General features: G+C 43.9%; 5 protein-coding genes across 8 annotated transcripts; 2 read left to right on the plus strand and 3 right to left on the minus strand.

The window, feature by feature from the left end:
• Nucleotides 1–29,226: 29,226 nt before the first annotated feature.
• On the minus strand, nucleotides 29,227–66,735 carry bckdhb (branched chain keto acid dehydrogenase E1 subunit beta). 2 transcript variants are annotated; one of them, XR_004609083.1, is made up of 11 exons: nucleotides 66,511–66,728; nucleotides 65,191–65,268; nucleotides 63,518–64,367; nucleotides 61,805–61,938; nucleotides 59,659–59,814; nucleotides 57,944–58,052; nucleotides 55,483–55,580; nucleotides 53,926–54,036; nucleotides 37,753–37,839; nucleotides 30,725–30,876; nucleotides 29,227–29,668 (listed from the first exon to the last, which is right to left on the minus strand). XR_004609083.1 is itself a non-coding variant. In XM_034528688.1 (11 exons), the coding sequence occupies exons 1-10, from the start codon at nucleotides 66,707–66,709 to the stop codon at nucleotides 30,736–30,738; spliced, it is 1,182 nt and encodes a 393-aa protein (XP_034384579.1). In that variant the 5' UTR covers nucleotides 66,710–66,735; the 3' UTR covers nucleotides 29,227–29,668; nucleotides 30,725–30,735. The 2 variants fall into 2 exon arrangements, 1 of the variants encoding a protein (XP_034384579.1); XM_034528688.1 differs by having other exon boundaries at nucleotides 64,299–64,367; nucleotides 66,511–66,735.
• A 1,433-nt stretch (nucleotides 66,736–68,168) lies between these two features.
• Nucleotides 68,169–76,421, minus strand: ttk (ttk protein kinase). Of its 2 annotated transcripts, none has more exons than XM_034528790.1 (25): nucleotides 76,226–76,421; nucleotides 75,673–75,760; nucleotides 75,354–75,576; nucleotides 75,074–75,180; nucleotides 74,837–74,980; nucleotides 74,598–74,712; nucleotides 74,427–74,508; nucleotides 74,206–74,321; nucleotides 73,573–73,654; nucleotides 73,353–73,452; nucleotides 73,035–73,257; nucleotides 72,616–72,722; nucleotides 72,196–72,339; nucleotides 71,931–72,103; nucleotides 71,546–71,691; nucleotides 71,309–71,402; nucleotides 70,698–70,790; nucleotides 70,442–70,599; nucleotides 70,174–70,325; nucleotides 69,947–70,071; nucleotides 69,545–69,619; nucleotides 69,259–69,435; nucleotides 68,735–68,831; nucleotides 68,531–68,616; nucleotides 68,169–68,446 (listed from the first exon to the last, which is right to left on the minus strand). In XM_034528790.1, exons 1-25 carry the CDS (start codon nucleotides 76,412–76,414, stop codon nucleotides 68,381–68,383), a joined length of 3,162 nt encoding a protein of 1,053 aa, XP_034384681.1. In that variant the 5' UTR covers nucleotides 76,415–76,421; the 3' UTR covers nucleotides 68,169–68,380. The 2 variants fall into 2 exon arrangements, with proteins under 2 accessions (XP_034384681.1, XP_034384680.1); XM_034528789.1 differs by having other exon boundaries at nucleotides 71,276–71,402.
• On the plus strand, nucleotides 76,378–81,907 carry ebag9 (estrogen receptor binding site associated antigen 9). Of its 2 annotated transcripts, none has more exons than XM_034528791.1 (7): nucleotides 76,378–77,297; nucleotides 77,902–77,996; nucleotides 78,404–78,485; nucleotides 78,686–78,841; nucleotides 79,156–79,266; nucleotides 79,750–79,841; nucleotides 80,227–80,391. In XM_034528791.1, exons 1-7 carry the CDS (start codon nucleotides 77,247–77,249, stop codon nucleotides 80,342–80,344), a joined length of 705 nt encoding a protein of 234 aa, XP_034384682.1. In that variant the 5' UTR covers nucleotides 76,378–77,246; the 3' UTR covers nucleotides 80,345–80,391. The 2 variants fall into 2 exon arrangements, with proteins under 2 accessions (XP_034384682.1, XP_034384683.1); XM_034528792.1 differs by having other exon boundaries at nucleotides 76,379–77,317; nucleotides 80,227–81,907.
• Nucleotides 81,908–83,802: 1,895 nt separating this feature from the next.
• Nucleotides 83,803–87,682, minus strand: sybu (syntabulin (syntaxin-interacting)). Its single transcript, XM_034529010.1, has 5 exons — nucleotides 87,595–87,682; nucleotides 86,744–86,843; nucleotides 86,486–86,647; nucleotides 85,262–85,417; nucleotides 83,803–84,988 (listed from the first exon to the last, which is right to left on the minus strand). Exons 1-5 carry the CDS (start codon nucleotides 87,626–87,628, stop codon nucleotides 83,803–83,805), a joined length of 1,638 nt encoding a protein of 545 aa, XP_034384901.1. The 5' UTR covers nucleotides 87,629–87,682.
• Nucleotides 87,683–96,708: 9,026 nt separating this feature from the next.
• On the plus strand, nucleotides 96,709–102,455 carry gdf6a (growth differentiation factor 6a). Its single transcript, XM_034529014.1, has 2 exons — nucleotides 96,709–97,069; nucleotides 101,470–102,455. Exons 1-2 carry the CDS (start codon nucleotides 96,709–96,711, stop codon nucleotides 102,453–102,455), a joined length of 1,347 nt encoding a protein of 448 aa, XP_034384905.1.
• The last annotated feature ends 41,724 nt before the right edge of the window (nucleotides 102,456–144,179 follow it).

Here is a 144,179-nt window from a genome sequence, read left to right on the forward strand (position 1 = left end):
GAAGGAAATGGGAGGTTTTCAGAGCATCTTTCTGCCGGACTTATAAACATGCTTGACAGTAAATCTCTCAACTACTGTCACAGCACTGGATTTATTTTATGTATCTACTTCTGAGTGCAACCTGCAGCCTTAAAAATAGTTAGAATTAGCACTTCTGAAAGCCTTTTAAAAAGTCACAAGTTTCACCAACTTGGTATTTGCTGGAGGGACATTGTCTTAGAGGATTGCAAAGGGGTTTTGTCTCCCCACTGTAGATCATCAACAACAACAAAAAGAGTTGCCACCTTGAATAACTCGACAGAGTCTCCAGTGATGTCATATAAAAGAACGAAGCAACGAGAGAGCAGTTCATCAACGGCACGACACACACATATAACTGACCAAAAACCTGCTGGCTTACACTGCCACCCAGCAAGGCATCAATAATGTAACTGAACAGCAGGAAAGGAAGACCTTTCTCTCCTGATCATCCGCAGGTAAACAAAGCCGTGGTGGTAATTGGACATTTACGAGCACTCCAGCAGAAAGTGTGAAATATGACAGAGTGTGCATGTGCGTGTGTGTGTAGCTTTGCGTCTGTCTATTTCCATCTGCTCATATTAAGGCGTCACTTTAACACCCTACAAGGCCGGTGGCAGCGTGTGTGTGTGTGTGTGTATATATGTGTGTGTGTGTGTGTGTGTGTGTGTTGTATACTCGCTTGGGACGACGGGTCGGCGTGGCCTCGCACACACACACGCAGCAGCGTGTCCCAGATGCATGGGCTGCATCAGCGTACGCCAGAACAGACCCTTCACACAGTAGTAAACACATTAAGACCCAAGGTCAGCTGCTTGACGTCAGCCTCTGCTCCGCTCCACGGCTGCGTGGAAACACAGGTGCACACACACACACACACACATCACCTGGGCATGATGTGTTCACTCTGTACTGTAAATATATACGGTGCTTTTCCCTCGTGCTCTCTCACACAAACATTACACCCCCTTCTACGTATGATAAAAGGCATTTATCTGTATGTTGTCAATGGTTTGATGTGAGCGAGCAGGTTGCCATAGAAATGACAGCGTTCATAGAGTTAGCAGAGTAGCAGGCCATACATAAATCAAAGACATGCATTACTGTCAAACTGCAGCCAGTCAGAAAAAGGAACTTATTCTAGTAAAAAGAAGCAACATTTGCTCTTAACTGCATATGTTATAAGGGGAATGCTACTTTAGACATTAGAGATTTATTGCACACTCCAGATGTTTATTTTCCACACTGAGCAAGCCATTGTGCCTTTTAATCATCTCCATTCCCAGTTACATCCATAACAATTTCAAGATATCAAAGCTCCATTTTTTTTATACCACTGTCATTTTTGCTTCACTATTAACCATCGCTAATTGCTAATTGTTTGTGCATGTTTAGGATTAGTCGGCCTTCCCTGTGAAATCTGATGTTTAAAAGCCAAAGCAAAGATAAAACAGAGCTCCTCCTTTAATCATTATTGCAAAACCTCCCCTCCATGAGTCTGACTTTCCGACTAAGAATAAACGTAGTTTATACGCGAGTTAGCCCGCTATAACGGTGCACAAAAAAATGGCTGCTGCTCGGAACCGTCCCGCTACGTGGAGTTCAGTTGCAATGCCCTGACAGCCACGACGCTGCCATCACAGAAGCTATTATCAGGATGTGCAGCAAGCTTTGATATTAAATAAATGGGTTCATCGTGCACAAACACGACATCTTCAATGAGAGCTGCCTGGAAAACCGTCTTTATAAAGTTACAGTAATAACCAACGCTGGTAAACGCTGGGGCCCATTATGGTGTTTACCCTCGCCATCATCTGCTCACCAGGTCGCATAACAAGCAGCTATTTACACAAGCCGATCAACTTAGTGTACAAACATTTGTATTCACTTTAAAAATGTTGTCAGACTGCAGGAATGAGCCAATCTTCGACACGATGTTTACTTGGTAAATAAACACGAGACGTAAGATTCCAGGTTTGCTCGGCATCTTAATCATCTTCACATTTTGTCAGATGTAAAATGAGCGGAGCAGCACAATCATCCAGCCACTTATCTGCAATACTGAGAGTGTGCGCCTCGTCCTGAGGTCTGTTGTTTGTTGGTCTTACCATTTGGCTGACACAATGTGGAAAAAATGCAAAAGCGGTAAATAAGCAAATATAGAACTTATAGTGACAGAGAATATAATCCAAGTCCAGAGCAGAAATTGGTGGAGGCAGTTCAAAGTAATTGCGCTTGCTCACAAACTTGCTTGTTTACTGGTTCTCCGAGAGACATGGGAACCACATGAGTGGCCGCGCTGCTACCATTTAATCCCAGAATTCATCTGTGTGGCACCCATGCACAGTGATTCACCCCTACCTACTCTATATACACGTAAAAGAAAAAACAGATGACTGCGTACCACACATTGAGATTCTGTCCAGGATATGTATCAGATATGCTTATCATCTCTCTATTACCCTCACAATCCAATGGGTTTGAAATGCGAGCCTTTTGTTGAGCAAGATCGTGATCCCCACGGCTTATTGGTGTTACTTTTAAGTCGTTCTTCAGGGTATTGATGACATCTGGCAGCGTCCAACCCACCAAGACACAAACATTTCTTCTGTTGGGCTTTACCAAATAAAAGCGTTATAAACAAGTCTCCACCACCATTCCAGAATCTCAAAGCAAAACAAGACGCTGAAGCTGCAGAAACACTTCCCAGATGTCGTTGTCATGGCGTGTAAGAGACTGCTCTATATTATGATCACTGTACTGCATAGGACAAGGACCACTAAACCTTGTATGCAAGACTAACTGGGTTCTGATGAGTTATGACTTTAAACGTCCCATGTATGAAACAATATTATTACATCAGACCAGAATGCTAGATGACAAATAATGTCCATGTGAACACAATTTTCACTTAGGCAATACTTTCACTCATTATGGGAACAATAGTTAATATAATGTTTGGCTGCCTTCTTTGACTTTTCATGGCTGCGGAAATCAAAACGAGTATGCAGCAATAACAGATGGATGTTTTTTTTTTCTTCTGCCTTTCCAGTCTCGATCCCTGCAAGCACCTCTAATAATTTATGTCAGGCGGAGAAAATGACGTAGCGCACATCATGTAACGCTGTCCCAGGTGGAGAATGTTCAGACTGTCGTTCTCTCAAGGCCATTTGCTGATGATCAACAGGGTCCTGGACGTCACGGGGTATCTGTGAATCCTTGAGGGGTTTTACTATAGTGGCCTCAGTGCTCTGTACTGGCTGTTCGGGAAGAAACTAAAACCTGTGAGACAAATTAATATTAAAGGCACATTAAGGTGTGTGGACAGCTGTTGGAAAGCGGTTTGAATGTCAGACCTGCCAAAGAAAACAAAGCAATACAATTAATTTATCATGAGAAGCTTTTATGGATATTTTACCAATGCCATGTGGTTGAGGAAAATATAAAACGGCATGTTAATTTCCCCGCTAAAGTGGCTAAGTATTTCAACAATTATTTCAATTTATTTCAACTGTTTAACTACTTTTTTGTCTAATTATTACAAATGTGTAACTCCTCTTCACTACAGATCCAGTAAAACACATCAATACAGCATCATAGCAGAGCGTCTGTATTTATGCAGGTTTCTAAATACCTTGTATAATGTAATATCCACTCACATGAGAGCACATTCACTCACAGTAAATGTATTGCTTTGCACCTTTTGATAATGCAGTAGTTGCTAACATTGTAAATATGTGGCTTGAAGGTGTTAGAATACTCTCAGGTTGGTTGGACCCTTGTTATATATATTATTGTACTATGTGTGCAGATGGACAACAAAATATTACAAATATCTGATAAACTCCCCCTGGCAACTGCATTAACGCTGTCCAAAATGTGGCCATAACTGAAAGCATATTCACTTTGGATCCCGCACAGCATCCCATCCTTTTGAAGCGCAGCTCTGAACCAATTTTTTTTTTTTTTTAAATATGGAGGAGGAAGGCTCGCCCCGAGCCATGAGGTCCATCTTGGGGTTGCACATTTACTGTGCAGGAAACATCCACTGCCAAGGCCCACAGTTTGTTTACCCTATATGCTCAATCCATCATTGTCTTTATGTGGACATACAGAACATTCTGACCACACCATATGCATTCACATAGAAGAGCAGGTGCGCGTAGACTCACAGACACTCATGTACACACATGCTCGCCAATAAACATAACATTTCAGTCTAAGAGAAACAGTTGAGTCTCTGTATTTAGGTGTGGGGCTAATAGATTGCTCCGGCACATCAAACATCCCCCATAAAGGCAGAATTTGGGGAATGCTCCATGGAACACAACACATTTCCAAGTCTGTTTGAGCCTGCCTGCGGTGGGGAGGATGACAGGATGCTGGGCTAAGCAGGGCTGGCTCGGGGCTGAGGTTTATGCGAGAGTGTGTGCAGTTGTGTGTGTGTGTGTGTGAATGTTGCAAAAGTATGGGACAATAATATGTACCTCTGCTGAGTGTAAATGGTGTGGAGGCATCTTGTGAAGCAGGCCGAAAAGCATCTTTGACATAATTACACTGTCCGTCAAAGCTAAAAGAGGAGGTTCCCTATGAAACGAGGACTGGCAGGTCAGCCTGAAAAGTGGAAACCAAAAAATGGGAAGTTGATCACTGAACATCTGTGAGTGTGCGCGTCTGTGTATGTGCTGGCACGTTTGCATGTGTTGGGGAGTATTTTCTACAGTAAGCAAGCCGTGGTTCATCAGGTTGTTTGTAGATGATTGATGACATGATGGAATTTGTTCCAAATGTAAGTTTGAAAGCTTGTTGAGGATCAAATGCATGTACTGCTGCGTTTCAGCTGTCACTGGCCTATGTGCTACTCTAGTTGCCTTAGCATGAAATCTGGAAGAAAAATGGTAATTGTATTGATGGGTCTGGTCCCTTTGGTAAAGGCTCATGCCAAATATTACAACTTCTACTATTACAACCACGACCAAAACTGTCACTAAACTACGGTATCCATAATACATCCTCTCAAACTTATGTAGGTAATGGTGAATTCATAAGTGCCGGGCCGGTACCTGTGGGTGCCATTCTGTTGACCAGCCTTCTCAAAAGCACCATCATACCTTCTTAATATCACCTTTTAGCATTTAGCTGAAGCCCTGCTGTGTTAAAGTCTCATTGTTGTCTATCACATGAAAGTCAGTTTAGCCAATCATATCATTTGGGGTTATTATTTTATACATTATTTTATACTGTCAGAATCGGTGTCAGACTGAGCTCACACCTGCAGTGGAACTGCTTTTGGAGACGGGTAAGTAAATCTTTTCCAATCCCAAATGCTGCTCTGTGAGCTTAGGCAACAGTCCATTAGCCCCGAGGTGACGTTTAATGAAATGTCTGTTGCGTGCAGCAGACGCTGAGAGGATCCTGCGGTTTGACGGTGCAGATCAGGGCACTGGAACTGTGTCGGGGATGCAAAATACATCCATCATATAAAAATACCAATTGCATTTCTGGTGACATTTACAAGTTTTGTTTCCAACTTTGATTTACCTCCTCAAGCATTTGTTAGAACGAACAATTGACTTGACTACTGCTACTTCATCAAGCTGTCGGAGCTTCCATGGAGCCCACACTGTCACTAACTGTCACTGTCTGAATAAATATGATCAACAACTAAAAAGAAATGTCAGAGAGAAGCAAACAGAAAGGTCATATGCATTTGAATGATATATATTCAGGGTGTCAAACTGATACAGCAACACAAACAACAAGTTAAAGAAGATAGAAACAGAAGCTACAGGTCACAGTGTGACAGGTGAACCGTCACATCACCTGGCGATCGAGACAGAAGACGAGCATGAAAAAAGCAAAAGCAGGATGTATAGCTCCAGTAGCTAGCTTAGCATCAAAGTGCTAACGCCAGTTTATGACATACATGTTAGCGCCACAGGTTTTTTCCTAAGTAACGTAATGTTTTACAAACGTATATATCTCCTTCCAACACCGGCTAACGAGAATCGCTGTGACGCAACGTCTGTGTTCGAGGGCGGGGCTTAGCGAAACGGTAACATTTGAAGTGTTCAAATGAAGTTCCCCGACGCGACATGACAATGACGTGTTCAACGACGATGCCAAACCGATGGGGGGGGGGGGGGGGAGGGGGGGGCGACACGATAATCGTTTTCCTTTTTAGTAAAATAACACACCACATTGTTGTGATGTTTAAGACATTTGTGGCTGCGTGATCAGCTGGTGTGCTGTTGTTTGCGCTTCACAGCGCATGAAGGGAAATGTGAAACGGCGTCATAGTTTTGTTTCAACCGCAGGGTTGTGAGCGAGGCCTTGGCGCCGGCCGCCAACAGATTGTGTGTAAACATGTCAAGTGAGAACAATCACTATATGCCCATAGGCTGTTAGGTTTGGCTTTGTATTTAGACACTGGTTTCCTTGTTTTCCTTGTCCCAGAGCAGAGATTTGAAATCTTCTGTGAACTAATGACAAGATTAATAGGAGAGATTTATTTTCTTTTAATCATAGCTCCTCCCTAATTGTCCTTCTGCCCATACACACTGTAGTAAACTCATTCCGATACAATAACACTTTTTGTATAAACCTATTTGCCTCATTCATAATTTTCTGCGACATCCTGGTAATCTTATATTTTGAGAGACTTTCCTGGATGATGAGTTTACACACAAAGCCAGGGAGTTACAATTCAACCTTACACACAGGATTCAAATTGCCCCCAGTGGAATGTAACAACTTTAATTTGATTTCCAAATACTGTGATTTGTGTAGAATTACTTTTTAATGCCCTCTTATTAAGAACTCGTGGTCAAAGTGTGTACAGAAATTGAAATTATATTCAAGAAAACGCTGATTTTCTGCATTCTTGGGATGCAGTCAGCAGCATTGCACATTAGCCCCCTCTTCACTGACCCTGCTTAAGGGGCCTCTTTTCACTTCAAGCACATGTGTTGTTCTGTGGTGTATTTTCAACTCGGTCCTTTTGCATTGGATTTTGGATGTAATGGAACTTATCCCTTCAGAAGCTCTAAGCTTCTGGCTGAAGGACACACCTTTATAGTCTTTCACATCCGGGACCCCTTTCTGGACTCTATTGGAGATGATGGAGCCCAGGCCAATTGGAGAGGTCTCTATAGAGTAGTACGGACTGAGAGCTTGAAATACATTAATATGTAGGCCTTCATATGCCATTATATCACTATTATGCCTAAATACTCTTGTTATAAGTAATTGTATATATTTCTTGTCGTCTTTTTTCTCTCTTTTTTTTACAAATCATTTTATTTTCTGGTTCTCTTGCATGTGTGGGGATGAATGAATTTGTTTACCATTTTTGTTCCATGAAAACAATACTTAATATACAGTATATGGCTATATGTTGACTAATTACTAGTGCACACATTGTTTGCTCCTGATTTGTAAAACATTGCTTCCCCAGAAAAATATTGCGTCTTCAGACATTTGCAATAATAAGGACTATCATGCATTTCAGTGTTCGCTAATGTTCCCGGGTCTTGAGTGGAAAAAAGGAGCAGATTAATGTAAATGCTCCCAAAATCTCACTGGAAATCTGAGAAACAGCCAACAAAACAGCTGGAACAAGGAACAAGGGTTGAGGTTGCTTTCTGTCGACTGTCAAACATCGAAATCAGTCATTTTGTACAGCTTTCAAAGAGTGTGTGTGTGAGTGTGTGTGTGTGTGTGTGTGTGTGTAAAAACTAATTGAAAATGAACATTCTGACTCGAAGGTTGGACTGGGCTGCATTCGCATTATACCCGCGCAAATACACTAACTACATAGTATGTACACATTAAGCATAATTTTGTTCAACATCTACAAAAACATGACGTAATCTCTGCACCGTTTGTTAAATCACTGTTGCGATCAAATGCAATTGACAGTCGCTTCACAGCTGGAATGTTCTCAATTATCTTCCTCACTATTGATCTATTCATCCCATCCAAGGTTTTTAAACTTCTGTTCAAAGACTATATTCATCTTATCAGTATCTTTGCCAAGAAAAACTTGAGCCAACACAGAAGGAGAATTATTTGCTCTCTGGCTATAATTTAAGATAGATTGATGGGGCAAAAAATATGCCAAAAAAAAAAAAAAAGCCTGTCTCTCCCACGGTCCGCTTTCCCTTCTCCTCACAACAGAATTGACTAATAAGTGACAAGTTACATTTACACATTGCCCAAAAATCATCATTCCATGTCTGTATATGACAAAAATACCAAAGGAAAAGAAAAAAGAAAGAAAATATTAATTAAATTTAATATATATAGACTATATATATATATATATATATATATATATATATACATTTTTATAGTTTTTAGCATTAACACGTCATTTTGCTATAGATAACAATCATCCAATCAATAACAATAACCGTTTTATCTGTCATCCGAGCGATCATCAGGTAGGAGAAATGGAACAAAGTAGTCGTCCAGGAAAGTGAGTTTGCATGCATTCGATTGGCCAACGCAGCCTTTGTCCACAAGTCAGTTGGGACCCTTCTGCTGGACGGCAGTGCATGTGTTTGGGCTGCAGCGCTCCATGTGGGCACCCTCCACTCCCTGGTCTCATTCAGATGAAGGAGGAAGCTGCATTTTAGTCTCCCCCGGTGTCAGCGTGGGTTCCCCTCCGGGTTCTCCGGCTTCTTCCCACAGTCCAAAGACATGCAGCGGAGTTGGAGACTCTAAATTGTCCGTAGGTGTGTATGTGAGCGTGAATGGTCGTCTGTCTCTGTATGAGCCCTGCGATGAACTGGCGACCCTGTCCAGGGTGAACCCCCGCCTTCGCCCAATGTCAGCTGGGATCGGCGTGGAGCATCCCACACGTGTGCTGATGTATCTCCACATTATCCCAGCTCTGAGTATGTAAAGCCAAATTTATCTGATAGCGGATTAAAGCTTCAGTATTTTATAAATATGGTACAAATCCCTCACCTCAACTTTCCTCTGCAAAATGTTCCAGTCAACCTGTCCAACAGGTATCCCATAGTATGCCATACTCTCGCTCTGATGACGGCCTCTAACTTAAATAGAATGTTTGGATGTTTCAACTTCACTCTGATGTGGGGTGATTACGAATCCAGGGAGTTGCCGACTGGTAACTATCGCATTGTGAAATCTGGGGATTTATTACTGTTCGAATGCATGCTGGGGTCAACACTGTTATGTCTTTGGGCTTTATGTCTCAAAAGGACGTTGGAGAGAAATAAGGAATAGCATCTTGACTTGTCTCAATGTGTGATCCATATGGTGAACAGTCTGCTCTGCTTTGACTCATTCGTGTGAAAGGTTCGAAACATAAAAGCAGGTGTGCTTGCCTCTGTCCTAAAGTGACCTAAAATACTGATATGATTCTACATAACAAGCTGGTCGTGTCTTTTTCAGCGCGGCCAGCTGTTGTCTGCTTTGTTGTTCGGGCCCCTCCATGCTTTCTATTGCAAACTCTGCAGCTGCTTGCTGCTCTGAACTTTGAGTATCACTTTGGAGACAGAAGACAGAGGGGATGGATAAAGTATTTTATTGTCATTGACCGCCGTCTACTCTTTACGGCTTTGGCTTCAATGGGGGTGGAGGTGGTGGGGGGGGGGGCACGCGTCGGTCAGCATCTAACCAGAACAAGCTGTTTTCCATCGGCTCTGCTCAGGCCAGCACATCATTATTGTGTTTGGATGCAGGCCCTGTCACATGTGTGTCACTGTCTGGATGTTTCATCTGCACTATAGCCGCTGGTACACTTTGTTCGACTGGCTGGAGAGACCCCTTATTTAGGATCGTGTGCTCCCGTGACGTTATGACGTTATGAATAACAGAATATTTAGAAGTTGTTTGTTTTCGGGATTACTTCCATCAAATGTGTATAAATTGGGTTCAGACTTGATCCAGGTGGACATAACCAAAACCATGTGAAAGCGTATGGATCTTATATGTTTTCCTCTGTCAGACTAACATAATGTTTTCATCAAGGAATAATTACGGACTCCTGCTTCAACTGGATTACTATTGTTCGTCGTGAAGAAATGACACAAAACGACAGGAAAAAGATTAAAAGGAATAAGCTCGATGAATCATAAATTATAAATACAATCCTGTTTTTCCTCTTCAGCATAAAACAGAAATAAATGAATGAGCAAAAGGTTAGAAGATCAATTTTGCACAGGCGCACATTTTAAAATCAAAAATCGTTATGTGAATGATGAGTAATCCTCGGTTCTGCCTTCAACACGACAGCGTCTGATAACCTGCATCCAGAGAGTGGGGAGGGAGAGGGGGGGGGGGGGGGGGGGGACTAAATGTCCCTGCTCCTGTGACTCACGTTGTCACAAATTCATGAGCCAGTCGACACCAGACGTCACTCAGGGAGTCAAAGATCAGGTGACGGGAATGAATCAGTGCTGGCTGGTATCAGAGACGTGTAACCCATGGCAGCCAAAGATCAGCCCTCGTGACGTCCGTTTACGGGCATGAATCACAGCACGGTAGCGCTTTCATACACTATGAAGTCTGCCCTCTGGAGAGTCTGAAATCCTGTTGAACTCTGGGAACATGCAGAACATGTCAGTCAGACTTTTAGGATTCTTAGGGCAATTTAAAGAAGGAATGAGCAACTGTGAGGGGATGAGAGAGGGGAAACAATTTGGGAATCTCTCTTTGTCCCAATGTGTTCTTCCATCTTCCGAGAGACATGTTTCCCCTCACAGTGTTTCTCCTCCAGGATGTGTAACACAGGCATGACTAAAGGCCCAAAGGTTGTCATGCATTATATGAGAAAATGTGTTTTTTTGTTGTCACGTCCACGTTCATGCCCCTGTCCCTCACCTATGTTTTCCTGCCTTTCCCCCTCTTCTTGCGTGCTTCGGTGTTTTAGTGGGCGCTTCCCCTCTTTGCCTCTCACCTGGACCACTACACCTGGCTACAATCAGCTCATCAAGCCACACTCGATCAACCCCGGCTGATCGTCGTCGTCCTCGTCTCAGTGGCAGCTAAGCTGAGGAGCATTATCAGTGCTCTTGTTTTCCTAGCTAACGCGTGCTTGTTTCTTTGTCTTTTATCAGAGCTTTTTCTGAAAACAAAATGTGGGCCAGAAAACCCAAAATAATTATCTTTGGGTTAGGCGACCTCTTTAACATCACACATACTAATTTGACTATTGTCTAGATAAACCTTTTGATTAGTGCAGCTTTAAAAAAAATTATAAAAAATACAAAAAGATTCAGAGTGGGGTGAGAGGGAAGCCTGGGTCGGCCTGCTGAACCTGCTGCCACCGCGACCCGACCCCGGATAAGCGGGTGATAATAGATGGATGGATGGACAAAAAGATTCAAAAGTTTACGCAAAGATAAAGGCTGGACAAATGGAAAAGACAATGACGAATTGTGAAAGTAGACCCACAGAAAAGAAATTCTGAATGTTTTTCAAATTGATGGCGTTGATGGATTTGATGTTTGTAACCGAGGCTGTTGACAGGGATGTAGTTTTCCTCAAGTCTGGTACAACGTCGTCAACAATTCAAAGCAATCAGCCTCGTATCCTATAACTGGGACAGGATTTGTCTTTAAAATCCCATTAGGAGTTTGGGTAACATTTGTGGCGATGTCCCTTCCACATACTGTCCATCTATAAAGCCCGCAGGGCAACATTTTGGTCAGAATCCATGGAAAAACATCAATTGTAATTAGGGGTTACATCAGCATGGGGCGGATGTCGTTTTCCCTCTCATGGGAACCCAATTTATGGTCCAATCCTGAGGTTAAAATCACAGAGAAAGCGAAGGCGCAGATGTCAGTCTGGTTCGTAACTGGGAACACACAGGGAGGTACGGCGCTTGAGGTTTCACTGGAGCGTTGTCTGGGGCTGCTCTCTGCATCCTTGATCGCGAGCAGTTCGAGGTCAGCCTGTAAAAGGCAGGTTTACGATGATGAAACGAGGGCTTTCTTTTTGTTTTCGTCCTGCACGCCTCATAACACAAGTACAATATACAGAGGATGTGGCACCGAGTTGTTTCATACTGCACAAAACAGGAAATATAAATGATGGGGTGCACGCGTAGAAGGAGAAGTGTAGATGACACCAAAACCCTCTGGTGAAATAGCGCCGCACACAGTTTTCCACTCCAAAACTCCAGAGCCAAAGACGACACACGGATGTGTCTTTACTACATCTTTTGGAGGAAAACGATATGCCGAATTCCGGGGATGTGGTAAGCTGCGTGCATGGCGGTGTCCACACCAGTGACACTGATTATGATCGACCTGAGTAAATATTTGACATGGCAAAAATGGGAATTAGAGGATGAGAGGAGGATAAAAAAAAATAAAAATAAACCCGACAGATGTGTAATTACATCAATGCCATTGCCCTTTTGAAGCCATATCGCGGCGGCATTGCTGAGGTCGCACAAGGCCGGCACGGCGCGGTGCTATTCAAGGTCTCGTAAACACACACAACCATTTTACAGGGACGAGTCCACAGACAAGTAATGGCTGGCGTTCATCTTCGGAAATCTATGAATTAACAACCAAGGGCTGCAGCGCCACGTTCAGTATGCTTCCAGCGGAATGAAATGCCGTCTTCATTAATATGAATGAATAATACAGAGTGATCTGGGATAAGCTGCAGCTGTATTTGCCTCCTGTTATTCTGTGTTTATACCATAACTTACCGTCAAGGGTTTGGAATAACGGTTGAACTTTAAAAGACACGGCTGTCGTGACATGAGATACTGCAGTGACGGGACACTGATTTTGACCAATTTATGAATGCAATGATGCTAATCTTATAATAATGAATCACTCTGCAACCAGGCCTGTTTGTGGCTAAAAAGCGAGGCGATTTATAAGCTTGGGGATTTGGCATCTGGTTTCATATTCCCCCTCCCCCGTTGCTGTCTTTAATTTGTGACATCCCAGCGTAATCATCTTGCCAAGTTTAATTTGCAATCGCAGTTTTTTTTAAAAAATTTTCCTGGGTGACCCTGTCTTCCGCTGACCCCGAACGCTCCCTCTGCTGCTCCAGCTGGAAGGTTCAGTACACGGATCCACATTCTGTCAAACCGGCAGAGCTGAATTACGTCCTGGATCTTACCTGCACTCCTAATCCGGACGGCCGCTTGGCATGCAGGTCGCTGGAATGCGGTGAGAATCAATTAAAGGAAACTTGGAGGCATAAACAAATCTATGGGACGGTCAATGGAAACAAACTATCAACGAAATCACATTTTAAGCAATGGTTTCACATTATCCTCTCAGTTGGTAGTAAATGTGGGATAAGAGAATGTTTGGAAGCTGTATTTTTCATTGCCTGCTTTAATAAATAAAGTATTTTTAGGATATCGGGTTCTGTGATTGCATATTGCTGCACAAAATCCAAACCATTAATCAGACACCGCACGTAGACATTCATTATGCGTGCGTGTGGTCCGCGCTAATGCCAAAGTGTGCATGTCGGAATGTCAAACGTGTGCCCTCTTGTTTGTTAGCACTTTCACGTGAATCCTTTTTTTTCAAGGATGAGAGGAAGTTAAGAGGAAGTTGGAAGACAAAGTAAAGGACGGAGGAGAGAGAGAGTCGACGGACAGAGCTCGGCTGTATTTAGCCATCTGTCAAACAGGGTAAGAAGAGAAACAGCCTTCAGTGGTGAATGGGCGGAAAAACACGCAAACACAAAGACAAACGTGAATATAGTGAACGTCAGAATGAAGGGAGTCACAAAAAAAGGCATACATCAAATGGGTGCGTATATTTAGAAAGTCGGTTACTGAGAGCCAACACAATGGCACCGCTGTAGAACACACCAATTCATTTACTCTCATATTGTTCATGTTCATCTGCAACGGTTACTTTCATAAATTGCCTCTGGTTGGTGGAGGTTCACTAAAGAAACCCACATCACATAATAACAGATATTCAGGTTGAGAGGGAACATATTTTTTTGCATATTTCTCTGAACCGATATCTGGATCAGAATTCATTTACTGTAAATACATTTTAAATCACCGTCAGATGATGCCCGATGGGCTCCGAGATTCCATCTACAGACGATGGACATCAAACATTTATAGTTTTCAGACTACAAACGGGAAGTCAGAAAGCTTCCAATACCAAAATCATACACAGGTGTCACTCGATGAGTGTTCAAGACTATGGCCGTACTCTATTTATTTGGATTTTCTTTTTCCTTTCCCGTTTCCAACTAAATCGTCCGACTGCGTGTGCTCACACAGCTCAACTTATCACATCAGCCAATCATCTTGCTGCAGCCACACATTTAAAATGGTTCTTTTTCTCTGCTGCTGTCCTGTCAGTTCCCCATCAATCAAACCCACCTCCAGCTCCATCAGAATCCACTGTCCAGTGGGCCCCTTCCAGGGTACCAGATCTTCATCTAGACTGTCCTTCCATCACCAGTGTCTACACTCCACGAGAGTTCACTACTTTATTTATTTTTACACTATATCTTCATCAAAAACAACTTGAAGCACCAAGTCAGGTAGACTGAACCCGACCCAATCTTTGTCAGGTCTAAGAGAGAGCGCTGCAACATTTTAAAGTATTAGACTTAACACACACATTACATGTGTCAGAGGCCCGGGCTAAACCTCGGCCTACCCCAGAATTTAAGCTCGAAGGGCAGTCAGGAGAGCGCAGACCTCTGCCAAGGTCAATGGTTGCGTGTCCAACATTCAGAACATACATTTTGGCACGATTGCAGACCGATGAAGAAGTAGCAGCTGGAGGAATTCCGTGATTTCATTTGCAGTAACAAGAAACTGCATAGCGATGAAGATGATGATCTGACAATGTCGGAGAACGGCCGACGAGTGACGAAGCAGGTCAGGAGGTGAAGACGGGGGAAGAAGGCCAGTTGGAGCTGGTGAGGGAAACGTCAACGCTGTGTCGGTGAGAGGAGATGTCAGGCGAGCAGGAGCTGCCAAGAGAGTCTGAGGCTTGTTATAGGATGGCAGGTCCGGGGAGTGAGAGGAGGGCACGTGACCTCCAGCTGTTCTTTGGCAGGCCGCACATGCATGTCAGCGCACGTAAGCTCCTCCCTTCATGCCTCACCGGCTAGCTAATTGCTGCGCTGTGCTCGTACTGCGCTGACAGCTGATGATGTCTGATTGTTTCCGACTGTTGCTTGGCTCACTCCGGAGGAAACAGTAACAGCTAGTGCTCATAAGGCATTGTGGGTATCATAGGCAGATGTTGTCTATAAACCATGCTGCTTTTGAAAAATGACCCATAAAGAAAATACATTTCTCACATTGATCTTATGATATATTGTAAGAATGTCCACTGATTTGCTGCATGGTGTACTGGTTTCCAGGGACAGTACAGATACATATTAGCTAAGAAAAATAAAATGCAAAAGATGTAAGGCATATAAAGCATCTGGCTAAAAAAAATAATAATATGCAGACCTCATCCCCGGTTAGGCTTTTAAATCCACGTTCACAAATTCTCATCTGCTTCTATTTTCACTTTCGGCACCTTGAGATTTTAAACTGTCCGGTTTTGCTTTTTCCCTGGTTCAGCCATGTTTTTTCATCTTCCATGAAGATGTCCTCATTCAAGTGGAATTAATGCCAAGCGTTGTCTCTCCGGAGACACCGTTGTTAGGGGAAACACCGCAAGGCTTCACTTAATACCGTGAATAATTCCCCACAGTGAGGAGCTGGTCCATGCTCGTACGGACGCTTCTTCTTCTGTCCTCACTTGTAGTATCGTAGCATTTCGGCTATTTCTCCTCCTGCATGGAAAATGAAAAAAATATGCAACAACTGCCTTGAGGTGTGATGCTAATGCTGAGCTGATGCTAAAGATGGTAGGATTCTATCTACCGTGCTTGCTTCAGATTGCACAGTTCAGACCAACAGACAGACCAACATTCCCATCCATAGAGCCCCGCCACTAAATGGCTGAGCTGATAACGACATTATGAAACACAATGCACAGAAATATGGTTTGATTCTCCAAATCAATCTATTTCTCTCTTCTAATTTGCCCCACGCAGTTATAATTCAGAATGAATATGATACAAGGATTGGTCATTTCACTGAGGATCTTAATAATAGGATTTAAGGGATCATGTGGCATTCTGAATCAGTACTCTAGCAGTACTGATGTGTGTGTGTGTGTGTGTGAGTGTTTATAACACAAGGTTCATTGCTATTTTCCCAAATATTTGCCTTGGGTGTAGTGGCTGGGTGTGGGGTCATGGGAGAGAGGGTGTCTGTGGCGAGTCCGTGTCTTTGAAAGGAGATCAGAGCGCGTTCTGGCCTAATTACAAGCGATGTTTACACCTCCACATCTGGGCCGCGCCGCCGTCTGCTGAGTGATGGGGAACAGGGAAGAATATACTGGAAGCGGGTCAATACATACAAGCTCATTCAGTCAGGGATGAAAACACGTGTAGTCCATGAGGTTCAGCGGCAGCAGGAGAGTATATACTTTTTTCAGAATACAATATAATTATATCACATTTAGTCATTAAGGAAATGCCACAGCTTTTGTTTTAAAAAACTGTAAAAATGTCTTAAATGGAAGAGGAATGAAACACACAATGATTTACCCCAAAAGTTCAGGAAGGTTTACTTTCCAAAAAAGAATATTACTAAAGCGAACCCTCTGCTCTCTCTCCCCCTTGTCTTTGGCTGTACTACAATCTATCTACCTAATAATAATAATAATAATAATAATAATAATAATAATAATAATAACTAACGTAGGAACACAAAGTACCCCAAAAAGATCTTTACAAAGATCTTTCATGATTTTTAAAGACGCTGATTCGGTGACGCACAAACAACCTTTTCTGCATTTTTTTCTGGGACTAGAAATCATCTATTTCAGCCATTTAAAAAAAAAAAGAAAAAAAAAAAAAGTATTTTGCCATATCAGTCCACAGACACACACCCAACATATATTTAAGATGATCTCACCTGGGACCTGAATCTGTACCAGGTACAAATTATACTGCTGTCTGTGTGCCTGGATGCTATTTAATTGATCTGTCTGCTACCAGTGACGTGTTCTCTCTCTATTTGGCTCTGTTTGGGGTTGTCGGCAGTTTGGATCAGGTCCTCAGGTCTACTCGGATCAGATCTGGATCAGATCTTATTAGCAATGTTAACAGCAGCCCTAGGAATGGCGACGTCAGTGCAGCGACAACCACTTTCGTGCACATTGAAATATCTTAACAACTGTTAAATGGATTACCATGAAATTTGGTACAGACAGCCACGGACCCCAGAGCATGAATCTTAATGACTTTAGCAGTGCCTTGACTTTTTCCTCCTGCGCCACCATTAGCTTCACCTTTTTTGTTGGTTTTTTTTTTTTCTTCCTGAATATGTCTCAACAACTGTTGGGAGGATTGCCATGAAATGTGGTGACAGATGTTCCTGCGCTCCTAAAGGAATAAAAGGTAAGGTGATTTCTTTTGTTGTTCCCAGAGAATGAAGCCGAACCACTCCGGTGATCCCCTGACTGTGACGATTCATAAGCAGTCATATTGTACTGGCGTAATAAGCTGGCACGTGAAAACTGCTCGATGAAGAATGATGTTGCCATGCAGATATATCTACGACTAGCGTTGTTATTTTGACACCCTTTTATTTCAGCGTGAAATCTAAGTTCTTATTTGAGGTATCATTCACTGTACAGCCGCCGTACAGTTCTGGGCGTAAATATTACCACAAAATTATTTGAAAATTATGCGTACTGTTTACTCATTTGTGAGCCGCGGGCAAGTGAACGTGTCGAGGCTTTGATTCAAGTTTCTCTTTTTAAAGAAGCATGAGCTCACTCCTGCATATGCCCGCCTCCATATGGGACACAAACCCAAAACAGATATTGCAATTAAGACACAGCTTCCTCTTATCCACTCTGCCACAGGGAGCTTGAAACAGTTTGTTCTCAAAATATGGATTATTATGTCTCAAATTGCCCGTGTTACCCATGATTAGGAAGAACAAACACGTGTTAAATACATGCAGTCCCAATATTCATCATTTAAGCTATGATTCATTGTTATTTATGGAAGAAATAAACTAAATTCTTACCAGACATGGTAGCACTGCTATTTATAGTGTGTGTAAAACAATGCGGCACAACAATCTGTCACCGGAGAAACTATCTCAATTTGAATTTGACCGTCATATTGAAAAAAAAAGATGCAAAGACCCATGTCTGCAGCAGGGCCGCCATTGTGTCCTTCATTGTTCTCCCTGGTGACTCAAATAAAAGAGTCACCAAAGCCGCACAGCTCTAAATATGTATTTCTGCTGCGCTAATTAGAGGCTGTCTGTCAGGCAGGCATCGCGCCCGGGACGAAGAATGGCTAAATATACCAAAACAAAAACAAAGCTTCCAAACGGAAAATGATGAAGATTTAGACAAAGTCATGAGAAGAAAAGAAGAAAAAAAACAAGTAAATGTAACTGCTAAAGTGACTTTTTGTGTGTGTTGGTTTTATTGAAGCGATGGCGATGCAGTCGATGAGGAACGTGGAGAAAATAGACACAAGAAACGTCCCTCTTGTTATCCAACAGCTCAATTTGGACGAACAGTTTCAATAACGACAACAACACCAATTCTACACTTTCTTTGTACTCTTTTTAAAAAAAAATTTAGAATATACAATGACTATTCTTTAAGATGTATACGATTTTATACTGCCTTACTTTTTGCTTATTTTTTTGACACTTTTTTGACTTTTTCAAGGTTTATTTCGATTTTAATACACACTACTTTTTAATACCTTCAACATACTATGCTATAACCTTTTTACGACATATAACTCCTTAAACCCTTCTTTTGTTTATGTAGGTTACAACCCGATTCAAATGCTGCAACAAAAATGGGAGACGAGGCAATTTAAAAGTATTAAATAAGCATATTTATTTAAAGGATAAAGTTAACTAAACAAAACCAAAAAGAATAGATATCACTTAAATATGCTTAAAACCCTTCATCAGAGCATACAGGGTTCAGCTGGAATGGCAGGTGTAGAAACAAAGAAATCACATCCCAATCCCTGTGTGCACTTCCTGGTAGTAGAGGCTCCGCCTCCTGTTATCTGCTTTCAAGTGCTGAAAGTACTGAGAGGTTTATAAGGAGCACAGCACAGTGTATACGAACAAATATATATATATATATATATATATATATATATATATATATATATATATATGTGTGTATACACTATACTATGATTTTGTATTGATTTTGCTGTCATACTATTACTTTTTATTAATATTTTAGACATGTTATACAAAGGCTTTTTTAATGATTTTCTTAAAATATACATTATGAATCTTTAATGGTCTTTCGACATACTCTGCTATAACCTTGTATTTGAACTCTTTTCGACATACTACATGACTTATTTGAGACTTCGCTAAACGGATTTATTTCGCCATACTGTACTATGACCTTTTTATGATTTTATCAACACAAAATTACTTTTTTCAACAGTCTATTCTATAACTTTTACATGATTTATCTTTACATAATATACTATGACTTAAAGACGTTGCTTGACATACTAGACTATAACTTTTCAGCATAATTACTTTTGTCACCACACTGTACTATGACTATTTAATAAAAACAAATGTACATACTGTACTGCTCTGGACAACGACGCTGCATCTTCATGCTGCAGGCAGTAGCTGCCATGAATTGCGTTTTGATTTAGTTTTTTTTTGCCGTTTCTTTCTGGGACACTTATGGCAAATGACAGAAAACACTCAATATTGGAAAAGGTCCAGACCTTGTGGACCAAACGCCACCAAACTGCTGCAGAGTGGAGAGGGAGGAGAGAGGAGAGGGAGGAAAGAGGAAAGGGATGAGAGAGGAGAGGGAGGAGAGAGGAGAGGGAGGAAAGAGGAAAGGGATGAGAGAGGAGAGGGAGGAGAGAGGAAAGGGATGAGAGAGGAAAGGGATGAGAGAGGAGAGGGAGGAGAGAGGAGAGGGAGGAAAGAGGAAAGGGATGAGAGAGGAGAGGGAGGAGAGAGGAAAGGGATGAGAGAGGAGAGGGAGGAAAGAGGAAAGGGATGAAAGAGGAGAGGGAGGAGAGAGGAAAGGGATGAGAGAGGAGAGGGAGGAGAGAGGAGAGGGAGGAAAGAGGAAAGGGATGAGAGAGGAGAGGGAGGAGAGAGGAAAGGGATGAGAGAGGAGAGGGAGGAGAGAGGAGAGGGAGGAAAGAGGAAAGGGATGAGAGAGGAGAGGGAGGAGAGAGGAAAGGGATGAGAGAGGAGAGGGAGGAGAGAGGAGAGGGAGGAAAGAGGAAAGGGATGAGAGAGGAGAGGGAGGAGAGAGGAAAGGGATGAGAAAGGAGAGGGAGGAGAGAGGAGAGGGAGGAAAGAGGAGAGGGAGGAGAGAGGAGAGGGAGGAAAGAGGAAAGGGATGAGAAAGGAGAGGGAGGAGAGAGGAGAGGGAGGAAAGAGGAGAGGGAGGAGAGGGAGGAGAGGGAGGAAAAGGGAGGAGAGGAGAGGGAGGAAGCCAGGAAGCTAAGCTAACCCATCTTGGACCTGTAGGCTGCCTGATGTTCAGTCACAGGGAAATAAGATGGATGAAATAAGACTTCAGGCCAACCCAGACAAAGCAGGCCGGTGACTATCGAGCCCACATCTCAACAGCAACCTGGCTCCATCATGGTCTCCAGGATCAAGCTGCACTCGATGGGCAGACTGCAGGACTCCCGCTGGACTCTGTTTTAATATCAATGATGCTCAAACATATTGGAAGTGGATGGACAATGTTTTCCCGATGTTAAGTTTTTAATGTTAAGATGTCAGCCATTATATCTGCCCACAGAAATGTTCTTGTTTCCGCGGTTTACATTCCTCATGATGCAAATTTTATGTTTTTTGTTTGGCAATTTTTTTTACAATTGTGTTGCAGATGGGCTACAACTGCTTTCCAGTGTTGCATTATGACAATACATTATCCCTGAACCTATTTTCCAGAAGCTATACTATGTCTTTGTTCTCACTATACTATACAATGCCTTTTAAAAAAAAAACAGATTACACAATTACTTTTTCTTTTTAACTTTTTTGGATATGCTATCAAGATGGATTTTGTCAATGGTTTATATTATGACTTCTTAAAGTTTTTTTTCCCAACACACATTTATTTTTTCATGACCAAAGTCTTGCAATAATAAGCATGCAAGTATCTGTTTTTACTCCAAAAGGATATTATTCACATGTTGGTCTGTGATTAGTACCAGAAGGGTCCTAATCCAATTTACTCCTCCAGTGTGGTGATCACAGCGGTGCCCTTGTCCAGCCAATTGCCATCACTTAAGCATTTCACCAGCACTTCCCCCCCTCCCCCCACCCCGACCCCACCCCACCCCACCCTCACACACTCCTCCCTCGGTCCCGGCTCAGATAGAAGCGCTCTGACTCAGCCTCGAGGAAGGTGAAATGTTTTACTGTTCACACATTTCCCCCCTCGCTGAACTCAAATGACTCCTCTCTCTCCCCTCCCATGCAAAACAGCGTTCCTTGAGATCCTTCGGCACCGCCGCTCTAAATGCACATCTGAGAGTGGATTAAGTTCTCTGTGTCTATGAGTGTTTCTGAAAACTGAGAGTGTGTGTGTGTGTGTGGGTGTGTGTGTGTGAAGGGCTGAAGAATGGGAGCCGTGCCACAAGCCCATACTGGCATGTTCAAAACGGTGGAAACACGGCACATTTGTGGGGTTTTTCTACCACGGTGTCGTGCGTTGATGGCAATCTGTGTTATGGTCTTGATCAATATTCAAAACAAGCTGTTGGAATACATTCTCTGTCGTGACGAATACTGGGCATTGTTAAAATCTCTCATAAAGATCCTGCGCTGGTGGCGAGAGCTAATGATGTCCGTAAAATAGTTTGATTTCATCCTAACCAAATTACCTCTCCAACTTTTGTAGATCATCACGACACACACTCTCTCCAAATGGATTCACTTACACAGAGGAAGCTCTTTATCTTCTGGAATGCTCCGAGAGAAAAGAAGAAAATATAAATCACGGACATGCATCTGAAATCCAAACTGCATTTTGTGAAGTGATACAAGTGGTTTACACTTGTCCTTCTCAGTGTGAGACTTAGCACATATGGACATCAACGGGGTTGGATGGAGATGAAGCACAGTGGACCCGGTTGATAGAGCACCCACTCTCTCTCGCACCTTTTTAATCTTGAACTTTCTCCAAACCAGCTGCTGAGCAGAGCCTGCACCAGCTGGCCACACACAGCAGATACTGGATGCTGTCTACACACAACAATGTTATATATATACTTCAAACCTGGCAGCACTATATCTACAGACAATACATTTATTCCCAAGCACTGCAACTGTAGACCTAATCTTTACAGATTTCAGTTCATCAAGCCGTTGAAGCTTTTGGTCGTGGTGGAACCATCGTGTGTGTCTAATGAAGAAAAAAGTGGAAGTAGACAGAAAGGAAGGACAATAAAAATGTCTGGGAAAAAAAAAGAAAAAAGGATTGGGACAGTATCACATTTTAAAGCCCCGTTGTGCAGAGAAATTCCAGCTCTGGTTCCGCCCAGTGGAAGTCTCTTAAACGTTAAAAGTCTCTTAAGGGAATCTGCTAAACACACAAAGCCGGGCTCAGACTACAAGACATTTTTAGAATCCTTGAAGTCGGGTTGCATCACACATTGGGTTGCATGCAACGACTCATCACTCTGTTTGTCTTGCTGGACTTCGAAAATACGAGCATTTTTATGTTGTCGTATGGTAATGTTTTTTCCCACAAACTATCTTTGACTGAGGAAAAATCCCCAGCTTGCAGAGATACACTGTGGTGTGTGTGTGTGTGTGTGAGTGTGTGTTACTTTTTGCAAATTAAAGTAGAGATGAAAGGTTCAGATGTCTGAAGGGAATCTGGTTATTTTGCCAACCCAAATGTACTCGTTTCCAACCAATTGAACATGGAAACTCTGTTTACACACCAAAGGGTGTATGATCGTTAAATAAAGTGAATTGTTATTTTCAATGTTTTATCAGACATAATTCAAACTGCCACAGGCAAACAAAAGCTGTGCTTTGCAAAGTGGAAACTCTGACTCGAGCACAACTTTGGGGTGCTTTCACATCTGTAGTCTGGTTGAAGCTTTGCACGTTAGTTCTGGTTTGCTTCCTATTTACACAGAATTATCATAAGCTAACAAGAGTGATACACACAGAGTTGTACAGAAGAAGTAGAACGTTGATTCGACAGTTTTTGGGATATTGACAATCATCTAAATCTGGTGAAGTTTACGCAACGCTTCTGATGTTAATCTTCTGGCGTCACCAAGACCTCACGAAGAAATGTCTCAATAGTGCGAGTCTGCAAATCGAGCAGGTGGTATGAATAATGACTAACAAGTAGAGGCAAGAGGGTATGATCCGGAGCGCATTAGTGTGGGATCAGTGTCACACCCTTTGTCATGGGCTTAAATGAACTGACAGGGCACACAGTCGGATACAAGCACAGACATTTCTGGTTCAAAAATTAATTCAGGAAAAATACCACACTGATTTGTACAAGTAGGTCAAAGCACAAACCTTAAACGGATTCATTGTACAAACACTTTCTGAACAGCGCTCTCTATCGGCAGATGCATTTATTTCGCGGTTAGCCTTTGAAAACCACACTAAACCACGCGTCTGCTCTCATAGAAACCTGTGGTTGGTTGGTTTGCTTGGACCTTTTCAGGAGATTTGGTTTCAGTCGTTTTGGTTCGCACCAAGATTTGATTGACAGCTGTCACACACGCCAAAACAAACTGCACTGACTCTGCAAAACGAGCCCGAGTTTGTTTTAACCGGAAAGCACCCATCGTCATCCATCTTCTCGTTTCACTTTGTTTTGTTTTTTTTACTAATCTACATTTTTAAGTTCTCACAGGAGTGCATTCAAAAAGATGGTCGAAGTGAAATTACTGGGCAGAGGAAATTAAACTAACTATAAAAAGCTTTGCTTGAACAAAGCTGCTTTCAAGAAGCGAGCAGCCAGAGGGCTTTGCATGTTTTCCTTTTGTAGGTAGCCTACAGTACACAGTATTCTGGCAACTCATCTATCACTATTTATATTCTCTCTCTCCCAAAGAACTCCCAGCTCAAAAATAGAACAGAATATGTTTCTCATGCAAACCGACGATGACGTAATCGCACCAATAACTACACCAGAAAGCTTCTTGGGGTCCTCAAAAGTCAAACATCATGCTCCCGATACAATAACAAGTCTTTCCCACCAGGCTGGAGTATGGAAACGCTGCCATCCCTGAATTAGGAATAGACTTCCTGTTTGCCAGCTCTCCTTCTATGAGGGCTGGAAACGACGCCGCTGCCAACACAAATTAGCACCATTTTTACGTCACGCGAGACTGAACTACCGTCCGTGTTGACCAGGCGAAATGACCTCCGTTGGACCGAGAGTGTGTTTGCCTCCCTGCCACCCTCTTTACCTTAGCAACCGTTCGTCTGCCCCGACAGTGAGAATGAAAAAATAGCAACAACCTGCTTGTTCTTTTTTTTTTTGGGGGGGGTCAAGAAATGTAATGCCGATTTAGAAGGGACATCATTTAATAATATCCAGCGAGTTTCTGTGTGAGGGGAAATATCTAATAGTCAGACAGGCAGATGTAGTGTCCATGTGTTTGGTGTTTTTAGAGTGCTGTGTTTGGGCTTAAAGAGGCAGCGGACCACAGCGTGGAACAGTATATGCTGTGCAGCGAGCGCCATCAATCTTATGGCATCAGTGAACTAATGTATAACGCATACTTTGTGTGTGTGTACATGTGTGTGTGTGTGTGTGTGTGTGTGTGTGTGTGTGTGTGTGTGTGTGTGTGTGAGTGTGAAAAGCACACCTCTTGCAGGTAAATATTTGATGGGGTAATGAAGCTTTGGGTAACCGGGACAAAGGCAGCCGGTGTTCTCCATCCGTCCCTTGGGATTCTAGTCGGCAAACACTGGAGTCTGTTGCTTTAAAAAGGAAAATGCACATCATGTAAGAGCAGTAGTCTCAAGACGTGTACATTCAACATGATATCATCTTTGGCGTTTCAGGGAGAGACTTAAGCTTTGCCCCGAAGGGTAAGATTTGTTCAACCATGTCGGATTCTCGCGCTATTAAAAGATGGCACGAAGATCCACCTTGTCAAGCTTTAAGCAATGCGTTTGTGTCCACTCAGCATCCTCTGAAGAGCTACAGGCAGCTGTGGGGCGTGGTTCAGGTGTGTGTGTGTGTGTGTGTGTGTGTGTGTGTGTGTGTGTGTGTGTGTGTGTGTGTGTATGTGATACAACATGGGGAGGCGACTGTTTGGTCTCTCTGGTTCACGTAGATGCTGCACGAGAGCAAAGAACATCAATGAAGACTTTTCTCGATCTAAAAGATGTTTTTAGCTTTTCTCCCAACTTGCTTGGTAAGAGTTTGATTGACAGATGGTTCATCCAATCCCCTGCCGCGTGCCTCTTCTTTTAAAAAAAAAATGTTTTAAGTGCCTATCTTTTACAAACGTTTTCCAACAAAGGCTTCTCAGATGGTTCCGTGTAAAACAGACATCTGGCACGGTTGAATATTTGTATTATTAACACATCATAAACTTTGTTTCTACAAAACACAGCATGAATAATACAGTACACGAAACCGGACAACAATTGCTTTTGTCCAACAAAGACTTGGCTGCGTATCTCCCCGTCACAAGGGAGCATTAAAGCTTATATTCTGTTTAGCATTAGTGTGTCCGGACTTTTAGTTCCACAACCCTCCCGGATTTGGAAGTGGATTGTGAGGACTGAGTCTCTGTGGGAGGGTTTTAGTTTGAGAAGCAGAGCAATGGCATGTTTAGGGTGACAAAAAGGTCAAGTTGTGGTCATTGCACCAGCAATTTGTAAACTAGCGACTCCAACTGGTTTCAAATGATCCTTAAAGTCTTAAATTATGTGTAAATTAGTTAGAAGGGCTAATCAAAAGCAATTATGTCAACTATTTTTATTATATTCTTATTGTTTTATTAAATGACTCTGATTCTGAAACAGAAAGACACTGGCATCACATATTTTAACATAACTGCAGGATGTAAGATCATTTTATACTCCGCCCTCAATCAACGAGCTAACCAGTAGACGAGAACGTCAAAGATATGAAACCACAGAACAATCTGGACCTGGCTGTTCACAAACCCATTTCTCTTTCTCGCTGAAAGGGCTCATGTAATAATTAATACGGTCACATTAGTTCCGTTAGCCGGGCAACAGTTACACCTGGCTGTCAGTCAAACTGGTTATCGTGGCACACCCTGTTTTAATTGAGTGGCGCATACAATCTCTACTTAGAAAACACGTTTGCGTAAACGTGAATTTATGGGGAGCTTGTGCAGCTGTCGACGGCGGAAGGAAGGAAGGAAGGAAGGAAGGAAGGAAGGAAGGATTTCTCTGCAAGACTAGCTCAAGGTTACTTTTGATTTGTAAATATCGGACCAAGCCAGTTCATTCATTACTTCAGGTATGCTGAACACAAATATGGCAATGTGAATCTGAGCCATCTAAAGATGGAGGTGTGAGATATGGCACTGCTCACCTGCTAATTACAACAAAAAACAGTTTTTATCTGTGAAAATGAACGACTTCCTAATTCAATTATTGCAACAATGTAAAAAAAACACCCCCCAAAAAAAAGATAAAAGGCAAACAACTAAAAAAGGACCCATCATTTTTTTCTATCCACCAACACGTCATTTGTTTCACCATCATCGTAAGGTTCCACTTAAACCACCGGATAAACTATCCCATGCGGTACCTATTATAATTAACTATCAAAATAAAACATCAGATGGATGTTGAATGAATACAAACCTACACATTTGTAATGATGCTGTGAAAACGCGCCCCGACGACCATTCAAATGCACAACTGGCCACATTACAGGGCCGAGCGGTTCTATAATCTTCAGTAATCTCTGGTTGTCCGGTCTTGACATTCACCAGAGCGTCTTCACCCCCTGTCGCTCCGAGCCGTGACCTACCACCCCTGGTTTCTGCGTTTCATGTAAATATAGTGTGTAATGACACACTGTCAGAACACAGATGCTATTATGGCCATCCTACCAAGCAGAGGTTATCTTCGCCACCCCGCCCCCCCCCCAAAAAAAAGAGAGGCCGCCTCACCACCGTGGTTTTTAAAGGCACCACTTTCACCCAGACCAAAATGACAGACATGATTTTTATCTTTGCATTTTGACCAGGGTTGATGGAGGAGAGTGCTGAGAATCATATCTGAAACTTTACAAGGATTTAACGGAGACACAAGCTAATTAGTGGATTTATTATTTATTTTTTATACATACATTGGGTTAAAACCATGTCATCTGTGACTGCTGATTCCGGTTTCTCCCCAAAGGTTTTTCCGTTAAGGTGAGAGGGAGTCCAACGTAATGAGCGATTATGAGCATCAGGGAGAACATTTTGGCGCGGCGCCACATTCCAGCTAAGAAGACAATTGCAAATGTCTCCCTTTGAAAGTTCAGACTGTAATAGGCCGTGTACGTCCAGCAGAGAAAAAAAAAAAAGGGTCTGGTCATTGTTACCATGAAATTCAACCGCTCAGTTCTATCACAACCATTCCAGATGTATTTATTTTTACAAGTCACAAATCAACATTCCTGCTGCCAACTGGTTTTATTTGGTTTGGATACCAAATGAAACATGAGTGATGCAGCTTTTTTTTTCTTTTTTATAAATACTGCCCACAAAAGCCGGTCCCATCACATTCACAAATTGTTTACAGTAGGATATATTGAAAGCAGTTGCTCCATAAAAGAAAAGAGCATGTCAAACGCACTGCAGCACACATCTTGATCTCTACAAACTAAAAATATTTCCAAATAACACACAAGAAATAGCCTTATGGCTATTGTAAGACGGGGCCAAACCATTAGGACCCTCTCTGGTGTCCAGATTGGAAACGGAGTCGTCCCGTCGGGATGTTTGCGCTGTACTCCACTGCTCTTCAAAAGCTCACACTTTGAAGTCACTCTCACCTTTCTCCTAAACCCAACTGATGGGTCGAGTTCAGCACTTGAGACGCACATTAAATTTAAAAAAGACCTTGAGGCACGGGGGCGTCCTGCTCCAGGGGGCCTCGTGGCTCTACTGTGAATGTTTCATTAGCCGGCTGGTTATTCTTTCCCCACAGGCTTAAAACTGAGGAGAAAATGAGGAAGCGATACTAACATGCTGGAGGCAAAAACTGGCAAATATATATATATATATATATATATATATATATATATATATATATATATATATATATATATATATATATATATACACACACACCGCAATAAAAAGGAATAAATAAGTAATTTTACAAAACGTTTCCACGCGTTTGCGTTTTCTTTTCTTACCGTGCCGGAGATCCCTTAGAAATATGACACATAGCTGTAGTATTGTGCAGTAGGTCGGAAATGTCATATACAGTATTTGCATTCAGCAGTGTATTGTAGGCAGACAGGCATGTCAACAATAGTAAACCAAGAAAAATAAGAATTATAATAATAATTCTGCTTAAGCACGATTCAAACATCGTCTCTGGAAATGAAACCTTTTGTTGTCGTTGTTTTAAGCCTTAAGGATTATGTACATTTTGTACACAAAATAATGGTTTGGTTTAACTGTCGTGAGCATTTGTTGCGGACTAAACTGATTTTATATGCTTCTTAACGTGCCTGAAAATGTATCTGGCGTGTTACAAATGAGTTATAGTGAACACTTCTCATGCTCCTCAGAAGAACTCTGCCCCATTTTGGGGATTTGCCAAATTTCTGACCTATAACCAGGCAGGTTCCTAACGTGGGGCGGATTTTAATGGCTGTAATGCTTCAGTTTTTCTGTAAATAATAATAACAGAGCAAAAGGTTGCACAGTGGCCATGACGTAACAGTTGATGCCTTTTTGGTAGTTGCACCATTTATAAGTGCTACGTCTGTTTTGCCTAAACAGACCGACGCAATAAATGTGTTCAACAAGTTATAAAATTCCCCGACTTCATCAGAGGATTCATAAAATGTGTAGACTGATTCTGTCATATTATTTATTTTAGCCACAATGACCAGGAAAGGTATACTTTAAAATGACACTTTAAAATCCCAAGTAATGCAAATCAACAAATCAAATGTTTTCACCAAATCGGATTACTTTATTTTCCTTAAAAACCAGAAATCAACTATATTAATACAATATGGATTAGTGAAGGGCAAACTAAATAAAGATTAGAGCAGAGCTGGACACATTGGATTTAAAAAAGGTAACAGCACGGATAGGCAAATGCAATAAAGTCAATCAAATACGCTGACACAGTATCCAACACTTATTTAAGAGGAAGTCAAATTATGTGCATGGCGTCGACGCCAAAGCAGCGAGCCACCATATAGAGCGGATCGGAGGCGCTGTAACAGTCTTTTAGCTGGAAGACACTGCGGGACATGGAGCCCATCTAGATACTGCTTCCTGGATGGTCAACAACGTGTTTTTTCCTGGCTGCTCTCCGCCGATTTGATAAATGAAGAGGAAGAGGAGAGAGCGTGGAGTTCAGGGTCACCAGAGGTTGGCTCTGGAAGAGGAGAGAGGTTCAATGAGTGGAAGAGAATAACTTGGCGGTCCACAGTGGATGACAGACGAGGAGGAAAAGTAGAGCTGGATTGAGATGCAGTGAGGATGAAAGGTGACACGTTGGATTTTATTACATATGTTATTAATGGCTCCTTCCACATTATTAGACAACATATCTACAGAGCTAGAGAGCACTATGTGGTTACGCTAGTAAATTGGGCATATCCATGACATGTAGGCCCTATGAACACTACAATAAGTCTTGGGTGGTCTGATTACAGGTCAGTGGATCTAACCACAGGTGTAAATACACCCAAAACAGACGCTTCAGTGTGCTCAAGCTTTACATCGGGTGCCAGAATGTCCCCAGTTGGGCTTTCTGGAGACGGCCGGCTCTCTCCTGCTGTGCCAGCAGGCATCAGAACTAAAAGGGTTATTGGCGCTAGAAGAGTCAGACAAGGTCTGTTTTTAGAAACATATAATACACATATGTCACTTAGTCTATCGAGTCAAAAACATTGAAAATGGCCATTATATTTTTCTAAAGCACCGGGGTGACACATTTAAACAATAAAAACCAAAAATATATATATATACACACACACATTAATGCTAGTTTAAAATGTAGTACAGAAACAAAGATACATTTTTTTTGTGCTGCCCTATTTATGTTTCTTTCTTCATACTTCTGTATATTATTCACTGCAGGATCAAATGTGCATCCAAAATAAAAATCCCACGTGGTTATTTAGCTGCATTTCAGATGTAAATGACACCATGTCTGCACAGGTCCCTGGAACGTCCATTAGCTTGTGATGTCTGGAAAAGAATAACTCTATATGTCTAGTCGGAAAAGATATGAAATGCAATTTAATTTCCTCTAATGATGGTGATTACTCACGGCAGGTCATTAATTGTTTCCATATCTTCATAACTACATTACTGGAATATATAATGCAGATTATAGGGTTATGGTTGACAGGGCCCAATATACATTAAGTGTTGGAAAATTACTTAATTTCTTTCTTCAAAAAGGAGGTTGCCAGATCTTTCCTACCTGACGGGTGTTCAGTAGTTGATCATCTTCTTAATTGCATCAAAGCACTTCCACTTGTCTGGGATGTAGAAGGGCTCAAAGATGTGAGGGAAGGGGGTGTCATAACCGCAGACCCTGCTGATGGGAGCCTCCAGGTTAAGGAAGCACTGCTCCTGCAGGGCACAAACAAACAAACAAACAGATGAGGACAAATACTCTCAACATGGGTCGACTGCTGTCATTGCTCAAACATGAATTCATTCGGGCGGGGAAGCCAAGCTAAACATGTTCGGACGACAACAGCTCTGAACTTCATATAAGCAGCTGCACGTCACACGTTGCTTTTCAATGCTTCGGCATATCCACCACTATCAATAAAATAAAAAAGGTATATAAGATATTGATTGGGACTTGCCAACTTATTTGTATTGCCATATCTGACTTATATGCTTCAAGTCAAAAGGGTTCATTCAGAGCAGAGCCCCGTGCTCCGTGCAAAACAAGCCACGACTCGCGTCTCTATATTGGCCTTTGACCTCTCCCCATGGAGACGCAGCCGAAAGGAGTTGGCCAAAACACTCCAACTGGGACAAACCCCCTAATGTGTTAAATGGACACGCAGCGACAGACCTGAAGTACCCTCTTTCGGAAGAAACTGACCTGCGAACAACTCGAGCAACCAAACCGAAAGCATCGGAGGCGACTCCGAGGAAGTCCTCTTGTATTTGCCTGTTTGTCTCTCGGCCTCTGACAGACGCTGAGCGGATTTTGACCCGTTTTGTTGCGACACCGACAGCGTCACACACTCACACTCACACTCACACTCACACTCACACTCACACTCACACTCACACTCACACTCACACTCACACTCACACTCACACTCACACTCACACTCACACTCGGCCACCAGAAAGCTGCCATGGACATTGTTTGGCGCGCAGGACGTCCATGTTTCACACCATGCTGTCCATGTCTTATGTAACACCTGGCAGAATCCAGGGGAATGTTAAACTTGACGCAGAGCCTTTTGTGCTTTGCTAGGTTTCCAGAGAGAGAGAGAGAGAGAGAGAGAGAGAGAGAGAGAGAGAGAGAGAGAGAGAGAGAGAGAGAGAGAGAGAGAGAGAGAGAGAGGACAGAGACTGCTGCTCTGTGTGCCTGGGGAGTTGACGTGGTACAGTGAGAACTTTCCCACCTGGACGACAGCAGTTAATTACTAAAACAGGAACAAGTCTAAGCCATGCTAGTGGTTACATGAGGCTGTGTTTAGGCAAGGCTGTATGAAGAAAAATGAATACAGGTGGGGCTCTTTTCTTTCCTATGAAAGTTGTTGACCAAAATCCTCCTGAAGGGAACGTGACTGTGACCACCACATTGCACGGGAGTCCATCCAACAACCGTGAATGTCAAACTCTTGGGACCGTAAGACGAGAAGCAAGGGGAAGTCCGTGAATTGATAAAAGACATTAGGAGATATCCTCTAGGCGCCGTGCAAAGATGGCACTTGAGGAGTAGGGACACTGGTGATTAATGAAGAAACTAGCCATTATGGGGTTAAAATCAGTCACAGCGTCAGTAATGTCTTCAAATAGACAATCTGAAGCCCTCACAGTCGCATCATCAGGTCGGTTCCTGTTGGCGCCAGTAAGAATGAAACTCCAAAAGCAGAGGGGTGGGGGGGGGGGGGGGGGGGGGGGGGGGTCTCCACCTGACCTGTGCAGGGCTCTGTGCACCGCTGGACTCTCGCACCCTTGGAATGAACTATGATTAGCTTTAAAGAATGCACCCTGAATGGAGACGAGTAGTTCCTTTCCTCTCCGTTGCTCCGCTCCCTCCATCCTTGTAGAGTCTCTCCAACAGTAACCACTGTTCCGGTTACCTGTCATATAGACCTAGTGTCAACCCTTGTGCCTTTTTTTTTTTAATTGAGTTAATACGTTAAGTGAATAAGCCACTTAAGAAAAAGAAAAGAAAGGTCCTGACCTCCTGTCATATTGCACAAGTGGCCTCCGGGCAAAGCAGATCAAGTATCCCTGTTTTGACACGCAGCGAATGAGCTATTTTTGAAATGGTGAACTTCTCTGATGGAAACTCCTCCCACTAGCCCAAAAATAAAACAAGGTACGTTGTTGCAGTTTATTGACAATAAGATGATCCTCAACATGTATTATCTTCCCGTCTACAGACGACACGTCAGACTAGCAGCAGGGAGTGTGTTCTTTTGTCTGGAACGCGTCTGTAATCTCCTCTAAATACATTCACTGTGAAGTGGGAGAAAAGTACAGGAGTCCGACTGCCTGCCACCACAGCCGGACGGAGAATGGCCACACAACTCAGATTTCATTCAAATCGTTGTTTATCTTTTTGGGGAGTGCATCATTATATGTATTATACTTTAAAAAAAAGTCAGAATCAAAATATGTCAACCTGGCAGTGCCAAAAAAAACGCTTCTTTAAAATACTTTTGCAGCGGGGGCTTGAGAGTTGCCGTGGCGATATTGTGTCTCTTGTCACTAGTCTCAAGTCTACTTTTTAAAACCTCTCTAAATGAGGTGAAGATCAAACACTTATCTCTTCTTATCTTCATAAAGATTCTAGATTAGAATCTAACGGCTTCTTCCGAGGGCTTCTTTTCTCCGGGCACCCGCTGATGCTATGTTGGACTTGTCATTTGCTGTATATATGTATCTATTAATGCATTATTACCTCGGTTCACTCGGTATCACTTATTTAAAAAAATAAAATCAGATTTTGTTACATTTGTCAATGTTTTGTGAAATAAAACTCCTGCTGTGGTCTTAGAGACAGACTATTAAAAAGTCTACAGGTTATTTAATTTTTTCTTCTTGCTGGTCTTTAGCTTTATCATCTTTTATTCATATAATTTGAATACTGGCTTTTTTTTTTTGTGTGGAGAATTTTGGGTACACAGACGGTAATGCAGCTATGCCATATCCACCGCTATGCCTTTTTGAGTGATTCTATTGTCCAATAGGGATGGGAGCATTTTACTCAAATGCAATCAAATAGAAGCGAAGGCAATAAAATGACATTACATAGAAGCATTGTTGAGGGCCGTTTCAATCCAGCACGGGAATGAAAGCCACTTGAGGGGTGATTAATGAATGCAAGAACATTGTATCTTATAAAAAGGGTTCAATATCATGACGTTCTGAAGGAATATAACAAAGTTCTCTCTCAACCTTCATCTTCATTGCTCCATTTCCTCCTACCTTGTGGACTTCAGACCAACCAAAGAGTGATTTTCTCCAACAGACACCAACGAAATGAAAGCCTAAATGTCTGAATTTACAACATTTTCCAATCGCTTTCATGTGCTGACAATAACCTTGGGGAAGCGCAGTCAGTTGTCTTATTAAAAAAAGGTGTGTTTTAAAGCCAGAGGGTCTGTGTCAGGAAAGGTTCCTTTGAGCCATAATGTAGCGTCACCCTTCAATGAGCATGTTCTGTGTTTTGGGCTCACACAGCCTCCAGCAAGGCAACGCCATGACGATGATGTCATACGTTTCTTTGGGTCATGATCTTCAGAAGAGGATATCAAATTAACTTTTTAAAAAAAAGGGCCTGATTACTTTCACGTAAGCTCACTGAAAACAGTCCGGATCATTTAAAAACACGCCGTCGATGCGTGCCCTAACGGGGCGCTCGCTAATGAAAAGGGAACGGGAGGTGATTTCTGGGCGAGTTCAGTGTGGAAACAAAAACACTTGGAGATGTTTAGGTTGAACAGGAGTGTGCTTGAATAGACTGGAGCCTGGAGCTAATCTGGATCTGGATGTCAACGTTACATATTTCAAGGGTTCGTCTTCCCAGACCTAGATCAACACATTCCTATGATTTTGCTTCAGTGCAGGCTTGACTTACTGAGTTATGGGCCTGTTTAACTGGCCCCTGGGTATTATTACAGGGTATACATGTAATAGTGGACATTTATGATGGAAACTGGAGAGAGAGAAACAAAATGTCCCTCCCACTGACCCCAAAGACATGTCTCCCTTCATTTCTCATACATTCAATGATCTATATTCAGGAGTATGATGAGCCTCCATCGGGCTGCTAGTGCAGGTCGATTCTCAGATGCTCTTTTTACAGAAGTTTGCACAACACCTTGCAGTGACATAAAAGGTAAGAAAAGGCTAATGAGTGAATAAACTGTAGTTTTACCTTAACTACCATCTTCAGTATACTGTATTGTACACTCGCTGTGCCCTTTGCAGTTTGAAAAATGACTGTTCAAAGCAGATAAACCTTCTTGTAATACACCATAGTTGCAATCAAACAGCAGTTAATCTTTTCTTTTCTTTTTCCCGAAAGCCAAAGTCTATTCTTTTCGTATCCTGAATGCACTAGAGTTGGGTCTGTGGCTGTTTGGAGTCCAGAGAAGGAGGGTGATTCACCATTTCTGTCCGTGCATCCCTAAAGGTCCCATGAAAGATGAAAGCATTATCTTTCACCACGTCTCATCCATTCTCTGTCAGGACATCTGCCAAACAAACACTCAGGACAGGGCCAGCTAATGACACATTATTATATCACTCGGGCTGAAGCCAGAGCTCGATAAAGGGAACTTCCCAAGCCCAACTAAACTCCCCTCTGCTCTTCATAGAAAAAAAAGAAAGAAAGAAGGGAACCATAAATGAATCTCCAAGGGACGGGCCTGATGTGGTTAGCGAGTAGGTAAAGCCACGCTCTCACAAATGAGTAGACTGAAGCGCTCTCAGACAACAGTGCCTAGACTATACAGGTTTACTGACAACAAGTTTCTGTTTCTGTCCCTTGATTTTGAGCCCGGGAGGCCATACTAGTAAACGAGGAGGCGTGGTACAAGTTAGAGCCTTTAACAACCACTGCTGAAGTAGTCTCACAATCTGTCTGCTCGCAGCAATATTTTGATTTAGCTATTAACACTATTGAAATTAAAACTGCCATTTTGCCACAAAGTAATCTCCTTCATGCGAGATTTAGCATTTCATTGTTTAATTGTTGTGCGTTTCATCACATAATAAATTTATTTTTTACATTAACTGTGTTTTATGTTGCGTGTTAATACCTACTGAAAGCTTCCCGGATTGAAAACTGCGTTTTATGCAGTTTTCAAGGTTCACAGCCTCCAGCAGGTTTCAGACAGGTTTTCGGCTGCTTATGGAAGATGGATATCCATCACTGTTCGATAGCACTTACACCGCGATACGTCATGATGTCTGTACCGTTTTTCAGATTTAATAGACGGAGAGACTCAACAAAGCCAGGTCTCTTGTTGCACAGTTTCAATAAATAGGAACTTCTTTGAAATTAAGAGTGTTGTCCTCATCTCTCATTAGACAATAATAGCAAAAAGTACAATATTAGTAAGTAATGGCTGCAGGTTTGAGGGATGTTTGTCGCCTCCGCCGTTGTCCTTTGACACCCTCTCTCCCTCTGTGTGTGTGTGTGTGTGTGTACACATATAGCACAGCCCTTGGTCCTTTTGCACTTTGTGTAGCTGCTTGGTTTGACCGTGGTAACAATGGATTCCAATGGTGACCCAGTTTAATGGTAAGGGCAAAAACAAAACGATGCTTAACATCAGTAGTTATGGCTGTACTTCTGTCTGAGGCAGTCACTCGTCACCCTTTCATGCCACATACGAGACGGCGTTTGGGTTGAACAAGTTCAGAGGCTCTGAGAATATCAGGCATGTTCATCTGGCTTATTGATAAGAAATTCTGTCGTCCCATGAGCTGGTAACTGGCTGCCATAAAGCGTTTATAAACCCTTAATGGCAGTAAACACATCACTTAAGAGGGATGGCTTATTGGGAATTACAGGCTACTGTGGGCCATCACTCTGTATTTGTGAATGAAACATAACAAGCATATTTCTTCATCTTTGAAGGAGTGATATCTGTAATATAATGTAGGGTTTAATAGTGTGACCGAGGCCTTGTAGGCCAAGCTGCATCCTTTTAAAAAAACACAACTATGAGGTTTTCCCCCTGCGGCCATGTGAAAAACGGCAGATCAAGGGAACCAGTGAACACACCAACAACTTACATCACCCGTACACAATGTGGAAACATGGAAATGAGGGAGATGAGTCATTGGCCATTTAAGACCTCACTGACGGGGGAGAGAGAGAGAGCAACATCTGACTGGCAGTAAAAGTGAAGAGGGTCAACAGATATTACTGCTTCAACTCAGAGTACATGAACATAAACAAGCACACTGCTCCAGGTGACAGTGCATACAATTAGTCCGGTAACGGGTATAAAAAAAAAAAAGAGGAGAGTTGGAGAGACGTGCAGGGTGAAAAAAATACAACAACAAAAAACACATACTGAAGCCTAGTATGTCACCAAGCAAAAACAGACACAATTAAGATGATGGGAAGTGGAAGACATTTCATTTAGTCATGCATCACATTTGGTTTAGAATGTGTCACAGTCAGCTGTCTCTGGCATGTGTTGCTTACAGTGTCCAATATTTCGTAAACCTTATATGGATAGTTAGACTCACTGTATCAACAATCTCATATGAGAAGTATAAACTCACAAAGGATCCTCTATACGGCTAAATAGACCAATCATACTCTTCTAGTATACGGTCATCTTTTGGATCATTAGCTTCTTCTTCTTTTTTTTTGCACTCTTATTGTTGATGGCTCCGGGACCAGCAGGTAGCAAAGTGCCTCTACTGCTCTTGGGCAGGAGTGTATATATATATTTTTTTTAAATTTTTATTTATTTATTTAATACTGCCATTCACTTGTCCCTTTCAACTCACTCAGAATCTTTGACTCTGAGCTCTACCGCTGTGCCTCCCTTCAACTCTCCAGCGGCCCTTCCCAGGGAGACGCACCTCACCGCTTTAAAGCCACTGCTTTGGGCCACTCGGTGAAAGGCTCTGCTAGCTTTATTACAAAAGAGGAACTTTTATTGCCAAAACCATTGCAATCTATTAAGACCGATAGCTTTGAAGATAACCGCCTACCCCTGGGGGCTACAGATCCCAGTAAACCCTCATGAAAACAGTGTGTTCTGAGGCACTTACCTGTACTGAAGAGCTAATTTCAGCAGCAAAGCCTCCGGTTATTGGCGCTTCATGGCTGATGAGCAAGCGTCCGGTTTTCACCACCGACTGAAAAACAACAAAAAAAAGGCACAGAGATGATTAAAGTAAGTTCAGCGTTCTCCTCTTTCATTGCTTCAAAGCAGCAGTGGCTCTAAATTATGTGGCTGACATTATCCGCGAAAATAAAACAGGGCAAGTGGGCCAATACATGCACATCAAAGTACAGACTCAAGATTGTTGGCGGCGCCTGCACTGCTCAGCTGGACGGATGAGCGTCACCAACACTGTCACTCAAATCAAGTGAGCTTTCTTTTTCTTATATTCTGACAGCTACCCGGGACCAGTTGCAGTCTTCTGCAATGTGGCCGTTACCCAGTAAGAATGGCTCATACTGCCTGCTGTGGTATGCTGTATCTGCATGCTACCCTCAGGCTGCATGCATGTCTGTCTGTGTCGCTGGGTGTGCATGCATAACATGGATCCGAAGAGTATGAGTTGGAGAGCTGATTTAGGCTGGTACACAGTGCCAACGGGACAATCATGGGCATTAGAGGTCTCAGCCTCCCAGGCATTTACATTTGGCTTTTCTGCAACGTGCCATTAGAGCAGAAGGATGCTGCTCCACCCGTTATCTACCACAGCGTAAAACCAATACTATAATCTCATCCACTTGGCACTGGTCCAGACCAAAGCTATGTCTGTTTTATGCAACTTCAGCAAACCTTTTTCTCTCCGCTGGTCCGTCGTTGGATTTCCACTTGTTCCCAGCAATGAATTGGGTAAACACCTCGTAAACTCAATTTAGAATTATTACCAATAGCAATGTACTTATCCACATTATTTTTGAGAAATGAAAACGTCCAACAGGATTTAAGATGTGTGTGTGAATCCGTGGACTGTTTAATATACTTTAATCCTCCACTAAACCATACGCTCTTTATTTGAACACAGCGGGGTCAACATCGGGTAGCACTCCATACACTCAAGCCACTGAAAACAGGCATCGCATGGCAATATGACACTGTAAATCAGGCCAGACATTTCTTCCCCTCAAACAGGACCACATGGAGAATGTTTACATTGCTGAGGTCCCCGGGTTTGGCTGTGAGGCACCACATACTCGCAGCAAACTGTACCACTATCACACACTTTGGGGGCTAAATTGAGTCTGCACCGTGTCACTCCAGGGAACCAATACTTGATGCAAAGCCAACACGCCTCTCTTCCTGGTGGAAGTTAGAAGCTGGAATGCAATGGTCCTTAAAAAAGGGTGAAACATTCTTGCAGAAAAGCTGGTGTGAGTTTGCAGAGGCTTCGTGTTTAGCAATGTTTGACCAGTTGAGTTGAATGAGTTCAGTGTGCAAAACAGAAAAATCACTGATTATTACACCATCTTCAGGAATGTGGATGTTAATTACACTGGAAGACAACACCAGTTGACGATCAAGCGAGGGGTTGAGAGTAGGGCGATGTCTTGATATGACGTGTTGCCGTTAGGTTGGCCTTAGCGCCATGACTCATACAGGTGCGGTGCTGCCCAATCCCCTACCCTGCCCCCGATGCTGAACTCAGTCCTCATCGTACAGACTCTGCTACACGCAAAAGGCTGTCAACATGATTTCCAACTTACACTGCGACTCCAGCATCACCTTGACATCCCTGTGGGGTTATCTCCCCGAGGGGAGACCCATCACACTGCATCAGGATTGCATTCTTCAGATGCTTTTGACACAAAAAGGAGCCTGCCGTTGTTTTTACAATACTGTGGGGTAGAATGTCAGACCCTTTGAGGCCTGGGGAAAGCTTGTGAACCAGTTAATAGACTTGACCCAAAAGTGACAGTCACTGGCACTAGTTCAGTGGGCTAAGTAGTGCATAATATGAGACGTTAACTTTAACGCAAGGAGTCTGTACATGCATGTCCTTTCGTATAACTCAAGATATTCTGGGGGCTTATGGACGTGCAGTGGAACATTTTGTGCAATATGGACATGTTCAATATTCAATTTGTAAAAAAAATGGACATTTTCTCACTATACTTTCTCACTCTTTCAATGAACTCCAATGCATTGAATTGATTGCTACGGTACACATGCTGTGTGCTCAGACTAATAATGCTGAAGTGTATTAGGTGTAGGGTTTACCTTGTACACCACCTGAGTTTAGTGTGTTAGCATGTGAACATTGGCTAATTGGAACCAAACACAAAAGTGCAGGGAAGGCTGACGAGAACGACATTCATTTTGCAGATATTTGACCAGACACCAAAGTATTGGAGACATAAAGATTTTGACCCGATGATGGAAAGTCCGGGGTTCACCCAAAATCATTAGGATTCATGCTCTGGGCGCCATGGATACCTGTGCCGAATTGTATTGCGATCGAACCAGTGTCGAGACACTTCACTTAAAAACCACAAATGTCAAAGTCGTCAATATTGGATTTTGCATTTGTCCGTTTCTAGAAACATTTTTGGGGAACATGTGTCCGTCTGAACAAAAGTAGCAATCGTAAAAGCCTCCGTAGTCAGACTGCAACCCAACCATGACCGGCCTTACGCCCAAAACCTCACTGCCCGAGGTTTCAACAAGAAACAAAGAAAAGATGCATCTCTGACAAGAGACTAACTTCTACATAGAAAGTGTGGCTGCACTCTTAAAGCCAGTTGCTTCAGGTTGCCGAGGTGGCTTTCAGGAAACGGAACCCCTCTCAAGAATTAAAGACGACACAGTGCTGTGTACTCCTCCGTAGTCTGCTGTTGGAGCAGCATCGGAGCTGCTGGTGATAGTTTGGCCGGGCGACAGCTCGGGTGGCTGCAGCTTTACTACTCATTGTGCTGCAGGGCTGTCATTAGATGCCAGAGTTGTTCCGCTGGCTGCAGAGGAAATGTCGTGTTTACTGCCATTCCCATACACCCAAACGTAATGAGCAACATGGAGCTCGTACCTCCTGCGCTCACTCTGTCCTCACGTACTTCAAAAATCGGTCTCTTCCACCATCAGGCTCCTTCTGTCCTGTTCTCCGTGACTCCAATCGTTGCTCCATGCTGTGGTGTCTCATCATCATCATCATCATCATCAATCCATCCCTAAAACCATACATGTTACCCTTCTGCTCTAAAGCCTATGCTCCCGAACCCAGTGCTGCCCACTATGCATCCTCACCACTCAAGAGGCCAGCGCCAATGACCTGGCGTAACCTCAGGGGCTCTAGCCAGAGCTGTCACTCTCCCAAGGCATATATACTCTCGCACACAGACCACACAGCCACATATGCACGTGTGTGTTCTCAGGTACACCACGCGAGCAGACACACAATGCTTTTCATACACGGCGTACTCGAGATTGATTGATTTACATTTTCTGATCATGACAGCGAGTTACTTTCACAGGTCGCTCCCTGCCGCTGATGCTCTTTTGGCATTGAAGTGTCATCTTAGCAAAAAAAAGAAGCTGCATACATATAGAGCAAAAAAGTAAACAAGTATATAATATACAAAGCACTAATTCATTGTAGAGTGTACAGACTGCGGGGGACGAGAAGTGAATAAAAACAGTCCATAATTGGGGCTAAACTGGGCTGCGGTTTGACTGGTGCAGAATCACATAATGTGCTTTTCAAAGTTTTCGAAAAAAACATGACTCTTTCCAGGATAAGTTGCCAGGATACATTTGTTGGATCTTTATTTTTAACGCCACTAAATTGGAGAAAAAAAAATTTAAATAGTGGTGATGACAAAAACTAAATTTGCTGTGCTTCTACTGTAAAAGGTGCACACACACCCACCCACACACACACACTATGCAAGTCCGTAAGTGCCTTCCCATATAGTATGCCTCCCTCTTCCTCTGGGACCGTCCATCAAAACGCAACAGGCGGAGGAAGTTTAAGCCACCGAGGAGTCGTTCCTTGCCGCTGGATCCTTTTTCCTCCGACCCTGTAATCGCGCGGCCACCACAGGGTCCCGACTCATGCGCCACTGTGTGATCACCGGTGACAAATGAGAGCCGGGATGGGCCTCGACTACTTGCTGGGGCTTTTAAAATGGCACTCTGCGATTAGCGGAGAGGGGTGAGTGCCCGGCGAACCGGTGGCCGGGGGGAAAAAAAAAATCTGAGTGCTGCGAGGGAAGCAGGGTGGGAGGAAACACAAACACTCACTGCCATACAATCATTTGTTCTCTCTCCCACGACAGAGAGAAGGAAAGTGAGAACCAGTGACAGAAAAAGAAAGAGAGCGAGAAAGGATGAAAGAGCAGAGGGAAGCAGCAAGGGTAGAACAGCCTCGGCTCTGGGCGGAGGGCCAAGCCATCCTTCAGAGGAGCCGGGACGCCAGAGGAGACCTCAGACAGAAATAACCCCAAACATCCCATAAAGTCCCATTAAAACCAATTCATCTCAATTACTCCCCGGCACACGCACACACACACTACCTTTATGTCCTGCAACCGCACCACCGACTGCATCGCTGTGTACACAGAGACACACGGCTGCTGCTGCACACACACACACACACACACACACACACACACAGCCGGTTTGAGCAGACAGTAAAAATCATTCAATTACTTTCAAACCGGCCCATAACATGGTCCTCAAAAGTGGCCCTGCATACATAAAAGTGATAGATGACAACATGCGCTAGGCTATAATAGGCTAACCTACATATATAGTAGTAATACGCGAGTTGACCCCACGTGTCGGGCGGGTTCAGGGAAGATTGTTAGAACATTTTACAGGTTTTAAACTATTACTTATTGTGGTATAAACTAAACGTGAAAAAGTTCTGATAAACTGTGTGAGAGATGGAACAAAAGAAAAATCAGCAGCTGCGACAGAAGGAGGCCACAGCTCCCCAAGGGTGACACTACACTCGACTGACACCCTGACCGAGTGTCAGAGGGTGCAAGGGGTCGCCCCGCGCCTAGCACTTTGTGAAAAGTAAAACAAATTAAATAATTCCATCACTCCATATAGCTAAATTAAGGAAAACTTTCCCTTTTAGGATGACGTCATTATGAGTTAGAGCTAAGGTTAGCAGTAATTGCCATGTGGCTAAGGTGAAAAAAACAAACAAAAACACGGTGGATCCTCCAGCTGTGTGATCACGTAGAATCTTCTGCCTCCAGTGAGTGGAAGTGAGTCCTTCCTGCGGTTCGTGACAATCTGTGACTGCAAGGCGACAATTCTGCTAAAAAAAAAATCTTTAATGAGCAAAGAAGTAAAGTAAAAAACGGTTCCCATCGTTCCACATTGTGCTCATTTCTAGAAGTGGCAGGCGGTTCATTTCTTTAGATTAGATTGCTTGTTGCTTCTTTTATGCAATGCAGTAACGTTTACTCCGAGAACATTTTTTAAGTGACCAACTTTATACGGAGTAGTAAAATGACGCAACCAATTGCCGTAGCCCCACAATAAAAATGACCGTAGTGGAGCTTAAGTTTTGTTAAAGTCATGCGACAGTGTTGATTTGACTCACTTTTACATGTTTTTTATTCCATTGAATATTTTTTGGGGGTCAGAGAAAACAATCAATTTGAAGACATCCCTTTGAGCTTGTGGTCAAATATGAAAATCTATGGGTAAAGCCAATTGTGTTTGCCTTGATGGCAATCAGAAATGTTAATAGTATTTAGCAGTGTTGTGGTAGCACTTGCATTGGTGTCAGAAACTCTATACTATGACGACAAGCCGACACCACATTGTACAATTTTCACGTCATAACCAGGTTTTGTTTTCACAGCGTATGACTTTGTACCTCATAAATACTTCCACGCCAACAAAAGATGGAGGAAATAATGTCTCCTGCCTAAAGTACTCATTATACAGTGTTGGATAACAACAATCAAAAGCTAATACTTAGCATACAGTGGTGCTTTATATAGTGTCAGTAGCATCAAAAGACAGCGCCGCAATTTCATTACACATGCTTCACAAGCGCCGCAGCGCTAGGTGCTACGACATGGAGGATCCATGTTGCACAGACCTGTCTGCTACTATGTGTTGTATGTGTTTCGGTGTCCTCGTGACTTCAGACGCCACCTTTTCCACTCAGGCCTGATATCGGCCTGCAGGCTGACCTCAATGTGCCCACACCACTGGCCAAGGCTCCTGATCTAACCCGGCCTGTCAGGTGGAAAACTGGCAACCTGGCGACCGGTCCAATCAAAAGTGCCTTTTTGCTTCTGCCACTATAATCAGCATTATTATTATTGCCATGTGGTACCACCAATTGTGTTTGGCCATCATCAACCCATGAATGGAAGTGAAAAGTGTGATTTCTCTGCCTCATTTTGATGTTTCAGCCCATTTTCGGTAATTAATCTCATCCGCTTGATCTGTATGGGAGAACTGGGATGAGTGGCACAGTGCTCTGGTCTGTGGTAATCACTGGCTCGCGTGTCCCATACAGCAACCGAACGACCACGGCTAATATCAACAATGCGTCTCCCACTTCTCAGTCTCAGTCCATCACGGGCCTGTGTGATTCTTCAATGCGTGGAGCTGTGGACTTGGCCACATTTCCCCAGTGAGTGACACTGGGAAGAATTTGAGACATCTCCAGTGCCTCGCGGTGGAATGTGAGCACGAGCCAGGAGGAAGCATGGAGAAGAAGCCAGTAGCAGACAGTCAAATGTGTGGGCGATTTGGCACAAAGGGGAGATTACTCGACCTTACAAAGTTGGGGTGAACCACAAAAGGGGTTCATCAACCCCAAACTCATCTAATCTCAATAAATGACTGGAAACCAAAGTGCCTTTGAAGGCTCGATTTGTTTTGCAGCGCTGCATTATGCCATACTTTTTTCACCAGCGACACCAGGAGAGACCGAAAGAGGAGCTGGACCCATCACAGAAAAACAACCATGAGTCATTTTCCACTGATATAACCATCGAAACACTGCGCTGCTGCACAACACATGACAGAGTTATGACACGCACACCCTGGCCAAAAGGCACATATGCCCCCCACCCCACACCCCATGCCCCTAGATCCCCCTCCATGACTTCATTCTTTAACCGGCTTTTTCTTGCCCCCATGTCCTCCTCTCTCCACAGAGTCCTGCTGGTCTGGTCCAAAGAGCTCAGTGTTAACATTGTAATTACAGTTGTGGGCTACAATAATAAGAATGAAGGCAGCGCGGCCCAAACCACTGGCCACTTTCTTCCCCTGCCATTTTCTTTTTGCTTTAGATTGTTTCCAGTGTGTGTGACAGTGGGCCAAAGATATTAGGAGTGTTGTGGTGGGCCAGGGAGAAGATACTGGCGGAGTACCTGCAACTCAAAAGGGCAACGCATGCAGGAGCCCTTTCCCTCTAGCATGCTGCCTGGCTCATCCCTGGCCCGGCTCTGGACCACCAGATAAAAGGCAGCGTCGGTTCACTGCTGTGCTGGGAATCAATTGGTGAAACACAATGGATGGCATGTCAAGGTCAGGTCAGGTATGGGGGCATGCGCCAAGGCTGCGCGTTGCTGCGTCCAAAGCAAGTTAATCAACGGTTTCACATCTTCTGTCTGGCCTGTTTTTCCTGGTAGACGATCCTCTGGCACACAGCAAGGGTTCCCATCATTTCCAAGAGATATATTTTTTCTTTTCTCATTTGTTGAATTTGCAAGCATTGGACGTGCCAACCCTGAGAACACTTTTTAGATGCTCATGCCTAATTCATACTTCTGTGGAAAAAAAAGGAAGCTTCTGCCGAGCCGCAGAGATGGCTTTTCCGGATAAGTACCTCACGTCCTCTTACAACAACCACCATCTTATTAATTCGAGGCAAAAGAGCTCCTCTTTGTCATCCTACTTTTCCATAATTTCCTTCCAGTCCCGGATTTGTGCTGGGACAAAACTTGTATGGATTTATTGAATTCCGCCTATCAAATAAACCAAAAGACCGCTTGACAAAAGGATTTGAAAAACCACAGGTCCAAATCAAAAAGAAATGACATGCTACCATGCTGTTCCAAATGTGACGTTATTTAATACCAACATAAGAAATACAAAATAATGAATTAGGTCCTCGGTCTTTTTCATATTAATTCAGATGCAACACTAAAAAAGGCAGGGTGGGTCATCTTCAAAACCCTTTTTGATATCGTTGTTGAAATCGTCATTACATCCTAATAGCAATCAATGAATCAATTACGCCGACAAAATAAGAAATAAAATAGAATCCTCTCATGAATGGACCTGTTTTTTTGTTGTTTTTTTTAGATCGACATTAAAGCAATGAGTCATCCTCTTAGGTGTCGGTCTTCATTGCTTTAACAGTACAACTGTGTTGTTCCGATAGGGGTCGTCTAATATAAATTGTATAATTCTCAGCAATTATTGCAAGGAACACATCGGTTTGCTGCTGCTCTTATATGAATAACACCAGTCTAGATTTCAGTGAAAACCAGCCCTTCTTCTTCATAGCAGAAACAGGCCGGTCCGAGGTCTTCATCCAGACACCACCTGTTTGTAGCCATAATTAGCCGTTCTAAACCAAAATCATAATGGCAAAGCTCAAGGCTCATCTATCTTACCGGGAAATTAGGGGGGGGGGGGGGGGGGGGGTGGAGTTGGAAATGCAAAAGGTCCAACTGAAGCGGTGCCGAACGAGGTGGCGCAGTGATGTCGCGAGGGCCAGATGATGTCATGGGACACCGCAACTCTGCTGCTGGAGTCCAATCGGTGAACAAGTTCAAAAAGTTGTGTTTTAGCAACAGAAGTGTTGTCACATCTTAATTAAAAAGCCACGTGCCCGTGTTCACATGCCACATGCAAACCTGGAAGGGTGCTCTGAGCCAGCATTGGCCAGTAGACATTTCCATGTGGCCGTTCAGAAACCTGGTTTCACTGGAAAAGCTCCACATGTGTTCATAACTCAACATGACTGTAGCTGAAACCCGATGATAATTAGATTGCTATTAGCTAAAGCCTCTGCTTCGCCGTCTACCCAATAGCAATCTAGTGGAGAGGTAAGGAAAGTCCTTGAAGAATGTAGACTTTTCTCTGGCTTCTTAATCAGTGTAGCATTTAAAAAATTTTTTTTTTTTAAATCACACTTAACAAAAAATAAATGCTTCAAGTTGTGGAAACGTGGCTGACATCATAACTTACTCTGTAGAGGCACACGGAGTCTCTTGTGAACAGAGAAAGCTTGCGATGTTTCCGATTAAAAAAACGATTTTAAACCGTTAAAAACCCTGGCAGATTCTTTTCAAAAGGAAAAAAAAAATTTGCGTCAATTTGAAAGCTCTCTTAACTTCAATAAATAACGTTGACAATTGAACATTTATATATTAAATCAAATTCTCCAACACATGCGGCGAGCTTGAGAAGAGTGAATCACTATTGTTCAATTGTTCCTTGTGAAAACAGCCAGACTACTTTATTGGCCATGCATATTTCAAATTATGGTTTGAAGTTTTTATTCATTATTGTTTCCATCTGAGAAAGCCTGAATCGGTTTTACATAAATACAGACAATCAAATATGTTCCAAAGTACCATCGCAAATGTTTGGGAATATTTTCCGCTAAAATCTCTTAATGGCAACCTCATGTGACAGATAATTCACCCCATATCTTTATGGTAGTTGGTATTAAACAATAACTACCACAGCCGGCAAGACTAAAACAGGTTGAACTTAACATTGAGCATGAGGCGCTGGCGGCTCCCCGTCCGCTTCCAGACAAACACGTCGGCGCGTTCCGTGTCCTGCCCGACTCCCGCCAAGCACTCTGTTTGCCAGCCATCTTGCGCACACACACACACACACACACACACACACACACACGCTCGGACCCATTACGAGAAAGTGAGAGGGCAGAGCGGAGCTTTGATAAGGAGGTCTTATCTGTGCAGTGTGTCAACAGACTCCAGAGCACTCAGAACATGGAGACATTGCAAACGGCATCACTCCCCCTCAGAGCTCACCCCCTCCCACCTATAAACCACCCATTAAATCCTGCCTTCGTTTGGGACTTTGACAGAAATGTTTCTTGCACGTTGTAAGACTTGACGTATTGGTGCACTTGTGCACTTCAAGTCCTGAAGTGCCTCCCTTCGGCATATGTTTTTGGGGGTTGAACAGGTTCATCAAAATTGATTGAATTACGCCAAGGGCTGAGATCCAGCTGGAGCGCAGGCCAACAGAACTTCCATCGAGGGGGAAAGTGTAAGCACATTTAAAGGGAGGACAATGAGCTGGAGAAGCGTTAGCAGGGGCCCAACAGGCCAGCTCACGTCCTGTATCCATACACGGTAGTTGGTCCAGCAAATCCAGATGTCCGAGTGTCAAACATTTAATGGCACGATTCCACTCAACGTCATGACATTCATGCCGACAGGTGTTTACCAAGAGCTGCAACTCCGGAGCAAAGCGGCCATTGTTTAAAAACTTGGCTTGGTGGTTTTTGTTTGCATGCCGCATGATTGACGCGCCCGTGGTGCAGGGATACGATCTAAAATGTTCGCCATCCACCTTTTCGAGCCTGCAGGGGAATAGTGTTTGATACTCAAGACAGATTCTTTTTTGATGGATTATGATTTTAAAAAAGATCTTTTATGGGCGCAGATGGGACTCGCAAACTCTCAAGGCTAGCACAGACTTGCTCAGAGAATGTGCTCAGACTTTCTGCGGCTCAAAATTAACACAAATCTGAGTGATGAGTCTAATGATACTAAGAGAGTGCAAAAGACAGATAAAAAAAGAAGAAGAAGCGTTGTGCTTAGTCGGTAACTAAGAGATACCAACACAACAGAGGCTATAAAAAACGTATTTTCTTTTTATCACTCCTTACAGCAACCTCCTCTTGTGCAGTAAGCCACTTTAATAATAAGTATTAGGGACGTAAAGTTGACCTTTTGAATACATCGTAGTAATAACAAAATACATTTTGAGTAAACGGATGACGGATCTGAAACTTGTGTGGAATTTATATTTAATGATATATTCTAAACGCATCATCATCATGTTGCAACGGGTGCTGTTGTCACAACAATTAGGTTAATTATACAAATTACATAACTACTTCATGTATGCTGTTAGTGCAGTTATCAGCATCCGTCAGAAATCCATTTCATCAAATAGGAATGGTGAAACAGAATACAGCATGTTAGCATATACCGGTGGTTCTCAAACTGTGGGGCGCGCCGCTCTAGTGGTGCACAGTGGTATTACAGGTGGGGCGCAGGGAGGAAATGCAGAAACACAAGTTCAAAGTACACGGCCATAAAACTAAGTCATTAATAAATACATGTTGAAATGCCTGTACCTTCGTGTACATGTTTACGTTACGCCGTTAACAGGTTACGCTTGCGCGACGGCCAAGCTCTCCCCTGTGAGCTGCAGCCGACGCAAATTACCGCCATCTACTGGAGAGCACTCGGGACAAAGCACCAAAAACACATTTCCATTCTAAAATGCTAAGTTGAGTGAATGTCATCAGGACATATGTAAAAATATGACAATGTAATTGTACAGCTGTTTGTGTTCATTTACAGAAGGGGATGGTACGAGATGCGAATTTGAGGCAGTCAGCAATTCTGCATGCCCTTTGTGCATTGAGTTTTTTTACGAGGAACAAGTCACGGAACTTTTATGAGTCGCATGTTTCCAGTGTTAGTGGATTTTGTGTGAAACGCTCTCAAAAGGATCCACTCATTGGGTGGGCACTCGAATATATTTCCTTTGAAAAGGAGCTGGCACGAATTAGAGCCACAAATACAAATACAGATGCACAGACATATCACTTGGAATACATTTGTGCACTGTGTTTTTACGAGGTTACGCAACTTGACATTTTGTATTTTGTGAATACTTAAAAAAAAAGGTGTTCTTCAAATGCTCAGCTTGACCTACTGCATGAACTAAAACGGAGGAAGGAAGGAAGCAAGGAATGCCTACAGGTGAGGCAGCGGAGGGGCCCAAGGATGAGTGGAGTAAACTGTACTTCTCCGTCAAACTGCCTACTTTGGCACACTCATCCTCAGGACCCGTCTCAGAATATATGCTATATGGGTTTCATGCAAATGAATATGAACGATTCCCGCGTTAGTTTAAATTTATTTGAACTAAAAGGTTGGAAATTCCTCCACAAGGCTCTGGAGGAATCAAAGAATGCAAAATTCAGCATTGGTTTGCTTGATGACAAAATGGTAAATGGACTGTACTTTGTGTACCACTTTTCTAATCTTCCGACCACGCAAAGCGCTTTGACATTACTTGTCATCACCCACCAAGTCACACCTGTTCATACATTGATGGGAGGAGCTACTGTGATGGGAGGAGCTACCATGCAAGGTGCTTCCCAACCATCAGGACTAACTAACCATTCACACACACACACCGCAGGAACAGAAAATCTGGGTTCACAAGGACACAGACATGGACTAGCGGAGCCGGGGATCAAACTGCCGATCCTTTGATTGAAGGACAAACCGCTGCACAGCACAGCACAGCACAACACAACACAACACAACACAACACACACACACACACACACACACACACACACACACACACACACACACACACACACACACACACACACACACACACACACACACACACACACACACACACACACACACACACACACACACACACACACACACACACACCCACACACACACACACACACACACACACACACACACACACACACACACACACACACACACACACACACACACACACACACACACACACACACACACACACACACACACACACACACACACACACACACACACACACACACACACACACACACACACACACACACACACACACACACACACACACACACACACACACACACACACACACACACACACACACACACACACACACACACACACACTGGATCCCTTCCGCGATGCTTTCCCAAGCATTGCAATTTCATCTTGGCCACATCAGCCAACTGATGCTAGCGGGTTTGTCTTTGACAGGCACCGTTTTAAAAAAGGGCTTTAAAAGGGCAGATGTGCTTGATGGTGGACAGCAGTCACACAGTCGAGAGGTTACTGTAGGTGGAGAACCACTGACGGGAAAAGGAGAAGCTTTTTTTGTTTTTTTCAAGGCCCACACGCTGCTGCCCAGTGGAACCTGTGTGTGGTGCGGTGGGAAGTGCTGTCTCCAGGGCCAAAGAACCCGATGACGGTATTAGAGACCGGCCCTGGTGAGCCACTCTGAAATTTCACTGGCCGTATCTGGAATCTGGAGAAAAAAAAAACCTGAGAATAAGGGCTGAATCAGCAACGACGGGCTAAACCAATAATCAGACAGAGATGTTTTCGTACCGCCGACTCTTACAAATGTGGGTACATACGGTACGGACGGACGGAAATGTTGACTAGCTGGCCATCTGATCAACAGATCATTGACCAACAGGGAGTGACGCAGACCACTCAGTGAGGATTCAAGAAGCTCTCATGCGGCCGTGTGCGCCTGTGAGCATCTTCACACGGCTCCACGGGCACTCAGTCCAAACACTTTCTGCAGCGTATCATCTGAGCCATTGGTCTGGCAGAAGTAAACCAGCCATTTTGTTCATCCCATAAAGAACATTTACCTCAGCTCTAGACGGCATTAAAAAAGCGCTCACATTTTTATTTTTTTCTAGGTTTACAGCAATTTCTGCCCATGATTCCCTTCAATGGGAGGGTTGAATATATTTAGATCCAAGTATAGCCGGAGGCTGCCAGAAGGGATTCTTCAGGAAACAGAGAGATGGCATGCTCCTCCAGAGCGCTGCCTTTACGATCTCTCATGCTGAAAAGACCCACCGTTCTTCATTTATGTTACACACAAACTGGGCTTGAAAAAGCTGATCACAGAACACATGCACACACATCCCCGGACTGAAAGATGTGCACGGTAAATGTGACTCGCATGGAATTTCGGCCGGATGTGTGCGTGTGTGGCCCATCTCCCCGTCTGCACACTCACCGCAGCCGACGGACGGTTAATAAGCGGGATGAAGAAAAGAGAGAAAAAGAAAAAAAAAAGGCTCGACACCAGGTGTCCAATTTTTGGAATTAAGAAGTTGACACAGTGGCTTGGCTACTCCCTTTCTACCGCTCAGAATAGAAACACATTCATCAGAAGATCGTAGCCTTTACAAAAGGCTCCAAAAGCTCCTTGTTTACTCAGCCAAAAGGCATGTCAGCTGTACTAAGGTTTATACACCACGCTTCAGGACTACGCTTGCTATGACATGCAGAGAATGAATGTCTCCTGGCAATACTCTGATATATTATGGTCCGCTATCATCGGTGATGAGAAAAGGCATGGCCCATATTGAGCTACTACACGGCCGAGACCCTAACGCACGCACGCTCCAGTAATGAGACAAAGGGAACACGTCTGTCTCTACAGGCACACCGTGTAGTGTAAACAGAAACACGTGCATCAGTTAGGCCATTCAAGTAGATTATCCAGGGGTATATTAAAACTGTATGAATAAAGCAGATTGCACTCATTCTAGGACTGCAACTAACAATTGGTTTATCTGCCAACTATTCCCCCCCCCCTCATTGACAGATTCATTGATTAGTCTTTAAATTGTCATAAAATCATGATAAAAAAAACATTCTTTATATGTTCATTGTTCAATGGAATATTTGTTTCAGGACCAAATTGTTCCATCGTACTCTAAATAGGCTAAATATGAAACCCAAAAAGGACAAAAACAAACCCGTCTGTAACCAGTAACCCACGTAGATTCATATTTAAGGCGCAAAGTTCGCGCCAAGCGTTGCAAATGAACCTGTCTGCCTTTGGACACCAGCGGTTATCTCAGCACTTTGCTTTCAGCACCTTTTAAATGCATGGGGAGGACACACTGTTGGGATATCAGTGTAATGCAACAGTGACTTAACTGCCAAACGTGAAAGAATGCACAGGATGTGAGTGCATGCATGTATGCGTGTGTGCAGCAGGGTTGTGGAGAAACTGGTTTGACATGGACAGGGCATTTGGTTGGAGGAGATGACGGGGAGAGATGTTGTCGACAAGCCCGAGGTGGCAGGCCTGGCATTAGGCTCACTGAGCAGCACATAAACACTCTATTCAATTTCATGGCAGTGGTTTTAATGGGGAACTACAACGGAGAAAGAAAAAAAAAAGAAAAATAAAAATCACTGCAGTCACTTGAGAAGTCCCCTCTTGGAGCAAAACAATGTGTAACTGACTGCTGCTCACTTGGAGTGGCGCGTCCTCCGGCGGCAGCGCGACGCTACGGTCTGTGCCGTCCGTTCCAATCGACTCCCTCTTAAATTACTGCTCTCCTACCGCAATTTGATCCTGTGCTTTAAATGCTGGTTAGAAGATGTGCTTGGCAGCCGGAGCACCGCGGTGCTGGCAGACAAACACTGTAGGTTTCACCAGAGGAGCATGAAAATTGGACGATAAATTTGCCATATTAAAAATGTATGACTTGACAGACTGACACATTCGCGGGCCATTGAAAAAATAAAAAAAGAAAAGAAAGAAAGCGGCGTCCTGAGAGTGGAGAGGATGTATATGCGACTGTGAAGCTCCTCGAAGTTCATATACAAAGAACTTTTCAAAACACCAGACTTCCCCCTGCTGTTTTAGTCTACTGACACTCGCCAATGGTGACCAGGAAAGACGCCGCTATTTCCCAAACGGTCCCTGCTTTGTGCTCCTTTCCACCCCATCAAAAATAAATAAAAAGACAGACTAACCACTGGAAAGCCTCTTTAATTAAAATTAAATATTTTGTTTTGGTGAGCGCCATAGCGAGCATCAATCTGAGGCGACATAAGCTAGGTGTCAAGTCTTGCCAGCAGTGGAAAGAATCCCGTTTCAAGCACCAAAGAGAACCACAGAGTCCTGCCTCTGCACCACAATAAAACACATCGACAGTCGGAGGAGGAGGATTCAAATGAACAACAGCTGCTCAATGGCAACATTAATTAAGCCAAATCAGCATTTACTTGATCTATGGTGGTCTAATGGCTCAACATGGCTACACAGCATGCGACCAAAGATGCACACGGAGGCATACCAATAAAAAAAAAAAAACACGTTTGTGTCATCGTTTGTTTAACAGGCGACAGTAAGAATTGCCTCGAAAAGGAAAGGCGAAAGAGTCTGAGGATTTGCCTGGATGTGTTTGTGGTTTGCGTGTTTTTCTTACCTTACAAATTGTTTCAACATCCCAGGGCAGGATGGTCTGTAGATCGATGAGCTCGCAAGACACTCCCAGTTTCTCTTGAGCCATATCGGCCACCTCCCTCATCACATGGATCTAAATGGAAGAAAAGAATACTGCTAAATTCAATGAGCTAATGCAGTTGACAATTTCGCAAGGATCTCATGCAACATTTATTGTGCATTATATGCGTTTCGATTCTAATGGGCACTAAACTATCCAGTGTGATTGATTCCCTCCAGATGCTGCAGAGCTGCGATATTTATTAGAATCCAAGCACTCTAGTTCTTATTCAAAATGCCCAAAACACAAACATGCAATTATGTAGTTGACATGCAGAATTGCTGCAAAATTACTCCAAATGTCCACAGTAAAGTATTGGTACTGCGCATTACACGTAAACAGATACATAAAGAATGAATGAAAAGAGCAATAATAACTTTGACTGTCAAAAAGAAGATATCAAAACTTACTGCTCAAATTGGTACGTCGCAACGCAACATTAGCTACTTTTTAAATGCTCTACTGGTACGCAGGGAGGACAACAATAATAACCATAAAGCATTATTATTTTTTATTGTACTTGCTGCTGGGGAACGCATAGCCTGTTGCAGATTAGAGCCTAATAAACTGAAAGCTAAACTTGCCGTGCAAGTTATTCACAGTATTATATAGTTTGTGTAATAAAGTACTGGAGTTCATGAAGTCCATATTTACTGGCAGGCATTATTGTAGCTTCTAAAAAACCACACATCACCGATATAAATCTGAATCATCATCAAGCTAACACAAACTAAATAACTACATTGATTTATCGGGGAATGGTGCTGCCATTACATTATTTCCAGCTGCTGAAGAGGATCTTTCTGAGGTTGACGGAGCGACTGTTGAGGCTGTTTGGGGGACCATGGATGAGTGTGCGGACTGCACACTCATCCATTCACACCAATCTGTGAACGTTGTTTTCTTTACTCTCATCTACGAGGAGTAATGAGGCATTTCAGAAAAGGAGAGCCGTGCTTTCCACTACTTCACTGGATCCACCGTTCTTTTCTGTGCACCCTTCAACAATAATACGGGCTTTGATGGGAGAACCTTTCCTTCAATGCACCTCGGAACCCCTTCCCGTGTTCCCGGGTACATTGCGGCCTGGATAAGCCTGTTAAAGTGGCCAGGTTCAATGAAAGTCGGGGATGACACCCGCTGTGCTGCGGGCAGCTTGATACGGCGCTGCAGAAAATAAAATCTCTCGGATGAAAAGACGGGCAACAATGGAGAGTGTGCGGCAGGGCATGCGGCGCCAACACACAAAGGGAGACAAGAGCAGCCTTGATGATGTGGAGATGTCTGGGCAGATACAGCCGCGGACCACCGGCTGAGACCCCTCGCTTGGACAGAGGGGGCTTGCGGTGGACTTAAAGTTAATCCACTGCTTGCCTCTGTAGCTTTAAACGGCATTTAGTGGAGAGGAAACTAGGCTCCTTTATTTCCTGTGGCCATGGAAAATGATCCAACGATAGATGACAATGTAATAACGCCTACCTGTGTCCCCCAGGCAACCACAGTGACGTCACTTCCTTCCTGTAGGACCTCGGCCTGTGAGAGAGGGAGGGTGTAGGGCTCCACGGGAACCTGCTCCACTGGAGGGAACACACAGACACACATTCAATGACAGATTAGTATTCCATCAGTGCTTTTACGTGAAAACAAAATCACATGCAAGCTCACACGCAAAACAAACTGAGGTCGACGCTGAACACTGTGCACCCTGTGGGTTTCATGTCAAATATTCAGAACTGACCGAATCCTAAATAATAGACTGGATAACACACTGGTGAAGTGACAGTCTGCCAAAGAACACAGTTCCTACTTTAGATCACTAGATTTGGCCTATTACAAATGCTTTTTCGTGCTTTTTCCAGAACCTCATCAGCCACCAGAGACAGTGTGCTTTTACCAGCACAATCTGATGCATGACATAAACCTAGTGTTATCTTCTGCCAGCTGCGAGCTCCTAAATCCTGATTAATGCAGACAACAAAACATTGGTGGGATGGGATATCAATCAGAAAAGTGGCCACATAAACGGGGCCTCGGCCCAAAAAGTGGAGGCCTTGCAGCCAGCCTCTCTTTGATCCCAAGACAAAGTGCAATGGAAGTATATGGTTTCAATAATAGTGAACAATGTCTTGGAAAGCTAAAGCCTGGTCATGGAAATCATTACAATACAAAAACTTCTAAACATGCTGCTTATTAGCGCTATTCATAGCGCCAAGACAACAAATCATCACTAAAAAGCATAGTTTCAACTATCTTTGGATCTCATTCATCATTATGGGTCGAGCATGGGATCTTAAAGTGCGAGTGGATTTTTACATGGCAGCGCATGAAGTCAAATTTACAATTCAGCAGAGTAATTTCTCCCCCGGGGAGACGATAGGTTCGAGACCTTTCTGGAAACCTTGAATGAATTCAGGAACCGTAAAAAAAAAAAAAAAGGAAAGAAAAATTGCCCATGCGGACTTGAGTGAATCTTACGCAACTCCTGATTTCAGCTTCCAGACGAGATGGAGTGGAATAATAGCATTTTGCAGAATGTTGAAATTTAATTATGAAAAAAAAAACTCGGTTACGGTTTAATACGTAGAACCTCGGGCCCCGCAGAACAGTGTGGCCTTGATGAGACAAATGTGTGGTTTCTATCCTCTTCTGGACGAGAAAATGCGAGGTCGCTGTAATTACAAGCATGACTTCATAATCCAGGAAGAGCTCATTAGAGGTGTGTGGACCTGGCTCGCTCTGCTCATTAAGAAAATCTAAGTAACTCCTGAGACGCTACCAGCACTAACCTCTCTTACATACAGCATGTTGCCATATCATCACTTCCTGAGAGGCTAGTAAATCGACATCAACTCAGCGCCAATACGAACAAAAACTCCGCCAAGAACTCACGCCTGTTCTTGGCTGCCCCGTCGAACCACATCAGTCCAAGGCATCTTTCTAAGGGATCATATTATCATATACCATGCACTGACAGCGCTGTGCATTTTCACAAATGGACCTATCAAATGTCCAGCTCGTTCTCTCACAGTCCCTGAATCATACGCGGCTTTGACAGATTATTCAAAAGCCTATTAATGCGCCACAGCTGTGAGGTATTGAAGACATCAATAATATCTGCCTTTGTGCCGTCTTACATGTTCCATTTGCCACACTTTGTGTTTCGTAACAGTAGAAAAAAGAAGGAGAAAAAAGGCACGACACCATCTATAACGATGTATAGCTTACTCTATAGATCTAAAGGCCTGGTCACACGGGAATTTAAAATTGCAGAACATTTTGCAGCTAAATAATTGAATTGCAACGAACTCACTGCAATGAGTATTTGCTCGCAGGTGCAACGTAATTAATTTCATTCTCCGGCTAAACACTGGTGCGCGCCGTCTTAACAGTGCTGACCTTTGAGGGAATGGACAACTGAGGACTACCGTTACAAGTTTATTGCACCTTTACTGGACACCCGTTCCCAAAAAGGCAGCCCTCCCTGGGCACGGTCAACACTTCAAAGCCCTAGGTCGCCTGCTGATGGAACTCACATTGTTTGCAGTCAGGCGTATTGATTGTTTCCTTGCCCCCACACCGCTACATGTGAGAACACGTCAACAAGGTGTACAGGCAAACAGATCAAGGGTCACACAACAACAACAACAACAACAACAACAACAACAACAACAGAAAAGGGGCTCGGTTTAGGCTGCCCTCCTCGACGTTTTGGTCCCAGTCGATGACAATTCTCCTTGGTCGGTTACTTAAGCTTTTCATGCTGAAAGCTATGAGCACATATTCCGTAAACACACAATTTAAAAGTGCTGCTTTTTAATGGGATTCTTTGTGGAGAAACTCAGTTTTACAGATCTTTCTGCAAAACCGCAGCAATGTTGTTTGACGAAGAATGGCCCGAGCTCAGTTCAAGTTGACTTATGATTCATATTCGCATGCTTACCTGCTGCTCTGTACAGGATCTTGGGCTCAAAGAATATGCAGGGGTTCTGGTCAGCGATGCAGGCGAGGAGCAGCCCCTTTGCCTGCACTGGACTACGAGGTATTACGACCTGAGGGGACACACGGCAGGCTTTACGAGACCCGGCAACCATATCTCACTTTCACGACTAGCTATCAAAGTTAACCCGCTTGGATGTTTATAATGTTTTTACTGGTTCACATCTCGTTTCGTTGTGCGTCATGTAGAATGGCTCCAGATGAAGAGAGAGGCATGCTGGCCCGCTTGATGCCGGTACTAACTGGACCCAGTTAGACCCAGACAGTACGGAGTGGACTGGGACTAAACTCTTCACATAAAAAAGCATGTGTCTCTCTGGCAATGGAACTGTGCCAGATATCAAATGCCTTCCTGGTATTTAGGTCAGAATCAGGCCAACCCGGGCCATCAGACTGTGCGGTGGGACTGACTCTTGGATGGAGCGAGTGGAGAGACGGTTGTTTGCACAAATATTAACATTTATCAGCCTGACATTTGCTGCCAGACGACATGTTTATTGCTTCGCAGCGCTGGTTACTCACAGAGGATGAACTGTAGCTGTAAACCGTACGGTCACTCCCGGTCTGTGGTGTGTGTGAGATACTTTGATGATGATTATATGTATGCGCACGCTGTCCCCGGGGGATCCGTTTCTAAACATGGTTTGTCTCATTCGAGTCCCCGTAGCTCCATACTGAATGGGGAAGCAACAAATCGCACTATTTAGTTTTTTAAGATCTTCGACGTGGTTACGATGGAGCAGAAAAACAGCTGCGCTTCTATTGGTCAACTGAAACGAATGATCAGATTATTGACGTGGCAGTTTCCAAAATATTCTTTTCACGGTATTGTCACTCACACACACACACACACACTCACACACATTTGAGTGTGGAGGAGTTTTGAGGGAACGATTGAGTGGACAGTACGAACAAGAAACACTTCTACGGTTCAAGATGGCTCGGCAAAAGCCTAAGAATTATTTATTTTCTTTTTTTTTTTAAATAAGCATCTGTGGGGTAGAGAAGAGCCACAGTACCGTCACCAAATTTAATCGAGTATGCTTGAAGTTGCTCTGGTTTTACTCTCGAGTCCCTTCTTGAAAACAGACGTGTGAAGCTTTTTCTTCTTTTTGTTGTTTTGTGGATGATGATGATGATTTTGCTGTGGAATTAACTAAATGGCCTTGTAACAAAATGCCATTCCTCAAATTCACAAGGGGTCAGCTTCAGCTGCGAGTGAATAGAATCGTTAATATCACTTAAAAATAGCCCGTGAGCTGCCTTTTCCGAACGTTCAGCAGCTTTTCCTCTTTGTGAGTCGGCAATCTGTGACGTGATCCGGGGGAAATGTGAGAAACCAGGAACGTGTCGTTTCAGCTTAAAGACATTACTCACTTGTTGGGACACCGACGGACAATATCGTTGGTATCGATTGCTCTCGTTACGCCTCATTCTGTGTTTACGCTGTCGAGTGACTTTCAGTATTGCGGTTGCTTCAGCGGGACTTGATGAATGAAAATTGGTTACATTGCTTCACAAATGTAATTGCCCAGAATACCTTCATTCCTATGTTTTGGGGCAAGATGTTTGCACATATAGGAACAACAAAAAAAACTCTAATACAAAAAGGACACAAATACAAGAGGAGAATCTGTGGTGAAACCACATGGCGCTGACCTTGATGCCAGGGCAGTGGGCGAAGAAGGCCTCGGGGCTCTGGGAGTGGTAGAGTGACCCGTGGCCGACACACCCCCACGGCGCTCGGATGGTGAGGCTGCCGCAGTCGAACAAGTTGCCAGACCGGTAGCGGTACTTGGCTGCTTCGTTGACGATCTGGAATAGGAGACCAATGCAATTCGGGTTAACACGACCGCACGTTATGAGTTACGAGGAGACCTGGGTTGGACACATTATGGGAGGCCCTTTCAAATCCATTTATCGAAAAGCCCCCTTTGAAGATAGAGCGCTCTCTTTTGTTCTTGCGAATAAAAGACCACACCTGTGGATACTTCATGTGCCGAGCCACTCCCTCTCTCTCTCTCTGCTGGTCCCCTTGGAGCTTTTACAAACCGTATTTTATTTTTAGCAAGCAAAATAACCTCAAGTGCCCGTTTTTTTTAACCTGCTTCTACAGTTTCTGATATTGGGGATCCTCCAAAAAAAAGGTGTCCCGAGTGTTCCACTCTGAAACTCAGGCTGTTAAGTCAGCTTTTATGTCTCTGAGGTCAGTTTTTAAGGGAGAGCGCCGAAGGAGAGAGAGAGAGAGAGAGAGAGAGAGAGAGAGAGAGAGAGCCCCGGCACCAGATGTGATCTACGGTCAGGATTCTCTCAGAAACTGGCACCATTATCACACGTTCTGTTGCGTGGCCTTGACATGTGCACGCGCTCGCATTCATCTCGTGGCGGGGCAAGGATACGCGTCGGCATGTGTGCGCTGCCCAGTGTCCTGCTCGGCCTGTTAACGCCGCGTCCATCTTCCTCAGGAATGACAGGGGAATGGGCGCCTACTGTCAGTCACATTTTAGAACATGGAGCGATGGACATCTAGAGGTCTGTTTATTAAAAACACCCGATATAGAAATGAGACGGAAGACGAGTCAGAAGAACGAATACAATCAAGAACATAAGTGGCGGCCAGATTGGCAATGTGTTTTTTTTTATCTCACACACACACACACACACACACACACACACACACACACACACACACACACACACACACACACAGACACGTTGCGCCGTGACTTCAAACTATAGCTCACACATGAATTAAACCTTCTGGTTAGAGACATCTGCCACAGTATTTTTCTGTTGACATTTTTAGCCTTTAAAAAGCTGCTTGTACTCTGATTTACGGCGCCGTCGCCCAAGTCTTGGCCAGCCATACGCTGTTACTTTAGAGGAGCGGTTAGGTCACTCAGATATGCCATCATCTAGCGTGTGAGAGAACTAGATCTAAAGCCATGTAGATGGGCTATTCTTAGCCTCATCACTGACATCAACTCGTGTTTTTACATCTCTCCTACTTCCATTAGTGATTAATATTCGGTTTTAGATTTATTCGTCATCATGCTTTGGGAGATGCAAACAGGATGTAGATGCTCTTTTTTTGTTTTCATACGTCAGAGGAGGTTTAAATGTGGCGAGTTTGGAGGTATAATCTGAGGTTTATAGGGGCTCCTTTATGTTGAATTTCTTCCTCGAGTGACCTTCCCACGTGACCTTCCTTTATGTTGAATTTCTTCCTCGAGTGACCTTCCCACGTGACCTTCCTTTATGTTGAATTTCTTCCTCGAGCCACGGATGTGTCAAAGTGTTCCGATCCACCAGTAAGTGGATGATGTCTGTGCCTCCAGGTTTTCCAAGTTCCAAGTCCAAGTTATGACTCCGAGAAGGATTTTGATACACAAGGCAGGCTTTGGGAGTTACGTCAGCGTACTTTCCACCAGAATTACCCGTCCCTATAACAAAAATACATGCGCTGGTGTTCCAGGACCACATCAACATTAGAACAAGCATAAGATGCGTATGAGCTACATTTCAGACTTCTTGTCTGTACGACATCAATAGTTCTTGTGTTGCACTGTATTAGCAGGTCACCAACCTGAGAGCTGCAACGATTGATTTTATCATTGAATACTTGGTTCATTCATTCAAAAAAAAAGGAAAAACATTTGTGGTTTGGGCTTCCAAAATGTGAAAGAATGTGTGAATGGGAAGATTTGTTTAGATTGCTGACATTTGAAAACTATAACAACAACTTTTCTTTTTCCACAGGCTTTTTAATGGACCACGATTGATCGTTAGCTGCCGCCCGACTCACCTGGTCAAAAGCAGGGTAGATGTAGTCGGCGAACTGGATCTCGGCAATGGCTGTGGCACCGGCGACAGCTGCACCGATACCAAATCCCACAATGCCCTGCTCACAAAGGGGAGTGTTGAAGACTCTGTCCTTACCTGGGGGGGAGACAGCGGTGGAAAGGAGGAGAACACTTTTTAAGTCAATGAAATACTAGCAGTGGAAGTGGATCGTGGCTACTGGGTGAGAGAGGAGAAGATCACACAGAGGTTTAAAGGTCTAAGATGTGGGATCACCAAACAGCACATTGTATTACAGTATTTAATTGCAAACACTGACCACAACTGGAGAGGGTGTCAGAGGAAAAGCGGGTTGTTTTCTTAAAACAGAACAAGGCCCACACCACACTCTTCATGACATTGCAAAAATAAATACAAATAAACCTCTTAAAAATGCCATGCAGCCCTAAAAATAAATGAAGTGACAAATGACGACTCCTCCTAGGCTGCAGCTAACCAGGCCTGTGATGCACACACACACACAGAGAAAAACAAATTGAATTTAAAATCCTATGTTGCTTTTGGTGAAAAGAGTCGACACGCACGGGCACGAAGGAGAGCTCGTCGGAGGAAGTCAGGAGTCGGGGAGGGCCGGATCACCAGGTGGATGCATCCGCCTCGTCAAAAGCCATATAGCGCCCGCCCTGCATTAACCTCTGCCATGTATAATGGATGCGAGTGGCAAAAAGGTGTGCATGCCATCCCTTTTAGGAGCGAGGGGGATAGAAACAGATTTGCACGCCCCATTGTTACACAAGGATGAGATGGAAAATAATGATCCCTATCCAAAAAGGTCAACACTTCTGACGTCAATGAAAACAAAAAAGGCGAAGCCAGCTACTGTGGGGTGGCTGGCTCTCACTCTCACACACACTCTCTCTCTCTCTCTGACACACACACACACACGCACGAGAAAGGGAGTGCAAAATGGTTGCTTCCAGATTTACTGAATGCAAAAATCATGTCAAAATGTAATCGATGTTCAAGTAAATAGAGAGGAAAAAAAATTCCAACTACTTTTGGATCTATATACATTTCTTCTACTCGGCATGGATCTTGCCCAGAGCCCATTTTATAGAGGAAACAGCTTAGTCTTTTGTCCTTTCTGCCCCCAAAAGAGATTTATTTGTCATTGTCTGACTGTCAACTTACCGATACCGTGCTCGTGGTTGTAAAACTACATCCAATGCAACCGCACCTGATACCGCCACAGCGACGTGACCCGAACTTCTCGTGACTTGAGCTTTAAGGATAACCCGATGCACAAACGGGTTGTATACATTATATGTCCCCAGTCGGTTTCCAGCACATCAATGAGTTTAGCTGTGAGGTTGTCGAGCCGCGAGTCTCCTGATGCGTAACGTTGGGGAGTGTCCACTCGTATGAAGTCACGTTACAGCTGTGGATGTAGCAGTGTAGTGTGCGTGTGTGCAGTTGTACCGTTACTGTACTGTTGGTGAGTAAATGTTACCCAAGAGACCCAAGCTAAGTTCCCGTGTCTTGCTTGTCGGCCAGCAGACGATTGAAGGGAAGGGGGTCAAAGGCCAAAGTCCAGCTTAGGCGCACTTAAGGCGGGTTTACCTTTGGGGGACCATAGTACTCACCTTTAGGTGACAAGCCGCTCCTTTGAGTTTTGACAAAAATCAATATTAAATACTTATATTGGGCAAGTACTTACATTTTAGTTCTTGTACTTGGGTGTGAAGAAATGGTGTCGCTGCATCCCTACTCAGAATCAAACAGGAACTGCTGGTTTCCTTTGAAGGGAAAATCCTCACAGACAGGAAGACACTTAAACTACTGATTTAAATCAACCGCGGGAGCAACTTCGAAGCAAGCGGCAATAGGGGGGGGGGGGGGGGGTACTAAAAGCACAGGTGTACAATGAAATGAGCGGCTGCTGCATTCCATTTAGCTGCTTTGGTCGTCAGGTTCCTGGCACCGCGCGCTCTGTCTCAATGTCACCGCTTCCTCGGGACACTTGAACAGAACGGAGCCATTGTCAAAATCTATAAATGGCACCTGTGACCGGTAACGCAACTGCTGCCTGCTGGAAAGAGCAGCGCAGTGTCGACCTTCATGTCTGTACGCAATTCAGAGCTAATTCACCCTTTAAAAAAGACTCCAATCATATTCACGTGAGGCATATTAACAGGAGCACTTGGTTCGTGCAAACTAGATGGGCCTGATGCACTACTTTAGCAACGCCTCAAGCAACATTTGAGCACCAGAGTGAAAAAAAGCAAACTCAAACTTTATCAGCTCTGCTGTATCTCGCTGGTTGGGCTCCCCGGCTCCAGAGGACAAATGAGCGCAAACGGATCCTTCTGGTCCTCGAGGTGAACAGTGAACAGTAAAAACGACCTTGCGAGAGAGGAAGTAGGCAGATCTTTTCACGGTCCTCTGCTGCCACCTAGCGGCAAGCTCGTTTAAATGCAGGCAGTGGAAGAAGAGCTTACCGTATTTGTCTCTCAGACCCACTGTGCATCGGAATACTCCACCGAAGGCAACGTCTTCCCCAAAGATGACTGCGGGGGAAACACAACAGGGCAGTGAGATCATGTCAAGTTATCTTCTTCAGCACTTAAGGACAGAATATGAAAGAATAGATAAGTCAAAAGTTTAAAAATAAAAGTCACAATATGGAAGAAAAAGAAAACTAGGATGAATTTTAACAAAAGAGAACTGATAAAGCTACAAATCTACCCTTCGTAAAGAACTTTTCGTATTTTCATCTTAACTTTATCCTACTTTTTTTCCCCGTATGGGGAAGTTTCCTTCACGGAGAGGGATGAAAGAATACGATGTCATAAAAGGTGATGCTGCACAGTCAGGCATTGCAACGGAGGAAGTTGGCCCGGTGTATCCCACATACATAAACCTGCATATGAAGAACCATCCATCCATCTCTTCCAATATCGGGATGCAGTCTAAAAACAAGGTCTCTTATCAAGTGCCTGACGCTCTAAGGAGGCATCCAAATAAACACAAGGTTACACTTCTCACTGAATTTATTATATACAGAGACAAATTAACCTTCAACTAAGATGTTCATATATAATTGTATATTTATACAATACATCAGAGACAAACTTAGGCTTGGCTAAGAGCCAAGCATCGTGTTGAGTAACAGTTCTTCTGAAATAAAGTGTTTTGCTGTCCGATGTTAACGGGAATTTCCAGTCTTTTCCACTCTGTTGAGCCTCTGACAGACCAGGCTGATGGCGGATTTTGCATGGCTCGTCTGACAAGGTAAGGAGAATGATCGGAAAGCGATAAAGAGTTCTTCTCAAAAGCTGCATGACGATGAACGAGGTCAAAGGGTCAACCCGTCAGAGATAATATGTCTACCTGCTGTTGGATCGCTGGCGAGAGTGTTGTCCAAAGCACTTGTAACCGACTGGAACATGTTCATCTTCTCGGTGGGGCCTAAAATGTTTTAAGAAACAAACAAAAGAAACCTGCATCAATACCAGAAACAAGTCATTATTTTTGCGTTTGACAAAAAATACACCGTCGAACACAAACCAGTTATTGCAGGAAATAGATCACAGTTATAGAAGAAGAACAGATGATACTCCGTAATGTACTGGACCCAGGAACCATTGTTGCAATTGTTTAAGATCCTGGTTGACTGAGCTGTGGGGGTGAGGGGTGGTTGGGGGGGGGGGGGAGGAGACTGTCTCAGACTACGAGAGTACATATGGAAACCAGTCTCTGGTGTGATGCGGTTACTTCAAACAGCGTATGCCAAAACGAGCCTTGTTCTCCTACAAAATAAGCCAACAATCGTCTTTGTGACATAGTTTTTTTTTTTTTTAGCAATGTCAGCATTTCACATCAGCTATAGGTCGCTCAGCATTACCGGGGCAGCATGTGCCATGATTACAAACAAGCTAGTCAGTTTAGCGTATCGTTACTTGAGCCTGTGAGAGCTTCACTGTGCAGAGAGTGGTCTGTGTGAAGGGTTTCGACAGTAGAGGGATGTTTTCAATGTGCAACTTACACATGTGCGACGAGGACACTTGAAACCTAAAAAGGAACCGGAGGAGACATCTTGAAACACAAGACACTGTTTGGTGAGGTAATATTACTTCTATACCGTGATACACCAGAAGAGAACAAGTAAGTACCCTCATTGCAGTGTCTCTGTTCAGTCAATCTGAATTGAGCTGAAGACACAGTGGGATGCAAAATGGTTGCTCACAGATTTACTGAATACAACGATAATTTGGCTCGAGATGTAATAGATTTATCAGTAAGTCGAGAGAAAATTGGTTCCAACCACTTTTGGTTCTATGTGCATTTCTTCTACTCGGAATGGATCTTGCCCAGAGCCCATTTTATATAGGAAACAGCTTAGTCTTTTGTCCTTTCTGCTCCCAAAATTGATATATTGTTCATTGTCTGACTGTACAACTGAAGTACTTCAACTCACTTGAAATACCTCATACAAACACACTTAAAAACAACAACAAACCATCTCAAGAAACAAGTGTGAAAAATAAAACTCTCCGTCTCCGTTCCGGTTTGACAGCTGCATACATGTCGCAATTACACCCCCTTCCACATCCACAGCCCTTTCACGTGCAGCCAGCTTATCCACCTTTAGCGCTACACAAGTGTTTCCTGATGTTGGCAGCTAACGTTAGCCGGCTAACCGCCACTCACCATACTGTGTCGGCGCGGGGTCAGCCTGGAAGGAGAAGTGCGCGTGTCTCCGTTGTGTTTTTGTGGGGACGCCGGAGCTGGAGCTCGGCGACAGCTTCAGCAGAGCGGCTGCAAAGGGGCTGTGGGTGCCGGTGCCAACACCAGAGATGGAAAGTTTCGAGTTTGCCCCTCGGACGAAGAATCGTGCAGCGGCCGCCATCGCTGTTGTTGTAATAACTAACCAGGAAGGGCAAAGAGCAAAGATCGTCTATTAAAGCGGCGACATCGTCGCTATATAGTATATACTATATAATCCGGCCACAATCTTCTTTTGTTTACATCTGACACTCTGGTTTTATATCAGTCCTCTCAATTAAATGCACACGTTTTATTGTAGCACCGGATTAAAAAAACATTAATGTTGCATAATTCAACAATATTATCATGAACAATATATTTTAACATATTGCTGCCTTTATTATAATTATTGTTCTATTAAATCCACAGCTGCTGTTATTGTAATTTGTTTCTCTTATTAGTGCTACGACTACCATTACTACTCTTATATGTATCATGAACTGACATCCAAGTTTAGTCCAAGAACAGAGGATGTCGTATATAACATGGATAGGAAAGCCCTCTAAATGATAAATTGTGTTTTTTATAATGGGCTATACACATTCAATTTAAATATGTATCTAAAATTGTATGGGCTATTAAAGTACATTCACATTTTGTATAGATACTTCTATGGAAGGAACGTCCGCACTCTGTGATAACCAGGAATAATAGTAGAGTGAGACCTCTTGTTTCATTCTCTCCATGCCAGCCAGCCTCCACGCGCAGATTGCGATTGGTCAATAAGGAGGGCGGTGTTGGATACCAGTCAGAGCGCACGCTCGTGGACGTGAGCAAAATACGTCATCGTCAAGCAGCAGTTTCAGTTTTGTGTGTTTATGTTGACAAATTTGCGTCTGCGCAGCCCGGCACGGTAATCCCATTTTTGCTAAAATCCTAACGTGATACAACTGTTCCTCATATAGTTTTGGAGACATTTAAAGCGAGATATTGTAACACTGACAATTTGGTCATATTTGAAAAAAAAATAGTTGCTGAAAATGCCTTCAGATTCATACTTTCCCCATGGCATTTCACTGCATTCTCCAATTTCTATTGCAATATGTGTTCCTTAGATATAATCTTTCATAAAAATATATTCTACGTTGAATTTAGATTTGCAGACCAGCCAACATTTAAGAAAAATGACATGCATTCTCAAATAAAGTGTACATTATTTCATTTACTTCACCGAATATTACAAGTCTAGAGGTACAGAATGTATTTAAGTGGCCCACCATCCAATATACATATGTTTAGATAAAATATGGAGCATTTTCAAAATGATTGAGCTCCACAGATTTCAGGAAGAACTCACGGATGTTATGAAAGTTAATCGTAACCTATCTTTTGTATTATTGTCACTAGAGGATTGGAATTTCAAGAAATAAAATCCAATCACCACAATTTTATTCTTGAAAATGTATGTATTTTCATTTAGTAAATATCTTGATAAACTCACCCTATCAATCCCTTCTCCAATCACCAAGAAATGCCTTAACATAGCACACCGTCAGGTAGCCAGCCTTTTCTCCCCCAGTGGAGACAAATAAATCCACAAATCCTAAGAATACAGTACTTTTATTTGACTGTGCTGTATGCTCACATTTATTATTGGTCAATCGGGTGGAGTAAAAATGAAGCAATTTAAATGATTTTGAGCCAAAGCCACAAACATACAAATATCGATTTGTTAGTTCTACATCTTATAGAAAATACTGAAGTGGTTAAGAGGGGTTAAACTAAGAAAAATCCACATCACATTCCAGCATAACTAGGACGACTTTGCGCACTCTGCAACATCCAACTTCCTGCCGCTGCTGCACATTTTGGCCAGATTCTGTGAAAAGCAGAAAGCAGAGTTTAATATTTAAGAAACTGGTGGACGGAGTCAAAGGCTGAAGACGTGCCTCGTAGATCGTACGTTCGCAGCTCGGACGATGCTGTTTGGAGACTGGAGGGCTGCGAGGTCCATGAGGATCTTCTGGAGTTCACGGTTACTTGGACATTCTGAAACAGGCAAGTTGAGTACGGGTCAGCGGCACGTGGTGAACAGCAACGCTGGCCTCCAAGAATACAGTATGGTGTGTGTGTGTGTGTGTGTATATATATATAAATAAATAAATACCTGGTACAGGTGATGCTTGTGGCTTCAGCTGCAGGTATTGATGCTCCAGCAGCTCTGCAATAGAGATTCGCTCTCTGGGGTTTCGTACCAAGCACCTCTGAAACAACCAGATAAAACAGCTGATTTGTATTTGACGGCACTTCTACAAGGAGCCAACGTTTTAATTTACGGACATCGATATGTTAGTTAAACATCAATGTATGTTTAACCCTTATTTTAACATTTTACAACACTCAAACTCCGAGGACGTAAGTGGGAGTTCACTCGATAGGATAGGACAAACTATATTAATTGAGAGAATTAAACTATTGACCTGCACCATACATATATAGGCATTGTATACTGTACATAAGTGTATGGTCACATAAGTGGGCCAACTATTGCACGCTTCTATACCAGCAGGGTGACCTCCATTGTAGCAACAGAATAAGCTAGCTTGCCATCATTTCAAAACTCTATATACTTGACCTGCATGTCTTTCGTGTTCACTATACACCGAAATAGATTTAGTCGTGCTGTCTCACCTTCAACACATCCAGCAAATCTGTCTCCGCGATATCGGGGAATTCCATCTGATGAGACGTGTCGATGATGGCGTGCAGCTTGGCGATCTGATTGGTGATGCTTTGGAATGGAGTTTTCCCATAAGTCATGCAGTACAGGATGCAACCAAGTGACCACACGTCACCTTTGGGACTGATCTTTGGGAGGGAGAGAGAGAGAGAAGAAGAAAAAAAGGTTTTGACAACCGCACTGCAAATCAGAAAGGACTGCTTTGAATGCTTAAACCTGACGAGGTCAGCTTGGTACCTTTGAGCGGGCTTTTCCTGCCTGGGATGAGGTGTCCTTGATGGCTTCGGGGGGCATATAGTTCAAGGTTCCAACCTACGTTTGACGAACAACCACGCGTTACATGGGTGGACAGCTTCTCAGAGTAATAGAGCCGATACAGCCTCGCCATGATTACAGGAAAATCCAGTTTTCCCTTTCTTCCTTTTGGTTGTTGCACAGTCATTATAGGAAATATGTTTTGTCTTGCGTGTATTGTACGTTTTGTTTTCCGTGAATACAACTCCAACACTGTGTGCGTACAGTATTCAGCTTTAATAACCTACATTGAGCAGATCGATGCATGTCAAGCAGTTACACTTGGCACCACATGCAAGAGACTCATATGAATATATATATAAATATATATGGCGTAAATCTTACTTGTGAATCCTTCATAATGCTCGTAACATCTGGCTGGATTCTGTTGGCGATGCCAAAGTCAATCAACTTCAGCGACGCGTTCACAATGACAAAATTGGCTGGCTTCAAGTCACTGTGGACAATTCCTGCATAAACACACACACACACACAAACAAAAATTATATTTTTAATTCTTCGAAATGAAGATCCTCTTTGCGTGCCATTGAGTAAACAGAAAAAGGGCGGACCGTGTTTGTGGATGGTCTGGACGGCCTCCAGCATGTTCTTCCAGTAGAACTTCCTCTCCAGAGGATTCACAGTCTTGCGGTTACGCAACCAAGTGTTCAGATCCAAGTTTCCACACTCCATCCGCATGTAGATGTGGCTGTTGGTTATTTCACTGCAAACACATATACATGCGTCACGGTTAATATTAACTATTTCAGTTCTTTATTTTGTATACAAACATGGCTTTTAAAAATGAAATTGACACACTGGCTTTGGACATGTGCTTACTAGTCATAGAGCTTGATAATCTGATCGCTGTACTGCTGCAAGCGGTTCAGATGTTCGATCTCATTTTTGTAGCTTTCTATTGTCTGAGCATCCGCCTCCTCGAGGTCGACGTATTTCACAGCAAACAGCTGCTTTTTGTGATCAAGGACCTGGTAGACCTGAAACAAAACAAATAAAACAACGCTCGCTGATTTAGAGTTGCAAACGGCAAATGTTCGCCGTGACATCATGGGACATTTCCAACGAATGGTTTTACCTTACTAGATCCACCACGTCCAATCATCTTGAGTATGAAGAACTGTTTGCCCTTGATGGTAATGGTTTCATTTGACAACGCAGAGAGGGACGACTAAAATTGAATTGAAACAAAAGTCATTTCATCACGTTATTACAGTTCCAAACCAAAAAAGGCCTCTCTCAGACAAGCTACGTTGATCTCGACATGTACAGATTCATCGTGCATTGCATCTGTGAACCAATCCATCCGTACTGAAGGACTGTGTAGCATGCGACTCAGTGGGAATTAACTAAGATTACAGGTTTTTTGTCGGCGCTGCAACAGAAAAAGAAAACGGGAGAAAACAAAGAAAAGAAGCCGATTCACCTTCATATGGTGTTTGGCACTTTCATATCAGCATATGTATATGAAAACAGTAAAAAGCCACAAAAAAAAAAAAAAAAAAAAGCTTTCCTACTGCCAAGTTATTGTTGCCTGATCGGTTACGACAGGTGTTTGGTGTCACCGAAGAACTCGTGGACACATTCAGTAGGTCCCCCTGAGTCTAAAAATAGATTTAGTATCCAAGATAACAGCAAACGTAGGGCATGTTGTACCTGTGGAGTTTGGAAGCACGGCGCTTGGTTTACCGGTGTGCACGGCTGCTGAGCGGCTCCAGCTCTGTGCGCCGCCGCTGCAGAGGAAGGCACCTCAGGGCCCCTCTTCACGACAGGAGTAATAAAGCTTGAGGGGGGAGGAGGGGTAGGTGTTATTGGGCACATTTTTTATAATGATAAAATGCAGCGCACAAAGAAACAAGAATGGCATTTTAAAGCAAATTAACTGATTACATTCCGGACCAGCAGACACCCAGGTCAAGAAAATACCTGCTAGCGCAGGGGGTCCTGTAGCCGTTGGGCGTCCGACAGACTGCCTGTGGGTTCATTCTTGAAGGAAGCTGGAGGGATGGAGTGGGGAGGGACTCGAGCAAACGGGGAACAGGTCTGGGGTCAGGAGGTGTAGCTCGTTTATACTAGGAGGAAAATCATTTGATCAGCACTAGGGTAAGGTTATGAGAAAACAATGATGTGAAGTGGTCAATAAAATGTAACCCATATTATATCAGAATTAAGAGGCGGAATGGATATAACAAACTAAGAGAAGATACGGTAAAGTAGTTACTACTCCCCGAATCAGAAAGAGCAGTTCATGAAAAATGTTACACATTTGTTCTAAATGCATTGAAAGTAGCAGTAACGAATGTCTGCAGACCTCTGGAGAAACATGCCGGTTGAGGAGCGTTGGCATCTTCCACTCCGATGACGGCTCCTTGCCGGCAGCTTTGGACTGTTCGGACGACCGTTTCACAGGGACCCGAGCGGGAAGCTGGACTTCCTGGTTCCTCCCACACGCAGACACATTTACCGCAGCAACCGTTTGCAAAGCTACAAGAAAAGGTCGGTCGAAATGAAAACCACGTCAGGTACAAACCGTTCCCCCCCTCGGGGTTTCAACGTGAGCCTCAGTTAATCTCTACCTGCGGGATGCTCCTCCTCCTTGGTGGGCACGAGCAGTTTCTCCCCAGCCTTCAGGTTACGTACGGCCATCTCCAGCAGCTCTGCCGGCCTGGCATTCAATGTCTGGGCTTTGTGCAGAATTGAAGTTGCTTTGATCACATTACCTTGAAACGAAAGGAGGACAAATATTTGTAACAAGTAAAATGAACACGTATCTAGTCAACCCTTCTTTCAAAATAAAAGGCAGAGCTTGTAAGAGTATTAGGACACTGCCACATCTGTACAAACAACTCACTTCAATTTAAAGTTCTTCTCACGAAGGTTGCCAAAAGCAAACCTGCATGTATTCCATGAAACGTGCATCAATAACTGTGTTAATCTGTGCATTTGGTTCGTGTCAGATGAGATTTCTGGAAATTAAAAAGACAAGGCCGTTCTACCTTGAGAAACCTCAAACTGGGCATGTGCCACGTGGACAAAGGCAAAGTCTTTACAGTTGGATCTGGCAACTATGAAGTGGTCCTGGGCTTCATCGGGGTCTTCAATCCTGCAAAAGCGAAAAGACCGGACATTTGGTTAAACTTCACAAAACAGGAGACAAAAGCTTGTTAATTTAAAGATGTTAAAATTCCATGCACTGATTTGAACCTGAAGAGCAAGCACAGACACATCCAGTATCATTTAATAAATGTCATACATATATCTGTCTGAGCGATGAGAGATTAAGGTTGGCCAAAATCTTGAACAGCGTAGCGACTTAAATACAAAACGTTTTTATTTTTAAGTCATTACGATTACACGCATTGATAAGAGATAACGCCGTGAAACTGATCAAAATCTTGAATTTCTTTTTCCTCACCCCTTGAGTTCTGCATATCTGACCAGTATTCTGGCATAGCTGGTGTTTTTGCTGAACTGTCTTATCGGCAGCCGGGAGAAGATTTTAGAATAACAGTCCTTGAGCTTATTGAGGAGGTTAACGTCTGTGTGAGGCGTGCCTCTCTTCTCCAGGTTCATCAGGTATGTCCAACACGACTCGGGGGAATTTGTATTGACAACCTGGTCGAAGTTGAATGTCACGTCTGCCAGGGAGGTGGGAGGCAAAATCTCATCAATACAATCGAAAACACTACATGCACATAGCGTTTTATTGGCAACGCGACCAGCCGTGTAGTACCTTCTATTTTTGGGGCGTCCCGTATGTGAAGGAGTGTGGTGGTGGAGTCCACAGCGGCCTGGTCCTCCCAGGGGCAACACTCTGGACTGACGGCTGGTGGCTGAGAACACAGCAATATAAGAGAGCGACAGAACCCTTCTTTCTTTCACTCAATGTTGTGATGATTCTGACATTGCTCGTCCCAAACTTATGTAGCTCGGAATTTTTTTGTTTTACTCACTCGATCGTATAAACGATCCGCATCTTTTTTCTTGGAAGACGACAGCCCAAATAGCGGGTTCACGTTTGAACCAGATGTTTGCCTGAGACAAAATTAAACAAATTAAGTATCAAGACATCGGACACTTGAAATGAACCGTTACACATTTGATTGAAATATGCAAAGTGAACTGGGAAGTGACAGGCGTATCTATCTATTTCTATCTACAATGATCAACATCTCCCTCAGACTTCATCTAGAGGAGTGAAAGCTGCATGTCTGCCGAGACCCTCAGCTCCTTTAAATCCAGCTTGAAGACTTTTCGGTTTGCTGTTGCCTTTAATTAAACCAGATTTAAAGATATTAATTTCTGCATTTCGCTACTGCCTTTTATTTCTTAAAATGCATTGCAGCTTTTATTAAATTTTTAGCTTTTTAATGTTTTAAATCTTCTTGTTTTGATGCTTTTAAGCAAATCACTTTGAATTGCCTTGTTGTTGAAATGTGCTATACAAAATAAGATTGCCTTGCCCCTTGATGACCATTTGAAAGAATGCAACCAGAGGAATATCATTTGGCGACAAAACTGTTTTCATGCAGTAGGCATAACAAAATTAAACACATTTGCAAATACATGTCAGTATAGAGAACTACCTGGACATGCTGGGGTGGATTGATGCATCATTCCCCTTTGAGGGCCTCTCATTAATGTCACCATCATCGTCATCCTTTTCTGGGATAGAGAAAGGTACTACGGGAACTCTCCTTGGCTGGAATACAAAAGGACCAGTTGGTAATTCATTTCATCACAGTAAAAAGGATCACACAGAAAAAGCATGCGTAATAACACAAGTAGGTTGAACTGTAACTCTTACCATGCCAACTACTCTCTTGCAATGAGATCCAGATCTCCTGCCCGATAGTTGGTCATCTGCCGATCCACCAAGGGGCTCTGTCCTGCAGGCCGGAGATCGACATAAGATGTGATATTTCCTGAATCAAACTGAGGACTAATTAAATGTTAGAAAGTGTTGTTTTATTCTTACCCTGAACCAAAAATACTGGAAAGCTGCAAGTCGCTGATGCCGTCCGATGTTCTGCATACTTTTTGGAACACAGAGCCCTTTTTGACAGAACCGTGCACATTACCGTTTGACAACTCTGGCAAGAAAAATTAAAAAAAACACAGTAAAATGAGAAAATCAGATAATGACAAGTTAAGAGTATTCTAAACGGCTGTACGGCAGTCAACCAAGGTAATTTTGTGAAATTAAAAAATACTCACGAGGTACATTTTCCTTATCCTCTGAACAGAAGATGCGTGTTTTACCGGCCTGGATGCTTTCCAAGGCAGCCTCAAGCAGCTCCTTTGGTTTGGCACCCAATTCAATAGCATTCTGCAATATGTAAAGGCCTCTCTTTGTGTTGCCTGGTCAGATGATACAGCAGACACTGAAACACCCCAGATAGCAGCATGTCATGAGAATGTGCTTGTATGTACAAAATCAACAAACAAACCTACCTTGGGATTGCTCAAACTGTGCATGTGCAATGTGAACAAATGCAAAGTTTGGGCTATGAGATCTTGCCACGTTGAAGTTGGCTTCTGCCTCATTGACGTCTTGAATTCTAATAAATACAAAAAAACCAGTAAAAACAGACTGAATGCCCAACCTACTGCTTTTGTAATATCATTTTTTAATTATGTATTTAATCCAACCTTCCCAATCTACTGATGAAAACAGAATTAAAAGTAGAAAGATAACAATATTTCCTATTTAAGTAATAACTTGGACACTCACGCTTTCAGCTCAGCAAATCGGACCAGCAGCCTGGCATAGCCCTCATTCTGACAGTGTGTCCCCAGGGGCATGTTGGAGAATACTCGGGTATAAAAGTCAATAAGTCTGGTGAGGTGGTTACGATCCAAGTGGGGGTCCCCTTTCTTCTCCAGGTTCGCCAAATATGAGAGGCACGACTCGGGGGAGTTTGAGCCGATAACCTGGTTAATGTTGTCCGTATCATCTGCAACGAGAGCACGGTGTTATTACGACTTTATGTATGTACACATGGATGCTGATGGAAACGGATCTCACCGTGACGGGACTAGCGGGCCATTACCTTCATTGATATACTTTTTTATTTTGTTGATCTTTTGATAGAGCATGGCAAGCTGGTGCTTCCTGTCCGTGTGCTCTTCTTCTTCCATCTGAAATTGAGGGGCAGATTCATAACATTTGTTTAGATATGCATGCTGCCTTGAACGAAAATATACACCAATATCCTTTCCTTTCTCTGTATAACAAAGTGCATACGTGACGCTATGACATGATTTTAGACGTGTTAGTAGGCCTTACTCCTTACTCTCTGCAAAACCGGTAACAGTAGAAGTGACGTTTAACATATCGGCCAGGATGTGGATAACTGCAAAACGTTTAGAAAACTAAACGAAATATCTACAAATGTAGCTACTTGTGTGGTGTTTACAATCTGAATTAACCTAGCTCAAGTAGCTAGCTAGCTAGCTACATGTAGCTAACTATTAGCGTGTTGCATGGGAGCGACTTTGTTTCACTACGGGCTACACAAACTCAATAATTATAAATAAACACGTGCACGTGCACGTGCATGTTCATTTACAATAAAGCAGCATTAATCTATAAAAACATCTAACCTTGTTTACGATGTTATTAATCCCGTTTCCCTGAATGGAGCACGAAAAAAGGCTCAGCTTCAACTGCCAGTTTTTAAATGTGCCACTTCCGCCCCGGTCGTGAGCTGATTGGACCGTTTGTTGGTGACGAAGGCGTTGGTTGTGTTTACAAACAAGCGCTTGCACTCCGCCACGAAGACAACTTTCCATACGGTCACGTTAATATGCGTAATACATCGTTTACGATGGATTATCATAATGTATTCTATGTATTTAGTTACGTTATGTTTTATTTGCATTCTTCAGGTTTTGTATTTCTATCACTACAGTTCATGCTTTTTCGATAGAAAAATGACCATGAGCAGTGAGTATGGGAGTTTTTTTTTGACCATGAGCAGTGAGTATGGGAGTTGTTTTTTTACCGTCCCATAATAATAATAATAATATAAGTATGTAGTTATATATCTGTTTCGAATTTAAGCACACAGTGCTTTCCAGATTAAAATATTTCACACAAAATGTAAAACAACAATCAGAAACCAAGTGAAACCCAATTGTCTTCAAATTAAAATATGATCGTGTATAGCAATCATATTGTCCAACAAAAGCAGTTAACGTGATAGACCTTGAGAACAGTAATAGTATATAAACACACAGGAATGTGTATACAATATTCAGAGACAAATGTAAAGGTTTACAATAAAAAAGTATCTATGGGGATTAAGAAGCGTTGTCACGCATTTATTTTCCGACTGTACGTGAACGCAGCAGATCCACGCTGCACTTCCCTGTTCTAGCTTCCTTGGTTCTTGCTCCTCCCAGCTCAAAGATGGCAGCCATGGGACGGAGATGAGAGACGACACGAATTTATGAGTTTTGTCATGAAACCACATTGGGGTGCACAGCTGTTACATCCGTGGTTTTAATATGACAGCGACATAATTCGTCAACGCCAATGTGTCGTTTCACGAAGCCAATTATAGGATTCAGAAAGATCATGTTTTTCTGTTGGCTAAGCTAGCAACCGACGGTTAGCAAATACATGAACGTGCCTCGTCTGCCATACAAGAAGGAAGCAGCTGCTCTGCAAACGGTGTGTTGACATTTTGCAAGGTGAGTGTTTGTATGATGGCTAACTAATCCAATGCGAACATGTCGTGAATGCGTAACGTGGACGTTGTTGCGTTAGTTTAGCATAAACGTTAGCAGAACTGGTCATGTACCTTAACAGTTCGCGTTAACCTTATGTCTGTCTTTTGTTGCATGATGGGGGGAAAAAAAGAAGAAGCTTTTCTGTCTATAATTGCATATATTGGTCTTTAAGTGTGTTTATTGCATCGTTGTTAACATTCGCATACACTCTACTAGCTCGCTAGCTAAGTGTATCCGTTTGCCCACAAGCTGTAGCATTTGAAATAAGATGCTAGGTTCACGGCTCTCCAGATTGTGAATAATACGACTCGTTGTCGGTCCGTAATATTCATGTACGCCAACACATTTTCTTTTTAAAGGACTGATTCCTGGCATACTGTTTTCACTGTAATGCTGCCCTGCATATTAAGCGGTCCAACGCTGCTGGGGGGTGGGGTGGGGGGGTTGTTTTACAGTACATCCTGGTGCTTGGACGCGAACACACGTCTCGCTTATCGCTGTCAATCCAAACGCTAATATTTTTCTCTTTTTCCATTTTCCACCAGCTCGATTTCATCATGGCCATCACTCAGTTCCGTCTTTTCAAGATCTGCACATGCCTAGCCACCTTACTTTCTTTCTTTAAAAGGTTGATATGCAGGTGAGCACGAACCCTCTATCCTCTTTCATGAAGATCATGTCGATGCACTTTAGTGGCAAACATAAACACGATCTAACCAATTCAGACAGGATGTAGTGATAAATGTTACACACGTCTGAGCCACAACTAAAAAGCTGTTTATTTTTTATAAATAACTTGAATATGTAGACGGTGTTCCTCCTTTTGATGGAACACAAACCAGATCATTGATTTGTAGCAATTCAGGGGGAGTTTAAATTTCTGTTCTAAGGCGAGTTTATCTGTAAGATTTGAAGAAAATGTAAGAGGCCAAGTTTAAATCCCTGTCAGTGGATCTGTACGTTGGAAGAGATCTTGCCAAACTGTTTCGTGACAAAGTTGCTGCCGCTGCTATTATCAATGGTAAATTCGTCACGTTTGACCTTCAGGAGTGGAAGGGGTCGCAAGCTCAGTGGAGATCAAATAACCCTCCCAACAACAGTGGATTTTTCATCCTCGGTACCAAAACAGGTCAGTATTGTCTCAATCCATCGCCCTGTGAAGTTCAACGCATGTCGCTCACTATTGTGGCAACGCAATCTGCAGATATAATCGATCAACAGCAGTTTGAGACTTTCATATATTTGCTTATAAACTACACAAACTCCTGCTCCGGAATTCCATGTCTACGTTTTTACTTCAAATTGTGTTTTATTGTCTCTTCTGCACAGGCAGAGATTGAAGAATGGAGCTCTTGGGATGAAGAGGCTCCGACAAGCATTAAGATTGAAGGTGGCAACGGAAACGTTTCCCCTACAGGCAACGAAATGGACGAAGAGCCCGACTACTTCAAAGACATGACTCCCACCATCAGGAAAACACAGAAGGTATGTCCACATTTTCTGTTTATATAACCTTTATTGGGATATCAGGTTAGAGCAGTGAATTGGTCAGTCAATACATCTTCAGGGTAATGGGAATATCAGCTGATTTATTGCAATGCTCCTGTCCTCACCCGTTGCATGTTTTTCTTGAGATGCATATACTATCAAGACAGTATATAGATATCATATACATGCATGAGAACCTGAAACAGTGTCTCTGCATAGTACAAATCTTGTATATTTACATTGTAATTTGCTTGAGTTCAGTCAAAGTGTTTTAAGTTTCAGCCGCTGTCTCTTTGGGTTCCATGTTGCAGATAGTGCTGAAGAAAAGGGAACCTTTGAACTACCTGGTGCCTGATGGCTCAGCAGGGTTCTCCAGCCGACTGGCAGCCTCTCAGGACATGATGACCTTCAGTCCACCCTCAGTAAGTTACAGCTAAATATCATCAAAGCGGATATGTTCCAAACACATCCAATAATAAATCATCATCATTATTAGTCAACATGACTAGGAGAGCCTCCAGCAAAGAGCATGATATCACTTTTTATACAACGTCATTTATTTTTATTTATAATGGACCAGAGATTAACATATTTTCATGAGCAACTATTGTGACAGATGTGTTGAGACATACAGATTTACAGTATACGGTCAATCACTAACTCATCTCCCTGTCACAGATTGTGTGGTGGTTACCACTGAGGGGTAACACTAGGACTTTAAATTGAGAACCAGTAGAGATGCAACAGCATGAATTGTAGAATGTCCTCCGTCCAGTTGTTCTCCGGTAAACCTAGAGGAGACATCCAAAATAATAGTTTTTGTTAAGAGGAACTTAGTTTTGGCCTGATTCAGAAAGTGTAGCTCCTGAAATAGAGATGCTATAATTGTAAACGCTTCGGTGCAGGGCGAACTGGGAGAAATGGAAACCTGGCAGGAGGACTCAAATGCCTGGGAGGACGAGTCCGACGCTGCCTGGGAGGCCGAGGTGGTGCTCAGGTAATATTTCGAGTTCAAGTTCCTGCGCTTATACTCGGTACAGCGACATGCACTGGTATCAGGGGACCAAGTTAGTTATTCGTCATTAATTATGCACCAGCCAGTTAAAGGAACAGTTGCATGAGTTGTGTGTTTTGTATATAAGATGAAGGTGTGTGTGTGTGTGTGCGTGGGGGCGGGGGGAGATATACTGTAAGAACGATTAAGCTTTCTCACATGAAGCAGTCTGCAAAAAAATGTAGGTTCACACAGAGACCAGCAGGTGGCAGCGTAGGCCGTTATTGCAACACTGCAAGTAACAAGCTCTAGTTTTCCCCGCTCACAGCTGGCCTCGATCCTGTTGATGCTCGCAATCGTACATTTGCCTTTCCTTTCTCGCCAACAGACAACAGAAGATGGCCGAGAGGGAAAAGAGGTCCATGGAGCAGCAAAGGAAGAAGATGGAGAAAGAGGTCCAGAGGATGATGAAGAAGGACCAGAAGATTGCCGTAAAGCTCTCGTAACATTTTTAGAAATGCTCAGTTTCGAGCCAAAGGGATGGAGGAGGGGGGGGGGGGGGGGGGAGGACACTGACTCAATCGTCACTCTGTCTTTGAAGTCATCATACCAAACAGGATTACCACCCGTCACTACTTATCTGTTAGCAATCAGTCCTAATCCACCCTGCTTCCACCAGCAGCCATTTTAGTCCATTTTTCCAGCTGCAGCAGTGTGAAATTCATCATTCTCGAGGTCAGACGGCACTCCTGAGGTCATTTTGATCGAGGGGAAAGCTGTATTTATTTATACGATCCGGTTCACCTGAGGTTAAAGGTTAGATGCAGCGTCAGAGGGTGCCATTTAGATTCTGATTCCATCTGGTGGGTAGCGTAGGAAAATGTTAATTTGTTTCTTTCCCAGGAACATTTGTAAATAAACGGGTACCTACCTTTTTGAAAACCCAAATAGGGAGTACATTTCCCTTTTTTCTTTGTCTTATTTATAATCTCAAAGGACAAAGGAGTTAAATTAATTTGAAGCATCACTGTATACCGGTGTCATCCCTTGGTTTGCTTGATTGTTGTGTTTTTATAATCATGTCTTTCATTGTCTGAAAACTGCTCTTTTCTTTTTCTAATGAATATTACTTGATATTTCCCATTGTCCCCCCCCCCCCTGTGCAGCCCTTCATACACTGGACATCTCTATTAAAATGAAGGCTGAAGATTTTCATTATGAGTAAGGATGAATGACCATAGACTAGAATCTAGCCCAACTGTAAATGTTAGCTGTGGGTTCCTATGGTAATCTCATGGCTACTGATCTGACATTCAGTATGCTCCTTTGTCAGCTTTTGATAATGAAGGAAAAACGGCAGTGATCACTGCTTTTGATTTTTGATTTTTTTGATTTTTAATTATAACCAGGGAGTGGGGATCTTACTGTGCTCCTAAAATAGTTGTTACTCTCACTGCATCGTTGCGTCTTTCTAAAACCCCGAGCCGCCATGTGATCTCTGACCGGTTACCGTGGTTGATTAAAAAAAAAAAATGAAAATGGTTTTCACTGAGCATCCTGGTATGCATATGTTCTAATACATTTGCCAGTCACTGTTGTGGGTGTGGTGTGTGTGGGGGGGGGGGGGGAGAATCGGCACCAGGGGCAATATGCAAGTTGTTGTCATGGAAACCTTGGATGGTGAAAAAGGTTTCTTTTTTTTATAAATTGAAATGTGCAGACAAGATACAAAATGTCTCTGCTCTATTAATAATATACATACGGTGAGGGAGGCCAATTTCTGTTCTGAATGTTCCAAAAGGAAACGCTTTGCAACTAATTGATGGCTTGATGTTATCAAGCAGACTTAGAGACATACTCTGTTGACACTTAAATCATTAAATGACGAGTGCATGGTCAGGTTTAATTGAAAGCAGGTGTTTTATGTTTACTTTTCTTTTCAAAGGGAATTCAGCAAACTATTTGTCCAACTTTTTTTTGTTCCTTTTCTTGTTTTAGGAAGAAAAGCTGCAGGTTGTTCTGTTTTGTCATTTTGCACATTTCACAAACATGAATCAGAGAAAAACTCATTTTTTTCCCCGTCTCATTCTCGTGTAAGACTTCATGTTCAGACGCTCGTGTCGTGTTGATAATTGTCACGATTGAGATCAAATGTGGACCATAAGATCAATCCGTCCAGAAGGATTGTGCAGATTGTACACCCGCTGTCATCGGTCCGACACAGGTTTTTAATAAACGGTTTTGATTTATACCTCTCGGAGGTGAAACGGCCTTGGTCACGAGTCTGCTGCCTGATGTGCAAATAAGGAAACACATGGATGAAGTATTACTTATTGAGCCTTGCTTTTGGGTTTATTCATCCGCCGTGCTGGTAATGGGGCTCCGGGGATGTCGGTCGGCCTCTCCACCACTTCGGTCCAGACATGAAATACCATATGCCGCGACATTTGGAGCACACGCACACAAACACACCTGCTAAACATGACACCCCACAGACTCTTGTTAATACTATGAAATGATGTCTGACACCGAGGCGGCCTTTGACCTGGCTTGACAGGACGTTGTCACTCATCTGACCCCGCCCCCTCCCCATTACTATGATGTCACTCCCATCTGCCAAAACCTTTCAGACTGACCCAATTCTTTTTTTTTAAACGGATGATGCACATCATTAGTCTTCAGAAAAGGGGACGAGCTAAATGGGATACCGATAGTTCGAGACCCGCGTGTACTCAGCTGCTTCCCACTCATTTTAATCCAGCGGTTTTGGGGATCACAGCATCCGATGAGTCACTTTATGAACCGAGGAGGTCGCGCTTGTGCAGTGTGAGACGCACCACCATATGGCAGAGTGAATGTGGAGTAATCAGAAAGGTTATGCAATAACTCCAGAAAGCGTTGGGAGAACATTTGCTCTGGCACTGACCCATTTCTCTCCCCCCCCCACACCCCCCCAGTGTAAAAGGGCACAGATGATATTTTACAGCTTGTGAGAGGTCCCAGCTAAGTGGATCTCATGCACTTCACATTGTCAGCGCCACAGCCCAGGGGACGGCTGCAGACGCAGGCCAGGAAAGCTTTTACGTAAGCGGAGACGTCACGAGAACGCTCGGTTGCACTCGGCTTCCGACGACAGTTTTGCCTCTTTTTTTATTAATTCATGTGAACATCTTGTGCAAAATGAAGAAACCCGGGCTCTCCTAGTCTTCGCTATATTGTACACAAAATCTTACATAAGTCAAACTTTTATCAATCGTCCCTGTTGAGTCATCCCTCCCCTTTCAAAATTGCAAAACACACCATAAAAATGTCACAATGCGTGGCCAGAATTTATCATGCTTTATTAATAAAGATACAAGGACATCATTTAAATTACCAGTATTGCACATAGCTCAGGCACATAACAAGTGTTGATTGCTTTGAAGCAGTTTATTTCTATGAACAATACACAGGCTGTACGAAATAAAGCTCTACTCTGGTAGGAAAAAGAAAACACACACACCACAATATCAGTGAATTCACATTAAAGCTTTGGCTGAAGGTTTCTTTTTGGACACATAACTCAAAACGGTTGACTTTTCAAACCCATCAAATGGAAACTAACATTCAATCTTTTACCCCCCCACTTACAAAAATCTCATCCGAACATTAACTTAATTTTTATTAAACACAAGGAAAACCAGGGACACCACACGTCGATGATAACACAACCATCTACCCAGATGGTCAGTTGTCAATGATATATATTAATAATGAATACATAAATTACCCCCTTTATAAATAATCCCTTTCATGTCACCATTTTTGCGTCAACTCATGGTAACTACAGTGCAAAGTAAGTGACCAAAATAACTGCATTAATAGAGTGTTGCAGAAATGCAATTAATCTCACAAATACTCTTGAAAAGATGCTTAAGTGCTTTTTAGTTCAAGGTCAGGCGTGTGCATGCGGGGCCGGAAGCCTTTACGCATCCGGCCTGTGGGCGACGTGACGAAGAGAGTGCAATCCCATGATGCAACAGCCCCTGATGAGCGCCGCAATGTTGTACACCGGAGCGCTCCCGTCCACACCGTGCCGCGAGTACAGCCAGGCCACCGTGGGCAGCACGGGGGCTGCCACGGCGACCAGGTCCACCAGGAAGCTGCTGCTCCAGTAGCGCTTGCCGACCACGCCCTGTCCCGGAGACAGGCGAGGCTCCTCCTCCTCGCCGACGCTAAAGTCCAGCTCCTCCATGAACCGCCGGCTCTCCGCAGGTTCCGAGCAGCACAGGCCGGAGTCGCCGGAGGTGTCGGGGCTCTCTGGGGGAGCGGAACCGGGCACGCTGGCCGTCGAGTCGGGGAGGCTGGCAGCGGTGGAGGTGGGCAGGTTCGGGGCACCCGGGAGACTGCTGGAGGCCGACGGAGCCGCGTCCACCCCCGTGGCCCCGTGGAACTTCAGCAGCTGGAAGAGCACAGTCTGCAAGTCTGGAGACACGGACATCGTCTCGGTCTGGATCCCTTTATCCTCCGTGGTCTGCTGGGAGAGTTTGCTCGAGGAGAGGGTGATGGTGGTGGACACCGTGTTTGGTGGAGCCATTGGGGGTGCAGTAGAGTCATCAATCAACTGTTCCTCCTCCGACAGCGCAGACACCCCGGGCCCAGACTCCGTGCCCGCGCTCAGCTTGCCACTACAGTCGTGACTAAAATCCACCGCGGTGGACATGAAGATCTGCTCCAAAATGTCCGCCCTGTTGGCCATCTCATCGTTCACCAGGAGCCCGCTGTCCGCCATCGCCTCCGCCCCCTGCGTCCCCAGCTCCATGCCACCCTCTTCCTCGCCCGCCAGCTTCTTCCCGCAGTCGGTCGGGCTGTCGCAGATGAAGTCCAAGGCGTTCTCGTCCTGGAGGCTGCCGCTCTGGGCAAGCTCCATGCTTTGCAGCAGGGACTCCAACTTCCTGTTTTGGATGTTGATGTCGATGAAATACTTCTGTATGCCCTTGTCCTTCTCCATCAGGCTGCTCTTCATCGTTTCCACCACCTGGCGCAGCTGCTTGATCTCCTTGCGAGCCTCTTTGAGGGACAGCTGAGCCTCCACCCGGTGACACTCTTCTTCAATCCAGTCTTCTCTCATTCTGCCAAGCTGGGACTTAAGCTCCTCAACCTCCGTCTCTCTAATGAAGAGGAAAGAAAACGTCCAGAGGAAATTAAGGAATAGTTGGACATCTAACTTTCTCTTTTCATCCAACTCTCTTATATAATGTAATGGCAAACTACTCATAAAATATTTTAAGGAGACACAAAAATAAATCATAGGGTTGCAATAAATTGCCTTGTTTGTTTCATGTACCGTGCATGTCAGATGACATATTAGTAATTCCCCAGTGGATTCAAAACTTCAAATATGAGCATCGTTCCTTACAGATACAATGACAGGAGCTTCTAACCTGTCACGGACTGTGTTCTCAGACTCCAGCAGTTTGGTCTTCAGGTGTCTGATGGCCACTTCCTTCTGCTGTAGAGGGGTGAGATACTGCTCAGGGTTCGGGGGTCTGATGCCATGGTTGTCCCCGCAGGAGTGGAAGCGGCCCGGGGGCGCTCTTCTGTTGGTGAAAGAGACCATTAGACCAACAAAAAAAAAACATTTTGAAAAAACAATGTGACGCTTAAAAAAAAAAAAGTTTAAAAAACTCCCTGCAGACGGTAATTTGTCTGGTTGAGAGAGTGCCGTCAGGCCAGATGCTCTCTGAAGCCCGGAATTACTGTCTGACAAAGGATTACTGGCATGTAGACGAGGGAGGGGGGGGGGGGGGGACCAAAAATGCTGGTTTATCTAAATACAAGCACAGTTGGCAAGGAACAAAGTCAAAATACCTTATTCTAGATGCTAATGGCATTAGCATTCAAATACCTTTTGCATTTCATGATCTGCGTTTCATCATTCTCAAAGAGAATTGATAGAGTTTATCCCCCCCCCCCTCCCTCCGGTAGAGGATGAGTGGGTGGATTTGGACAATATGCAAAGCAGCATGTAAGCCCCTTCTCTTCCACGAGCACAATATCCTAGCAACCTGGGATACTCGAGGCTCTGCATCCCAGCCAGAAACAGAAACAGCCCAGGAGAAGGTAGCATGCCAGAGGAAAAGATGTCACATGACTCTTAGGAAAGCCGACAGCACGGCGTCCACAAGAGTGGAGGGTTATAATGCATTTATGGGGAGCTGTAAACACAATAAAAAGAGCAGATTCCACGACATATAAAACTAAAAAGGCTGTGGGTTCTGCCTTTTTTTAAAATATTTATGACCCCGATCTCTCCTCCGAACCAAGGTGCGCTCACTCCAATCCTGTTACGAATCGGATGCAGTCTGTAGGGTCACTGCCTGGGTACCATATTTAGACATTTGCTGTATTAAATCCCCATTAATCCCAACCAAAGCCAAATCATGACCGGCATAATCCCAGACAGCGGCAAAAGAGGAAATTATAAAACAATCCCACCCACCCACTCACTAGCCAACTCATCGTGCCGGAGCCACAGTCCAAATCCCTCAAGTCTCGTTTCTCCCTCAACTCGGGACGGTTGGACGTGGATTGAATCCAAGAAATGTGGAGAGGCTAGACATGACCAGGAGGCCACGCAATTGATGCATGACGCATGCTCGGTGTACCTGGAGGTGGGGCTGGAGTGGCAGCTGCTGCTGTTGGTGGTGGTGGTGGAGGAGGCAGCTCTGGGAGGAGTCCTGTAGGGAGCGTAGAGCTCCGCATTGCGGCTGGCTGTGGGGCTCCCGGGCGGTTTGAACACTGGGAGCGGTCTGACGTGGGAGCCGCGACTTGATAAAAAGAAAAAGCATTCGAGATTACGTTTTTTTTTTTTTTGAGTTAAACTAGGAGGTGCCGTATTCAGCCCGTACGGATGAACCTCATACCTGCGTGGAGGAGGCCGCTTTCCAGCTGAAACAGAGGCAAGGCCCTCCCTGGTCTTCAGGCTGCCTGTGCTGCTGGAGGAGCTGAAGTCGGCCTCACTTCCTGCGGGGGAGAACCTTCAGTGTTTCAGCACTTAAAAGAGAGACTCTATCATTTAGAAAAAAGGTGATGCAATACAAATCCTCCTGCATCAATGAAAAGTTGTATTTCACGAGAAAAACAAACAAACACATCCTTGCTCAATTAGAAATACTTGATGGCAATCGAGTCGGTCTACCGACTAAATAATCTCGCCCTCCTCGTGCCGACGTTCATATTTAAAAATGTATGAAGCAAAGTAAACACGATGTGCCTCCCCGGAGAAACATGTTGGTTGGTGGCCGCTTGTGGTCCCAGTACCTCTTAAGTGGTTGCTGTTCAGAAAAAGCTTTCGTCTTACTTTAAGCCTCAACATTCAGCCTAACAGGAACACCAACGCTCTTTTTTCTGTTCCATCATTGATGGTACATTTTCTTCGTCTAAATCTGTAAGGATCAAGTGCAGATTAAAAAAGCAGGACCATCATGTTACAGTGTCTGTAAACAGGACTTCCATCACTTCTGCCTAATGGAGGGACCAGATAGCACAGCCTGACACATATTCTCAAAACAGCAGCTTTTGGATGGCCTAGTTTCCCATAATGTCACCTTTGAAACCACTTCATGCACATTACAACTACCAGCTACTCTGCGCAATTAGCCAATGACAATCCAGCCACTGTGTGCAACAAGACAGACGCTGGAGGTAAAGAACATTTCCATCTTAATTGGTTAAGCGGAGAAAAAGCGATTAAAGAAGAAATGTAAAGCCGTACCTGAGTAGCACCTTTTACCATCAAACAAAACCATAATAGTGTCCTGTGATGACTGTGACAAAGAAAATATTTCAAAACCAACGTGATCCTCCACCACTTTGTGAAACTGCTGTCCTGTGCACAGTCGACCAGTGAACTAACCTCCTGCTAATCAGCCTAATTGGCTAAGCTCCCAAACCTTCTCCTCAACCAATCAGCTGTCCTCCTCATTTGGACTCATGATGAAGCGTTTTTTTTCTTCTTCTTCTCTTTCCTCAAGTTAAAAGTGAGGAGATTTTTGGGGAAGCATTGGCATGCAGAAGTGTGTATAAATATATATACAGTATATACATGCACTGACTTATACAAAGCCCACTGCATATATATATTTTATATACAAATTTAAATGTTGATTAAATGACTCAGAAAATGTAATTATAAAAGCCTTAACTGAGCCAACACAGAGGTATTGTTCCTGTTTCTGGAAACATTGGAACAAGTGTTTGTATGTTTCTTAACCAGTGATTTTTCAACTGCAGTGATTGTACCTGTGTCCTTGTATTGCATTTTATGTATTGTTGTTGTATTTGTGTTTGTTGCTTTATGGACTCATGAGTCTGGATTAAAAGAAATATCTATATATATCTATTATATATATATATATATATATATACATAAATTATAGGATCAGATCATGATCAAAATTCAAATGTTGTTGATACTCATTCTTCATCTGTGTGTTCTCCTTTACCTCTGGCTTTCATGGCCGACCTCAACTCCCTCTTGTGCCTCGGGCCGCTCCGCGGTTCGCCGCTCCACTCGGCCATCACCCTCACCCTCTTCACTTTGGCCTTGCGCTCGGGCAGCATCGGCGAGCCGTGGGCACTCTGCTCTGAGCCTGGCGGGGTTTTGGAGGGGGACACAGACTGACTAGTGGGGCAGCCGGTGTCATCTATTGTAGACAGGCACACAGACAGTAATAACCAAGAACAGGCAGCGCGGCGCAGTCAGGCAGTCAGGGCTCAAGGTTCAAGTCTGGGTGTTATCTGGCAGCAGCTTTCACAGGGGCTGCTCACTTTGAGATAGCTACTTGTTGTGTGGTGGTTTTAACAGTGTTCACACACACACACACACATGCACACATGCACATTTACACAGGCATTTTCTGTAGTGTAGTCCTTGTCTTTACTTTCCTGTGTTTGTTAAGGACAACTACATTTTTTGTTTGAGGTTGTATAATCCAGCATGCAGGAAAGCATTTAATTTAATTTAGATAGGAAACCCATTTTAGGGGATAACCCAAAAAACAAATATGATGAAATGTAAAACCCTCTGAAAAGTGCCTGTGTGCATATTGAGTACTTTTACTTTTATTACTTAAATTACATTTGACTGACCGCTATGTAAGCAGAGGACGTGAACACCTCTGCCATCACTGCTGTCATCACACAGTAAGGATTTAACGTTTTCCCAACCAACCCCCGAAAGTCTATCTGGTGTCCTCAGACTGGAGCTGCACTTCTTACCAGAGCAACAGCTGTTGGTGCTGATGGTCCTCTTGGAGTGGTCTGGGCTGACGTCACACTCCTTCCCCTCCTCCTCTGAAACCGGCGAATCAGACAGAGGCGAACCTTTGTCTTTTGGTCTGAAGGGATGGAGAACTAAACGGGGGATGCGGCTGCGGGGGCTTCCTTTCTCCGGTGACTTCTTTTCCTGTTTTTGAAGCAACATCGGTCAGAGCTGCAGGCGGGGATGTAGCCACTCCGCCTTAACCCAGTGCACCTTCTTTTTACAGTTAATAAAAGACTTGATTTTGTCCACATTGTCGGTCGTGTGCCTCATGATGACAACTGTAAGGTCACATTTTAATTCATCTTTCTCTTTATTGCATTGCAGAAATCTGTCACCAGTGACTACAGGCGATGATAAGACTTACCTCATATTCTTGGAACGGTCCCATTGTGCTTCACTCAGCGTTTTTCCTCTGCGAAATGAAAAACGAGGAGAAACATAAGCCACGTTCTTTTTTTTTCTCTGGTGCGCGTATGTGGCAGCGTTTTGACGTGGCACTCAAACCCGTTACAGACAAGGGCCCTCTGTCTAAACTCGATCGCACACACACACACACACACACACACACACACACACACACACACACACACACACACACACACACACACACACATCCTGCCTGGTACAGATGGCGCGAGAAGCCCAGATTCAGCCAGGACCAACACACACACACACACACAATTTATGAGAGGAATTCTACATGTCAACCCTAGAAATAAACAGGCAAGTACTTTTTTTTTTTTTCAACAGTCAAATGAAGAGAAATACATTTAACAGCAAAAACAAATAAAAAGGTGTTAAAATACGAGATAACAAGTATGTAGCAACGCTATAGTGGCTTAGGCACAGTGGTGCTTTGAGCTAAATGCTAATGACTGCATGCTCACAGGCTAGCATGTTGACGTTTAGCAGGTACATATTTAACGTCTTAGTTTGGCTTGTTTATATACCAACATTTGCGAAGCAGCCCGTACAGTTGAGGCTGCTTGGAATGTCATCACCTTTGCAAGTATTTGGTTAGTTGTCGACATATTTCAACAAAAAACTCAAATGTCAACCTTGCGGTGGCTCTGGAGAACGAGTCAGGGCTTCTCCAACTCATGAGGATAAATCGTCTGTGGACCATGAACGTTTGTACACAATTTCAAGGCCGTTCATGAAGTCTATGTTGCGATATATTAACTGAATAAAGAAACATCTCCGACATGATGGTGGTCACAAGATGAAAATGAATAGGATCAGGTCATTCAAATGTATCCTCAAGGGACCATGAATGTCCGTACAGACTTCCACGGCAATCCATCCAATGGTAGATTTCTGTAGAGCCAAGATAGCGTGGCTAAAAAACAGCATAAGAGATAAGAGACATGCTAATTTAGAATCTTCACAGATACAGCTAGACGAAAGATTGGTATCACTCTTTTCATATTCTTGCTTTTTGCCAGTCAAGTCGTCTTGGTTTCAGATGATCCAATGCAGCACAATACCAGATTATTAACTCTTCTTATCATCTCCTTCTGGGGCTGCCGGCCAAAAGCTACAAAGCGCTTCTATCAATTGAGATATAATAGACGACGGAGCGATGTAACGGAAGTATCTTTGAAAAAAAGGTCACAAGAATAGACTAAAGTGGTGATGGACTCTCGTCAAAACTTTTTCGTTCTGTAAATAAAACAAGAAAGAACCATATTTTATTGATGAAGTTAAATAATACAGAATTCCTCTCGCGCTTGACTAAACTTTATACAATCACATCACGGAGCCCGTTGATTTCCTCTCAGCGTCGTTGTCTAAGGGGGTCAGTTGTGTAAGAGCATACATGCAGGGGTTTTTTTGCATTGGAAATGATGTAATTGACCTCCAAGGCCCGTGTGCTGCTGCCGCATCGGTGAACCCGAACACTTGCTTCATCCAGACGGTATACCTTTTCTTACATTTGGCCCCCGATCATCTGGATTTCCCCAAACAACCTCCCTCCCAATAACGATATCACCACTTGACCGGATAGAAGCCGCGTGTCTGAGCAGCCAATCGGGCCTCGTGCAAAATCCTCTTTCTTCAAACCACAAAGGCTCAAAAGAGGATTGCAAAAATAGAGCCGAGACTCCTGGGAATCAAACTCAAAACCCCCTTCTCTTTTTTTTTTTTTTTTTTTTAATCAGGCTCAAAAATAGATTTGATGTGCTGTGTGGCCAACAGCAACTTGCCTCCAGTTTCACTTTTATTTTCAGGCATCCACAGTATCATCATACTGGCACAGCAGACTCTAGATTTTCGGCACCGAACAGGGCAGAGCAAGCACAGCCGTGCCCTAGCAACAACCTTAGCAACCGACTCCAGGACGACTCCAACTAGATGGGACCAATTATGTGTAAATCTGCTAAGAGCGTAGGCTTCTTCTGCTAATCCCGAGACTGAGTCCTGCACTGAGAACATATCTAGAGTGTGCCGAGGTGGCGTGGGGGGTGTTCGCCATTCAGCCGTGTGTTGTTGTTCTCAGACTGAATGAACATTGTGTCCTTGAGCACCGTGTTTGTGAGCTCAGGAAAGGAAAGAAACTGACAGTGAAGACAACATGGTTTTTAAAAAAGCTGGGTGTTCAAAATAATTCTTCCAATGAGCCGGTGATTTATGACTATACGCATAGTAAAGTGGCAAATGAATGATCGGGGGCAGAAATAATTCAATAAACGGGGTGTGGTTGAGAGGAGAGCGTTGCATTCTATTTTAAGAAGTGATTTTTATAAATACTACAAGCACCCTTATGAAGGAGAAAAAACAAAAACAATGCATCACAGATCAGACTGTGGCATCCACGAGCCATTCAAAAATGAATCGTCTCATGCAGGTTTCTTTTAATAATAATATGTTGATTGTCACTCAATAGTGTCAGATTGTAACATGAAAACCTGCAAGCTATTTCAATACAGATATTACAGATATATTTCAATACATTATTAGAATTTCTGAGCTGTGGTGCCGTGTTTGCCTGTTTCCCTTGTGTTTGCACTCGTCCTGAACCAGCCCATGCAAAGTCGGATTATGCACCCGGATCCTCTGCATGACTCCAGACAATGTTGATTGGCTACCCACTGGGCGACAGGCTAAGCATCATCTAAGTTGCAAAACACGGGATTTTCAGCTCTCTTGAGCATGACGAACTGCTCCAATATAGCTGCGTAAGCGATGCGTTCCAACAACTCAACTCCAACAACTCAACCATAAGAGTGGCCTGATTGGGGAGTAGATGAACACGGGAAAGGTAGACTTGGATGTTTCGCATGTCGGTGGGATGCTGAGATCATGTGTACATGGCTGGTCTCTCTAAGCCTCCGCGGAAGCCGTTTCCCGTATCCAGATGGTCTGCTTTCCAAAACAGCATGGCGTGGGCGTGAATGATGAATTCCCTTAATCCATTCCAAGCTATGTGCTTTCCAATGTTGATAACTCACACGGACTAATGCGAAGCTGTTGATTCCATTTCGATATTAACCCCCGTCACTCCATCTGTTAAGTTGCGTCATTTCAGTGACGACGACGTCCGATGCACACTGCAGGAACTGAGCATCTACGGCCAAACGCAGGAAATACTCTGAAAAGGGAACGATTTCATTCTTTTCGGTGCAGCACATCGTTTGCAACATTTGTTCTGAGCTCCTCGGGCCCTTAAACAGACTGCGTCACCATTGCATGACATCAAGGCCGAGTAATCACTTTGACTTTCAATGACCATCCCACGCAGCACGAAGCATACAGCCAATGCCAACAGTGTTACAAATGGATTCCTGATAGTCCAGAAGATGTTTATTATAGGTTTGTGCCATACATAAACAGCTGACTGTTATGATCAAATCCATCATTGGCATCCTTCTCTAGGCTTTAGCACCAAATGGTTCCACACATGACCTATAAAGTGCATGTACAATTCTCACAATAAACTATATTTAACATGTGTAAAACGATATCACCCACCGAAATAGAACCACTGCTCTAACCATTGAAAAGACCATATGTTTAACACGCCCCCCTTTTGTTTCCCCACATCTCATTCAAAGCCATTTTCATAATAAAGGCTGGTGAGATCTCTGAGTCCTGATCTCCTCTGACTATACGACAGCGTCTTCTCCCACACTGCCCTCAAATGGCTTGTGTTGTATTCTTTCATGATGAATGCAGCGATGGGGATTTTGTTTTGTTTCATCTGGCACTCCCAGTTGCTGGGAATGTTATTGTTCTTCCTCTCTCTCTCTCTCCCTGAGGGAGATGCCTCTAACGTTTTCAGAATAAAAGGTATTCAAATAATATATTTATATTATTATATATATATATATATATATATATATATATATATATATATATATATATATATAATTGTAAGTCGCTGTGGATAAAAGCGTCAGCTAAATGAAATGTAATGTAATATTATATATATATATATACAGTATATATATATATATATATATATATATATATATATATATATACATACATACATATATTGTATACTGTATGATATGATTGTAACCAATGAAGGTGAAGTAAACATCCAACTTCATGTGTCCTCATTTCCCCCAGAACCACCCAAAACACGGATGGTGGTGTGTGGGTGATTCGACAAAAGACTGGTTCCTGAACTTGTAAACAACCCCTCCCTCCCCCTCTCCTCAGCCTGTGAATAGTTTCATTTTTTTTTTTCATTTTCGTTTTGATTTTGTATTCATTTCTCAACCTAAAGGCAGATGGCTGATTAGTTTGAAATGGTCTTCCGCTAAAAAAAAAAAAAAAGGAAAATAAATGTCATGCTCGCCTGGATGTGGTTTCCTCGCAGAAGGATGCGCACCAGGCACGGTCGGTTCCGCTGCTCCTGGTGCTGCTGGTGCTGGTGGTGGTGCTGGTGGTGGTGCTCCGGCGGTGGCAGCCTCCGATCTGCTGCTTGGATGTCGGGTGGAGGAGAAGAGCTGTGCGCAGGCAGCGAGGAGGGCACACACGATTGGACGGGAAGCGAGACCACTGACGGTGCACGCGCGATATGACTATACAATCCCGAGTGTGTTACATAACGCGAGGGGCATGACTTAACCACTCGCTCCGGTCCATCAGAGCCGGCTGGTGTGTAATACGTATGCAGTGACATGTTTGTGTGGCAATCTGGCATATGATCATGTAAATGATACACCTGATATTAATCGACGTGTCCATCTCATTCATAAATACACTCTCTAATATGATATGAACATGTCCTCTTTTAGGATAGAATATTTATCCTATACGGCTCCTGCATGCGTGGATTTGGGGGAATTTCATATTTCTTCAATTCCATGTTGTTGACAGAGTCACATTATGGGATGCCAGCTGTAAACACGTGACATATAGACCCGAGCATATATGTTGAACACACGCAAGGAGGTCTATGTGGACGGAGGATGGGCAATGTGGGTTCACTTCCTCTGCGCGAGTTTGCTCTCCGTGGTGCTGAAATCAGGGAGGCGCTCGCGGCTCCCCTCCCGACTTGTAACAGTGTATAGTCAGCGCATGCGCTTCACATGCCAGTGTATCGCGGTGAGTCTCACAGATTATGCAATGTACAAAACAGCCTGTTTGCATTAACAACTGCACAATTGAACGAGGTGTCATTGTGATTGTCATTTCCCGTAGTCCTGAACCAAAGGGTGCCATGTTCCTCTCTGACGTGCAGCCCTTGGGCCATGCGTTCATGTTGTGTTTCAGATTGGGTTCTGAAGACGCACTGGGCACTGGGTGGTACTGGATCAAATGTTAGAATGGGATTTATGAGCTGCAGTGGGGTCTTCTTATCACTGAGGCCCTCTGCTGGAACGAGATCATGTCACACAATAGGCTGCAGGCTGAAGACCCCCCATCACTTTGACCTGAATCACTGCAACTCCCGAATGTTTGTTTAAGACTAAAGGAAGTGACACAGTCCCCCTTCTAAATAGTATTTGTTCTTGATTCCAATCAACTTGTTATATGATTCACATTTCTTTCTTGATATTTCGTGTTACAGTGCCACATCATGTGAACACTACCATTGTAACACGGCAAATGGCTGCACGTGATACAATATGAGGCTGTTTCATATATGGCGAGGTACAGTTACTTTAAAGAGTCAGAGAACACGCACATAGTTAAATAAACGCACCATGAGACAGTTGAGAAATTACAAAAGTAGAAATCACGTGCCTTGATGATGCGTTCAGGTAAAATAGAGATAACGTGCCCCCACTTGTTGTTTTTGTCAAAACTGTTCATTGAACAGAAGTTTGCGGAATTGTATGTTCACCTTGTATTAAACATAATACATTACTTATGTTCATCATTCGAGATGACAGCGGTGTATCTCGTTGTTAGATGTTATATTTGTTTTAATATTTGTTTCAATTAAAAACACACACTTAAGCCAATGCATAAGAGGAAGCTCATCGGAACTAAAGAACAATGTTTTGACCCTATGCAGTTCAGTTGCATCCAGATTTACCCAGAGGACATGAATGCAGCATTTGTCCTGGTTTCCTTCTGGTCGACATCGGAGTGTAATAAATGACAATATCCACTAGAGGTCACTCGTGTTATTTAAAACATGTTTGGTGCGTTTGAGTGACTCAACATTTAGGCTAAATGTTAAGACTTTGCTGTGATCGCCTCTGAGTTACATTTAAAATGAATGAGACCTGTGCCCTTCCGTTCATTATCTCCTCTTAAAATGCTCATACATTGTGAAATCTCACCTACCTTGCTATATTAATCATATAATTCAATATTTCTCTCATACATGTGTTAAATACAGTTGAAAAAAAAGTTTGCTTATTTTAAAAAAAAAAAAAAAAAAAAAAGCTGCTGCTTTAGGATCACCTGATGCACGCTGTGTGTTTCCAGTCTATCTGTGCGTAAAATCTAATCTAATCTGATTTGACGTGTCCTTGGAAGTTGTCAGACTTTGTGAGAAGGAGCACTTAAAACTCTGTTTGAGTGTTTTCTGAAAATTGTTTGGACCTGCATCTTTGGTACACTTTATACACCTGCAGTAACGGAAGTGTCTCCTTGCTGCTCAGAAAGGAATGCGCTTTGTCTAAAACAACTATTTGAGGTATGGAGCAAACACTGTTTAATTGTATTGTTCGATGTTCTACGTCACAATCATCCAAAATAAACCGAACCGTAATTCCGTGGACAGTGTAGATGACTTGCTGCCTAACCAGCACCACAAACCAAAACACTTTCCCACATGGACTGTCGTGTCTGCGTCCGTCCGTTGGCTCGAGAGCGCGCGTCTGTTTGGAGGTCTGTGACATGAAGTGGTTTGAGAAGCCCTGCACTGGGCGACCATGTGGGCGTGTTTCCCTCGGCCCAACAGTCTCCGCTCTTGTGTGGAGTCCAGAGCGCAAAACGCACTTCTTCTGGTGCGACCGGAGGGCGCAAAAGCAGCAGTTCTCCGACCCTGACGCGCACACCATCTCCGACTCCGGCGCCCCCAAACCCCCCACCCCCCGAATCCAACTTTACTGTGCGGGAGTTTCTTAACATCTCCCGGCGACTCTTCCAGCCATGGACGCATCTCGACTCGTAACGCTATATCTGGGTCTGCTCCTCACTTTCCTTGGGAATATACCGTGTTTCCAGTCTGCTGCTATCATCTCTCCCTCTGCGCCGAGAAGAAACCGGGGAGCCCGGATCTCTCATCGGGACGGACAAAGGTCATCCAAGATCCTAAAAGACATCCTCGGGTCTACGCACCCTATCGCGGGCCATCACAAAGAAGACCTAAAGGACGCTATTGTGCCCCATGAATACATGCTCTCCATATACAGGACATACTCGGCTGCAGAGAAGCTCGGACTAAACGCAAGCTTTTTCCGCTCCTCTAAATCTGCCAACACCATAACAAGTTTTGTGGACAGAGGAACAGGTTGGTGTCAGTCCGTTGTCAGCTCCATCAGCTCATTCTTGCATAATTCGATGACAGTTTTTCCTCAACAGACTGGTCTAATATGATCTCGTGTATAGCTTCACGAAACGTGTCTTACAACTACAGTCACGCATAAAAAAAAGTGTACAGAAAAGCTCGCAGCGGCAACTTTTACGCACGTTTTGCATCGGGCCAAAGTGGAAAAAGTGCACTTTTACGCGCACAACACATCAATAAAACATAGGAATCAGTGTTTGAAAGCTGCCGTGTTATCATGTTGTACATAATCCGTTTTGTAATTTTATTGGGATCTATTTACCGCACAGCTGCCGAAACGACCCCCCCCCCCCCCCCCCCCCCCCCCCCCTCCGAGTATTAACTTATATTACACTTAAATTAACCTCTGGGTAACACGACAGTAAAACACTAATTAAGGCTCTCTCTAAATGAAGGCAGTAAATCAATGTCAGTGCAGACTGCAGCAAAAAACGAATCCCTCCACCTGAATAGAGAGTGGATGTTTCATGTATGATTTTTTTTTTTTTTTTAAATTAATCTCCAAACGCAAACATTGAGAACCACGTCCAACCAGTTATGCCATTATGCTGCTCAGTTTGGCCAACTTGTTCTGACAAAGGGAGCCGAGGCAGAGCGGGGTCGGTGTGAGAAGCAGGTGTTTGGGTCAGTTAACATGCTGTAACCAAGTGACTCGACGGGCCTAGCGAGGACAAACACAATCTGATCAACACAAACACATCCAGCGACACACACAAAGGGGACATAAGCCGAGTTAATCTTTGAGGGAGAAATAAAAAAGCTATCTTTGTTTTCGTTCCCTCTCCTCTGGTCTGGAACTCTCCCGAGGCTGTGCGCTGCAAAAAATATCCATCATTACGACTTATTTATAGTCCAGAGTCTGCTGCTAAAATCCCATTGTTATCTGCCTACATTGCGAGGTGCAACTGCAGCCATTTCCAGTTTTCCCAAGACTTTATAACAGTTGATTACAATATTTGCTACATTTTGCGAAAACAAAACCAAGAGCAAGAAACCCCGCATTTAATATATGCTCGTTTTCAGAGAGAGAGAGAGAGAGAAAAAAGGTTTGAAGACGGAATATGAAGATACAGGGCTCGTCCGCGTGGCCATTTCTTGCAGTGTGAACTGATCTGATAGGAAAAACGCCTCACTTTCTCCTGTGATTTTGATGTGATGTGTCACATGGCTCTGACCCCGAGCCGGACCCTCTGAGAGCTGCTTGGCATCGAACGGCTGATTGGAGTATTTGAACTCGGTGATCTAATTGAGTGTTCATGTCATAACATATCCAACACTGTCTATTCTTCCCATAATGACCCAGCTCGGCCACGATGGGCACATCACCAACAAAACAAACGACGAGGGGCGAAAAAAAAACGAAAGAGCATTTCCTCCGCTGTGAAGTGTTTTTCTTCTCCTTCTTCTTCTTCTTCTTCTTCTTCTTCTTCTTCTTCTTCTTCTTCTTCTTCTTCTTCTTCTTCTTCTTCTTCTTCTTTTTTTTCTTCATTGCGGAACCTCCCTTTGCGAGCGCCACTTTAATTACGGGAAATTATTTTTCTTCTTCTCGTTCTTTCTTTTGGTTTCTTCTTGTGGGATTCCTCCCAGCATCCCCCGAGTGTTGCATTGCATTAACCGGCAGATTGGACCTCAGCTGGGAGCTATATCGCTATTTCAAATCGCCTCCATCAGGAAAGAAATGCACGCGGGGGAGGGGGGGGGGGGGGAGGGGGGGGGGCAGCTTTTGACGCGTAAAGTAACAGGTTTTACGTCTTTTACGCAGTATTCATCCATGTAGAGACAGGTTTGCACCTATGATCTACGGCTTCTTTGGCTCGCGCACTTTTGTAGGTAAATTAAATGTGCTTATAAAACCAGGCGGGGTGTTTCCTGGAGGTCAGAAAAGGCAAGATCAGAAAAGAATAACCCGAATTGGAAAATTAGTTTTGGCACTTGGGGTAACTCATTAAAGCGCAGATGGTGCACCCCGGCCCCTCTCTCTCTCCCCTCGCTCTCTCTCTCTCTCTCTCTCTCTCTCTCTCTCTCTCTCTCTCTCTCTCCATCTCTCTCTCTAAACAGAGGCATAGATGACAAAAACATGTTTTGCATTTGATCAAATACAAGCAACAAGGTCAAACTGAAGTGCACAGGATGCCGTTCTAACCGAGCAATAAAGTCCACCGCGCTCTACCCCCCCCCCCCCCCCCCCTCCAATTATCCACCGTCAAGCATCTTACGCGTAATGGAAAAAATTGGCTTTTTCACATAATAGTGAAATTAAGAAAACTCTTTTTTAACTGTCAACACGAATACCTCTCAATGATTCCAACAGTGTGTGCAGTCAGTCAGTCAGTCAGTCAGTCAGTCAGTCAGTCAGTCAGTCAGTCCGTGCAGGCGCGTTTTAAGGGGAATGTTGTCGTTGGCAGGATGAGATGAAATATAAGAGGGGAAGTGCTTTAATGAGGAAGTTGGGAATTCAGAACTGTTAATTATTTGGTGAACTTGCATTCGATTTGTTTGAGGTCTTATAAAAAAAGAAAGAAAAGAGAGAGAGAGAGAGAGAGTCCTAATGCAGACCATACGCGCAAAGTCACTGAAACGAGCACAAGGTTTCAATCTGCTTTTACTGTTTCACTCGGCAGGGTTCACGGAGGGAAACTGACAATTCAAATATCTCTTACAAATGATATCACGGGGGTTCTTAGATGTAGGCATGTCACTTTTATTTGTTTAAATTTCAGATAGAAATGGAGACGATCAATTTATTTTACAAGCAAAGAGCACACGTCACTCTCAACAGGCAATTTAATTCCGCTTTTAGGTTTAACGCCTGGTGTTTTTAATCAGAGGGAAATGTACCGTTTAAAAAAATTAAAAAACTGTTGTAAGATTTTAATTCTCTTTTATTTCATGTGATTTTCTTGATAGATTCTGCCCCGGTGTACTCGTTTTTTTTACGCAGAAAGAAATGAAAAAAAGGAAACAGAAGGAAAGAAACGTGTTCACTTCCTATTTGCCGATTTATCTTACGTTTTACGTGAGAAAAAAAATAGTTAGAAACGAAAAAAAAATCTACAAAATATTGTTGCTTTTGGAACAAAACCAAGAACATTTTTAATTTAAGAAACTACAGCTTGATATGCACGATAACACATGTTGAACACAAATTGTTCTGATCAAACATTCACTGCGTAAAAAAAAAAAGCCCCTCTTAAACACAGACATTTGGTCTAACGCCTTTTTGTTATATTCCAGTAATTGATGGAATATTTGCAGGCCTCCTGGGTCTCCAGCAGGGAATAATGCATTAATGGTGTGTTGTTCAGTTGAGTGTACAGTGTGTCGCCTTTGGTCCGTTGTGTCTGGCAGCACCCAGGGGCCTACAAATCACAAAGGCCCTTGTTTTGTTCTTGTTTTTCTTTCTTCGCCTTACAACTCTGCAATAATTGAATTCTAATCACATTTGGGATATTCTGACTGCTGCTTAGGGCCGTTTGAGACCGCAAATAAGGGAAAATGTACTTCCACTCTGTCAAAGAGCTTGAAATTAATAATCAATCTGTCATCGAGTGGAATGAAAGCAGAGCCGTTTCCATTAAAACATCCTGGCCTTGATTAAACGTGGCGTGGCATTTCTTTTTTTATTACCCAAATTGTATTGGATTATTGTCACTGCAATATCAAAAAAGAATTTCAGCCCTGGACTAACAGGTGGATACTATTTTTGTATAAATATATATATTTTTTGTTTTCTTCTTTTTGGGAGCAAGCGAGGTTATCACAATATAATCACAACCTGTTCATGTGTGACACATGTGCATGCAATGCAATTAAGAAACCGGAAAGCAGGTTCAAGTTGACCCTCGTATATCCTTTAGCATTATGTTTTATTATCAAGATAATTCAGTTTGAAAGGACAGCAAATTAGAGGGAAATAACGGATTTACAAGTGTGCTATAGTCCTGAATTTTTTTTAACCAATAATGAACGTTTTTTTAAAATTTTCATTCTTATCCAAACTGAGGACTTGTCAGCTGTAGTTTGTTTCAGGCAGGTTCGGGATATTTGAAAAACAAGAGGCGGAGAGAGAGAGAGAGAGAGCGAGAGAGAGAGAGAGAGAGAGAGAGAGAGAGAGAGAGAGAGAGAGAGAGAGAGAGAGAGAGAGAGAGCGAGAGAGAGAGAGAGAGAGAGAGAGAGAGAGAGAGAGAGAGAGAGAGAGAGAAAGAGAGAGAGAGAGAGAGAGAGAGATGCCTCTGTGGGAAAATGCGCCCCCCCACCCCTCCCCCACCCCACCCCCACCCCTCTGAACACTGTACGCCCTAAGTGAATCTGACTGCAATTATTTTCTTCTTTTATCCTTGCAGACGATCTGTTGCACTCTCCTCTGCGAAGACAAAAGTATCTGTTTGATGTCTCAACCCTTTCAGACAAAGAGGAGCTGGTCGGGGCGGAATTAAGGATATTTAGGAGAGCGCCCGTGAATTTGCAGACTTCCCTGCAGACGACGGGCCTCTACGACATCCAGCTCTACCCCTGCCGCTCGGACAGGCTGCTGGACTCCAGGTCTCTGGACCCGCTGGACTCCACCAAGGCCGGCTGGGAGGTTTTGGACGCGTGGGACATGTTCAAAGCGAACCAGCATCATTACCACCATCCTCATCATCACCACCACCAGCAACACTTCCAGCAGGGGAACCAGCTCTGCTTCCAGCTCCGCGTCACCCTCCGCAAATCAGACACCGAGGTGGACCTGAGGCAGCTGGGGCTGGACAGGAGCGGTCGGTCCCAGCAGGAGAAGGCCATCCTGGTGGCCTACACGCGCTCCAAGAAGAGGGAGAACCTGTTCAACGAGATGAAGGAGAAGATCAAATCGCGGAGGTCGGCCGGCGAGAAGGAGGAGGCGGCGGCGACGGCGGTGGCGAAGGAGGAGGAGGAGGGGCTGTCACTGAGGGGGGTCAAAGGGGAGGGTCCCCGGCGGAGGCGGAGGACGGCGCTGAGCAACCGGCACGGCAAGAGGCACGGGAAGAAATCCAAATCCAGGTGCAGCAAGAAGGCGCTCCACGTGAATTTCAAGGAGCTGGGCTGGGACGACTGGATCATCGCGCCCCTGGATTACGAGGCGTACCACTGCGAGGGGGTGTGCGACTTCCCCCTGAGGTCGCACCTGGAGCCGACCAACCACGCCATCATACAGACGCTCATGAACTCCATGGACCCCAACAGCACCCCGCCCAGCTGCTGCGTGCCCACCAAACTCAGCCCCATCAGCATCCTATACATAGACTCGGGAAACAACGTGGTGTACAAACAGTACGAGGACATGGTGGTGGAGCAGTGCGGGTGCAGGTAGCGGTCCTTGTGCCTGAACAACAACAACAACAACAACAACAACAACAACAAAACAACAATAAACAACAACAGCAACATCTTTTAAAGACAGAAACAAATCAAAGATGGGTCCCTCGCAGGTCTGACAGTCTTTGCCTCGTCTTTTATTCAAAAGGGATGCACACACACAGAGGCGATACCTGCTATTTATTCAGGCTTCAACAGCCACAGTCATTCACACTCGGTGCCTTAACGTGCTTGCGCCTTCAGCCCCATCCACGCAACAAGTCGTCGCTCACCACACAGGCCTTTGTTCCCCGTGAGAGTGAGACGTGTCCGTGTGGCACGAGGGGATGGCGAGAGATGGGAGCCCATTGAGTCCGACCGTGCACCTGTTCGTGCCGAGGCCAGAGGACAGTGGGCTTTCTTTTTTTTTTTTTGCCCTGTCAGCGTTTTGTTGCAGCTCTGCCGTGTGATCCTGCCAGCCAGGCCGGACTCTTTTGGGTATGTGCATCCAGGCCGTAATTGCCACCGTCCAGCTGGAGTCATTACAGGCCAGAGCTAGTGCCTGCTTTCCAAATAAAGGGGGTGAATGTCTAATCTACCAAACACACACACACACACGCGCGCGCACACACACACACGCGCACACACTCACACGCAGACTGGTCTGAGGAGAGGAGATAAGATGGTGGTGGTAATGCCTTCAAGAGATTTTTTTTTAGGGGGGGTTTGTTTGCCTTACTGGAAACCAGTTGAGAGGCGTCGTGCGCCTTTTGTGGACAGACCACCAGACTTCTGCCGGACTGGGGCCCTCTTTGTAAGAAAAAAGTTTTTTTTTTAAAAAAGGAAGAAAAAAAAAGAAAAGAGCACACATTATTGAGGCGAACTTTTTGCTCAAAAGTCTGCATCTTTACGAAATGCACTTCCGCAAACCGACTGCGCCAAGGACACGCGGTCGGTCAGCGAGAGTTTGTCTTCTCTGATGACGAACACGTAAGAAAGAAAGAAAGAAAGAAAGAAAGAAAGAAAGGAAAAGACTCGCAAACGAGACGATATTTAAATGCACATTAGCTTTGAATGCACTGCTGTTCATTACTTTTTTTGTTTGTTTTTGAGCTGTAAATATTTGTACAGTGGAAAACTTTGCAAAGTGCAACGAATGAAGAAATGAGAAAAAAAGGCATTTCTTTGTAAATATACAAAATGCACTCAAATCGGTATAATTTCTATTCTATAATTATTTTATTATTTGTGATGTACAGAGTTCCATGATAATCATATATTTCTTACATTGATAAGAGTAATTTAAGGTGTATTCGATATTGTCTTTTTTTTTTGCAGAGGGTGGAAAAGTCCATTATTAATGTCTACCTCATAATTGCATATAGGATCTGAGTTTTGAGGTGCATTCAGTTAGAGTGTAAAGAGCTTTTACAATGATATATAAGATCATTTATATACATATATTACTGGATAATATTCCACACCATTACTGTACAAATAAAATTCAAAACAAAGTCTACCAGCCTGGTACTTCTGATGATTCATGCAACTCTCTTTTTTGGCATTCATTTCATATGTTCAAGTGTTTTTAAGAGAGTCTGACTTCCCCAGAAAGCACACAAAAAGAAGTATCCTATTTCTTTATGAGGGAAAAAGAGGCCAATAAATTGTCTTTTTATCAATGGATTTATAAATACAGTATACAGGCCCAAATAAAACAAAAACATAATTTATGTCTTTCTCGATGATTACATATGCTTGAATTACACACACGCAACTTAAAAAAACACATGTTTTTAAAATCATACTCAATAGCCTTTCAAGAAAGAAACAAAAAATACAATTTTTGTGGCAATTTAAGACCATTCCTCGATGTTATAGAGACTCTCTAAGCTTATGGTTTTATCAAAATCAACACCAGAATTCCCCATTAAGATGTGTATAAAGCGCATATGGAGCACATATACTTTTGCCTTCAGGTATGCAAGCCAATATATCCTTCCTCTTTGTAAACAGTCTCTCATCACACACAACTAATGTCATCATTCAGTGACTGGCTGGCTGGGGATTGCGCCATATAAACATATGGTGACCATCCAAGTAGAAGGAAATCCACTGACTGACTGTCATTGATATGGCACCGCATGTACGAACCCCAGCTATTTCCCAATGAATTAGCCTGCCTGGGTCAAGTTTACTTAACACTTTAATGTTTTCCAATCTGGGGATGAAAAAAAAAAAAAAGAAGAAACTTTGAAAGAAGGGATTGCTTCCATATCGTCTATCGACCTTGGCCTGGAAACAATTAGGAAATTGCTTTGAAATGTTATATGTTGTCCAGGCTCTTGTACAGTATCATGTCACTCCCCACATGTTTGCTATGGGGGAAACAGAGGATGCTAAGTGCACTCTTTAGCGGTCGCCGCAAATGACTGACACACCAACCATTCCCCTGAGTATAACCAAATGGCCCTCCGGGCTATGTGTCTGGAGCAGCATCGCCGGGGTGCTACTATGCTGCCTGCTCACAAGTGCACCATGGGAGATACCGTGCACCACCTCAGAGCCGCCAGATTCTGCATTAGAAATACTGTTGTGTTGCGCAATGAAGTCCGACTTTCGAAGCAGCTTCATGTACCTTGTGGCATAAACCTTTTCCTTTTTGATTTATATTTATTTGACAAGTTCCCCCGGTCTGGTGGGCACTGGCCTGGAGCTGAGACCGAATGTTAAGGGAACAGTTAAATGGTGATGAAAGGGAAAGGAATGCTTTGTTTACCCGCTTCAATCCCTCACTCTCAAGTTAAATGTTCCTATAAAGTTCTTCATCACAACCGCCTTATTGTCCCGGTGCTCCGCGCCGAGGCAGAGAGAGCAAAAGCGGAGAGTTGTGTTTATTTGAAACTCGGCCCTAATATATTAGTCTAAGCAGACCGAAGTTGGCAAAGAGACGGGTCCTTTTCATCAGAAACACAAATAGTCCTGACACCCCACATCTGTGCGTCGAGGCTCCTCTTTAGAGATCGGCGAGGCCGCATAAGTGAAGATCTACAAGGTGTTGCTCCGAGAGGAAGGTCCCGGGAGCCTCTCCAAGATGTAAAAGAACGCCTTGGCTCGTACGGAGGCACGACTGTTCCTCATACTTAACCGCTCCGTTATCAGAGATGTCCTCATCAGCGACAGGAAAAGGCATAAATCACGCTGGTCTTTCGGACGGCGAGGACCTCTCAGCAAAGCAGAACATTTGTTTAACCGGCATTATAGAGCATTAGAGAATTTATCGGCAGGACTTAGATCTCGTGCTGTGATTTGTTTTGAACGGATGCAATTTAAATGCGGAAAAGGGGGAAGAGAAAAGAGAAGCCTTGGACGCTGCCAAGGCCTGACTTTTCATACTGCTACTGATATAATCCAGCAACAACCTATTTGTTTTTCCGTGATTGTTTCTGTCCGCTCAGATTTTTTGTTTTTTTCCGCCTCTAGAGGGGTCCCTCCTTCTCTGGTTCCTTGTAGTTCCCACCGTTATATGGTTTGCAGATACTACAATAAAGCTTGACACCTTCCCTCCGGCCAAGAACACGGGCCAATGCAAGGTGGTGCTTCTCTTGCACTGAACAGATGCAGAATAAAAAAAAAAACACCCTGACAGACGTGCGTGTCTACAGTATGTGTGCATCGACACGCCACGCGGAGGAGCGCCTCTCTTTCCGTATGTCTTCATGTATGAGTGGACAGAAGGGCAGCAGCGTACACAGATGGACAGATGTGTGGTGCAGGAGAGCAGCAGATGCCTGAGGTGACCCCCCTACATGCCGCCTTTCATTGAACCACTGGCTTCGACACAAAGGCAAAAAAAACATTAAATACACTTGCTTGTGCCTTGATGCCAAGAGGTCACTGCCTTTTTTTTCTTCTTCTTCTTCTTCTTCTTCTTCTTCTTCTTCTTTTCTTGTCTTCTGCGGTAAGAATAATAATAATTAAAAACAAAATCAAAGATGTGTCTCGTAGAATGTTTTCTGGTCTCCGAGGGGGGCGGCGGTTGGTTGCACTTGGCAGCTGCTGTTTAAGCAAGAGGCAGCTAATAAAAGGCCAAACACAGCAGCCGTAGTGTAACAAAAGATCAGGGTGTTTCCCCTAACGGGGCATCTGCCCATCTCTTCCACAGAAAGCCATCCCTCCCTCCTGTCAGACCATACGGTAACAGGAAGCGAGCGGACACCTCCGCTTCAACACAGATAACCTGCTAATTGCGTTAAACCCACTCCCAACTGTGTGCGTTTTGAAATGTGAGAATGAAGCCATGTTGCTTTTTGCGCACCGCATTAGAAGCTTTGACGTGCATTTTGCATTAAATGCATTTTTTCAAAACTTAGAAAACAGCAAAGAGTAAAGTCAACTTGATAGATCTGCTTGCAATACCTGTCCAGAGAAGCCTGCTTTTGTTCTGTTTATTTTCTAAAGGAATGTCTGAAGGTGCCCTTTCACCCCTCCTCATCCATTTACTGCCCCTGGTCTATGTTACAGATGGTGACCCGGGTCCTCGCCATCCCTGATTAACAAGTACACCTTCGTATTCTCCTGCAAATCTCCGCAGAAAGGAAGCCCGTCTTTCTGTATGCTCGCAGTTCATCTTTTTGTGTGTTTGTGTGAGGGTCTGAATGAGCTCCAGTCAAAAGTAAATTTACTTTAGTTAACTCTTGACAATGCTCGCGCTTGGGAGCGAGGCGAGGACGTGACCTCGCTGCCAATTCACATCCGCGGAGGCTTGTGGTGAGGAGAGGGAGGGCCGTGGACCAACAGGGGCCAGACAATGGCATTCGCTGGCCTGAGCACTCGGGCCCGCGGGAGGACACATTAGGACTAAAGTGAACGCTTTGGCTCGCAGTGTCAAAAGGAAAGACAGGAATTCAACAGCGAGGCCGCTCCACAGTAGCCTGGAACAGCTCTCGCGACTCTAAAAGTGCAGGAAAAACCCAGAATCTCAAGAGTCAAAGGCACAACTCTCTCTCTCTCTCCTCAATCAATGCCCATGAACGGCTTCTCTTCAATATACAAAACATACCCACATCTAACGAGGGACCTGGGTGGTAAAAAAAGAGGTTTCGGTTCTGCATTGTAAAACGAGACATGTAGGCAAACAAACATGGGTCGGAGGCAATGAGGCAGCAAGACAAGGATCTGACTTGGGAAGGAGGGATGACGTTGGGGTGGAGGGTGGAGGGTGGAGGGCGGAGGGCGGCGGGGTGCGTGAGGACTTGATGGACAACTCCACAGCTCGGCAGAGGCAGAGCTTTCACTTAAAAATGGTGCCTGGCCTATCTCAAAAGGTCAGAGCCCAGAACACTAACGCACTACATTAATCATGAGAGGCTGCGGCTTACCTGTCTAGCGTTTCAACCCTGCCGTACAGTTAACCTCAATTATGCTTGATTACGAGGTGTGGAAGATGCAGGGCCCGGGTGCAAAAGATCAGGCATCAATAATGCAATTTCAGATTAGATGTGTCAGTGTGTAGAACGGACGGGAGGCTCAACGAGCCGGTAAGAGTGGGAGTGAAATATCTTCACATTGCGGTCCCAAGCTGGAGCGAAGCGACAACATATGCATAGGAGACACAAACACATACACCAAAGCATTGTGTGGTGCACCAAAGAGAGCTAACGGCTTCATGCGGTCCCAGCCCCCTTCTTGGTAATTGCCCCCATTATGTGTCGGGCGGTAGATGGAGCCATTACAGATGTTTTATGACGGGGCCATTATCGTTTTGTCTTCCCAATGAGGGACAGATTTATGGTGCAGGCAGTCTTCCATTCGGGGGTAAATAAAAACCCGCCAGCGTATTCCCTAATACACAAACACACACACACACACCGAACACAGAAATGCATATCGTTTCACGGCATTTATCTTTTGCATGAATTGTCATAACTGTGAGCCTGACCTGCCCTCATGTCAGCTCACTGCAGTGCCTACGAGGTTGTTGGCATGCAGCTTAAGTGATGAATAAATGTTTGATGGCCGCGTGGAACAAGGCACACTTCCAGGCCCGTCGTCAGTTACCCGAGGGGGGGGGCGGGGTTTGAGGGAGGTTGCTGGGGGAAGAGCTCCATCGAAGAGTCCCTGGTCTGCAGGGGGGGGGGGGGAAGTAAAACCGAGTCTGACACTTTCTCACCAAATGTTATCCTACAAAAAGGAACCGTCATAAAAAGGGCAAAGTAAACACCAGTTAGCTTTTCAGAATGAATCTCTTTTAGCCGGCAGCGGAGTGTTTGAAGTGCTGAAGACTCTTTGGTTTCTTTTCCAGAGGCTTGTTTCGGTGTGGTTCCCCAGAGTTCCCGTTTGGAAATCAAGTCTTTAAGCTCAGTAGTTTTTTTGTGCCAAGAAAAATATCTGCCATAAATTGGTGCCTGAATAGGCAGTCTAATTACAGGGCTGCGGGACTGGGAATGTATGCTCAACTCATGGCTACAATTATTAAGCATTGTTAACAATGGGGACGCTGGGGAAGAGATCGCGAAAGCTTCAAAGGCCTCAACTTATTCTATGACTGGCGCAGACGGCACGGCGATGGCGTCGTGAAAAGGGAGTCTTATCCCTGTGGAAAAGTGGTCAGGTACAAGTCTTTTAACAAACAAGGTCAGCAGAGGAACACTGATTATTAATGATTTACCCGAGGAGCACAAAGAGAGCTGGAGAGACTAGATAGCCCAGAGGACCCCGGGGTTCGTGAGCGGAAAACACGGCCTCATCATGTTACACACACCGGCCACTGTGACGTCCCTGACGCTTCGCTCCTATCAGCCCCCTATACCTGCACAAGAATGATTGACTTTCTCATTGTGGCGGTCACCTCGGACAAGTCGCTCCTTGTCTCGTCAACCCCCCCGGACACACACACACACACACACACACACGCATGCACACACACACACACACACACTGTTGTTGGATCCAAACGGCAAACTTCTGCCGCAGCTGTTTTTCGGACCGCATCAGGAAATGAGTGATGTACGGCCGACCACGTCCGCTGGTCGCTGCTGTCAATTCGCTTGAACAGCGCTCCTTATTCACTGAGAAGTAAATTCTCCCGCGCCGGCAAGAGGAATGGAGTGAGGTTTGTTTGACCAGATGTAACTTTATCAAGGACTCTCCCCCCCCCCCCCCCCCAAACCCCCACTCCTGCTACTCTTGTGTCTCTGGCACACACACAAAAAAAAGTGAGCTCTCACACAATATTTCTGTTTGCCGTAGTCTGACCCCTTTGTGAACTGCGGTAAAGTGAAAGGCACTTTCAGCCGAGGGGAATCGGATGGCAGTAACCATATGCCTTTCAACTGATACAAAGGTGGGGAAGGGGGAGGCCAGGGGTGTGTGTGTGTGTGTGTGTGTTGGGTGGGGTGGGGGGAGTTGCATGCTAGGGTGAAAAGGAAAGTGCCGTGCTGCATCTTTTTGTGTTGGTAAAGTGGTGGCGGTTTAGAGTTGGGGTGGGGGGTGGGGGTGGGGGGGGGGGTTTGGGGTAAGAGAAGGGGGGGGGGGGGCTGTTGTCTGGATGTGGTGCTGAACTCAAGGCAACGTCCGGCTGACTGACTGTTTGAGATGGAGCCCTCTTATGGATGAGTGCAATGAGTAAACAGCATTCCTTTCTCTCTGTCTGACCCTCTCTGCCTCTCTCGTCTTTCCTTTAGTCTGTCTATATTAGCAAAAGCACTTCGCCTCCCAGTTCGTATCTGCTGCCTGTTTTCCACTCTTCATCTGACCTCTGATGAACCACCGGCCTCCTGAATTAAAAAAAAAAGCTCCTGTGTTCCTATCTTAGGTACATTTGATGAGGAAACGTGTGCAATCGTCATGTGAATTAAAGCCAAATACAGATGTAGTGAACACACTGCTTGTATGAGTCTCCTCGGAGTTGAACATAATAATATTACCCTATAATATATAGGGTAATATATATATTATACCCTATAATATAGCACCCTTTGGTTTAAATCATCTCATTTGGTCGGTTGACTCAGAGCATGTCTGGGTATTTAAGTTCAATCAGTTACCTCGTGCGGCTTGAAGATTAATATCCACAACGTCAACCCAAAGACAAAAGTGGTGGGTACCCCTTCTGTACAACTCCCATTGACCTGTGCTGAATCGTACAGTATAATAGGCAGACGACCTCCCGTCATGACATACACGTGTCCAGAATGCGCTCGCGTGCCTTTCCTATTTAGTTTGGGTAACTCAAAGACGTATATACATTATTTTAAATCTAGATTACAGGAGCAAAAACATTGTGTGATATGAGAATTTAGCTCAAAATGCCTTATCAGTTTTGAAATCTCAGCCGGTACAACGTCGATACACACGCACACATCTTCAAATGATTTGCTGCCTTATTACTATACAGTCGGTAATCTCTGTGAATGGTTACAGTAGATGCAGGGAGCCGGCGTGTTTAGTAGGAAAGGACAGACAGGAAGAAGGTTTGTTACAGAAGTGACATTAATCTATTCCTCTCTGCGCTCTTTGAAGAGCAGCAGCAGCTATGACAGGCTAAATGTTTCCAGAGATGTCACATTTCCACAAAAATCTAAAAAGGCTCTCGCGAGCACTCATCCTTTCATGTTTGATTGTGTGTTGGAGATCCTATGATAAACAGACGAGGGTGGTGGTTGGAAGGGGAAAGGGAGGCAGGAGGCGGAGGGGGGGGGGGGTTGTGGGAGCATGGGCTGAGGATGGGATTGTGCACTTGGCTGCACGGCCCCGGCCACGCCACCGGATCCAGATGCTTTTGCAAATTACCCCTTTGTCTACTTCAAAAGTCTGAATTAAGATCCGGGGGGTTTTCTCTTCAGACTTCTAGGATTGCAGGGTTTATTGCACTGAATCCGATTAATCTGGGGCAAACCATTCCATCCACCCTTGTCACTTGTGCACTTATTGGCCCTTATCCACCCTCAGACAGACATTGAACAGATGCTGCAGAGGCTGCTGCGAACCATTAAAACATGTGAGATGTAGCTCATCAACGTCAAATTGGGCCGAGCAGGTACATTTAACGCCATATGTCCCCTGGAAGCCAGAAACACGCTTCCTGTGAGATTTGGAAATGACTTTAAATGATAAAGTAGAAATGCTTGGTCATCAGGCTGAAATATGTTGGCTGAACACGCACTCTCTTCCTTCGGCCTCCATCCCTCTCCTCCTCATTCCTGTGTCTCCCTGTTTGTCAGCCCCGTCCGGTCCCGTCCCGTCTTCCCCGGTCGCTGCTCAAGTGTTTTGTGTCCCAACACTCTGTTAGAGAGTCATAAAAGGATTGTGGAGAAAACAGAGCACTTCCAGCTGAGCTCCGGAGAAGAGGCAGTAAAGAGAATGTAAACCCGAGGCAGAGAAACAAAAAAAAAACGGAAAAAGGGAGGAAAGGAAATATGTTCTCATAAAAAGGAAAATAATAAAAACACCAGAACAGTAGTGAAACATCTTTTCAACATTTTTTTTTTTAAGAGAAGCCTCTTAACAAGCGCACGCATTGATGGATACAGTTTCACGACAGAGTGCCCGTTCACTTGTCTATGACATGCATTCAAATTACGCCAGTGACTCCCCACAGGCTGTAATCAATAGTTTATGAATGAAAACGACAGATGTGAAAGACGAATAACATCTACGGGTATCTTGTCTTTTTTTTTTTTCCATTTGCAAATCGGAAACATCGGCACTCCATGCATGAAACTACAGCCTCGGAGGATATGCCTCCGCCTCCCATTACATTTGGCATTTGTAGAAATGGCACTCTGTCATGCACCGACAAAGCGCACAGATGCAAAGCATTTGCGCTCATAATCCTCCACCTCTGGGGGAGCTGGTGGCGGCCTTGTCAAGGTCTGGGGATGGTGCGGTCACATGTCTCCTGGTGAGTTTGGTATGAGCCATTAGGAAGGGAAGGAGAAGGAGGAGGCAGAGGAGGAGGGAGCTGGGGCGGAGGGTGGGGGGGCATTCCTGATTTCCAGCCAGGCCGATCGGCGACAGCACCGTTTCCTCACCTGTCCCCGCAGCAATGCTCTCTGCAGCCAGCAGGGTGCCTTGTGACTGGCACATCTCGTTAGCGCGCGGAGGAGGGGACGAGCGAGGGTGAAATTGAAAAAATTAGATTTGGGGGGGGAAGCAGAGTTGTTTTTTTGTTTCTTTTCTCAAGCCTGCAGCCATGTTTGCTTTGGTTTGAATCAGCAGATTTGCCGAAGAACCATAACTCATCAACGAAAGCCACGTGAGAGCCATTCCTGCCTCGACTGCCCAGCTATCTGGGACATTAAAAAGACTGTCTTCCGGCCTAAAACCGTAACCCATAATTCATGGTACATTTAAGCCACGACGTGCAGTGCTTCTTGTCACTGGGTGGGATCACCGGTGGATCAGAAACCAGATTGTTCTGGTACAGCTGAATATAGCCCACACTTACTTTTAAATAACTGTTTTTGAAACCCTCGTGTTTTGTTTTGTTCACGTTTCTAATCTATTTATTAGGGTTGCAATTTCTTTTTTTCGGTCAATTGTGTTTTGCATTTTCTCTGACCGTATGTAGAAAAATACCAGGACATGTTATGTTTATATCATATAACCTATACACATTTTAATAATGATACACAGTATACAATAATATACAAACTTCAATAACATAAATCAGATCTCCAGGAGCACAAACGCAACAACTAAAATGAATTAGATCACAAAAGAAATAGTGGTCGTAAATAGAACGTGGAAGAGTTTGCTGCAACAGTATATTCCTATCTATTTTCAATAGTTGCTTTTTCCTAATTGGCTAAAGATTGAATTAGTTCAGCAAGCATTCCTTCACATGCATTGAACCGCTGATGTTTTGAGTTCACCTGCACGTGTCTGGACTGTGGGAAACAACCTGGATCACCTGCAGGAAACCCACACATGCACGCTCCACACAGAAAGCACCAGCTCGGACTATCAAACTGTCCCCCTCAAACAAATATCCTCTCCCCCTGCATAATGTAATGGTTTGTCCTTGTCTGAAGAAGAGAGCCCCCCTGGTAGCCATAATATACAGTCAGCCATGACTCTTTGGCTTGAGTTCCTGGACTCAAACTGAACTTGAGTGCATCTGTGCACAGTAAACTTTTCTGTTTTCTGTTTAGTCTGGCTACGACATTCTACTAAAACATATTGAAACTTGGCTCTTTTTTTTTTTGAAAGAAGAAGAAGAAGAAGAAAAAAAAGCACTTCCCTTAGACTTTGGGAACCTCATCCAGAAACAGTCCGACTGGTTTGAGAATGTAGAGGAAAAGTGCAGAGTGAAAAAAGCGGAGAAAGACATTGCATCTATTAATTTGTGTCAATAAACGCATGAATTTACAGACATGTCAATTTTATGAGCCTCTGGCCGGAGTGCCAACACTTTCCACTAACAGCGAGTTGGCCAAATAAAACGGCTCAACTGTTTATGATTGACTGCTCACAGGAACAACAGTTAAAGTTTGGCACTCTGCGGCTGCCTACCTGACGCAGTTTTTTTTTTTATAGCGTGTGCGTATGCGTGTGTGTGTGTGTGTGTGTGTGTGCCCATTTAATACTAGTTTGAACATCTGCTCAGAATGAGTGTAACATAGATTCTTTTTTTTCTTTTATTACACACATACGCATTACAGATGCACAAGTGCTCCACACATAATTCAGATTTCACATCTCCTCTCAAATTGAAACAACTTATCATTAAAGCTACGATCCTGTGCTTGTAAAGACAATTACATGAGCTATTTGAAATCGATAACATAGCCCCCCCCCCCGCCCCCAACCTTCCTCTGCAGAAATGAGCAGGACTGTTGCTGATTTATCGCCCTTATATACTACTGTGTGTACTTAACTTGCCTTGGAAAACATGTGGATAGAAGTTACAGAGCCTTTCTTTTTCTCTCTCTCTCTCACACAGACCGCATTGTGCTCCTCACCAATCACATCGCGAGCTTTGCGATGTCATTTGAGGTGGGAACCCTTGTAGGAGGGCCTGATGTGAGGGGTGGGAGGGAGTTAGTTCTTAGCCAGACACTAGGCTGAATAAATAAACCCGGAAACATTAAAAGGCCTTTTTCCCCTTCACCTTTGAACTTGTGCATTAGATTGTGTAAACATACACCGAGACGTTTAGACACAGCTTGTCCTGACACTGTGCTACACACACTCCCCCTGCAACTGCACGTCTAACCCCCTGGTTTGTCTGTGTGGGAGTGCAAATGGCACGGGGAATAAAAGCAATAGCAAAGTATTTAGAGGATTAAGAGTGTGATAGTCTCTTCTTTTTTCTTTTCACACCGCCACCAAATCCGACAAAGCGGTGATTCGTCACATTTTTGGGTCCGCGCTGCCTTTCCGACAAAAGCTTTTATTATTTGTTACCTTGACAATTGTTGCGCTTGGATGTGACTGTTTTATCCAAAATGGGATTTTCTTTCTTGTATTTCAATACTTTTTAAAGCCTCAAAGAAGTAAAATGATACAGTATTTTATTAGATAAAGGCAACGATTAGCAGAAAGTTTGAATAAACATTACTTTGTGTATCAGAAATGTATCTATTTTGTTTAATATTAGATGACTCTTGTCAAGTACAATCATCACGTTGGGAACCACTGCTACAATGTATATTTGTCGACAATGCAAAGTATTAATTATATACATATGCTGCTAAATATGGACGTCTTATTGGGAAATGTCTAAATTGAGTCTCAAAATCCTTATCTTTAAATTTCAACAACAATATAGATAAGAGTATTTTAAGCTGTGCCCAATACCTTGAAACAAAAAGGTCCATTTACATTTGTTGAAGCGTAAAAGGAAAATGCAGGTCGCCGCACCAAATTCAACAAAACTGAAACATCATTTTAGAAAATAAAGAAGAACTACTTTCTAATTATTTTCAGCGTGATTTTACAGAAATGTGTAACACATAATGTGTTAAAATTACTGGCACCACAGAAACAATGCCAATCGGGATCCTTTGTTGTGGTGGATGCACACAATCCCAGGTTAATCTGAATGTTTTGATTAATGTCCATGTATGGAGAAAGTTGGGGGGGACAGGTGGGTCAAACACGGGACTTATTTTAAATTACATGGCCTGAAAAAAGAAGTTATATAACAAACAGTCTTCTTACCCATTTATTTCCTATTTCCAAACATATTCCTGTTGTTTAAATAACCAAGTTGGTCAATAATAATTGCATCATTTCCCAGGAATCCCTTGTGCTCCAGTAGTTAAATGCATGCAGTGCGGGAGAGGCGGAATGAATGGAAACTACTTAATAGAGAAGTAGTTAGAGTTCATTATTGAATCCAACTATATTGAATGACGATTGCAAAACATTTTGACCATAAAGAGTGTCAAAAATTGAGTTTTTGATTTCATATCAAATCGTTAGTATTATAACTTAAGGAAATAGATTTAAGAGAATTTGTGTTATTTTTGCGGTCTGCATAAAGAAATACATATCCACAAAGGTTGGGGTGTTAAACACAATTTGAGTTCTCTTTGGTCTTCGTTTGGGTTTGACGAATCAACGCAGGCATTTCAGCAGTGCCATATTTAAGTAGACAGAGGATGAAGTTACCACGGTGTACTTTTGAAGAACTACCTGGGTGGGCAGAGGAGAGGAGTTTGCAAATAGGCAGTCGGCACTCACACACTTACACACACGCTGGGCTAAAAGAGGAGACGTGGGGGTGGTGGTGGTGGGGGGGGAGACGGGGAATGCAGATCGGAGGTAAGCGTTTCAGCTTTAGAACGCACGTTCAGCTTGTCTCGATCATGTTTCTGTCCCCAAACAGGAGATGAGTCCTCATAGTGTGAGTACACACTGAGTAAAGCCAAATGAAGGTATTTCTTGCCACTGTGGAGTCGTGGAGATTAGCAAACTCTCCCTTAACAACAGGTAAAGAAACTAAACAATTACAAACAAATGATTCACACAATCATTTTTCCTCATTCAGTGTTGTTCTCCTGCGTACGTACAGTATGTTTCCGTGTATGTGTGTGTGTGTGTGCTTGTTGGTGTGTGTCATCGTGTTTGTGTGCATATGACCTGCATTATCCTGCTTTACTTTGGTTACAGAGTCCTCTAGGTTTTTTAGACTCGGGAGCCCCGAGGCAGACAGCAGGGGTTCCATACTTAGTTTCCTGTAAAAAATACCTCAGCGCTCCACATCCTAATTAATGTGAAGGGCATGCCCGAGATCCCTATAAAATCATACAAGACTATACCAATTTCCTGGTAGCTTGCTCGCTACATGTGCTTCTTGTTCCTCAGCGTAAGAGTTTCCTTCCCTGCAAACCCCATGAAGATTTATACACCGCCATCGCCACCGCCACCACCTCAAGCAGCCCTGCCCCCCCCCTGACCCCCACACACCTTTTAATTTTTCTTTTATTATAGCATTTTCCCTCAATGTCATTTGTACTTTATAACATGAGACACAGAGGATAGACTTAATGTCATTTTTACTCCGTAGTAAAACATAAAGATCTCATGAAAAAGGGCCGTCAGAGCAACATGAGAAACACGTGGCGTCTGCTGGTTCACTGAGGAACTGACTTCAATCTTTTTGCTTGGAATGGTCATTTTTTTTGTTGCATTTTGTGTGTGTGTGTGTGTGTGTGTGTGTGTGTGTGTGTGTGTGTGTGTGTGTGTGCGCGCGAGTGTTTGGGAATGTGTGATTGTGTTGGTGATTTGGCGCTGAGGTATAGGAGGCCCCCAAAATGATTGAAAAAAATGATAAAGAAACACAGACTGATTCCAATGCACGGCTGCACCCCAACACTCAGAAGCAGTAACAAAGCCCTCTGTCTGAAACGTAACAGATCCCCCTAAACACACGCACACACACACACACACACACACACACACACACACACACACACACACACACACACAAACACAGACGTGACCACTTACATAAAGCATGCATAGCAACCTCTGTAGCCCTGTTACCATGTTTGCTATATATATATATATATATATATATATATATATATATATATATATATATATATATATATATGTATATGTTTTATGACTTTCAATAAATAATCTCTTGTTCCCCGTGGCATGTGCTTATCAAACATGCTTGTGATTGAGTGCAATAAATTGACACATATTGCATCCAGAATCACTTTAAACTGAATAATATAATAATATTGGCCTTGTGTGCATTATAAAGGAAACAATGCTTTTGGTCACCTTCAATGAGTCAAAACACATTTTACATTCATATTGTTAATAAACTTTGAAAGCTGCATGAGATCATTAACTACATTTACGTCCCTGAAGCCACGTTAGCACACATGAACTCAAACACTGAGATGCAACGGGACGAAAAACTCACAAGCCGTCTGACTCTAACGTGTAAGAGTGCGGTGCAGTATGGAAAGACAATTACACACCTCCCTATTTACAGTGTGTCCAATGCCGACATTCAAAAGTTCAGAATTGACTTCATGTGGCGAGAGCTTGGGGCAAGGACAGGCATGCATGTAGCATGTAGCATGTAGCATGTCTGGATGTAAAAAACGTTTTTACTGATTGTAATCAGGGGCTCTGCAGAATTATCTGATTCCATTGTTCTTAATAGGTTGGGGAATGACAACCTATATTGGCCACAACCAATTGAGATGTTTTAGATTCCATCACTGAACCAACTTTGTCGCTATGATGTCACTTTAAGCTAGTGGGAACTGAATGAGAAAAAAGGATGCATAGAAACCCACCACTCTCCCAATTGAGTAACTTGTCATGCGGCGATATGGATTCATGGACTTTATTATCATTTAGCGAGCACAGAGAAATGTGCAATTTCGCAACGAGATAAAAAAAATAGCCATCCAACTCGGAGCGGTGAATGTACCTGAAAACCTCCGGCCTGTCGGAGGCAAAGAGAAAGCCGGCCATTTTGAATCTATAGGTGTTAAAGAAGCATAAAAGGCAGCGAGAGCAAATGTATTACGTCTGTAAAGTGTAATATTACATGGACAACAGTTTTCTCTTGATTAGGGGGGGGGGGGGGGGGGGGGGGGCGATGATGAAGCAGGTACAGTCGTTCTCATACGCTTACAAACAAGTGGATTCTGCTCCTGGAAGTCACATAGAAATGGTACCGTTGCAGATTTAAATATATAACACAACATGCCTTTAAAATGGATTGCCTGCATGTTTCCAGGTTCCTCATCAAGGATCGGCGTGGTGGTGACCAACATTCTCTCGTGTTTTTTTTTTTTGTGCCTTTATGGCGGCCCGGGATGAATCATCCCGGCTCACTGAAGTCCTTTACACAGACCAGGTTCCACTTCAAGGGAATGTGTGTGAGTCACCGCCGCTCATCGGGCGACTGTCTACGGCTCGCCTGCAGCTTCTCTCCCTGATCACTCCCCGGAGACCCATTCAATCAAACCCCCGTATATTTTGTAATTAACTTTAACTGATGACTTTATGCAATAGTTTTGTTTTACTGTCTCCTTTAAATGCCATTTATCATCCTCAAGGTTTGGAGGTCTTAAAAAGCGAGACCCTCCCCTCGGCTGAGCCAGTGAGGTCCGACTGAGCCTGTTCTGAGCCGTGACCCTGCTACCCCCCACCAACCCCACCCTCTCTCTCTCTCTTTCTCTCTTGGTCTCTCCGGGTGTCTTATGACTGACCAAGACAGTTTTATTAGCCTACGACTCACCCGGCAGGAAAGGGGGAGCTTTTGCAGGGTCTTAGCAAATACGCTGGCAGTCGAGGAAACAACTGGCAGAAACAAGGGAGATTTTCCCTGAGAGATTGATGACAGAGCTGAGGGAGGATTGATAAGCAAACCGCCGGGTGGGGGTAAGGTCAGGGGACGTGAGGAAACGGTGGCATGAATGAATGAGAGGAAAAGGTGGAGATGCGCCCCATAAAGTTGTTTTCAGCATGGGAATTGTTTGTTTTCAACATCCCGGCCAGCTTAAAATCTAGATTTAGTGTTTTACCTTTTCAATGTGAGTTCGATGGAAGTGGATCACATACTCAGAATATATATACATCATTTTTTTTTTTAAACACTTTTTTCACAACTAAAAAAAAGAACTAAAAGAAATTCTGCATTAAATTGGAATTGAAGGAGGAAATGTTCAGTGCGTGCCGGGTTTTTTTTCCATACAAAAATCAAGCGCAGCCTTTACATGCCGATGTCATTCTACACAGTTACACGAGCCAAACAAGGACCGCCGCTGCCAAGCCGGCTGCTGATTTTACCACTTTGTCCACAGATGTCTGGGCAAGCGACGTGAGTCCTAGAATATATTTCTTTACCCTCTTTTCTTTACCAGGTCCTATAACACACACGCACACACACACACACACACACACACACACAAAACCGACATATGCAGTCGGAGCACCGGCGAGTCTGTCAAAGGTTAGATGTTCCAGAGGCCTTTAATCAAGAAATGTTCTCCATTTCCTCCCTCCGTGTTCCTCTTTTTGACCTCTGGTCCTCACGGTGAAGCTAGACGTGTACTGTAACACCCAAGACAACGCAACGCTTTAATCTTCTGCTCCTCATTAGAATTACTAATACGTCTGCAGCTGACGAAAAGGCGTGTGACCGCCTGCATGTGTGTGCGTGTGCATGCGTGTGCGTGTGCATGCGTGTGCGTGTGCATGCGCTTGCATTCGTGTGTGTCTCCATTTGGCCGAGTAGGCATGGGAATACTTGAATAACAGCCTAATAAATATCAGGGCTAGGTTTATTGGTTTTGAAGCATATTTTGCCGTTTGTTGGGAAACACTCAACCGAGGAAGGTTTTCTGGCAAAGTGGCAAGGTGGTGCTCTTTTCTGGGTTACGGAGAACGCGGAGGAAATCTACTTTGACATTAACAGGCTGCTATAGGAAGTGTTTTTTTTGGGGGTTAAATTAGCATGGCACGAGAGGTCGCCTGGTCCGAGTCAAGGGTGAGGGCGCATGTGTGAACGCGGTCTGCGTTAAGGGGTCCACGAGGGCACTTGTGCGCGGGTTCACAGGTGAAGATGACACCAGAGCAAGGCATCATGATGGCGAAGGTGTCGGCGCAGCTGCAATCTCTGCGAGCGGTTTCATTATGCCCCCGGGCGGCATTGGTGCGTCACCAGTCACAGATGACAGAGCCGGAGGATGAATCATGGGATGGATGGACGCCGAGAAACACAGAGAGGTTTTAGGGGCGTGGTTTGGGGTATTGCTTGTTGTTCCTTTAAAGCCACTTAAAGACTCTTCGGCCCTGGCATCATGTAGCTGAGGGCACAGATTCCCTTCTGCCAACAGCAAACCCGGCAGGGGACGATTTAGGTTAAGGAAAAACGTACAGGTATATATATTCTGCTATTTACTCCATTTATATACATAAAAACAAACAAATAAATTTGAATAAAATTGTCTTTTGCCCTTTAATTGTTGTTATGGTCATATCTATTTGTTTCCTTTGTACATCTACTTGTTATAACATAATAATATGATTTGCATCTTTACAACAAACAGCAGTGTGCTTTACGGTTTTGTCTTTGCCTGATTTTACCAATTTTACCGTCTTTTATGTTTATTGAGTGCACGATAATAACTGTATGAACCTTTTTTTCCTCAACTCGGATCTTCTCTCACCTGGACTATGGTTGCTGGACAGTCAGAGGACGCTGTTTAGAGAGAAGTTAGTAAGAACATCATCCTGTTACACACATAGTTACACAATAGTTACATTTTTCAGACTTATTTCTTGTAAAAAAAGACAGTTTTACCGCTTCAGGTCTCTGAAGGTCATTTAAATGTTCAAAATCTGGGCAGAAAAACATCAGTTTTCTTTGGAACTTCTCACAGCTCATTAACATGCGACATGTGATGTGGTCGCTGTCAGACGATGCCTCATTTTAATGGGTCACAAGGCAAAAGGGTGGAGGAACCTGGTGTAAAGCATCTTGCAGAGGTGAACAGTATTTTATTTAATAGAGTAGATTCTATGTTGTAATTCTACACTAATCGTGTATGTTGTTTAGCATGTTTTAGGCCCTTAACTATAAATCACATACTTACGCTGCATTCCAAATCCTTTATATTATGGCTGATCTTTTATAGTCTGATAGCGATTTCATTCACTTCAATTTGATATACAACTATAAACATATCATTTGACATCAGGGTTGCCATCACAACAAACACCTAAACTAAGCTTTCACACAATTGATTTTGATTATATTCAGCTCTTGCACTTCAATTCCTTTCACTTTTTTGCACTTTAAACTATTGTTGTGCTTCAACCGACTCTGCTTTTACTGCTGCAACTTAAACTGCAAACCATGCAACAGCTTAACTTCCAAAGACATTTGAACCTTCTCAGTGTCTGCACATTTAGCCATATTTTAGTACATTATCACTGACACGTGATGCTACAAGCAGGACCACATTCACTCTATTTAGTGGTGCTTTCATCCTCTAATTTTGAGATGTTGGCTGAATGAAAGCTGAATGAAAGCTGTACAATTAAGGTTTTCTTCTTTCCAAAAACGGATGTTGTGTGTTGCGTTGTCATTTCTCTCCCACTGGCGCAAACATTTCATGGACATTCCATCCCCAGATGTTCGTATACCTGCACAGCGCTCAGTCGCTCCTGTGACCAGGTGACTCCCTGACCTCCATGATTTATCGCTCTTTACTTCCTGCAACTTTGGCAGAAACTCTCTATTTTTCCCCTGAATTTTGAGAAGGAGGGAAGTGAGTTTCAGCTCTTTGTCCTTGAAAGAGGGTCACAAAACCTGGAATGCACAGGAAGGAAGTCACAGAAGCAAGGCTATCTGTACTCAGCTCCTTCCCCTCACTTCCCTCCTACCTCCTTTGTTTACCGTTCCTTCTCTTTCTGATACAGGGGTGAAGGGATGATGGAGCAATGAATAAGTTGAGCCCTGGTGGTGGGGGTCTGTGCAGATAAGTGCACATGTGTGCGTGCATGTATGTTGTGGGAGGGTTAAGCGTTTCAGAGGCGGCGGTCTCCCCTCGCGGGCTGTCTCTCATCACACCGGTGACCCCCCAGGAAGCTTTAGATGTCCGTCTGGCTTCATAATTCTCTTATCGAGCTAATCTGGGAGATAAGGAAGGGGGGAGTTGAAAGTGTAAACCCAGCACCGCTGCCCTGGAATCCAGTTGCAGCGGGCTCATTCTTTACCTGCCGTCCTGGGGAGACTTGTTAACTTTGTGTGTGCTGTGCCCATGTGTGCATTGTACTGCACAGAGACTACCAGAGCTTTTGTTTGTATGTGTGTGTCTATATGCATGTGTGTGTGTGTGTGTGTGTGTGTGTGTGTGTACACCTCCCAACCCCCCTTGTACTGATATGGTTGCCCCCCACATGCAGGTCTGTTGGAGTATGATTGATCTGGGCAGAGGTAGTGGTCACATCCTGAACTGGAGTTGATTTCCTCTACTCCCCAAATACAGACCTGGTGTTTATCATAGGCTCAGTGTCATGTTTGTATGTTTTCATAGATCAGCGCTGTTATGGGCGGCAGTAGGAGCGCAGAGGAGGTGGGATTGGGTCTGAGAGGAGGAAGCGGAAAGGAAAAAGAAAAAAGAGAGTCTGAAATCAGAGAGCGCTTTTCCCTCGCTGTCTTTCCCTCTTTCAGGCATAAATCTCCAGGCAGACGGAGCGGATGCAGCTACTCAGGGAAAGTGATAATTAATCGACTGAGGTCGAAAAGTTATGGATCAAACCAGCAGATTCATAAAAGCGTCCGTCACTGTTGAACGAGCATCGTTTTTAATTATTTGTTCCCATCCATACTAAAATATGGCGGGTCTCAACTGATCATTTCCTTTCCTTTCCTTTTATTTGCCACATATGTTAAAACAAATGCAATGTGGCTACTCTTGACACCAAATGTGTAAAAAGAGGAGACATAAAAACAAACGACTCATATAGATCTGAAAAAATGAATAAAACGTCACAATTTAGGGAAAAACCATGCAACACATTTTGTACATGCATGAGTGCAAATATGCATTCATGACATCGAATGACAAAGGTATTCTTTCACGTTAGATAACGCAACAAACATAGTCATTTTAAGCCAAACCATGGCTGTTTAGTTTTGTTGTGTTTTTTTTTGTTGCTTTTCAGTTTACGTGCTTAAAACCGATTACAACTGCGACCGTAATGCGAGAGGAAATATGTCACCACTTAGCATTATTGACATGTATTCTGAGGTCTCAGCGATGCTAATATGAGCAAGGTCATCATAACTGACAAACTACTGTTCATGAGTAAGAAAATGAGAAAGTGGGCTTGTTGGGCACACCAGCGTTTATTACTCAATAAGAAAAAAAATCAACCATATCAGCAAAATATTAAATATGAGTGGCAATATCAACTGAGACGGTAGCATTTGAAGTGGCAGGACGACAGTGATAGTTTACTATTCATAATATAGTTATGGTTTTTGATCATTCTAGGACTTGTTCCCACTTCAGCCGGTCTGTATTAGGCTGGACAATGTTTTCCTCTATACATGCTTCACACTCCTCCTGCCCTCTGAGTAGTTTCCTGTGCTTCGCCATTCTGAATCACTGGCTGGCTTCTCCGCCGACAGCAGGATGACGTGCTTTCAGTAATAGATGGCTTCTTTTTTGGGGGTAATTAATAATCAAAGGGTGCCCCGCGTTTACAGGGCTCTTAATACAGTTTCATACTCCCATACTCCCACGGGCAATATATGAGTCATGCACTGAGCACGTTTTTTGGTTTGCGTGTTAAATATTGGCCTTGATATCATGCGAAACACCTTTTTTGTGTGTGGCGATTTAAGGTGCAACTTATGAACTCGTGGGTCAAAATATGAGGGACAACACCCTCTGAAATCCTCTCATAGTCATGATTAACTGGTGACATTGTGAACTCTTGTAGCATCCGTCTGTCTCCTCTGCCGTCTTCTTCCTCTGCAGTGTCCTCTGGCTGAGCTCTAGATTATAGAGCGGGCTGCCTGGAGCTTCTCAGGGATATCACAGGAATTGAGTAATCGCATGGCATGACAAGATCCTGTGCCCTCTAATTATCCTCCGCCGATGTTTGCTGGAGGAGTTGTTTTTTCTCTTCTTCTTTTTTCTTTTCCTGTCCGTGTTTTCCTTCCATACTTCTTTTTTCTCCTCTCATGCCGTGTTGTCACCGTCTTGTTCCTTTCATCTGTGTTCGGATGGAGTGAATTGAAGGGTAGAGTGCGCTCAATGACCAAATGCCATGCCATCACTCCCACGTCACTCTCTTCTCCGTGTAATGACTCCTCAAGCCTTCCGCGACGTCCCCGCGGGCCAAACATACGTCATCTTCCACACTATTTAATCCCTGTGATTAATTTATGACAAGTCAAAGCACAAGTACCTTTTTAACTTGGGTAAACACTGCAAGGAAGTATTTGTTGGGTCCAAAAACACAGGACTTTCACCCAGCAGTATAGCCGTTTGCAATACATTCTGTGTATTTCAATTTCAAAGGGCTTGGTCATGTTTTTTTTATAACAAATACTGGACTGTATCGGCTCTTTAATTAATTGCTTATCAAACAACATTGTGTATTTTCTTGTACGGAGTGTATTTTCGTCCCAAAAGCATGAACTCAGACAACGGTTTGTAATAGTTTCCAAGGAGCTTTATTTCAGAAATGTGTGGTGAGAGTTGATGCAGGAAAAGTTGGAAGCAGACTGGTGAGGCGCAACGAAAAATACAAGATTATACAGCTTTCAGGCAAAGAGAAGGATTTTACTGACTGAAACCAGAAACGGAATTAGACTGACCGCGACCGGAGCTTAGAGCCAGGTTATATACACTACAGGAGCTCGATGAGTGGATAGGTCACAGGTGAGCAGATGTATTGGCGGCAGGAGTGAGAAGTGCCACGCTCAGACAAACACACACATGCTGACAGGGAAAAAAACATGGGAGCAAACGAGAAACATAAGGACCGGGTTAACAACAGAAAACACTAAGGAAGAGGGAGACAAACAGCCGGCCATGACAGTCAAAACTGCAGGAGAAATAGGAGGGAATGGAACATATTGAGGGTACATACTGTCTCTGAAGAACAAAGTATTATTTTACACTAATTGATATAATTTTGAGTGCATTGTCAAATCAAGTGTACATTGCTCCGTTTCAGATTGATATGCAATGTTTGTATACAGTCGGTGTGTTTAAATTAAATGTGTGTCTGCATTTGTAAATATTACAGTGTCATCTGCATACAAGTGGAGCGACGATTATAGCTGAACAGCCCTGGCTTCCTGGTATAGCTCGTGAAAAGGACACGACCTGACCTGCCTCTAGTGATATTGAATCGATATCAACAGAAACAAATTTAAATCTGCCTTGCATGTCATTTCTAAACCAGAAATTCAAAAAGGTGTTCATATCAGTATTAGTTTTTATTGTCAAATCTGTGCTGTAATCATCCACTCGGCTGTATTTTCCCGATTTTGATTGTATTCTACATTTTAAGTCAAACCAAACAGTACTGCTACACCTTTAGCTGTGGTTAAAAACACATGAATTAAAAAAATTCTAGTTAATTTAGGATGTTTTTTCCATATTCACCCTCTTGACTGGTGGTGCTACTTTTGGTTGACCTCTCTTTTTTAGTGGTTTCTCATCGTCTTGCCCTCTGTTCGGTTCTGACCCTGTAACTATGTCTCCTCTGGTTTACAATTGGTTTCATTTGTATTTTTGTATAAAATCTCTTTGTTTATTGCAAGTGGCATGAGCTCTCTTTCTTCAGCTCTTTGATGCTGTAACTTTGCTCAGCTGAAACACAAATTCCCTTGTAAGTGCTACGTTTGCATTTATCTCTCACCATCCTTGGAAGATTGTGTTGTTCCCATGCCAGGAAACATAAAACCCCATCAGAGTAAATGACCTGTGGCAGGGCATTATTTGTACTCTACATTGCACTGTAGCAATCTATTGAATTAATGTTGAATTCTCCAAAATGTTTATTATGGATGCATTCCCCCCAATACTCACTTAATCAGATATAATGTGATTCACGTCAGCCATATGTTTCTCATGAAGTTGAATCTTGAGGAATGTGGACTTTGGTCTACTATGATTTGTGAGGTGTGTGTGGTGGAAGGACAACAAGGGGATGGGAATCCTGCAGGGGGATTTTTTATTTTTTTTCTCCCTCTGCGCAACCACGATGCTCCCGACCTGTTTACCTACAGCAGGTCCCTCCCTCCCTTTCTTTATAGTTTTACACCCATTTGCTTAGCCATGTGTTTTAAATGTAGCGTATGTCTATTTCCGTGTTTGAGCACGAGCATGCATGCATGCAGTATTTGCTCTTGGCAGCTACAATGTATATGGCCAAATATCTACACGTTTCCCAGGCTTTCAAGCCAAGCCTAGTCCCCACAGTGCGACCCCTGACACATGGGTCCCAGCCCATTTTGAGCTCATATAGGATGAGGCAATGCAGGACTTGGGGAGGTTAGCAGGGAGCAGACACTAGTCGGAGAGAGGACAGGATTCCTCTTTCTCTCTGTCTCTTTCTTTTTCTGTCTTCCCGACAGACGGCGGGGTAAATGTGTTGCCTCGCTGACAGAGTTAAGTTGGATTGGGACCCTGTCCTCCTCTTCCATCTCTCCCAGATGGTCAACACTTTGGACCACACAGAGCGAGAATGAGAGAGTGAGTGGTGGTGATGATGATGAGACGTTGCCTGCTTGCCACACGCCTCAGTCGACTCCAAATCAGAGCCTGTTAAAGTCCCTCGGATGCTAATGGCTTCCCCAGCTCCACAGCTGAGCTGTCGGGACAGTCTTAGCATCCAAGGTAAAAGAGCAGTGGAATAGAATTAAGATTAAGATTGCTGCCCCCTGGTAATCATTTATTTCACGTAATTAAAGTTTTCCTTTTCACTACTTATAGTTTAGTAATTTAGGAAAATAACCACTGGAGAAAAAAAAAGCCAAAAGGATGAATAAAAGAGAGTGTACTGTTTACCCATTTCCAATGGACAGACTGTTTGCCCTTAATGGCACATCAACTTCAGTACGTCCATGCATCTATATTACCAACAAGTGACGACTCACATAACCCATTACATCGTATGTAAAAACATACATACATTCATCATATTCATTTCAATGTGTTTTAACTCTGTAATACAGTTCATCTGTACACATGACATCTATTGCTTCTGAGAGGGATCCTCCTCTGTTGCTCTCCTGAAGGTTTCTTCCCTTTTTTCCCTGTGAAGGGTTATTTTTGGGGAGTTTTTCCTGATCCGATGTGAGGTCCTGGGACAGGGATGTCGTATGTGTACAGATTGTAAAGCCCTCTGAGGGGAATTTGTAATTTGTGATATTGGGCTATACAAAATAAACTGAATTAAATTGAATTGAATAGTTTTTCCTCAGTGGTCTAGTAGAAATCCTTGACCCTGCACATTATTCTACGTCTCTGTCCATCACACCAGGAGATAAATACCTCCACTCTAATTGTATAACAGAAATTACAAAAGGAGAATTCCTTTTCTATTTTGTAATATCTTCTCCCATAAAGGAGGATCATTACAGAGCTCAGAGCGCCAGGGTTCTGGCTGGATTGTGTCCGACATAAGATCCCATGTCCTTACCTTCCAGAGGTCTATACATCTGTGCCGTCACCCCATCCCCTACCCCCCATACCATATTATATGCTCCTCATTGACCCAAGAGGATCAGGGATCTGCTCTTAATCACACGTCCCTCTTTATAAGCTCCCTGTCTTATTAAAGCACCTCATTGCAGTATTTAGGGGCTATAAATCATATTTTGTAATATAGGCGGATGGGAGGACCATTGGCTAGGAGAGCAGTGGTGTGTATGTCTTGATATGAAGCCGACTCAATTTCACCCCAGGGGACCCCGAGGCAGCAGACTGAGACACACACATACACACACACACACACACACACACAGAAATATGTGTCGGTAGGGGCTGAAAGAAGCCAATCCTCTGATCAAAGAGTTGCTGCCACGGGGAATTGAGTTTGTTTTACTGTATCATCATTTGTAAAGTAGACATTTCAGACATTATGATATAGGCTTTGTGTGTGTGTGTGTGTGTGCGTGTGTGTGTGTGCGTGTAGCTGTCGTCATGCGAAAACATTAAAGCTCTCATTCTGCACATTTTTTAGGCTTCAACATCAGTTGAATAACGACATGCTCGTCTGTGAGCATGAGTTGAGAGAAAGTCCATGACCTTTAGGCTTATGCAACCCTGTAAAGAAACTCACACTGAACAAATATGAGAGCAGCAGAACCAAGATGCCTTCAACATCATCCTGTTGATGAAGGTAGCAGTCGAGCAACCTGCAACCTGATACAAAGAACATCGTGGAACCGCCGTGACGTTGTCGTACCGCCACAAGCTGGGAGGTTTCCGGCGGATGGTTTGACGCGACTCGAGGGATGTCGATGTTTTGGGGTTTTCGAGGACAGAGATTAGACTGCCACGGGTCTTGATTTCATGGTGCCCAGAGGATGATCCTTCCCTGACTTGCCACCGGCAGGTTAATGGTTTTCACTTATCCAGTAAAATGGCTCGCAATGTTTGAAGAATGCGGTACAGACATTCACGGTGCCCGGTGGATGGATCACGAATGCGATTGTGAATGTGTCATTTTTGAGCGTGATTACATTAGCATGTTGTTGCTGCTCCCCAGGGTGTAGCGAGCACCACTACAACCACGATCTGCAGCCTTTTCGTTCAGAGCATATATTATATTACAAACGGTCTCGTGGTTCTTGTCATTTATGTGCGTAGCTCGTCGCTTTCTCTCACATTTGACCCAATTTGTCAGTTCTATCAATTAAACAAATATATACTAACAAACTTGTCTTGCCTATACAACGTAAGTGGAGTTGTCCATTTCTGCAATTTGTTTTAAGGGGCACATATTATATTGCTTAATACTGAACTCACCTTTCATTTTCAGTTATAAGGCTGAATTATCTGGTAAAGATTTAATTTTTTAAAAAAAATCAATAACATTACAAACATTGATTTTTCAATATTGGCACAAAGCAAGAACTCACAACTCCTGTCACAACCAGTCCGACGCTACTTTAGGTGCATTTGTTGTCCACCTGTTATGGATTATGACAGGTAAGGAGCAGAGAGGGAGGGTTTGAGGTACAGAGTCTGCTGTAAATGTGGGATAGTTGACGTACGGTTAGCCTACTTTTCAATGTTATTACTCAGAGGGACGGTTCTCTTCCCACTGTGGTGATCCAGCCTCCTCTCTGTTTGCTTAGCCGAGTGGTTCCATATGGAAGAACACATCAGTGCAGCATCTGGCACCGCGGAGAGAGGAGACAAACAGGTCTGAAGCAGGACACGTGTGTTCACAGCAACTACCCACTACTGTATACAAGTCCTCATGTCAACTGTAAGACCTGGAACGGTTCTGTGTCAGGGTGATGCTTTACTTACTTATTTCCCGTACGTCAAAGACTTTTTTTTTATAGCATCAAACAAAAAAAAAGATATACAACGGTTGTGCAAAGTTGGCCGAACGCTGAGCTATTGCCTGGTATCCTTCAGGAAGGCTCTACAGGTTTTAAGTGCACTTATTAACACTTCCCTCAACAGGGAATGTTCCCTGAAGTAAGGAAATGCTGTTTTATTAACCTCCTTATAGTACACACATACACACACACACACACACACACACTATAGAAGGCAAAGGGCTCTCTGGAGAAAAAACACATTTAAACAATTATCAGGCTACCGTAAGTCCATGGTGCATTAAGATGCATCCTAAATTGCAGTGCTTAAACTGCCCAGGAAAATGTGTCGATTCCCGAAGGAAGGATGTTGAGCATGACATAAACAACAGCCTCGGGCTCTTCTTGTGGTGGAGTGTGAATGGAAAGTAGTTACTCATTGAAGCGGGTGTTGTTTGATGAAATCAAGGCATCAGAACCGGCTGTCTCCCTTCATTACTTTGTGCATTTTGTCCGTCACGTGTGATCTCTCACATGCTGCTGATCGCATTTGATGTTTTTTCGATCATCTCGAAAAAACATGTGTGAGAGAGTGCCCCGAGACAATTGTCACAGAGGCGCGTCGTCACGGTTACGTTAACCATTACCTCGTTTAATGTTAACGTATCTGTTTGCTCCCTGTGTACAGTAGGTGAAGACATTGTTGGCAGCATGTGGACACACAGGTAGGTGAAATACTGTACTTCAGTGGGGAAGGAAGTACTCAGATGCTTCACTCAAGTGACCACAATGCACATTACAGGTAAAAGTTCTGCAGTGGAAGAGTCCAGTAAACAGAAGTTCATAAAAAAAAGTCCTACATTCAAAATTGTACTTACAGTAAAGCAACAAGAGCCAGATGTATTGTTAGCTGTGTACTTAAAGTATCACAAATATGAACAGTCCCAGTGAGTGTCACATTATATATCATATTGTTGGATCATTAATGTGTACGGGACATTCTACGGTTGTAGTGGATCTAAGTTTTTTAACTACTTCATATATACTGTTATTTAAAACATTAACCATAACTCATAACTTAAGCTATGAAGTGGAATATTAAGCAGTTTATAGCGGTAATACTCAAGTACAGTAGAAGCCGAAGTACTTGCGTTACGTCCCACAACTCCAGACATATAAAAAAGAGGAAAAATAGTTAGAATTTTTTGACTTGAACAATAGCATCATATGTTTACTTATAGTGTGGCTCGGAGCTGTCATCACGGATATCACATATGTGTTTGTGCAGCCCAACACAGCGAGGAGGATTATTACCAACAGTAGAACTCTCATCCTTCAACATCCAAACATTCCTCTTCCCGTGGAGAGACGGCTCTGGGTGTTGGAGAGGAAGTTAAACAATGACTCACTTCACTGACAGACAAGAGCAAATCGATATCACATGTCAGAGGAAAGTCTCCTCAGAAGCACATTCACCTGGACGGTTTCTCCCCCCCCCCCCGAGTTAAAACACTTGGCTATTCGGAGAAATGAAATCGCCTCTAATCACTTTGAAACTGATTTCATTGTCGCAGCTATTGTTAGCTCTTAAACAGGGACCTCCCCTGGTCCTCTCAGCCCCCTCCTTTAGTTCCCCTTTCCTCGCCTCATGCAGCTCCTCACCACCTCCACATACTGGGGGGGGGGGGGGGGGGGGGTAGATGTTGTTAACCCTTGTTTCACACCAGCTGCTCAATACGAGGAGGGTCACAGTTCAGCCTGTAGCAAACCTAATATACCTCAGGTGTTCTTCATTTCTACACCCCTTTAGCATGAACATACACTGGCCGTACTGTGGCCATGTTTCTGTGACAGCAGGGAGGCAGAACATTATGGGGATCACTCAAAACAGGGAATTATTGTTGAGGGAAGAACGGCTGCACAGTTCGTCAAACAACCACCGATATCGTGCCTTTTATTCCTCTCACAAAATACCACAAGTTTAGAAATGTAAAACAAGTCTTGTCTGAAATAGAACTCTCTGAATGTGTGGCACAGTAAATCTGTCAAAGTCGCCGGGGTATCCTGCGTTTGACTGTATTATAACACCGCCGACTGACTGAAACTAATTTGACTGGGCATAAATGTCTCAGCGCCGCCACAGACCGTGCACTGTAGATGGTAAACAAGCTTTCATCACGTGGATCAAGTTGTCAATCAAAAGGGGCTCCTGTGCATAGCTCATATTTTAAAGCCGGCTCTGCCTTCGCCGCCACGCTGCGCCGCTTGACTCACGCTATACGTCAGCCTTTGGAGCGTTTCGGTCTTTCCTTAACGTCAAACCGCTGCGGTTAAAGAAACACGCTATATACGCCCGCGTCAGGGACCCCAGGCGAAGTCGGGCTTGGCCCGGGAGGAGAGTGTACGATCGTTGACCCCGGAGATACAGCCAGCATTATCTCACCTCTAATTGTTGATTGATCTAAGTGGGCCCGGGACAGGCGGGTTCCACAAGCTTTTTTTTCCCATGCAGATTAAACCGTACTGCTTAGAGTTGTTTCAAACAACATGGTTGCCGGAGGGTCAGAGGGCAACTGCATACTAGTGGCTAATGGCAGCAAATAATGTCAATCATGCCAAATGAGCCACTGGTGAGACTCGCTCCGGCTTCTGACTGGAATTCGAGGAATGAGCTCACTGGGTGAAGGCTATTCTCAGGGACGAGAGCAAAAGCTTTTCATCTCGGAGCTTTGATATTTCTCTTTCGTGCTGTTTTTGCACACAAAAAAAAAGAAGAAAAAAAAAGCCCCGCGCATGATCTCCCTTTCGGACTAGTTTTACCCCTCTATCCCTGTGTGCTTACGCCCCTCATAAAAAGCAGACGACGATGGAGGTGAGTCACGGTGTCAGAGTCCAGACTGTCTTTCATTAATGGCTTCAAACTGAGTGTATGATGAATCGCCCGTCATATAATGGCTGTGCTTCACACACACACACACACACACACACACACACACACACACACACACACACACACACACACACACACACACACACACACACACACACACACACACACACACACACACACACACACACACACACACACACACGAGGGCTTGGTTCTCACCTGCCATGTTCTGTTTGTCCCCTCAGAGAATGGACATGTGCAATACAGCGTCTGGCTCAGCTCATCAAAACACTTCCTGTGGGAGAATAATCATCACGGCTCAACTGTTTGCTCGCAGGGTGTTTTTTTTTTCGCCGAGATTGGCAGCGTGGCTCCTTCGCCACGAAAAAACGTGTTTCGTAAGCGCCGACATTCGCGTCAACCGTTTGTAATCATTAGCAAATGTTAGCTGATAAATGCTAATTGCGTGTGCGGTCTCACGCGATATGCATTGTGACAAGTTGCCTTTATACTCTGTGTGTCGGCTAGTAATTACAGTGCAATGTTTCAGTTTGTTATATATTATCCCTCAAGACGTATTAGTTTGTTTGTTTATGGGCTCATAGGATTTCCGAGTTGTTGCCGGGTAGATCAGCCGCTCAGCAGCTCAATCAAGGAAAGTGCAAACAGCTTTGCCTCATCCAGTCTTCTTAGCAGGCAGAGGTTGGCCCCTGGTAAACTACGGTAAGATAACATTACATTCTATAATATTTATTGTGCTCATTGGTATGGATTGGTGACTATAGACAGAGATGAAAAAGAAAAGCTAATTAAACGTTTCAAAATTGATTTATTTGACCATAACTCCCTTTGTCACCACATGACAAAAGAGCAGCAATGCAATATGTTGTATGTATATCTATGAGCAGATAGCATTGGGCCATTTAAAAAAAAAAACTATGTACACAATTATTTTCATCACGGAATCAAAAACAACTTTTAAATAGCAAATGGATAATTGATGTATTCACACATTTAATTTGTGACCTACTGGGCCTCTGTGAGAGGTTCATAAATCTCCTCACCTACCCTCTGTAGCCCCCCCCATGCACCTTCTCTACCGACTGAGCTGCCGGTCTGTGTTGCTTCTTACTCACGCCCACCTACCCCCCCTCCTCCGGTAGTAGAGGCCCGGACCAGACCTGCTCTCTCATAGGTGCTGCTGGACGGTGATGTAGAGCCGGGCCAAATGGGAGTGATGGCTCCTGAGCTGTAATCCACATAGAGATGTCAGCGAGGATATCACACATTCCCACAGTTGAGCAGCGCTCACCCCGGGTCTCTGCCACTGCTACAACCCCCCCCCCCGCCCCACACCTCACCTCCCACCCTCCCCCTTGACTCCCTGAGGCCGCATGGGTGAAACAGCACCGAGGGTTAGGGTGTGTGTGTGTGTGTGTGTGTGGGGGCTGTGGCGCATCGCCGCATTCGGATTTACATCTGTCCCTCAAGAGAGATCCATAACCTTTTTATGTGGAAACTGTCAGAGGTCTGTGACCTCATATTTCAACCTCCATATTCTCATGTGCCATTTTTTGTCACATTGCAACTGGACTTGATAAAAAAAAAACTCCAGTGGACAGGTGACGTGTGCGTGTGTGTTGGTTGGGCTGGGGGGGGGGGGGGGGGGGGGGGGGGGGGGGGGGGGGACGGTTTGTGTTAAAGAGGTGGTAAGTAAAAGAAACTGAAGGCCGGGATGTGGTTTTTCAGAAGGAGAGCTCAGTAAAAATTCCTCTGGGGAAAAACACACATGCCACTCTGTGTTTTAGCAGTTTTATGGCCTGACGTTAGCGCCGTGCTGCATGAGAGAGATTGATGTACCTCTCAGAAGGACAATGTGCTGTATGCCCATCTGTGAGGCTGGCTTGTGCACGCCAGCTGCACCTGTGTGTGTGTGTGCGTGTGTGTGTGTGTGTCCTACACAATACAGTAGGTACTAGCAATCCGACATGCACAAATGCTCAATATTATTATATTATGTTATCCTTGCATGTGCTATCTATGGAATGTAATTTAATGGAGAAAGGCTGCACTGTATTTTTCTGGTATCATGTAACATACTGTTGTAGATATTAGAGCTGCAGTGCTGGAAGAAGACCATTTACTTAAGTATAAATAGCAGTACCCCAATGTCAACATACTTTGTTACATATCAAAAGGATATTTAAAGCTTCAATAATTAATTTGTTCGACCACTTGGGGGCAGCGAAAAGGCTGCAAACACAAGAAATATTATCGTCTCAAAAAGTTGTTTTGTGTGAACATGTTAGCAAACGACTGTCAACAGCCAACACTGGTCACATTGATGACGTTCTTTTTTTAATTCACATAACTCCATGTTGATCTCCATTGATTGCAGGACTTTTACTTTTTTAAGTAAAATATATAAGTTCTTCTTCCACCACCACAATAGTACATGCAGTTATTTGATCTAGTATGAAAACATGGCAATTGCTCATTATGAAGAATTTATCTTGTTTTGTTTCATATACTACATTATTGGGCTTGTACTGATGCATTTTAATGAGCTGCTAGTTGAAGAGCTATTTTTTGAACAAAAGTTAAAGAATTATTTGTCTTTTTTGTAACTTATAGATGATCAAATGTTTTGATGCAGAATCATAGCTTGCAGAGTGACACGCTAGTCAATTATAAAATGAATGTATAGTGTACAATATATTTGTCCAAAGTGTAGTGTAGTTGAAGTGTAATGAAACACGCAAGTAAAATAGTGCTTAAAATGATCTTAATATTTAATGTGTTGAGTTACTTGTCAGATGGAGCCTTCATGTGGCCGTGTCCTCCCTGAAGTTCAGTCTCGTCTTTTAACTCTCTCAACGTATTCTCCCTTTGTTCTAAATGACAGACAAGAACGACATCACGGTAAACCACAATGACACTCAAAAGCAAGTATTTTTACAACCTGCAAGCATCAGTGACCAAATTTAAAAGATTGGTTAATTCCGCTGTTGACCTGATTAGGAGCCGGTGGATGTGTCTACGAGAGGCAGCCGAGCCTTTTCAACTCAGCGAGGTGCCGGGGAGAGAGGGTAATGAGCTTTAAGCTGCACTGCTGTGCCTCTCTCTGCCTTTGCTTCGCCACCTTTCAAGTCCAAGCTTATTTTGAAGAAGAGGCCCGGAGCTATAAACCCTCGTAGTAAGTTTTGGGTTCACTTTGCCAAGCGGCGCCAACTTTTTGGGACGTGACGTGTGATTTCTTTCTCTCTTGTTCTTTTCTGAAGCAGGAAATCTTTTTTTTCTCTTCTTCTTCTTCTGAAACTTGTCAGCGTTCAAGAAGCCAACATTAGGAACATATAGGCATACAACTCGGGTTAAAATCGGTCACAGGACTTTTACGTAACCGTCCTTCCTTCTGTCCACAGGGGTGTTATAAGTACAAGTATGTGTGGCAGCGTGTTTATCCATGTGTTTTGTGCATATGGGGAGTTGTGTGATGGCGTGTGTGACGGGACTCGCCTAGAATCATAAACAGAACCCGCTCGCTCCTCGCTTGCCAAAACGCGTTCCGAGGAGCCAACAAAACAATTGGGTTCAGTTGAATTTGTCACTACAAATTGACCCTAAAAACAATTAAGTCATAGGGACCATTAACTATGTATTACCATCATAAAACATGTTCCTGCACTAGAAAAAGAAAAAAGGGGGTAAAGTTGTGGTCACAGGAAATGAGGTAATAAGGACTGCACAGCTAGTCAACCTGTCTTGCCGCTGCACTGCCTCGCTGACCTGAGGGGAGCCAGATGAAGGTTTTTCCTTTTTTTTTTTCCCTTCTTCTATCGAGGTGGGGAAAGGGAAGGGAAGGGAAGGGAAGGGAAGGTTGGCTGGGCGGGCTGAAGGGGTGGCGGGTCAGTGGGAGGGGGCTAGCAGGGGGATTTGACCAAAGCACGCTCTCTAATCTTGCACTCAGCCAAGCGATCTCATGATGCAGGAGGCTTAGCCACTGCCGTGAAAGCAATCTAATGGCCAATGAGTAATCAACACTATTGCCTGTCTCGACTAATATCCCTACGGCCTAGTCCGCTGAAGCAGGGAAAGTTCTCCGGCCAGGCTGTGCTTCACAGAAGGACGGGGAGGGGAGGAGGGGGGGAAAGAGAGTCCGAGACACACAAAATAGAGACATAAATATGCATTTGATTTACTTTTGGATGCGGCGAAGACTTCCTCTCCGACCATCAGGAGTAACATTTGTTTGGGGGACTCTGAGGAATTTAAAAGCTGTCACATGGTTGATTCATTCCCATAAAGCAGTATGTTTTGCATGCTCAAAGCCCATTTCCCAGCTTGCTTAAGAATTTCAGCATAACCTGTATGACTATAATCAAGGGATCAACTGAAGGATAACAGGGAACATAATTCTTCAAGTCTCCTCTGGGCAAAAAAGCATAACATGCACTGTGTCCATGTCTGGCTTTAAAAAAGAAAAGAAAAAGTCCTGGACATTGTTTTTGGATTTCAGGTCCTGATGTTTCAGCTGTCCTGGCACGGCGTGGCATGAGGGAGCACCGCTGAATCAGAAGGAGTAATGAGAGAGAGAGGGCTTGTTTGATTAGATTTATGGAATGCATTAAACAGGTTTCTTTTAGCTGGAAGGGTGAGGTGGCCTGGCAGCTGTGTAAGAACTTGTCATTGTTATTTAACGTGCCCCCCCCCCCCACAGGAGAGTGGTTGGCTCCACCACGACACGGAGCAAAGATAGTGGCGTGATACCTGCTCATCATTAAATGCGTGCCCCATTCATTTTTCTTGGTGTTGCATATTCCTCGCTTCTTTTTCAGGTACCTCGTGAATGTTTTTTCTTTTTTAGTAGGGGGGATTGGGTGGGGGGGGGGGGTTAATGGCTCTCAAAATCACTTGTACAGTTTTGTCTTCAAGCCAAAGGAAACTTGCCTCGATCTCAAATGTATAACTCTGTTGGCTCCGTTTTTTTAGGGATTGAATCCGCACATTGAGCTCGTCATGGGTTTGGCAACGCTCAGAAGGGATGAAATGTTCAATTAAATACATTTCGTCGGATGGTATTTTAACCAAATCCAAAATTATTCCATTTTGCGGTCCACGTGGATCTACTTTTGACTTAAATGAGCAGATGAGATCTCAATGTTGATGGTATAAACAACTGAAACTTGAGCAGAACCCCGAGACCACCGTTTTCCCCCTCATATCCATTGACGAGGGAATTAGTTGAGTTTATTGTACAGTACATTTATACTAATAGACAGGAACATATTCTCAGGCCAGCATAGCAGTGGCTTTTATAATTGGTTCAGTTTGGGCTTCCCCCTCTAAATTCATCTCTCAACGTTACGATCATTAAGATCAGTTGCTCATTCATTCCATACTCCCAAAGTGACTTTGGTAACGCATGAAGGAATTTCATTGTGACATTAAAACTTAAACTGGGAGAATTATGTTCCAGTCCAGGATATATAGGTGGGTTCTGCCCTTTGCTAATAGCTCTATTGTTTTCCTTAATGTGTGTTTTATTTAATGTTCCGTTTGTACTTTTGCTCAAATTGGCCTTGAGGTTTTGGTCCGTGATGAAGGGGTTCAAAGTGGATCACTCCACCGAAAGCCAGTGGCAGGATCCATCTCTCAGAGAGAAGAATAGCAGTGAAAGCGGAAGCCAGCTAACCTCTGTCAAAACTGCCATCCATCACTCTGCGTTTTAACCCCAGCCACACTGAAAGACAGCCAATTACTTGGGCCAGTGGATGAAATAAATACGTCCTCACATTAGGGCCCATTACCAGACCTCTCTCGCTCCCATTTCTCCCCCTGGTCTGCACAGGGACTGAGCGGTGGCTCGGCCTCCGACCATTATGTCTGTCTGAGATCTACCAAACTATGGCCCGCTGTTGAGAGGTCTCCATCCGCACAGCCTCCATGGAGCACTCTAACCGCCGAGCAAATGGCCGAAACTATTCACTCTGACACTCTGACGGAAATATATCCCTGCAACGATTCCGGTCCTCATTTCTTTGGCTTCCCTGTGTTTTCATTCATTCCTCAGCTCACCATTATCAAACGCATGATTCCACTTGGTTGAGCAAGACGTGCACCTCGTTACGTTAATTTGATCTCAGACAGTTGAATCAAACTAGCTGCAAATAAAGCTGCAGGGTTCGCACTCCTCGCTGAAAACGGAGACCAAACTATCATCAACCATCCTTCAAAGTCCCGGTGAGATGCAGAACAAGCCGACCCCCGCAAGCTGTGGGAGACACGGTGCAGACTGGGACTATTGAGGTAGTAATATCTAAAACGCTTTACGGCGTGTGAGCAAATGGGAATTAAGTGGGAGTACCAACTTGTCTTGTCATGCTTGCTTGCTGTCGCCCATTATATATTGTTATGGCCCACCAGGCAGGGGAATACTGGGCGAGCATTGTGGGCCCTTCTATAGCGGTCCTGTCACGCCTGAATAAATCCCTGACAAACTTGTAGGTAGCAGATACTCGGAATTACAAAAAAGCGATTACTTTCACTGATAGTTAAACGCAGCAATGGTATACCTTCCGGGGGTCTATATCTTTCCAGTGTAGCCACAGTGCTTATTCACCTGCTATTATGATAGATTAGTAGAGTGCTGCCTAGCTGCTACCATTAGCTACAGTGGCAAGAGAGAAAAGCTTTGATGCTATACCTATGTCCGCTTCTACCGTCTTTCCAGAGGGCTTGTGGAGAGGCTCTTCATCAATCCATTAACCACCTACGCTCCTTAACTCCTCTTTGGTCCCATGGATCTGTATTTTAGTTGATTCCAGGTGTCCGAAGTTTACGGGCATCTATTTTTTTTCTCTCCTCCAGAACAATAAACTCAGAGGGGCTCAAGTAAAGGGGGCCGAGTGGGGAAAGGGGTTGGGGGAATTCAGGGAGAGGGGCTCCGTTTATTAGACAGCAAATAGCTCGCCAGTAGGTTTATGATGTGGAAGGTCATTGTTGGTTAATAAGTGGCCACATGAGTGCAGGCAGGTGCTGTGTTAACACCTCCTCTTAACTCTCCTTTCCAGCAGAGGCCATTCATCAGCCCAGTGTTAATGAAGGCCATATAATTAATAGGTGGATGGCAGAGAAAGCCCCCACCCCCCATGAGTTAATCAATGCAGGCCTGTTTGAAGAGCAGGGCTAAGATGGGACACCGGGGTCTCTGAAAGGGGTCTGGAGAGCGTGGACCTTTTTTAAGAGACATGCAGGTCACTGAGACGGAGAGTGGGAACTCCGATGCCCCCCCCCCCCCCCCCCCCCCCTCCCCCAGGCTTTGTTCAGGTGTGCGACGTCACTGCATCTGTACGTCCGTCCAAGTGTTGTTTTACAGAAACGGGGTCAGCAGCGTACAAAGCACGAAGCAGTGAAAGGCTTGGTTAAGGAGACTTAGCAGAAAGACGGAAGGAGCCGCAGCCACATACACATTGTTTCAATGAAACGGCGCGGCGGTTCAAATAATTTAACCTTTTTTCTTTTTCTTCTTCTTTTTTTTTTTTTTTTTTTTTCTCAGCTTGGATTGTCCCGAACCATTTTTCTGGCCCCATGCTCACTCCTTCACCTGCACCTTATCTCCACAAATGGAGTGTTGACTTTCTGTTCTTCAAAGAAGAAATACTGTCAGGCTGCTGCTAATGGGGATCAGGAGAGGCTACTGTTCTGGGACTTGTCAAGCCCTGTCCAACCTGCCATCGTGCCCTGAAGTGTGGGAGCTATTTAACCTCTCCTCCTCTTTCTTTCTCACATTCTCTCATTTTCTCTCCCCCCCCCCCCCCCCCCTCCTCCCCCCTTCTGTGCATTACCCCCCCACGCTCCCTTTCTTCTCTCTTACACGTTAAGAATTTTTCCTCTCATACTTACTGCGTGCCATCATATGTCATGTGATTACTCAGGCAATGTGAGTTTCATTTAGATAAGCAACTGTACTGTATGTGATCACAGGCTCGCATTTTTGTGGAATGATGCCACCTCCTTTAGTGCTGATCTGATGGGGGAAGCCGGTGGATTATCACCCCACCCCCTTTCCCCCCCCCCCCCCCCTTTTTCCTCTTCAACCACGCACACTAGACGCACACATTGTCGTTTTTCTTTAGAATAACTTCAAGGGTCTCCACTGCAATAGCAGAAGTCTGAGTTTTATTTTGTATTGTTGAATTGTGTGCATCCGTGTGCAATTGTGTGTCCTGCTCACATTCTTGTAATGTCTGTGTAAGTGTCTACGTGCATGTATATGTCCCTGTGTGTGTGTGTGTGTGTGTGTGTGTGTGTCCTGTCCGTATGCACGCTCATATTGCTGCAGACAGGCAGTTTGTGTGTGTGTGTGTGTGTGTGTGTATGTGTGTGTGCGCTTCCCCCTCAGCGTGTAGAGTAGAGGAAGGCTTGGTCGTAGAGGGGTGGGCGAAGCTTTACAATGGTCAACTGAAAAGAACCATTCTTTTATTCAGCAATTAACCCCATCTGGGTAAATAATACGCTGTTGTGCAGCCGAGCCGTCACTGTTATACGGCGAGCCCTGAACCCGAGAGCACTTCAAACAGCAGCCGGTCACCCAAACGATGACAAGATGCTGCAGAAACCGCTTTTCACAAAGTATAGAATGCAAAGTATTGTGTTTCACTGTACAGTTTTAGAAAAGCAGGGGGATACCCTAGAAAGAGATGGAGCGAGAGAGGGAGGGAGAGACGGGATAAGGGAGAGAACGAAGGAGCGGGAGGAAGAGGGCTAAAGCACCGGTGATATCACAGATAACAAGTCTGGATGCACTTACCTGCCTGGAAACCTGATCTTATTATTTTAAATTCTGGGGGCTCAGGCAATTATAAACAGAGAGCAGGGGACTCTGCAGCGGGGAGGGAGAGGGGGAGGTGGGGGTGGCTGGCGAGGAGGCGGGGAGGGAGGTATGGGCTGTCCCACTGCGTGGATGTATGGTGTGAGAATTCAATTTGCTCATCTCCTGTTATCGTAACTCAATTTCCTCTTCCACACACACACACACACACACACAAGCTTGGCGGCCCATCCAGTCATCTGACGAGTGAGTGAACTTCCTCGAGGAGGAGTGCATGTAATTAACGTCGATCAGGGCGCCTGCTCTCCAGATTTACGGTGAGAAGGAAGTAAATCTGATCCGGCAGACGTGAGAAAAAACGTTCGGGGAGAGGTAAGTCGACGGCGTTGGAGGGGCCCGGAAAACATCATTAAACAAGGGGAACAGATCTTTGCACAGAGATCGGGGCCCCGTCGGGATCCCCATCACGGTGCTGCTCCTGGGGGCCCCGTTAGCTCCACGCCCCCAAGCCTTTTGGAACGAGATTTGGCTTCTCGTGTACGAGGCATAGCGCAGGGACTCGTGCACACACGCCAAACCACCAAGGGATACAATACTGGTGTCGACTGTCACTTCACCAGCAGAAAATCTCTTTTTCACATTAAAAGTTGTGTATATACGGAAGTTACTACAGGAACGGCAATGGGCAGCAAGAAAAGAATGTTATTAAACCCGAACTTAGAAAGTACCTGTGTCAGAATATTAGTTCCATGCATGGAGAAATCCAAACTCCTTTTTTTTTTTTTACATGACCACTCGAATATTTATCGCGGTTCACTAATGATCTGCAATGTGTCCGTAGCTTGAACACGATGTACACACAGGAGGTGTAGCATGAGCAGCAAGTCAGCAGAGCAGCCGCAGCTTCAGTGCTCGTCTGCGTCTACACGGGGATGCGTTCAAGCACAGTGTTGAGAGTAGGCCACCCATGTTCTCCTTTTCACCTCCACTCGCGTCTCCCCGTTGACTTTTTGTGCTGAATTGCACTCGATCTGCATCATACCTATCAACAGCTTGCAAATTAGCTGTGGACTTTTTGAGCGAGAACATGCAGGGCAGGGGTCAGTGGCCGTCACACAGTACACACACACACACACACACACACACACACACACACACACACACACACACACACACACACACACACACGCTCCTAGTTAGCACACATTTGTCATTTGACAACAAAAATACATCACGTAGATTGAGCGGTGAACACAAAACCAAGAGGAAGGCGAATGTGATTACGTTACATGCGCCGGGGGGGGCAAAGCGTGACTGATTTTAACAATAATACCGCTAAATAATCTTTCTTTAATGACAAATACTTCACACCGCGTTTCGACACGGGGGATAAACAACCGAGGGGGAGCTCTTGCGTCGAACCCTCAGCTGTGTGTTTGTGTATTTCTTCTTGCCAAATGATGGTTGGCGGCGTGCTGCGGCTCTGTTGTTACACCGGAACTAATCTTCTCAAATCAAAGCACCCGAGGATTTGTATGTTTTACTTATCAAGTTGCAAAATCTGCAATCTGTGGCCCCCCCGGGTGCTCGACTTGTGTAATTCCTTAAACAAGCGGGTAAACATCCTGTGTTTACGAAGCAGATGAATCCCTGAAAGTAGTTCATTCCGTTCTTGATAAAAAACATTATTTACAGATGAGTAGTTGACAACGCAGGCTGGATGTCAACACTTTGAAGGCCTTTAAAGAAATGTTTGTGCGGTGGTGGTTTTTAATCAGACATCCAGCTCTTTAGCAACCTGACAGGATGATGCAGCTGTAAAAAGACCCCCCAAAAAAATAACTAAAAACAGAATCTCTGGCAAAGAGGCCTTCCTGACTCTGCTGTCCTCTCGCTTTAAGCCTGCGTGGTTTATTATCTAATCAGCTCGGCCCTTGGACACACAGCCACGCTCAATGGACCCAGACCACATGGCCAATAGAGTACCCGACAGACTGTGTCATCTCAGCCCGCTGAATCAAAAACAAACACGGGGGCTAGTTCGCCTTTTTTTGTTGTTGAGGAGACCGGGATTAAGGGAGAAGACTTCCCACCCTCCTGCGCCGTTTATTTAGCTTTGTTTGCACTCCTTGAGTGTGATTTATTCTCCCTTGTCACTTTCGCACAAGTCAAATGAACCCCTTCGAATGAGGGATTTTCTATTAGTGTTTAATCCCATTTTATTACATTTTCCTTCAATTTAAATGATGATCCGTGACATCTGAAAAACAGAATTGTTTTATTGCATCTCAAACACTTTTACTTTGACTACGTGTGGCATCGGAGGCTGCTTCAGATTCTAAATAGCCTCCAGTCAAATCCCCACGCATTCACACACACACACACACACACACACACACTGACACCTCCGGATTACCTCAGAGCAGGAGGGGGGACGGAGCCCGACAACATCACAAAACAAGACAACAGGCACAATTACAGAGCAGCCTGAAGACAATCC

This window comes from Cyclopterus lumpus, chromosome 25, assembly GCF_009769545.1.
Source record: "Cyclopterus lumpus isolate fCycLum1 chromosome 25, fCycLum1.pri, whole genome shotgun sequence".
NCBI lineage: Eukaryota > Metazoa > Chordata > Actinopteri > Perciformes > Cyclopteridae > Cyclopterus > Cyclopterus lumpus.

Bases quoted from the DNA above. Each gene is read 5' to 3' on its own strand.
- bckdhb (XM_034528688.1), bottom strand. From the start codon at position 66,709: ATGGCGGCCGCTGCACGATTCTTCGTCCGAGGGGCAAACTCGAAACTT. The intron at 65,269-66,510 runs GTGAGTGGCGGT...AAAACATTTTAG, and splicing joins CCCCGCGCCGACACAGTATG to GCCCCACCGAGAAGATGAAC. The intron at 30,877-37,752 runs GTAAGTGCCTCA...TGTGCCCTGCAG, and splicing joins AAATTAGCTCTTCAGTACAG to GAGCAGTGCTTCCTTAACCT.
- ttk (XM_034528789.1), bottom strand. From the start codon at position 76,414: ATGGAAAGTTGTCTTCGTGGCGGAGTGCAAGCGCTTGTTTGTAAACAC. The intron at 73,258-73,352 runs GTACTACACGGC...CCTCCCTGGCAG, and splicing joins GGACGCCCCAAAAATAGAAG to ACGTGACATTCAACTTCGAC. The intron at 68,832-69,258 runs GTGAGACAGCAC...TGGTTGTTTCAG, and splicing joins ATTTGCTGGATGTGTTGAAG to AGGTGCTTGGTACGAAACCC.
- ebag9 (XM_034528791.1), top strand. From the start codon at position 77,247: ATGAACGTGCCTCGTCTGCCATACAAGAAGGAAGCAGCTGCTCTGCAA. The intron at 78,486-78,685 runs GTCAGTATTGTC...TCTTCTGCACAG, and splicing joins CATCCTCGGTACCAAAACAG to GCAGAGATTGAAGAATGGAG. The intron at 79,842-80,226 runs GTAATATTTCGA...TCTCGCCAACAG, and splicing joins GAGGCCGAGGTGGTGCTCAG to ACAACAGAAGATGGCCGAGA.
- sybu (XM_034529010.1), bottom strand. From the start codon at position 87,628: ATGGTTTTGTTTGATGGTAAAAGGTGCTACTCAG. The intron at 86,844-87,594 runs GTACGGCTTTAC...TCTCCCCCGCAG, and splicing joins TGGTAAAAGGTGCTACTCAG to GAAGTGAGGCCGACTTCAGC. The intron at 86,648-86,743 runs GTATGAGGTTCA...CTTTTTATCAAG, and splicing joins AAGCGGCCTCCTCCACGCAG to TCGCGGCTCCCACGTCAGAC.
- gdf6a (XM_034529014.1), top strand. From the start codon at position 96,709: ATGGACGCATCTCGACTCGTAACGCTATATCTGGGTCTGCTCCTCACT. The intron at 97,070-101,469 runs GTTGGTGTCAGT...TTATCCTTGCAG, and splicing joins TTTTGTGGACAGAGGAACAG to ACGATCTGTTGCACTCTCCT.